We start from the raw sequence: 144,179 nt of genomic DNA on the forward strand, positions 1-144,179 counted from the left end.
GACCTCAGGATCATGACCTGAGCCAAAGGCAGATGCCTAATCAACTGAGCCACCCAGGTACCCTCTGCCCTGTGAGGTTCTTGAGGCAGTTATGATCTCCATTATGTAAAGACCCTGAGGCACAACAATGTTAGGTGAATTGCTGAAAGTTACATAGTTTGTGTTATGGTTTGAATTTTTGTGTGTGCTCCACTCCCCTGCCCAAATTCACATGTTGAAATCATAATGCCCAACGTGATGGTGTTAGAGGGTATGGCCTTTGGGAAGTGACTAGGTTATGAGGGTAAAGACCTCATGAATGGGATTAGTATTCTTATAAAAGAGACCCCTCAGAGTTCCCCAGTCTCTTCCCCTATGTGAGGACCCAGTAAGAAATCTGCATACCTGAAGAGAGCTGGCACCTGGTCTTGGATATCCAGCCTCCAGAACTGTGAGAAATAAGTTTTTGGTATTTATAAGGTACCCAGTCCATGGTGTGTTGTTATAACAGCCCGAATGAACTGAGACAGCTGGTAAATAACAAAATTAGAATAAAAGATTTCTGGCTTCTAGTCTAATACCTTGTCTCAGTGAGCTGTAGAGAAATGTTTTCATGTACAATGATACCTTGGTAGCTGACATTGAAAATACTTTTTTATAATAGAGGCATGAAAAATTAAGGATTATCTCCAGGTTATTCTCATCATCAAGAATATTATACTGTTAAGTGACTCTTTGCTCTCCTATTTATGCCACTTGAAAGAAAACTAGGAGAACTAAAAGGAGATATTATGGGGCACCTGGGTGGCTCAGTTGGTTAAGTGTCTACCTTCAGCTCACATCATGATCCCAGGGTCCTGGGACCAAGTCCCACATCAGGCTCCTTGCTCAGTAGGGAGTCTGCTTCTCCCTCGTCTGCTGCTCTCCCTGCTTGTGCTCTTTCTCTCTCTGAAAAATAAATAAATAAATAAGATCTTTAAAAAGAGACATAATGTGTTCCACTCAAGGAAATATTTTTCTAGTAGCTAACATGGGGGATCTTCAAGGGAAAAAATCCAGAACCCCAATCACCATGTTAGAGAAACTAAAGAAATTTTGACAACAAAATCTGCAATGCTGTGTACAAACCACTTCTGACTAAAAATTGACCAGAAGTGCAAAAAATTTGACTCCAAGACAGGATTTGTTACTCATGAGAATAATGCAGACCAGCATATCCTAAAGCTTATTCGGGTTTACAAAAGTAAAGAAATCTGTTTAATTTTTTTTGGCCATTATTCCCCAAACTTAAAAAAAAATAGTCTGTTTTTGCCAATCTCTGCCTTTGGTTGGGCTGTTCAATCCTTTTACATGTAATGTAATTACTAATAAGACAGGATTTAAGTCTGCCATTTTGCTATATTTGTTTTCCATATCTTGTGTCTTTTGTTTTTCTATTCTTCTATTACTGCCTTTTTGTTGAATATTTTTTAGTATACCATATTAACTCCCTTTTTAAAAATTTTTACTCTCTTTTAAAAATTACTTTCTTAGTGGTTGCCCTAAAAGTTATGAGTAACATCTTAATTTACAGCAATGCAGTTTGAATTAATACCAACTTAATTTCAATATTACACAAAAACTGCTCCTACACAACTCCATTTCCTCCACTTTTCTTAGTATTGTTATTGTCATCATACAAATTATATCTTTATATATTGTGTATTCACAGTACAGAGTTATAATTATAGTTGACCCTCGAACAATATGGGTTTGAACTGTGTGGGTTCACTTTTATGTGGATTATACAGCATACAGTACTGTACTATAAATACAATACAGTACTATAAATATATTTTCTCTTTCTTATTATTTTTTAATAGAAATGTATTTATTTATTTGAAAGACAGAATGCAAGCAGGGGGAGGAGCTGAGGGAGAAAGAGAGAGACCCCCTGCTGAGCACAGAACCTGACAGGACAATCACGACAACAACATGGGGCTCAATCCCAGGACTCTGAGATCATGACCTGAACGGAAACCAGGAGTTGCACACTTAAGTGACTGAGCCACCCAGGCACGTCTTCTTTATGATTTTCTTAATAATGTTTTCTTTTCTCTAGCTTATTTCATTGTAAGAACACAGTGTATAATACATATAACATACAAAATATGTGTTAATGAACATTTATGTTATCTTCAAGACTTGCAGTCCATAGCAGGGTATATCAGTGGTGAAGTTTTGGGGGAGTCAAAAGTTACATGTGAATTTTTGACTGCATCCCTAACCCGTACACTATTCAAGGGCCAACTGTATTGCTTTATACAATTGTTATTTTTTTTTAAATCAGGTAGAAAAAAAGAAAGACTTATGAATAAAGGCCACATTACATTTAACTATGCAGTTGTCTCTACCAGTGCTCTTTATTCAAGTTACTGTCTAGTGTCTTTTCATTTCAGCCTGAAAGACTCACTTCCTTCAGTATTTCTTAAAGACCACATTTGCTCTCTTCCTGTTTCCATTCTTTTTTATATTTTCTTTGCATTAATGCTCACTATTTCTTGAGCATTTTTCTCATACTCTCCTTTAGTTCTTTAAACAGTTGTCTTTAGTTCTTTAAAAAAATATTTATAATAACTGGGAGTGCCTGGGTGGCTCAGTTGGTTAAAAATATTTATAATAGCTGATTTAAACTCTTTGTCCAGTAATTCCAACATCTGGTATTCCTAACAGTTACTGTTGACTGCTATTTTTCCCCCTGTGTATGGACCACATGTTCCCATTTCTTTGCATTCCTCACAATTTTTTCTTTTTGAAAATTGGACATTTAAGTAATACACTATGGCAACTCTGGAAATTGGTGCTGACCTAAAGAAGGAGGTAAACTGAGGCAAACTCAAAAAGATGAGTTTATATGGGAATTGCAGAGGAATTGCATTTCAGAACAAGTGAACTGTAGCAAGCTATAGGTGAGTCCACTAAGGCAGGGAATGTACAGGAACAGTTCACTTAGAGTCAGTTAAAAATAAAAAATAAAAAACATGGAGACCAGCCTTGAAAATTTCCCAAGCAGCCAGAATCAGTTCATACATAACCCAACATACAAAACCCAATGCAGGGGGTGCCTGGGTGGCTCAGTGGGTTAAGCCTCTGCCTTCGGCTCAGGTCCTGATCTCAGGGTCCTGGGATCGAGTCCCCACATCGGGCTGTCTGCTCAGCAGGGAGCCTGCCTCCTCCTCTCTCTCTCTCTGCTTGTCCCTCTGTCTATCGTGATCTCTGTCTGGCAAATAAATAAATAAAAATCTTTAAAAAACTCAATTCAGCCCACTTTGTGAGATCAGTCTGACCTGGGTCATCTCCCATTCATGCCCTGGAAAAACTTCCCAAGGTTGATATAACTTAAGATTTTATTTATTTATGAAAGAGAGAGAGGGAGGGAGAATGGGCAAGAGCATGTTGGAGGGATAGAGGGAGAGGGAGAAGCAGACTCCTTGCTGAGCAGGGAATCTGACACAGGGCTTGGTCCCAGAACCCTGAGATCATGATCTGAGCCAAAGGCAAAGGCTTAACTGATGGAACCACCCAGGCACTCTGACATAAGACAACCTCTGGTGATCAGAGGTTGTCTTATGTCAGAGTGCCTGGGTGGTTCCAACACTATCAATTTTCCTGGGTGGTTCCAACACTATCAATTTTCTGTAAATCAGACATTTATAGGAAATCAGTATCTTTTTTTTTTTTTTAGGATTTTATTTATTTATTTATTTGTCAGAAAGAGAGAGAGAGAGAAAGCACGCAAGCAGGCAGAGAGGCAGGCAGAGGCGGAGAGAGAGGCAGGCTCCCTGCTGAGCAAGGAGCCCGATGCGGGGACTCAATCCCAGGATCCTGGGATCATGACCTGAGCCGAAGGCAGAGGCTTAACCCACTGAGCCACCCAGGCGTCCCAGGAAATCAATATCATAATGCTTAATTTTTGTCTTTCTGAGCACACATGAGTGAAATTTTCCATTTTATATCCTTTAGTTTTATTTTAAATTGAAATTCTTTCACATGATCCCCCTCCTTCCATTCCGCGGGGGTTTTTTGTTGTTGCTGTTTGTTGCTATTGTGATTGTTTGCTTAGTGACTTTCCTTAGTGAATTCTGTAAAGCCTGCAGTTGGTGTGTAACCATGGAAGTCTCTAGTAGGTTACCTTAGTGGTCAGCTAATGGACAGATAGGAATACTTTGAACCAACAAGTCTTCCAGTCTTTGCCCAGAGGCTCTGAGTGGCATTTGGGAAATGCCTTCAGTGTTCTAGCATGCAGTTTACAACACTGCCTCTGGCTTCACTCCCTGTTGCATGGAGCTTCAAGGTCAAGCAGAGGTGAGAAATTACAGTCTTCACAGGACTTTCCTGAGCATGTTCACAGCCCTGCACATGTATGTATGTGGTTTTCTAGATTCCCAGGAATGTGTCAGAGCTTTTCAAAGCCCCTGTGGAAATTTCATTTCCCAGCTTTTCTTTTTACAATTTTTGGTCAGCTATTTGTTTGCCCCAACTGTTAGTGCTGCCAAAGCCAGCTGTGATGTTAAGCAATTGCCACTAATTGTTTTCAACAAATGCCCTAGGGAAAAGGCTGTTCACACTGAGCAAACTCTGAGTCAGATCAAATAAAAACAAACCCTGCAAGTGGGTGTTTCCAGGGAACTTCCAGTCAGGTCAAATAATGACAATGCTCTGGGAAGGGGCTTGAAGGGGAGGCAAACACATTTTCCCCTTCAGTGGTTGCTAGCCTGCTGATTCATGGATACCATCATTGTGAGGTTGTTGGTTTTTAAGGCTACCATGGAGCTGAGGAGAAGGGAATGGGATAGGGCAAGTTAAAGTGCTACACAGTTCACTCTTTTTACTGAGATTCAGCTGTCTTTTTTTTTTTTCCTAATAAAATCTCCTCAGACTGTTGCAAATCTTTAATATCCAAAGTTATAAATAGGTTGATTTTGGCAATTTTTCAGTATTCTCACTGCTTTATGGAGGAGTGGGTTTTTGTAGATCTTCAATACATCATTCTAGAAGTTGGACTCTTAAAACTTTTTTTAATAGAACTCTTTATGCAACATCTATGACTATCTTATTAATTATATAATATATAATATACTATTATTAATAGTATTAGCTAAGATTCATTGACTGGATATGAAATTCAACTTTTACAACAACCATAATAAGCAGTTGTTATTATTATTATTACCATATCAATAAAGAATATGGAATATATTCTTTATATATTTATATATGTATCTAGAGTAATTGTTCAAAATCACAAAAGCTAATAAATGGCCTTGTTACAGAGAGGGCCATGTGCAGGGAATGGCAGGTAGCCTGTAGAAGCTGAGGACTTAAGTCATACAATTATAAGGAACTCAATGCTGCCAATAACCAGTGAACTTAGACAAGGATCCCAACCTCAGATAAGATCACTGCCCTGCCCAACACCTTTGCTGCAGCTCTGTGAGCTCCTAAACAGAGTACCCAGTTAAACCATGCCTAGACTCCTGCCACGGAAAATATGAGATAATGCGTAGGTTTTTGTAGATTTTTTGGTAATGACTTTATTGCTATACAAGCCACATATCCTACAATTCACCCATTTAAAGTGTATAACTCAGTAGTTTTTATTCAAGCATTGTGAAACCATCACACAATCAATTTTATAATATGCTGACCATCCCCATAAGAAACTTCACATCTTTTAGGTGTCAATCATCATTCTCCCATTCCCCCAGCCCTAGACAACCACTAATCTACTTTCTGTGTCTACAAATTTGTCCGTTCTAGACATTTCACATAAATGGAATCATGTAAAAGCCAGTGTCTTGGGAATGGCTTCCTTTACTTAGCATAACATTTTCAAGTTTTGCTCATGTGATGGCATGGATGAGTACCTAGCTTTTTAAAATTGCTGAATAATATTCCATGGTATAAATAACACCTTATTTGGTGTCCATTTGTCAGCTGATGGATGTTTGGGTTGTTTCTGCCTTTTGGTTATTATAAAAAATGCTGCAGTGAGCATTCGTGAGCAAGTTTTCATGGGGACAGATATTTTTATTTCTCTTGGGAATACATGCATGAGTAGAACTGCTGGGTCAGATGGTAACTGTGTGACTGAACTGTCAGGGAACTGCCACACTCTTTCCCAAGGCAGCTGCGCCATCTTCATTTCTACCAGTGTACAAGAGTTCTGATTCTCCAGATCTTGGCCAATATGTAGCTGGGGTGCTTGAAAAAATCTGGTGGTCTGCCCCTCCCAGGAAGATCCATATCCCTTAAGTGAAAACTAGGAGAAGAGAGAGCCCTGTGTTCTTGGCTTCACCTGCCTGGAGTGGAGTTTCTGTCACACTGAGCCAGGAGTAAGGAGGGAGCCAATGAGTCACTGCTCAAATGCTACAGACTCTCACTGTTCTACCCAAGTTTTGCTGGAGTTTCTTGAATGAATATTTCTTTATTTTTTTTTTATACCCTAAGGACGATTTCTTAAGGCTTTAAATATTGGATTTTAAGAATAATTCTCACTAGTTATGCTTGTTTTTCTGGAGACTGTGGAGCTCTTCGAGAGGTCATTCCAGAAGTAAAAATCTAAATGTTTGTTGTTTAAAGCTGCTAGGATCCTGGTAATGTGTTTAGTAGGAGGGAAAACTATTATACAAGGAACTAGTGTTATACAAAATTTATTTTGAAAAACACTGACATAGACTAATCAAGAATTGAAATAAACAGAGAATTAGAGTAAGATGAGCGTGATGGTATTTAATGATTAATGGAAAACACACAGACTGTACCTATTTCAACAGTAAAATATGATTCATACAGGATTTTAAAAGGAAGAGCTTATTTATGTCATTTGATAAAGTATGCATGGCCAAAGTGTTATCACCACCTCATGACAGTACATATTCATCACAGGAAAATACATTTCAGAAAGTTAAGCCATCCACTTTGGAATTTTACTGACAAGTTAGTTACCCCCGCCCCTCAAATCAGGAGACTGTTATATATACAGTTGCCTACTTTTAATATTTGTCGTATAAGGACATCATTGAAAAACCTTCTATACAAACCAGCACAATTTCAGATCGAAGAGGGCGTTTAAGCATCAATAAAGAAAAAAGGTCATTATCTCGGGATTATGAAGCATAATCTTTTAAATTAAATGTATTTAGTCTTCTAAAATATTTATTCTCCTTATTTTCTCCAAGTATGGTATTCATGTGGGAAATTTGTTACAGACAGATTAGAAAATTGGCATTTTGGAACCATCAAAATTTGTAACCTAAACAAATAAAAATGGCAAACTTTGTTTTGGCAAGTTACCCCTCCCCCATTTGCACACTTTATATAAAAAACAAAATTCTGGGTGAATTACTCTCTTTACCAAAATATTTAACAAACTCTCTTCTGAATACATAGCTATCTATCACAGTATATTTACATTTTTTATACTCAAGTACCTGTCAAAGAAACTTGGAGAATAGAGGGATTAAAAGATAACAGTGTGACATTGACATTCAGCCATAAAGGGAGATTACGGAATTTTGAAATTATAAGGTATTAAATGAGGAAGTAGGGTTGGGTATGAAACATTAGATTTAACACAACGATTTTCAGGAATATAGCTATTTTGTAAAATTTAAGAGTACTTATGTTTATTAGTCACATAATTTATGGTTAAATCCCAGGATACTTTTCTCTTAGCACAATATATCTCTGAGAAATTTTCCTGCACTTAAAGAGCAGTACAGCTGCTCTGGGCTTCATCCAACTTATGCTAATATCTCTATAATTCTTTATACAGCTAATAAAGTCTCTGGAGCCTTCTTACTGAGATTAAATGCTAGGAAAGGCCTTGCCAAAGCCACTTAGCAAAGAGCTGGCATTGCAGGTTTCCAGTAACCGAGTGGCCACAGGCAGTAATAGCAAAGATCAGAATCAAATGCTGTGGAAAATATGTCACATTTGAAAAAAGGAGCCGGCATTCATTTCTGGCATTGTGGATTCTGTGGTCAAGGCGTCCCCTACACAGTGTTTGCTGGAGGTAAATGGAATGTATAACTGGTACCTCTTTTTCCATTTTTAATTCCATGTTGCTTCTCCAGAGAATTAGGAGTTATTTTTTTCTTCCTTTTTTTCCTTTCACAAGAGAAATCAGGTAATCCATTCATCCCACAAATTATTTGGAAGATGAGAAATAACCTGGGGGCTGAGCAAAATATCTTCCAAAACAAACAATGTAAGTGTCTTTTCCCTCCCTTTCCAGAATATGAAATGTTTTGAAATAAATAATAATTCTGACAGAAAGAAGTCTCTTCCCTGGACTTTAGGGTGGGGAAGACAGCTCAGATTCCATCAAGCCAAAGGGAGATCTGGGCTGATAATATTCCATGCTCATAGACGGATCACAACGGTCCTTTCCTGAAGTGTTTTCCTGTTTGAGAAGGCCTAACTGCCTTAAAAGACAGTGTAATCAGGGCTTGTTCTCCATAAGGCTTTCTGTTGCAACTTACAGCTCACCAGAGGCATCCTTTTGGAATCAAAGCTGTGGGTCAAGATTTGGTGACCAGACAGTCACTAGCAAGGTTATTAAGCAAGAAAGGGTCTCTAACCCTGACTGAATCAGAAAGTCCAGATCAACTAGACACGTGTTGAGATCTGGAGTCCTCAGGGGAACACAAGCCTAGGATCTAAAACCTAAATGATGATACGATGGCCAAGAATAGGCCGGTGAAGTCAGGGGCTGAAGTGAAAAATATCTAGGGACATCTTGTCCCCAGCGTGTCCTGGTCCAGCCTATCTTGTCACTAGCAAGGCTTGTGAGAGGGCAGTTCTCATTTATAAATACTTACCAAAGAGTAATGAAGCCTATGCTTGGACCAGGAATACAAAGGACCAGGAATATCAGGAGAGACTTTCAGAACTAAAAAAAAAATGGTAGATTGGACCTATGTACCACCTTTTACTCCCTCCCCAAATCTTAGTGAATAAGAATAAAGATATTTTGTCTTTTCTAGACATAAACCTACAAGAGTGGGATTATAGGTTGGGAGACAAAAGCAACACCATTTTTGAAATCAGAAAGCCGATGGATAAGTAGTGAATGACTTAATAGACATGAGAAGGCCAAATGTAAGGCTAAATGAAGTGGAGAATTCCCAAAAATCTTTGGATTCTGTGGTAGTAGATACTTTTGGAGAGGGAATAGAGATGGGCTAAAACTAGAGGACTGTTTAAGTCTATTTAAGAAATAGTTAGACCTGGGTGTGTTTGGCTGGCTCAGTCAGTAGAGCATGAAACTCTTGATCTCAAGGTCGTAAGTGTTAGCCCCATTTGGGCATAAAGATTACTTAAAAATAAAATTAAAAAAAAGAAAAGAAAAAGTAAAGGGTCACCTGGTGGCTCAGTCAGTTAAGTGTCTGCCTTTGGCTCAGGTCATGATTTCAGGGTTCTGGCATAAAGCCCCAACTAGGGCCACCTGCTCAGTGGGGAGCCTGCTTCTCCCTCTCCCTCTGCTGCTCCCCCTGCTTGTGCTCTTTAGTTCTCTCTCTCTCTCTTTCTCTCAAATAAATAGATAAAATTTTAAAAAATTATTTTAAAGAAAAAAAAACAGACTTAAAACAGTGACCAAATCAAAAGATCATCCCAAGCACCAAGATTGTGGTATTGAAACTTCATTTTCCACTTTATTTTTTTAAGATTTTATTTACTTATTCGCAAGAGAGAGAGAAAGAGAAAATATGAACTGAGGGGAGGGGCAAAGGGACAGTGGCAGAGGCAGAGGGACAGAGTAAGAGGGAGAAGCAGACTCCCTGCAGAGCAGGGAACCTGACCCAAGGTCGATCCTAGGACCCTGAGATCATGAACTAAGCTGAAGGCAGATGCTTACCCAACTGAGCCACCCAGGTGCCCCTTGTTTCCCACTTTAAAAAGAAAAACACAGGGGCTTTTTGGAAAAATGGCCGACATCAAGTCTTGGGTGAGATATGAACCAGATGAATCTGAAACATCTTGTCACACCAGTTAGAGACGAAGTTACCAAAAACTATTAAGGTCATGTAAGCAAGATTCAGAAGCCAACTTGAAGCGGCTTCCGCAAGCCAAAGATGTTACAGTATGAGTGTGTAAGGACAACAGTTGCAGTGTATTAAAAATCCATCAAATCTGTTGGAATCCATGTATTTATAATGATATTTTCAGAAAAACTTTAAGTGGTCACTTTAGAAGGATGATTTCAATCAACTCATTACTTTGAAAATTGATAAACAAATGGGAAAAATGAGGCATTTATACAAATGGTATAACTACATAAAAATAATACCTGAGAAGAAACTACTAAATGAAAAAGAACTGATAGAATTAAAAGTGACCTTTATGTAACTTCCAAGAAGTTAATGGATCTAGGGAGTGGACGTCAATAACTACTAACATAAAGAGGGATACAACCAGACATTCTGTGCTTCTTTTTTTCCCTTAAAGATGTATTTACTTATTTATTTGAGAGAGAGAGATAGAGTGAGCGCAGTGGGGAGGGGCAGAGGAAGAGGGAGAAAGAGAACCTCAAGCAGATTTTCTACTGAGTGCAGAGCCCAATGGGGGTGCATCGCACCACCCTGAGCTCATGACCTGAGCCCAAATCAGCTTAACTAGCTGAGCCACCCAGGCACCCCCATTCTGTGCCTCTTCATGAAAAAACCTGCAACCACTTAGGTTTTAATACACGTGAAACAAAACTAACAGAACTAAAAAAGAAAAATGAGACCAATCTATATAGTTCAAGATTTTATCACACTTCTCTAATTAATTGTTATTGATAGAACAAGTAGACAGAAAATCAGTAAGGATATAGAAGCCATTATATAAATAGAATATATGTTGTTCTACATTTAGAACAAATTCATCTGCTGACATTCATAGGGTAATACACTCCAAACTTCAAAATGTACTGTTTCTAAACATGAACCTGAAAGTTTCTCTAATTCAGACTGAGCTTTGGGTCATAAAAATAAATTCTGATAAATTACAAAAAAAATCTTATAAAGTATGTTCTCTGACTAAATAGAATTAAATTAAAATCAATAATACTAAGATATCGGGGCACCTGAGTGGCTCAGTGGGTTAAAGCCTCTGCCTTCGGCTTGGGTCATGATTCCAGGGTCCTGGGATTGAGTCCCGCATCGGGCTCTCTGCTCAGCGGGGAGCCTGCTTCTTCCTCTCTCTCTCTCTCTTCTTGCTTCTCTGCCTACTTGTGATCTCTCTCTGTCAAATAAATAAATAAAAATCTTAAAAAAAAATAATACTAAGATATCAAAAAAGTCTTTGAATGTTCAGAAATTAAAAATCATACTTCTTGGGAAATCTGGGTGACTCTGTTGGTTTGACGTGTCTGCCGTTGGCTCAGGTCACAATCCTGGGGTCCTGGGACTGAGTCTTATGTCAGACTCCCTGCTCAGAGGGGAACCTGCTTCTCACTCTTCCTTTGCTACTTCTCCTGCTTGTGTGCACACACTCTCTCTCATTCTCTCAAACAAATTAATAAGATTTTAGAAATCATACTTCTAAATAAGCCTAAATTAAAAAATTAATCAGTAGGGAAATTAGACAATATTTTGAACTAAAGTATAATGAAAATGCAACATGTCAAAATCTGATGCAGCTAAAGCAATGCTTAAAGGGAATATATAGCTTTAAATACTCACATAATAAAAGAAAAAAGTTTAAAATTAATGATCTAAGTCTCCATCTTAAGAAGTTAGAAGAACAATTAAAATTTTTAAAAAGAGAGAAAATTAAGTCCCAAACCACTAGAAGATAAGAAATTTTTTAAAAGTGAGTGATAAATAATGAATCAGAAGATAGACAACAGAGAAAATGAACAAAGCCAAAAGTATATTCTTTGAAAAAAAGAATAAAATCGATTATTATCTCTTAGCGAGATTGATCTTTAAAAAAGAGGGAAAACATCAATTACATTTTTAAAATCAGGAAAAAAAGAGGGGCATCACTATAGATACTACAGATAATAATAAGGGAATGTTATGTACAACCCTCTCTCAGTAAATCTGAGGACTTAGAGAAACAGACAAATTCCTTGAAAGATGCATTTAGCAAACCTAAATGCAGAAACAAATAGAAAATCTGAATAGCCCTATCTGCTAAAAGTTAAATTGATAATTTTCAGGAAGAAATAATACTCATCTTAAAATCTTTCAGAAAATAAAGAAGGAGGGGAATACTTTCCCAATATTTTTTACAAGGTCAGCATAACCTGGATACCAAAACCCAATAGGGATGTTACAAGACAGAAAATTGCAGGTCAATATTCTTCAGGAATATTGGTAGAAAAATCTTTAATGAAATACTAGCAAATTAAATTCAGAACTACATCTACTTGTTTTGTGTACATTAAGGAATCTCAAAAAACCCCACTAGAACTAATAAATAAGTGGCAGATTATAAGCTCAACATACATAAATTAACTGTATTGTTTATACTAGCAATAAAAAATGGAAACTGAAGTCGAAAACAAAATCACTTATAGTAACATCAAAAAACATAAAATATTAAAAACATGTTTGACAGAAACATACAAAACCTCTACGCAAAAATCTATAACGTATTGCCAAGGAGACCTAAATAAATGGAGAGAGATGTTTTGTGAAGTAAATCTTCACATGAAGATACAATGTTACTAGAGATGTCAAATCGATCTATGGATTCAATGTAGTCTCAATCAAAATTCTAAGAGTTTTTTTGTTTAAATTGATATTTCTGAAATTTATATAGAAAAGAACCTAGAATAACCAAAACGACATTGAAAAGAACAAACACAATAGAAGATGTCCAAAATCAGATGATCTGATTTTTTAAAGACTTGCTATAATATTATAATATTAATAATAATCAACACAATGTGATTTTGGCATAAGGGCAACAGACCCATGAACTATATTCGAAAGTTCAGAAATATACATACATGTATACTGCCAATTGATTTTCAACAAAATCATCAAGGTAATTCAATGGGAGAAAGTCTTTCAGTAATCAGTGCTGGAAGAACTGGATATGTATGTGAGAAATATGAGCCTTGAGCCCTACCTCATGTCATACACAAAAATTGAGATGATCAGAAACCTAAATTAAAAGCTAAAAAGGGAAGAAAACTTAGGAGAATATCATTGCAGCTTTGGGTTAGGCAAAGTCTTTTTAGAAAGGACATAAAAGCACTAACCATGAAAAACTGTTGAATTGAATTTCAGAAAAAATTTTAAAATCTGATCCTCAAATGGTGTCCGGAAAATCAAAGGCAAGTCAGAGACTAGGAGAAAGTACTTCTATTACATGTAAATCATGTATTTGTATTTTGTATTCAGATTTGTATTCTGATTTGTATTCAGAGTACATAAACAACTCCTACAGCTCAGTAATAAAAAGGTAGGGACGCCTAGGTGGCTCAACTGGTTAAGTGGCTGCTTTCGGCTCAGGTCACGATCCCAGCGTTCTATGACCGAGTGCCACATGGGGTACCTTGTTCTGCAGGGAGCCTGCTTCTCCCTCTGCCTCTGCCTGCCACTCTGCCTGCCTGTATTCTCTCTATCTCTCTGACAAATAAATAAATATAATCTTAAAAAAAAAATAACAAAAAGGCAAGCAATCAAATTGAAAAAATGGACTAAACACTTTAATAGACACTTTAGAAAAGAATGTGAGTGAGCAATAGACAGGTGAAAGGATGCTCAACATCATTAGCCATCAGGGAAATAGAAATTAAAACCACAATATGATACTACTTTGTACTAGAAACAAAATCATGCATTGTTAGTGGAGTGTAAAATGGCACAATTTTGAAAAAATGAGTTGGCAAGCCCTCATACAGTTAAGTATACATATCTACTCCATGACCTAGAAATTCCACTTTCAATATTTATCCAAGACTAATGAAAACATATATCCACAAAAAGACTTGTACAAGAATGTTTATAGCAGTTATATTCATAATAGTCCCAAATTGAAACCAGCTCTAAGAGAAAATTAGGGGGAAAAAATCGTCATATATCCATTCAGACAAAAAAAAGGAAAAAAAAGTTAATACTGTATGATTCTTTTATGTGAAACTCATACACAGGTAAAACGAATCCAATGGTAAAAATTGGAACAATGGTTATCTATGGATAGTGGGGATTATCAGGAAGGGGACTGAGGGAACTTTCTGGGTGGTGGAAATGTATATTATTTTGATTGTAGTATTTATTACCCAGAGGTAGACATTTGCATATTGTATGAGAAATAAGTCAAACTTACTAATTGTGCACATAAAATCTATGCATTTCACTGCATGTAAATTTCAATTCAACATGAATGAAAATAAACACATTTTTCAAAGCATCTTTAAAAAAGAAAGAAAGAAGAAAGAGAGAAAGAAAGAAATTAACAGAAGATGTAAAAAGGCATGCTTTCAGTCTTGATCCTACCTGGGATTTCTACTATATATTAATGGATTTTTTTTGACCTAAACCACAAAGGGAATTCAATGTGATGTCAGTTTAGCTTGGTGGATGCCTTTCCTAGCTTCCTTTCCTTCCAGCTTTCTGTCTCTCCCTACCACAGGGGAGCAATATCTGGGAAAGCCCTTTTGGCCTTTTTCCCTCGTTTGACCATTTTCCAATACTCTTCCCGAGGGACTAACCTCCTTTTGTTTTGGCAATAGGCTTCTGAAAGTCTCACAAATTTTGCAAGTGGATTCTGCGCTGCAAACACTGCAGATTAATTTTGTCCATTCCGGGCACACCATCACCGGCCAGTTTAACCCTCTTGATTTTTTTCACCTGGACTTCCAAAAGAATTTCCCGTTGTCCGCCCCACCAGTGCACACCAAGGAAATCTCTCCATCTAACGTGGTTCTGATCATACAACTCTCCTGTTTTAAATCCTTCTGTGGCTCCCTACTACCTGCAAAACAAAACCAAATTCCTAGAAAAGGCCGTGATCTGACCTCTACCTATTTTCCCAGTCACTTTCCCCGCTATTTATTGCCCTCATACTATACAGCCTTTTTTTTTTTTTTTTAAATTTTATCCACTTGACAGACAGATCAGAAGTAGGCAGAGAGGAAGACAGAGAGAAAGGGAGAAGCGGCTCCCTGCTGAGCAGAGAGCCCTTCGCAGGGCTTGATCCCAGGACTCTGAGATCACCCAGGTGCCCCTACTATACAGCCTTTATCATCTTCCATATGCTCTGTCCTCTGGGGGCAGATCCCTGCCACGCCCCTTCTGCCCACCAATCAGGAGGGTCACCCAAACCTTGCATTCTACAAGACCACATCAGTGAAATCTTTCCCACACCTCAAGCACAGTCAGGCTCTTAACCGGTTGTCTGTGGGCTCCCTGGAGGCAGTGTGTTTTGGGGTTTTGTTTTCATCTTTCTAATCTCTGGCATCTGGCTCAGGATCATGTGTTCAATGAAGAAATAAAATGAATAAGGGAAGGAGGTAGGGGATGAATGAGTTCACCCACTTCTGGAATTCTCATGAACATTTTTTTCTTTTATTTTTTAGATTTATTCATTTAAAAGAGAGACAGGGGCACCTGGATGGCTCAGTGGGTTAAAGCCTCTGCCTTCGGCTCAGGTTAGGATCCCAGGGTCCTGGGTTGGAGCCTCACATCGGTGCTTCCTCCTCTCTCTCTGCCTGCCTCTCTGGCTACTTGTGACCTCTGTCTGTCAAATAAATAAAATCTTTTAAAAAAAGAAAAAAGAGGGACAAATTCTGTGTGCCAGCGAGGGGCGGGGAAGGAGCAGAAAAAGAATCTTCAGCAGACTCCCTGATTGAGCATGGAGCCCCACACAGGGCTCTACCTCACAGCCCTGAGCCAAAGTCAAGAATCAGACAGGAACCCCCTGGATGGCTCAGTCCCTTAAGTCTGCCTTTGGCTTAGGTTATGATCCCGGGATCTTGGGGTCGAGCCATGCATAGGGCTCCCCCACTCAGCAGCGGGCCTGCTACTCCCCCTGCTTGTGCTCTCTCTGACAAATAAATAAATAAATAAATAAATAAATAAAATCTTTTTAAAAAAATAAAAAAGTAAATTAAAAAAAAAGAATCAGACAAACAACTGAGCCATCCAGGTGTCCCCTTCATAACCAACTGTTAAAGTGTAATCTCTCCACACATAGGAAGGAGCCTCATCAAAGTCTACCTAGTTCCCCTTTACAATTAAATAAATAAATAAACAAACAAACAAACAAACAACTAGCTCCTATTCACTACAATGGCCACTTCTTAATAAGCCATAGACCTAGCTTAGGGCCGTTCTCAGATTCAGGACTGCTGAATTTTTGCTGAGAACATTAATAGGTCCATGAAACGTCATAGCTTTGGGGATTTTGGGGTGGAAGGGGGAGGGTCCTTGCCTTCTGATACTCACTTAGCTCTTCACAGCTCTGGAGGAATAATTATTGCAAAAAGTGGATGTATCATGTTACTGGAAAAGTGATCTCTGGTTAATGGTATTCTGGTGGTAACAAGCTCTGGGCTTGTTTCTGTGGCTCTGCTTCGCTGGTTTTAATATATAGCACACATGTGTACAGCCTGACCACCCTCTCCATGGAACTATCTTCCTCGGGGAAAGGCCCTGAACCTATTTTCAATAGGGTTTTGAATATATTTGTATTTGAAATATATTTTCAAATGCCTTGAGATCATCTGGTCTATTTCTCACGACACAATCTGGTCAGTAGATGCTGTGGCCCTAGAGGTGGGATAATTTCCAGTAGCACGAAGGAAGAGGACTTCCATTCCCTCTAAGTTCCCAATACATTCCAGGTGGCGAATTGAGTGAGTAAAATATAAACCACCAAAACCTCTTTCCTGCCCCTCCCTGTATCAATTCATTCCCAAGAAGCCGAGAGTCAAGGAAGTGTTTTCTGGCTGCATTAGAAAGCAAAGAACACTGTGAAGCAAAAACAGTGTCAGGGTGTCCAAACTGTGGCCAGATGTCAGGGCCAGCCCAGAAGTCTCCCACCGTCCCCGAGGCTGGAATATTCATCTTTGTCAAGCTTGAAGTAGGCGTCTTCCCTGAGGGAGGTTAGAATTCTCTGTCACGTCTTCTCAGTTCTCTGGACCACAGTGGAGAAGGAACTCATCAATTATAGGCCACTCAGATCCCAGCACTTTTTCCAAAGCCCTTCTTGTTTTTCAAGCCTGTATTCCCAGAACAAGCCAATTTTCCCTTCTTATTGGGCGGTAGGAAAAAAAAAATCAGAGAGCTGCAAGTGGAAATCTTTAGCCACTGATGATGAGGAAATGCTGGTGGAGTTCAGCCTTGCTAGGAGGCCGCTGTGTAGAGGACTTCCCAGCTCCTGCTGGCCTCCAAGGCTACAGCTGCACCCTCGCCCAGATTCCCAGGGTTAGGGCGCTGCTCTGGGCAAGCAGTCTCGCTTAGAGTTTACTGATACTCCCATTCCTGTCTTCTCTTTTCTCTCCTCAAACGTTTCCATCTCTTGATCACAAGCCATCTGAACTAACTTGCCCTTTTACTGTCCTCAGGGACAGGGGGCAGACTATGAAGCCGAAAAGTGATTAAACTGCACTAACGTGTTATACTTGCCCCATGTTCTATCACTTCCCTACTTCCCATAGATGCATCCAAGAAGCAGGTGACATCGGACACCTGGGTGGCTCAGTGGGTTAAGCGTCTGCCTTCGGCTCAGATCCTGATCCCAGGGTCCTGGGATTGAGCCCCGAATTGGGCTCCCTGCTCTGCAGAAAGCCTGCTTCTCTTTCTCCCACTCCCCCTGCTTGTATTCCCTCTCTCACTGTGTCTCTCTCTGTCAAATAAAAACATAAAAAACATAAAATCATAAAATCTTAAAAAAAAAAAAAAAAGCAGGTGACAACCATTAGGCCATGGTGGTTTCTTTGGGAGATTAAGTGCAAAGGGCAAACATGGTCCTCAGAAACATTGTCTCAGGGGCACCTGGCTCAGTGGGTTAAAGCCTCTGCTTTCGGCTTAGGTCATGATCCCAGGGTCCTGGGATGGAGCCCCACATCGGGCTCTTTGCTCAGCAAGGAGCCTGCTTTCCTTTCTCTCTCTCTGCCTGTCTCTCTGCCTACCTGTGATCTCTGTCAAATAAATTTAAAAAAGAAAAAAGAAACATTGTCTCAGAGGCAGCGGTAGGCTTTGGCAGGTTTGTGGGTCCTTGTGGAATACAGTGGGAGTGAGGAGAGTTAATCCATGCTTTGCCTCTCCCAGCCTCCTTGGTCTGTGACCACAGGGCCCTATCTTCACATTGCCTTCCCTGTGTGTGTATGTGTGTATGTGTGTATGTATGTATGTGTGTGTGTGTGTGTGTGTGTGTGAAGTCACCTGTTCCCTCCTGTAAAGACACATGTGATTGCATTTAGGGCTCTCTGGATAATCCAACATAAACTCCCCATCTAACATCCTTTCGTTTAATCCCATCTGCAAAGACTTGATTTTCAAATGAGCTCACACTTACAGATTCCAGAGATTAAGACCTGCGGGCTTTGGGGGCTGTTATTTAGCCCTGTTACAATGCTTTTGGCCCATTTTCTGTCTGGATTGTTTTCTCTACTGTTGAATTTTGAGAGTGTTCTACTTAACAGTCTAGATACAAATCCTTTGCAGATGGGTGGTTTGCAAATTTTTTTTTTCACCATTCTCTAGCTTGTCTTTTCACTTCTTTCACGGGGTCTTTGGAAGAACAAAACTTTTTCATTGTGATGAGGGTCAGTTGATCATTTTTTTCCCCTGACAGAGCACGCTTTTAATGTCAGAGCCACCAACCCTTCATCCTGCCCTTGGTTCTGGATTTCTTTTTCCAAGGAGCACCGGTTAGTTTACTTCTAGAAGTTTCATGGTTTTATGTTTTACATCTTTTTCTAAAAGTTTTAGCGTTGTTGGTTTTTCTTTTGAATCCATGTTTTCCTGTTGTTTGCCATGATGAAATCTATTACCCAGTTATGAAGATTTCTAGGATACTGCGGTGGACTGTACTGTTGTTTGCATTATTCGCTCTCCCTCTTTCCTCTATGAGGATCTGTGCCCATTGCTGGGCAGGAGATTGAGACTGGGAAAGTCAGGTTCAAGGATATCCACCCAAGCTGTGACCCACAGGTCTACACCATTTGGCCCATTCCGCCATCGCCAGGCAGATTTCTTTTCATGTCCACAGGAGTGAGTGACTAGACACTAGAACACAGCTTCCAAAGCTCCCAAATGCCACAGCTCTGCTTGCCTGGGGACATAGGTGAAGGGGCAGGAAGGAGGATCCATCTCACTTCTGCCTTCCAGACCGCACTGGGTACATCTGGTCAGGGGAGTCAAATGCATAATCGGAGCCCATTCACTCAGTCCCTCAGCAGGTTACCAAACTTCTCAGGCCCACCTTCCATCACACACTTTCTTTTCCTTCCTTTACTCTTGTTTCCAAGCTCCTTTATGGTAAAAGAGAACAAAAATGTACTCAAGCAAAATGTTGAGTTCAATGATTGATCAAAGCAAACCCTCATGTAGCATCGTCCAGGTGAGAGCTAGAATGTCAGCACTAGAGAGCCCTTCTGGTTCTCCAATCACTTCTGCTCCCTTCCTCCTGAGTGACAACAAACCTGTTTTTGTCATTGTTTTGGTGGTTTAAAATATATATATATATATATATATATGTATATGTATATGTATATGTATATATACATATATATATGTATATGTATATGTATATGTATATATACATATATATATGCCAGTTAAAGTAACATATCCCTAAGTACTATGGTTTCATTTGCCTGCATTTGAGCTTTATAAAGTGATATGCCTTTTTGTGTGTGTGTGTGTGTGTGTGTCCAGTTTTTTGCTCAGCATTGTGATGTTAATCCAGGTAGTGCAGATAGTGACATGGCTGCATAGTATTCCACAGTATAAATATGTCACCATGTCTTTAGCCTTTCTATGGTTGATGGTTGGTCCTTTTCCAGTATGACTATTACAGATAATACTGCTATAAATAATTATGTATATGTCTTTTGGGGGCACTTATGTGCATTTGATCTGGGTATATATGTGGGTGTGGATAAAGTGACATTTTTAGTTTTTTTTTTTTTTTATAAGGTGAGGTTTAGGTAAAGAGTTTTCTTTTCTTTTTTTCCCCTTTCCCTTTCTCCTTTCCTTCCCTACCCTTCTCTTTTTTCTTTTCCTTTCCTTTCCTTTTCCTCCCTTCCCTTCCTTTCCCTGCTCTTTCCTTTTTTTTTTTTTTTTTTTTTTTCCCTTTCCTTTCCTTCCTTGCCTATGGATGTCCAATTGCTTGTTCCAGCACCATTTGTTGAAAAAACAGGACAGGTGTTTTTCATGTTCCAGCCAAAGTGATCCTCCTAAACTAAAATCAGACCATGCCATTCTCCTGTTAAAATTCTGCAATGGCTTCTTGCTGCACTAAGAGGACACCTACCTCTTCAGCTTCATCCTGGACCAACTTCCACCCACCTCCCACTATATCCCAGGCAGCTTTCCTTCCTTTCATCCCCCTATACAATCCAATTGCTTTTGAGCTCACCTTTCCTTCTGCTTGGAAGGATCTTTCTCTGGTTCCACACGAGACAGGCTCTTTCTATTCCCTGAAGCCTCAGTTTAAAATCATCTCCTCTGATAAACTTCTCTGACTACCTTGTGAGAGCAGAACCTTCTACACAACTGCCCATCATTCTCTGTTGCAGCAGCCTGCATATTTCCTCCACAGCCTTGATCAACATTTGCAAGTGCTTTAACTACTTATTTATTGTCTACCTTCCCCCTTAAAGGGGCCAAGTTGTTGATCTTGTCCACACTGCTTCCCCAGCATGTAGCCCTGTGGCTTGCATACAGTAGCTGCATCAAAAATATTGGTTAAGGGGCGCCTTGCTGGTCAGTCAGTAGAGCATGTGACTCTTGATCTTGGGGTTGTGAGTTCAAGCACCATGCTGGGTGTAGAGAGGACTTTAAAAAATATATATTAGTTAAATGTTGTCATTAGGCTAGAGTTTGTGATTATGTACATTCTTGTCACAAAATGAGGAAGAATTTCCCAAAAAAACTAGAGCTGTGTGAGAAGAAACAGGCTGTTTGGCATATCTGAAGTCCTCCCCCTGGAATGGGGTGACACAGAGGCATTTTCACATCTCAAGAAGCCTGACAGCACCCGAGGGACACATGGAGCTGGCTGGTTGGATATACAGATATAACAAGATGAAATGGTGAAATTTATTTTTATTTCTTGTTCTAAAATATTCTTACCATTCTTCTAGCCAATCAGTAGATCCATATGGCCTCAAAGAGAATGCAAATGTAACAGCAGCAGAAAAGAGGAAAAAATGTTAATATTCTTTTTTTTCTTTCTTTCTTTCCTCTTTCTTTCTTTTTTTCTTTCTTTCTTTTTTGCTCCAAACTAGGCTCTTGAAAGCCAGAAGGAGAGGCCCTCGTTAGAGCAGAAGTTGAAGTTTACGCTGTAAAAAAAGGTGACAATAGAGATATTTCTTTGGGCACAACCATCCCAGAGACAAATAGAGTTTGTGGTTCTTTTGCCTAAACCAAGGATTCCAGACCATTTATGGAAAAAATGGCCAATCCAATTTGGCAGCTGTTTCCATGACAACTGACTGGCATGCAAGACTTTGAGATTAATGATTCCATTTCACAGGCAATAACATTAAGCTTGTAAAGTTCAGATGGTTCTAGGGATAATCTCTGGAGATACTTTTTTGGTTACAAGATGGGGAACAGGATGGTTATAAGTTTTTACCCAAGGGCCTTCATTTTTGTGAATGTTTTCTGCCTGGTATTACATCTGTGTCAATATTCTCATCTTCCTAGAGTTTCTTTTCACAAAAGCTGGTTAATTAAGTATCTCTCAGTCTCAGGCTTTAGGCAGGATTTTATTAGCCAATAAGACTAGAAAATAGAGAACTGTAAAAATGTTGGACTAAATAAAAAATGTAGAAAATTATAAATTTGGGGGCACCTGCGTGGCTCATTCAGTTAAGCATCCATCTCCTGATTTCCCTTCAGGTCATGATTTCAGGGTTGTGAGATCAAGCCCCACGTTGGGCTCTGTGCTCATCGGGAGTCTTCTTGGGATTCTCTCTCCCTCTTCATCTGCCCTTAACCCCCATTCTCTCTCTCTCAAATAAATAAATAAATAAATAAATCTTTATGCCCCCAAAAAGAAAATTATAGATTTTTTTAAAAAGGTGATGAGGTTTATATTACACCTCCACAGAAAAAGCACTCAAATAGAGGGAAGGTTCAATGAGATCATCTATGTTTAGGAGAGGATGCCCAAATGAGAAGGCGCTGGAGGTGGAGGGGTGTGTGTGTGTGTGTCTTTGTGTGTATGCATGTGTATGTGTTGGAAGAGATTTTGAGTACATTTGTTAAAGAGGAAGTCTAAGCTCAACATGGGTTCAAATTCTGATCCTACCGCTTACTAGCTCTGTGACTTTAGGTAAAATGACCCTTTCTGTACCATAGAGTCCTCATTTGAAAAGTGGAGTTTATAAAATGAGGGTTGCTGGAGGCGAGGTGGGTGAGGGATAGAATAACTGGGTGATAGGCATTAAGGAGGGCACATGATGGAATGAACACTGCGTGTCTTATGCAACTGATGAATCGCTAAACTCCACCTCTGAAACTAATAATACACTACATGTTAATTAATTGATTTTAAATTAAAAAAAAAAAGAAAGATGGGGTTTATGATCATAATAACCTACAAAATAGTCTTTTTTTGTATTATATTGTGTGCATATGCGTGTGTGTGTTTTCTTAGGGCATTTCCTCACCCTCCCCTTCTCCCACCCCATAGAGTCCAAGCTCCTCCTGAGCAGGTCATTCTATAACTTGATCATCTTTGTGCCTCTTGTATAACTACTATAGTCCATACCATGCAGTGGACAGTCAACACACACTTCGCCAATGGTAGTGCCCTCCCAATGATGCTCTAGAAAGAGATGAACAAATTGAATGTGGTAATCGCAAGAGTTAGCAAAATTTCAAAGTATTTTTGTCTTCGTAGCCAAAAATGATTGTTACTCTAGATTAATGCGATTTTAGAGTGTGTCAAGGCCAAATCAATCTCTAATAAAATTTATATAATCATCATTACACATTTTAAGAACGGTGTTCGTAATTGGGGAAGAATTTCGGCCTTAAGTACATGCATGGATAGAACTCTTTTTAACCGAAGTTGTCCCTCTGAATGGCTGACAGGATGTGTAAAAATCAGTTTGTCTGTTCTTTCTTTCGTTTGTCTTCAAGGCGTCCGCATTTGATAGGAAGATGGAATCGCTGAGATAGGAAAAGCCAGCGGGGGGCGGGGGGGAGGAGGAATGCCGAACGCCGAGAACGACGAATACGGTTTGTTATGTCCTTCGTGCCGCCCCGTAGTTCGCCGCCGTGCAAGGGCGGCGCGCGCGGTTTTGAAAGCGGGGAGGGTCCCGTCCCAACGACTGTTACGGAGTGCTCGTGTCGGCGGGTGGCAGGCCCTGAGGCAGCCCGCGGTTGTGCTGAGGGCCACTCGGGATCCGTTTTCAAGACAGCCTTAGCCTGGACCGCTCCACCCCGGCGCGGTTGCGGTAAGGTGGGCTTTGGTGGACCCCTAACCGCGCGTGGACCCGGCTTGGGGCAGAGCCCCCGCACCCCCGGAGCCGCGGTCTCTGTGTTTGCTTGGTGACAGCTCGGGGCCCAGAGGGAAAGGTGACGTTGGGAATGTGGCGTTCAACGGGGAATTCCCTTAGGAAAAGTGTTTTCGACCCAAACCCGCGTGCGCATCTGAATCGCAGGGGAGGGTGGGGATTTCAAGAAAGAAATTGCCCTTTCCTCGAAGTGAAGCCTAACAGTCTGTACTGTTTATGGAAGATCCGTAGGACAAGACCAAGGATCTAGCGGGTTGCCCTTATTTTACGGTTGGTTTCACAGACAGACGCCGAGAGGCCCGGGTCTCTGCTCCAGGCGAGACCCCAGGGTTTAGGGACCTCTTAGATGCACCAGATCCGAACACAGGCTTGCGCTTGGTGGGAACGCTGGTTTCTTACCGCCGCCCAGTGAATCTCAGTTCCAGCTCTTAGGGGCGGCTGGAATTGGTGAGGGGTTTCTGGTGGAAACAGAGAGGGTAGGGCTTGAAAAAGAGGGTTCTTGAGAAAGCACGGTTCCCTTCTTTGAACTTGACGTCTAATGTTGCTTCCAGTTTTCAGGTGAGGCGACTGAGCTGGTGGAAGAAGGATTTTAACTACTAGCCGTCTGGAAGCTCCTGGATGGGGGGTGGGGGGGAGCAGACGGGGTGGGTAAACGGTTTGTGCTTCTACCTCCAGGAAGCCCTGGGATGTAAAGCGTGCAGAACCTTAGAAATAATCCGATCAGAACTTTGCCTTTCTTTTTCAGGCTTCTTTTCCCCTCTATTTCCTTTTCTCATTATCGTTACCAATCCTGTATTTCTGCTTTTTCTTTTTTCTTTGTTTCTTTTTTGTTTTGTTGTTGTTGTTGTTGTTGTTGCCTGTCTATACACTTCAGTTCTGCCCACTAGTGTCCATGTGTTTAGTCCTACAGTGGCTTCGCATACCAAAGTTATTGACATCTGATCCAATAGATCTTTTGATTAACTTGCTGAGCTCTGTTAATTCTTAAATATTGCTTCTTAAACAGTACTTGATTTTTAAAAATCTCCTAAATACTCCATAGACAATGAAATTTTGCCCACCGTCATAATACTTTCATTTCTAATGTATCATCATGTAAGATATTCACAATTTAATGCTGCTACCTTTGTAAAAACCTTGTGATTCAGAACACTGTGGTTATTTAGCAATTTATATATAGAGAAAGAGATAGATCTATATGTATATAGATTACATATATCAAATCTGTGAGTTTGGACTAGTGGCTAGAAACCATCTTTCAGTTGCCTGAGGCCTGAACTATTTTGCCATAACAGAAGGTGCTCAGACAACCGTGAGATGGAGAGGGTGTAGTGTTTTTAGGTGCAAGTAGGCTGTAGTGGGAAGCGGGACTGAGTCCTCGAGTGTTCTAGAATGTAATATTAAAAGCCTTGTTTAAACTTAGATGTTTTTAGTTGGAGGAAGATTTTATGCTGCTTCTGAGGATCAGATCTTTATGCTGAGGGAAAGGGCAATGAGACTTAAAAGGCAGTAAAATTTCCAGGATACCTCACTTTGTGGGATTTTTTTTTGCATCCTAGTTTTCTGGCTCCTTGTCAGTTTACTCTTTTCTTCATCTCTCATGTTGAGATTCCTCAGAGTTCTGTGTTTCCTATCTTCATTTACTCCTTAGATGATCTTAACCAGTCTCTTGGCTTTAATACCATATGTATATACTGATATGCCACAAATTTGTACCTTCAGATTGGATTCCAGACCTATATCCAGCTGCCTATCTCACGTTTTTATTCAGGTGTCTAATCAGGTATTCAAAATTGACTTCCTGGGGCATCTGGGTGGCTCAGTTGGTTAAGCGGCTGCCTTTAGCTCAGGTGATGATCTCAGGGTCCTGGGATCGAGCCCCTCATCAGGCTCCCTCTCAGCGGAGACCCTGCTTCCCCTCTGCCTCTGCCTGCTGCTCTGCCTACTTGTGCTCTCTATCTCTCTGTCAAATAGATAAATAAAATCTTTTTAAAAAGTTTAAAGAAAAAATGACTTCCTGATCTGAGTAATGGTACCTCTATTCTTTCAGTTGCTCAGTCTGAAAACTTAGAGCTGTCTTTGACTTTTCTCTCATTCCTAACAAAAATCCAAACATTAGGAATTCTTCTTGGTTCCAGATTCATAATACGTCCAGAACCCAACCATTTCTCACCATCTCTTTACTGCTACCATCCTGATCCAAACCACCATATCTCTCCTGGATTACTGCAGTGTTGTGTCTGTCCTTGTTCCCCTTCAGTTAATAAACACAAGCGGGAGGGATCCTGTCGAAACACAACATGGAGTATATCACTCTTCCTTGTAAAACCCTCCAATATCTTCCTCTTTCTCAGCAAGAGCTGAAATCCTTACTGTGACGGATGTTCAATGAAGAAAAGATGAGGTCTTTGTGCCTTCAGTGCCGCACTTGGTTTGCTCTCATTCATGCCCAATCTCTTTGACTTCATTTCTTTCTCCTTTTTGCTAGCCCTGCCCTCTTAGCTTTCCCTTGAATACTTTCAGCCTCAGGGCCTTTGTATTTATTACTTTTGCCCTGCAGATTTCCCCTAGATATTTGCATGGACTGGCTCCCTTACTTCTTTTAAACAACATCTCAAGGAGACCTCCCTTGACCACCCCAGTTCAAATTTCAAGCTCCTTCAAAGGAGCTCCTGTCTCAGCCCGTCATCTCACCTCACTGCTGTATATTTCCCCAGCCCCTATACCATTATCTTCTGTATTTGTCTTGTTTGTTTGGGTCTTGTTCACTGTTGGGTCTCCGGTGCCTAGAACAGTGCCTGGTGCATAATACATGTTCAATAAGTTTGTGTGTTGACTGAGTGAATGAAGAATGGCTTCTCATAGGTACATAGGAATCTTAGAAGCTCATCGAGTGCTCCTTCACAACTTCTTTTGAGGGCAAATGAATGAAGATGGAAGAAGGGCAATCAGAACCATATGGGGAAATTATTTCCCAAGTGGAAGTAGCTCCTCCAACCCCTTCTGTTAAAATGGTTTATCCTTCCTGAAAGACCTCAAATGTCCTGAAAAATGTGTTCCTTCCTTTTAGTCAAATGTTTCGCTTGATAAAATTAGGGTATTTTTGCACGAAAAGGAGATCTTTGGTGTTCAAAATTCAGGCAAATCTGAAAACAGTGGTGATTGTAACTAATTAAAAAAAAAACCAAACTTCTCATTAATAGACAATTAAAGGTAGGCCTTTGAGGTGATTTTTCTTGGCAGAGTTTTTAAAAATACTATTTATTAAGAGCTCTATTCAAAATTTAAACATATGTTCTCTCTACCTGCCAATTTTTATTTTATTATTATTTTTTAAATTCCAGTGTCATTTGCATACAGTGTTATATTCATTTCAGGTGTACAATAGAGTGATTCAATAGTTCTGTGTATTACTCAGTGCTCATGATAAGCGTACTCTTAATCCCCTTCACCTATTCCACCCATCTCATCCCTTCCTCCTCTCTGGTAACCGTTAGTTTGTTCTCTGTAGTTAAGAGTCTGTTTTTTGGTTTGTCTTTGTTTCACCACCTCCAGTTTGTTTTTGTTTTTTTTTAAAGATTTTATTTATTTATTTGACAGACAGAGATCATAAGCAGGCAGAGAGGCAGGCAGAGAGAGGAGGAAGCAGGCTCCCCGCTGAGCAGAGAGCCCGATGTAGGGCTCGATCCCAGGACCCTGAGATCATGACCTGAGCTGAAGGCAGAGGCTTAACCCACTGAGCCACCCAGGTGCCCCTGTTTTGTTTTTTAAATTCCACATATGAGTGACATCATATGGTATTTTTCTTCACTTAGCATTATACTCTCTAGATCCATCCATGTTGTTGCAAACAACAAGGTTTCATTTTTTATGACTGAGTAATATTCCACTACATATTTGTACCACATCTTCTTTATCCATTCATCTACTGATGGACACTTGGGCTGCTTCCATAATTTGGCTATTGTAAATAATGCTGCAGTAAACATTTGTGTGCATATATCCCTCTGAATTAGTGTTTGGTATTCTTTTTTTTTTTTTTTTTTTAAGATTTATATATTTATTTGAAAGACAGAGGTCACAAGTAGGCAGAGAGGCAGGCAGAGACAGAGAGGGGGAAGCAGGCTCCCTGCCAAGCAGAGAGCCCGATGCGGGGCTCGATTCCAGGGCCCTGGGATCATGACCTGAGCCGAAGGCAGAGGCTTTAACCCACTGAGCCACCCAGGCACCCAGTGTTTAGTATTCTTTGTGCAAATACCAAGTAGTGAGATTACTGGAAGATAGAATAGTTCTGTTTTCAGTTTTTTTGAGGAACCTCCATACTGTCTTCCACAGTGGCTGCACCAATTTGCATTCTTACCAACAGTGCATGAGAGTTCCTTTTTCTCCACATCTTCACCAACACATGTTGTTTCTTGTGGTTTTGATTTTGGCCATTCTGACAGGTGTGAGGTGATGTCTCACTGTGATTTTGATTTGCATTTCCCTGATGGGGTGATGTTGAGCATCTTTTCATGTGCCTCTTGGTCATCTGTTATGTCTTTGGAAAAATGTCTATTCAAGTCTTCTCATTTTTTAATTGGATTTTTTTATGTTCTTTATATATTTTGGATACAAACCCTTAATCTGCCTCCCAATTTTTTTAATAGGCAAACCAAACAATCTTATAGACATGTAGTGACAGTTTGCTTTACAATAAATCTAATATGAACCAAACTATTTTTAATAAAGAAAAAGTAATATTTAAAATTTTTATAAAAAAGGATTCTTTAACAGACATATTACAGAAGAAATAAAAAGCTTGGATTAACTTGCTTGTATACACAGTATGTATATTTTTTGTTGATAGATAATTTTTATATAACTTTTTGAGACATATAATTCACATATTATTAAGTTTACTCTCTGAAAATATATGATGCAGCAACTTTAGGAATAGTCTGAATTAAGTATATTAAATCACTACCCAATTTTAGAACACTTTTATCATCACAAAAAGAAACCCCACACCCACCAGGAGTCACTCTGTGTTCTCCCTTCTCCCCAGCTCCTGTCAACTACTAACCTGTTTTCTGTCTGTGGATTTGTTTATTGTGGACATCTTCTGCAAATGGAATCATATATGTGGCCTCTTGTGTCCGGCTTCTTTCACTTAGCATAATCTTTTTAAGGTTCATTCATACTGTAGTATATATCAGGACTCCTCCTTATTACTGAATAATATTCTGTTGTGTATATTGTATGCCTTATTTTGTTTATTCATCATCTGATGAATACTTCTGCTTCTTCTTTTTGGCTGTTCTGAATAAATGCTGCTTGCACAGACGGTTTCTCTAAAATGTATGAAAGACCTGTTAACAATGACCCCCGGGAAGCGAGAGGGAAACTTTATGTACTAGGTGATTTTTATTTTTTAACCAAGTTCATATATAACTTTTTTTCCCCTAGTGTGTATATTACTTTTTAATAACACACAAGCATAAAAACCTAATAATTAATAGTATGACATTGGGTAAGTAGTTCTACTTCTCTAGGTCTCAGTGTTCTCATTGTAAATAAAATTGGACTAAATATTTGTCATGGTTTTTTTCAGTTCTCAAATTTTATGTTTATATGATAAAATGAGTTACAGTGTTACAGGGTTTTTTTCCCTTCATGAATAAGAGTTGTATTCTGTATAACTGCAGTGTGATTTTCAATTTGTTTTCATCATAGGACCTAAAGTGTTTATTACAATGGAAGAAATCAATAATTTCAAGACACCAAGCAAAGTATCTGAAAAAAAGAAATCTGGTGAGATATAAAATCTTTTTTCATTGTTATTGCTATAGAAATGTCTTAGCATTATTAGAGTTTGATCCTTTAATTATTATTTATCATTATTAGAGTTTGATCCTTTAATTATTATTTATCATACACATACAATTTTAGCGTAAGTCCTCTTTGGAATGTTGATTTTAATAAGACTTGTTTTGTAGGCCAGGGTTTGGCCATCTAGTGGGTAATTTTATTGATATTCTAACCGATTTAGAATGAAGTACTTTAGCTTTCCCCTTCTGGTACATGCAGTGCTCTTGTGGGGGAAGAATTTCTAAGGCAATTCAGTGAATAAAGGGTAATCTTTTCAACAACAACAACAAAAAGCTTTTGGATATTCATAGGCAAATTGATCTCCACTTTAATCATACAAAAATGATTAAAATTATACATTTTCTGGAAGATAATTTAGGAGAAAATCTTATCTTGTTCATTTCTAGTACGTAGATTTTTGTGTACTGACTTTGTGTCCTGCAACTGTGCTTTCACTTCTTCTATTAGCTTTTTATGGGTTCCTTAGGCTATTACATACATAGTTGGTACTGTTGTAGATGAATATATGAAGATAGTGTTACTTTTTTTTTTTAACCAGTCTGTGTTAGTTTCTTTTTTTCTTTCCCTATTTCATTGGCTCTAGTATATTTTTTAATAGAAGAGGTGTGAATTAGACATACCTCCCTTGTTCCTAGTGAAGTTTTATGTTAGATGTAGGTTTTTCAGTTATCTTTTTTTTTTTTTTTAAAGATTTTATTTATTTATTTGACACAGAGAGAGAGATCACAAGTAGGCAAAGAGGCAGGCAGTGGGGAAGGGTGGAAGCAGGCTCCCAGTGCGGGACTCGAGCCCAGGACCCTGAGATCATCACCTGCACAGAAGGCAGAGGCTTAACCCACTGAGCCACCCAGGTGTCCTCAGTTATCCTTTATCAGGGAGAGGGATTTCCTTTTATTAGCCTTCATCAGGTTGAAGGTTATTATGAGTGGATGTTGAACTTTGTCAAGAGCTTTTTCAGAAATCCATTGAGATAGTTTGCTTGTTTTAGTCTTTAAATGTAACTTATGTTAATTTTCAAATGTTAAAGCAACCATTCATTCCTGGGGTAAAGTCAGTTTGCTCCTGGTGTATTTTATGTATCGTTTGATTCGGTATGCTAATATTTTCTGTGTTCATAAGGGATATTGGACTGTATAGTCTTTTTTGTTTTTGGAATGTCTTTCTGGTTTTGATATTAGCATATTTTATATTCATAAAGTATGATGGGGAGTGTTTCCTTCTCTTTCCTTGGAAAGTATATGTGGAGTTGATAATTTTTTTTTTCCTTAACTGGTTTTTCCTCTTGTACTGATAGTAAAGCCATGTATGTGGCCTGAAGTTTTCTCAGAAGGAAGATTTTAACAGTGACTTTATAAGTTAATTGGCATAGGGATCTTCAAATTATCTATTTCTTCTTGTATAAACTTTGCTGGTGTTTTTCAATAAAGTTTTTCACTTTAAAATTGTCAAATATACTGGCAAAATGTTATCTTTGATATTCTCTTTATTACCTTATGACCCTTCTAATGTCAGTTGGATCTGTAGTGATATCTCCTTTTTCATGTTTGATACTGGTATTTTACATTTTCTTTCTTGTCTTGAGGTTTATTTATTTTGGTGAACACTTCAGGCACTTGAACAGTCATGCTGGGGTGCCTGGGTGGTTCAGTGGGTTGAGCCTCTGCCTTTGGCTCGGGTCGTGATCTTGGGGTCCTGGGGTTGGTCCCCACATCGGGCTCTCTGCTCGGCAGGGAACCTGCTTCCCCTTGCCCCCTGCCTACTTGTGATCTCTGTCAAATAAAAAAAAAAGAGAGAGAAAAGGTCATGCTTTCTGCTGCTTAGGGGTACAGTGTTCCATGACTATCAATTAGGTCAAGTTGATTGACTTAAGTTGTTTTGTTCAGGTCTTCTGTATCTCTACCAATTTTACTTATTCTGTTTTTGAGAGAGGTATCTCCAACCACAATTGTGGATTTACCTACTTTTTCCTTTGAGTGCTACAGTGATTGTTTATATATTTTGGAGCTTGTTATTAGATACTTTTACATTTAGGATGGTTATTTCTTTTGATGATTTACCACTTTACTGTTATGAAATGTCTTTATCCAGTGTTGTACTCTTTGAAGTTCATTTTATGTGATATGTGTTCACTTTTATGTGATAAAACCAATCCAGCTTTATTTTGATTACTGTTTGAATAGGATGTTTTCCAACTTTTTACTTTTAACTCATCTATGTTTTTATATTTAAAGTGAGTTTATAATAGATAGCAGATGATTATGTCTTGTTTTGTTTTTATCCATTCTGACAATTTCTGCCTTTAATTGGACTGTTCAGTCATTAGCCACTTGTGGTGATTTAAATTTAGGTTCAAATGAATTAAAAATAAAATTACAAAATTAGTTCCTTAGTTGTACTAGCTACTTTTCAAGTGCTCAGCAACTACATGTGGCCAGTGGCTACCATACTGGACAACACAGATATAGAACATTTCCATCATGACAGAAAATTCTACTGGACAACAGTATTTAGATAGCCTTTAATGTAATTCTCTGTGGTTGGATCAAATCTACTATTTTGCCATTGTCCCAAAGCTTGCTGATTATTTCCTTGTTTTTTTTTTATATTTTTTTTCTGTACTTCATTTTTCATAGTTTTTGTTGCTTTGTCTTAAAATTTAGTTACCTTCTTCTCTAGATGGTTCTCTAACAGCATCTCTAGATGCTCTAATTCTTATCCATTGTCTTTTTTATTTCTTGTAGTTCCATTAGAAGCTTTTTTTACATCTTTCTTTTATTGTTACACTCACATTTTCCTTTACATTATTGAGCATATTTTTAAGATTTCTATTTTAAGGTTCTTACCTCCTAATTCTACATCACTGTCATTTTATGGTATATTGCCATTGATTTATTTTTCTCCTGGTGTGGGTCATATTTCTTCTTTCATGCCTGGTAGTTCTTTTATTGGCTGCTGGACATTTTACATTGTCGAGTGCTAGATTTCGTTATTCCTTGGAGGACTGTGTAGTTTTGTGATGGTCCAGTTAACATTACCTGCACATTAGCTTGTTTTTTTTGAGGTTTGCTTTTAAGCTTTATTGTAAACCTTTTCCTTGGGTTACAATTTAGCTGGACTGTTTAGAGGACTTTATTCAATGCCCTGGGTATTAACTGAGTTACCACACCCTGGCTGTTGGTAACTGAACCATTCCTGGACCCGTGTGCTCTCTGACAGCTGTTTAGTCTACTGTTTACACTTGGTGTCTTCCCTGATTTGGCGGGGGGCGGGGGTGTCTATCCATTGGATGTGCTTATAACCAACACTGAAAAGAGGGAGACCTCTTTCAGGTCTCTGGAGCTTTTTCTCTCATTTTGTGGCTCCCTATAGTTCTCTACTCCACAAATTCTAGCTACTTAGGTCTCTTGGACTTCTGATCTCTGTCTCCTGAGTTTGACAAGACTTCTGGGCTGTGTTTCTTTGCACTGCAGCCCAGAAACTGCCTTAAAACAGCAAGTTAGGGCTATGATAGGGCTCACATCATTGTTTCTCTTCACTCAGAGTTCACAACCCTGCTCTGCCTGTCGTCAAATGTCTGAAAACTTACATTTTGTCAAGTGTTTTAGTTATTCATGGCAAGAAGGCTGTTCATTTGTTCCATGAACAAAAGTAGAACTCCTCCATATCATCTTCTTTAATGACTACATAAAGCTCTGCAATACAGATAGAGTGTAATTATGACCCTAATGATGCCTACTTAGGCTTTTGTTTGTTTTTTTGTAGTCACAAAATCAAATACCAATATTCAAATACGTATGTGTGCATGCATGTGTGTGTATGATGTCTGCACACATGCTGTAGTACACAGTTGGCAAACAACATACAGTAATAGTTAAGGCTTTGTGGGCCACATAGGGACTCTGTGGATTATTATTATTTGTTTTTTAACAACACTTTTATAATCTAAGAACAAATCTTAGCTTGTGAGCCAAACGAAAATAGGCTGTTTGCTGACCCGTGCTTCGGTGTTATTGTAAGACAGGGCCTCAAAAGTAGATTTGGTTAAAGGGTTTCCACTTAAAATTAGGGTAGTTAGTACCAAATTGCTCTCTAGAAGACTATGCCAATTTATGCTTTAGTTGAGGTCTTTTCAAATACTCATTTTATATTTTTTATTTCTCTTTCTGACATTTAGCATTATGTTCAACTCCATGTATAAATATTCCTGCCTCTCCATTTATGCAGAAGCTTGGCTTTGGCACTGGGGTAAACGTCTACCTTATGAAAAGGTGAGTATAACATTCCACATTAAACTTTTCACATGGAACCCTAGTTGCTCTGTAATTGAAGACAAAAAGGAAGATGAAAATTCAAATATTTTGATCTCGGATATGTTCCTGGTCTTATCTGACTGCTATATTCCTGTCTTAGAAGCCTTTTATAACTTTGCCAGAGTTTTGCCTGGTTAACTTTTCTCTTACCTTCCTACTGATAGATTATTAAAGGAGAAGGAATTTCCTCAGTGAGGAGTCTGCTTCTCCTTCTCTGCTGCTCCCTCTGCTTGTGCTCTCTTGCTCACACACACACAATCTCTTTCTCTATTAAATAAATAAATTAAAACCTTAAAAAAAAGGGTATACGCTTGATTTTAAAGTAGGAAAATTGTGTTAAAAGAAGAGTGAAATTATAGGTGTCAATAAACATTTTTTTAAAGTTGTTTCTTATATCCATTACTCTGTACTTTTATTTATTAAGTGGCAAATAACTTAAGTCAATATATATTCCTCATTGTGTTCTTGGAATCAGGCTGACTACCAGCATATCGTTAGCTTTATCTAGGTTTATATTGTTTCCAAATAGAAATGCTTTCTTCAATAAAAAAGGTAATGAATTGAGACTAGCATAGCAATTATTTTACTAAATGGCTATTCTTGAATATTTGTAGTTTAAACACCCCCTTCGTGTGTTCTTGTGCTATTTGTTTTTTAGACCTTCATTTTTTAGTGCCTAAAAGCTTGTTATTTTGAAAGAAAAAATTCTCACAGATTTATGGCTAGTCTTATTTTCCCCTCCCTTTAAACAAATATCCTTAAATGTAAAATGTGTGTTACCAACAAAGTTCTACTGTAGGCAAGACTTAATTAGAAAACTTCACATTGTTGATACTGACAATAGTAGTCACCTACTGACCTATCACTCCTCCTAACATAGCCTTGTGCACCCGGGATTTTTTTTTTAACTGGTAGAGATTTTCTTCACTTCTCTGGTGAATTGGGCTCTCTGTTTTTCTGTATCTTCTATCTTACTATTTCTTGGTTTATATTTTATTTTGACTGAGGGCACGTAGTAGCTCCCCATTGAAAGACGTACAGGAAATAACTTTTTTGCAAATCTGCATTTATGAATATGTTTTCATTTTACTCTCATTCTTGAATGGGTCTTTTTGTTTTTCTGAGTCAGAATTCTTATTTGGAAATAATTTTCCTCTAGAATTTTGAGGTCATTGTTCCATTGTTTACTAGCCTGTAGCGTTACTATTGAGATTTCTGAAGCCTTTCTGATTGCTGCTGCTTTTTATGTAATCTGGTTTAGGTTATTTGTCCCTCCCACTGTCCGGGAACCTCGTATGATCTTCTGTTTGTCACCATGTTCTGAAATTTCACAATGACATACATGGGTGTGGGCCTTCTGGAATCTGAAAATTCTTACTCTTTAATCTTTGGAAATTATTTTTTAAATTACTTTGTTGATAATTTTCATCCCCATTATTCTCTTCTCTATCTGGAATTCCTATTATTCTTTTTTGGGTGCGGGGCTCATTTTCTTTTTGCTCTGCTTTCTGGGAGCTTTCTCCAACAACTTCATCTTCTGATACTTCTATTTTTTCATTTTTGTCTGTCTTGTTTTTCATTAATTATCTTAACATTTTGCGTTTTCAGTTGGCATCCTAAGTCTTTTGAGGGTGCTGTAAGTGCTCTCTATCCTGGTCTGGATGTTAATAAACCGGTATAACACATGTGAAAACACATTCAGCATTTAATATGCATATGGTCATGGATTACTCTTCCCATGTGCTTCACGAGTTCTCAACTATGGCAGTAAACCTCAGGCTAAAGTCCTCTGCTTTAACCCTTCCAAAGTGGGTCTCCAGTGTTCAGAAGCTGGGGGAATAGCTGGACAGCTGATGCAGAATCGGGGAGGGTGTGTCTAGAAATTCACCTGCTTTTTAAGTGACTTTCAAGAAGGTCAGTAGGCCTGTTTAGTCTGTTACTTTCATGGGCTTCCCCATGCTCTTCTAAGCTTCCGAAAGTATGTTGTTGTCTCCTTTTCATTATTTCTATCCCTCTCATTGGGTATAGGTCTTAAAATACCCATTTTCTCTTATTTTAATGGGGCTTGGGACGGATCGTAATTAATTGTGTATGTATAAGCTAGAAATCTATATTTTTAACCAAGAAGTCTATTTTTTATGTTAAATCAAATTTACATTCCTAGATTAACTTAGTTGTGACACATTATTATTTTTTAATAAACCTGATTAATTCATTTTGCTATTTAAGATTTTTATGTCTGTGAAATTGGTTTGTGATTTTTCTTTTTCTGTTGTCCTTATTTGATTTATTAAGGTTATGCTAGATTCATAGCCCCTTTTCTTTCTGTTCCCTGGAACAATTTGTGTAAGATGGAATGATCGGTTCCTTGAAAGTTTAGTAAACTGACCTGTAAAATTATGTAGGCTTTGTATTTTTTATGGGAATATTTTAAACTCTTGATTACATTTTCTCTTTTGTCAGGTTTCTTAGATTTTTCTAAGAATTTGTCCATTTTGTCCTTTAAATTATTGGGGTAAAAGTTTTAGTATTTATTCACTTATAATTTTTATCTCTGAGAAATCTGTGGTTATGTCTCTATTTTTGTTTGCAATATTATTTGGGTCTCATTTTTTCCCTTGTGCAATCTCATTTTAAAAATCTGCCTGTTTTGTCTTTTCAATGAATCAATTTTTAGCTTGGCAAAATATTTTATTCAGATTTCGTAAATATGTTCTTGATGTTCGGTAGATTCAGATATGTTGTGGAAAAGGTGAAGATGGATTTGTTCACTGAATTCTAAATCTTCAGAAGCTGAGGGGTACACGTTGAAATTTGAAAAATATATTTTTCATAATAAAATCACATGGAAGAGGTCATTCTTAAATGCTATTGTTATCTAAAACTGGAGGTTTAAGAATACTTTGGATAGACTTATGATAGATGGATGTGAATTAAGAAATCTAGTCATCCTTTGAGTGCATGTTTTTTGATTTAAAAAGAAAGATCCTGCAATCATGGAGCCATGTTCATGAGTTAGTAAAAAAACAGTGGATTCCTGATTCTTTGTTTAGTCTGTTTTATCTTCTTATGGTGAAATGTTTTATCTCTAACTTTCAAGGCTCTTTCATTAGCTTTCCTGCCCATATGTTGCATACACTTTGTCCTTCTTAATTTGCTGTTGTCCCATGAATAACTACCTACTTTATCAGGTAACTTTTCCCGGACTTTGTTCCACCTGTTTATTTAAACCTTAGAATGTTTTCCCCTTAAATATTCTGAAAATGACTGACGCTTCCTAGAAAACAGACAGTTTATGTTTTTTCTCATTTGTGTTTATTATCTCCTTACGCTTGTGTCTTTGAGTATATGGTGGAAGGTATAGGACGGATCAGTTACGGAGGAGGCACAATATTTGTTGGTGAAGAGCAGTCTGTTACTCTTTGCACAATTGTATATGGGCCAAATGTTTCTCATACATCTCTTTTTTTTTTTTTTTAATTTTTTATTTTTTATAAACATATATTTTTATCCCCAGGGGTACAGGTCTGTGAATCACCAGGTTTACACACTTCACAGCACTCACCAAAGCACATACCCTCCCCAGTGTCCATAACCCCACCCCCCTTCTCCTAACCCCCCTCCCCCCAGCAACCCTCAGTTTGTTTTGTGAGATTAAGAGTCACTTATGGTTTGTCTCCCTCCCAATCCCATCTTGTTTCATTGATTCTTCTCCTACCCACTTAAGCCCCCATGTTGCATCACCACTTCCTCATATCAGGGAGATCATATGGTAGTTGTCTTTCTCTGCTTGACTTATTTCGCTAAGCATGATACGCTCTGGTTCCATCCATGTTGTCGCAAATGGCAAGATTTCATTTCTTTTGATGGCTGCATAGTATTCCATTGTGTATATATACCACATCTTTTTGATCCATTCATCTGTTGATGGACATCTAGGTTCTTTCCATAGTTTGGCTATTGTGGACATTGCTGCTATAAACATTCGGGTGCACGTGCCCCTTTGGATCACTACGTTTGTATCTTTAGGGTAAATACCCAATAGTGCAATTGCTGGGTCATAGGGCACTTCTATTTTCAACATTTTGAGGAACCTCCATGCTGTTTTCCAGAATGGATGCACCAGCTTGCATTCCCACCAACAGTGTAGGAGGGTTCCCCTTTCTCCGCATCCTCGCCAGCATCTGTCATTTCCTGACTTGTTTATTTTAGCCATTCTGACTGGTGTGAGGTGATATCTCACTGTGGTTTTGATTTGTATTTCCCTGATGCCGAGTGATTCTCATACATCTCTTCTTTAAACTTCTTGAATAGTAGTCTTTATTACTTAGCATTCTATAACTTACCTCTGGTACATATAGTTAAATGTTTGATAAGTAGTTGGTAGTCTGACATGCTGAAATGGAAAAAATTAGAAAATAGTATAATAATTTTGAAGTTTAGAATTTATAATGTTCATCTTTTTCCTTTTAGTTGTCTCTTTTTAACCCCTCCCTTTCAGCAATAGATATCAGACTTCTCTTGTAACTAATAGATATATGAGCTATATATCTTCCAATTAAAAAGAATATGTAGGGGCGCCTGGGTGGCTCAGTGGGTTAAGCCGCTGCCTTCGGCTCAGGTCATGATCTCAGGGTCCTGGGATCGAGCCCCGCATCGGGCTCTCTGCTCAGCGGGGAGCCTGCTTCCCTCTCTCTCTCTCTGCCTGCCTCTCCATCTACTTGTGATTTATCTCTGTCAAATAAATAAATAAAATCTTTAAAAAAAAAAAAAGCTCATTAAAAAGAATATGTAGCAGAGGTGTTGATAATCAAAAATACTTTATTTTAAAATTTTTTTAAAGATTTATTTATTTGAGAAAGAGCGTGCATGGAGGTGGGGGAGGGTGAGAGGGAGAGAGAGTCCTGAGTAGACAGTGCACTGAGCACAGAGCCAATGCAGGGCTCGATCTCATGACCCTGAGATCATAAGCTGAACTGAAACCAAGAGTTGGATGCTTCAGTGACTGAGCCACCCAGGTGTCCCAGGAGTCGAAAATATTTGTAAAAAATTTTTAAACAAATTATTATTGAACCCTTTCCAAAATCTGAATGTTCTTGTTAGTCATTTGAAATGCATTATGTTATTATTGTTTCCATACATTGTTTGATTATTTTTTTTTTAAGATCTCCCAGAGGTTTGTCTCATTCTCCTTGGGCTGTGAAAAAGATTAACCCTAGATGTAATGATCATTATCAAAGTATGTATCAAAAGAGACTAATAGATGAAGCTAAGATTTTGAAAAACCTCCATCATCCAAACATTGTAGGTAAGTTTAAATTTATCTTGAAGTAGTGCATGTGTTTATTCAGAAACAGTTTATACAGTCTCTTGACCAGGGTCAAAATGAAGGTGGTGATGGAGTTTGGCAAGAACCAGATTATTGTGAATGTTCTAAAATAAGAATTATATTTTTAGATGCTTATGTATTTTTAAAATTTAATGGGACTAGAAATACTCATTATGATGCTGGCACTGTAGAGAATTCAGGAATATAAAATGACCTTCATTTAGATAATTTCCTTATTTTCATCTTTAATGTAGATAAGACTAGTGAAACCATTATATTTAGGAAGGTATAGAACATTTAAAAATATTTTAATTTGTGTTACTATTGGCAAACACTGAAGTCATTTTACATTGTATCTACTGAACTAGCTTTATAAATAATTGTTTCATTGTATTTTGTCAGTTTCCAATCACATCACTGTAAAAAAACTTAAATACTGTTATTTTTTCCTATTCCTGTAAGAAAATGTTCTGTTTTCTTTAAGGTTATCGTGCTTTCACTGAAGCCAGTGATGGCAGTCTTTGTCTTGCTATGGAATATGGAGGTGAAAAGTCTCTAAATGACTTAATAGAAGAACGAAATAAAGACAGCCAAGATCCTTTTCCAGCAGCCATAATTTTAAAAGTTGCTTTGAACATGGCGAGAGGGTTAAAGGTAAGCAGGCCATTATGTTTGTTTGGTTTTTTTCCCGCCCAAAGATTTTATTTATTTATTTATTTGACAGAGAGAGAGAGGGAGAGAGAGATCACAAGCAGGCAGAGAGTCAGGCAGAGAGAGAGGGGGAAGCAGGCTCCCTGCTGACCAGGGATTCTGAGCAGATGCGGGGCTCAATCCCAGGACCCTGAGATTATGACCTGAGCCGAAGGCAGTGGCTTAATCCACTGAGCCACCCAGGTGCCCCAGCAGGCCATTATATTTTAAATGGCTTTTGTGGAACATAAAAGAACTATCTTACATACGTAATTACAAGGTGAGATTTTTTTTTTTCCCCCAAAAGAAGTAGATGTGCTAAGTGAAAGTCTTCATCCACTCTCATACTGCAGCTAGCAGGGCTTCCTTATCTTGATGAGCAGAGTATTGTTTGAGGCCTTTACAGAGCCTGAAATAATCCAAGTCAGGTAGTTTTGTTTATAGAGATCATATGTTAGGTTTGGTTAAAAGGATTAATAAGTTTAACACAAAATTAGTAATTATTCCTGGCAGCGGCGGGGGGGGGGGGGGGGTGGGGGGGGGTGGGGGGGGGGGTGTAACCTAATCCTCTGTGGATGTAAACAAACCTCTTAAAGATTGCTTTGTGAGTTGTTAAGTTTTGGATATCAATATACATCTATAAGTCAAGTGAAAAAAAAAAGCGCTTTTAGTGTTGTCAGATAAATTGTGTGCCTTTGAATACATACAACAAAAGGAAAAGAATTTGTTATGGTAGGTAACCGAACAGGAGAAACGGCGGCTTGGGAACACTGTTGGATGACTGGAAAGTGGAGCATGTATTGGTGTTGATGTCAAAGTTGCACGTTAAGAGTTCATATAAAATTGACTTGTGAAATATGAAACTGCATAAAAGCAATATTTCTAAGTACATATTTTCATATGTATGTAGAAAAACTGATTTTAAATGGATAGGATAAGCTAAATTAATCATTTGAATTATTTAATAAATAACTTTATGTATGGATAGTAGAATTAATAAATTTCACTATAAATATATTTGAGCCTACTCAATTTATGATCAACATTTAAATTAAGCACAGTAGGTGTTCGAAAGTATATACCAAAAATAGTCTCTGCACTAGTTTCAAGCAGTTCACAGAGCAGTTGCTCAAATGCTGATGAATGAACAAATAAGAGTTTGGCAGGATTATTTTTGATTATAGGTGAGTATCATTACTAAGGGTTAATGTGTAAAATAAACTATTAGTCTTAGATGACATTTCTGCTTCCTCTTCTTGTTGTAACTAATGCCCTTATCTGTTCTGCATTATCTTGACAACTTGTTTGTGAAAAATGTGCCTCATTTTGAAGATTCCAAATTCATTTCTAAAACTTACTAGTCTCAAATAGAATTGTGATATATTTTTAAAGCCACAGTATCCCCTTTTGCTGTAAAAGTATGAAATGCATTTGAAAAGAAAAAGTTAGTTTATCTATAAACAGACATTGATTTCCAAAGCCGCCTTATGTCTGCTCAGTATGGCAGACTGGAGTAACCTGGGATGTTCTCTTGTCTGACTTCGAGTAATCTGAAATGATGGACAGATCACCCTGCATGTAGTTCAGGAAGGGAGTTCAGTTGTTTTTGTGTATTTGAAAGTTATCATATATATTTTTATCAGTTTATGTGTTTGCTCAGATGTGTTAAATTTCCCACTATTTTAGTATCTACACCAAGAAAAGAAACTGCTTCATGGAGATATAAAGTCTTCAAATGTTGTAATTAAAGGTGATTTTGAAACAATTAAAATCTGTGATGTAGGAGTCTCTCTACCACTGGATGAAAATATGACTGGTAAGTAGTATTTGAATTTTTATTATTTTTTTAAAAACGATTTTATTTATTTATTTGAGAGAGAGAGAGAGAGCACAAACAGCCGGTAGGGAGAGGGCGAAGCAGACTCCTTAGGGGCTCAGTCCCAGGACCCTGGGATCATGACCTGAGCAGAAAGCAGAACCTTAACCTGACTGAGCCACAAAGGCGCCCCAGTAATATTTGAATTTTTAAACGTTATTCTTATGCAGTTTTTAAATTTCTTATTTTTATGTATTTTAATAGATAAGCTTACGTACTTCACAAATCAAAAACCATGTATAAAAAGTATACAGTAAACAGTATCCTTCCTTTCCTCTCTTCCACTTAGCCTCCAGCGCCCCCCCACACCCATAATGTAAATTATTTCATTTTTATTAACATCTACTTTAACCAAAGGTGACTTTAGGAACTATTTCTAACCAGGATTGGGATTTTTATGCGGTAAAAGATCTGAGACTAGAAAACAAAGTTTTCTTTTAATAAGGTTTTATAAAGGAATTCATTTAGTGACAAGATTGGAGAAACTGGTAGAAACAGGGTAGAAGTAGGAAAGTGGGGTGCTACTAAAGGCCTTCTGCTTCTTGTCCCTTGGCCTGTCTCTCTGCTCATTCTTTTCACTCTAATATAAATACATCCTCAGAGAATTTAAGGTCTCGGTGAGAACCAAAAGCCAGCCTTGTAAAGAAAGCCTTTGCTTTCAACATGTTATTTAATAAATAATATTTAAATTTGCTTCTTGATATGAATATAAGATTAACGAATGCTGTTAAGAACTTTTGCACACTTTAATTTCTAACTAAGGTAAAATAATCTATGAGTTAGGTTGAAGGAAAAAACCAAGATGAATAGAGCAACTTTATACAGATGTCTGTAATCATTCATGAAGGTAGGCCTATTACGAGCCTTTAGGCTACATAACTACTGCAGAGTTGAAACTTTCAAATATTAAAGGAGAAATTGTCAAACAGTAAAAATAAGTTTTTTTAGCATAATTTTCTTAGTTCTTAATAGAACAGACAAAACTAAGATGTAGAAGTGCTGAGTAGATAATAAGGTCATTCTCTATGCGTCCAAGTATTTATTAAAATTGAACATAGATTAAATTATAAGAGAAAACCTCAGATTACAAAAAGTAGAAGTATTGCATGGAGTTCTGGGTGTGGTGCATAAACAATGAATTTTGGAACACTGAAAAAAAAATTTTAAATAATAGTATAAGTGGCCTAATGGTTGACATTCATTATGTCACTTAGCACTAAAAATCTAGAAATTAATGACACGATTAGAAACAAAACACCTGCATTTTTTAGGAATTCAAAATATTTGTAAATAATTCTTACCTGAAATCAAATTCCACCTACATAAATGTTTACAAAATGAGGAGAATGTAACAACAAACCAAAACCTATTTGATATTGTCAACACTACACAGATTAAAACATTTTCATTATTTAATCTTTATGAAATTAAGTTTGAGTATTCAGCTCTCATCAGAAAAAAAAAAATGAAGCCCTAAAAAACAGAAAGCAGAAAGTAAATGAATTAAAAAACCCATAAATTCTGCATTATCCCAATATGATCTATTTTATTTTAGAATGTGTCAAAGTTCATAGTTTATAAACATGTAATACAATTCATAAACATATTAACAGTTCATCCTTGATATATGTTCAAACGAGCCAGGAAAATTCTATGAAAGAATGACTCGTAGGAATTTTCCCAAGGAGATGTTAAGAAGTATTATAAAGCCACAATAATTAAAGCAGTGATACTCATGAGAAAATAGGCAGAAAAATATAAAGTCAGGTATTCCCAAATATATCAAATTTGTTATAATAAAAGTGACAATTTAGTATTAGTGGGAAAGAGGTGGTTGAGTCAATAAATGATGATGTCTGGATGTTTTAGAAAAATAAAGCTGTTTTCCATCCTCATGCTCATCCTCATAGATTGAGGATGTAAAAAAAAATAAAGTGGAAAAAATTGTAAGTAAATATTTCCTAAATATTGGGATTAAGAAGGACCAAAGTTAGAAACAATTTTAAAAAAAGCCATGACTATGAAAAATTATTTTAAAAATTTCTCAATGCTACTATGAGTGATAGAATAGTTTTAACATGTACTCTCGTACGCAATGTAGAAGTACGATTGGTGTACCATTCAGGTTAGGCTAAGTTGTGCTGTGGCGGCAAACCCTCAAAAACAGCGGCGTCAACAACCAAGGCTTTTTCAGGCTGCACGTCCAGATGGCTGCGTTCCACGCATGCTCACTTGAGGACCTAAGGTGCTCGAACATCCATTGTATGGAATATTGTCATCGTTGTATGTATGGAGGGTAAAAAAGGCTCTATGGCTGTGCACTGCAGTAGATACTAGCTACATCTTGCTATTTAAATTAATATTTTAACATTTTAAACAGTTCCGTTCTCAGCCCACCCACCCACTTTGCAAGCGCTCAGTAGCTATGTATGGTTACTGGCTACCATATTGGACAAGGCAGATATGGGGCATTTCTATTGTCACAGAAAGTTCTGTTGGAAAGTGCTGCCCTAGAAAGTCTTGTGTTAACAGATACTCAAGATTAGAAATGACATAAGTCCCCTCTTTCACAACTCGCTGGCCAGGACCAGGCAGTTGGCTCCATCTGAGCTTGACAGACCAGAGAGTGCAATCCTGCCATGTGTCCTGAGGGGAGAGAGTATGAACTACTTGATGAACAGCACTGGTAACTGCTACACTGGGCAATTTGGAAAGGGGTATTTTTTTAAAGAAGAAAACCCTTTCAAAATGCCCTTTGATCCTATAATTCATTCCCAAGAACGTATTCCAAAAGAAATAATTGGGCAGAGTAGGTTTTTTTTTTTCAGAGTAGGTATTTTTATTTTATTTTATTTTTAAAGATTTTATTTATTTATTTGACAGACAGAGATCACAAGCAGGCAGAGAGGCAGGCAGAGAGAGAGGAGGAAGCAGGCTCCCCGCTGAGCAGAGAGCCTGATGCGGGACTCAATCCCAGGATTCTGAGATCATGACCTAAGCTGAAGGCAGAGGCTTAACCCTCTGAGCCACCCAGGCGCCCCCAGAGTAGGTATTTTTAATAATGACCTGATATATTAACTTAGCAAAACCAAAGGAGACATAGGCTTATAGAGGAAATAGAATTGAGACAGAAAATCAAAACCCATGTAGCTTTAAAAGGAAAGCAGAAGCAAAAACAATAACGATCCTGATAAAAATACTAACACTTGGAATTTTGGCTGACCCTCAGCCTCAGTCCATCCTGAGTAAACATAAACCTGGGTTTGTGCTTCCTTAAGGGCATTTATTTTCAATAGATACTTTTAATTAAAATTTGGGCGCCTGGGTGGCTCAGTGGGTTAAGCCTCTGTCTTCGCCTCAGGTCATGATCTCAGAATCCTGGGATTGAGTCCGGCATCCGGCTCTCTGCTCAGCGGAGAACCTGCTTCCCCCACTCTCTGCCTGCCTCTCTGCCTCCTTGTGATGTCAAATAAATAAAATATTTACAAAATAAAAAAATAAAATTTAAAATTTGATCTGGCTTTCTTAAGAAAAAAAAATATTGGCAAGCTTGGGGGAAGTGTCTGGGCAGCTCCTTTACTGGAACTCTCAGCTTCACGAGACAATTTAAGGTTAGAGTGAGCCTAGCAGTTCTTAAAGCTGCTAGACCAGCCATGCATTAAGAGAAGGCATTTTTCTTCTCTTGAGCAAAGGCTTTCTCTTTATAAGGAAGTTTAAAAATAACAGGTAATGGCGAAACAAAATTAATCTTTTTATACTTCATTGTTTCTGCACTAATTTGTGTTACAAAAATATGTGTCGTAGCAGAACAGACTGCAGAACTTTAAGTGAATGTCCATCAGTAAGGGATGATTTAATTTACTGTACCATCACACAATAGAATTTCATTAGAATTACATAGGTTTATATTTGTAGGAATGGTATGTCCAGATATATTAAGTGAAATGAACACATTCTAAAATAGCACTTAAATATATATATATATTAAGACAAGTTTGGAAAAAATACATCTAAATCTTTAAAACTTATTTTTAAGTTTTGTATTTTAATAGGAGACATATTCATGTAGATTATACACGAGGTATTCTGTGACAAACCCAAATTTTAACAATGGTTATCTCTAGATTGGTTGATTGATTTAGCAAATATTTTTGTATTGAGCGCAGTCAGGTATTGTGCTAGGTACTGTGGATGTAGAGGAAAATGGATGGACACAGTTCTTACCCCTTCTTAAAATTTTTATATGTATTTTTTAAATTAATGCATAGGTGGCACATAATATTATGTTGGTTTCAGGTACGCAACAGTGATTTGACAAGTCTGTATGTTCTGCTGTGCTCACCACAAGTATAACTACACTTATCACCATACAGCGCTGTTACAGCACCATCTTTATTCCCTCTGCTGTGCCCTTCATCCCTGTGACTTATTCTTTCTATAACTGGAAATCTGTACCTCCCATTCCCTTTTACCCACTTTTCCCTCCCACTGGCAACTATCAGTTTGTTCTCTGAATTTATAGGTCTGTTTCTGTGTTTGTTCATTTGTTTTGTTTTTTAGATTTCACATATAAGTGAAATTATAGTATTTGTCTTTCTTGGAGTTAGTTCACTTAACATAATACCCTCTGGGTCCCTCCATGCTGTTGGAAATGGTGAGATCTCATTTTTTTTTTTAATCGCTCCATGATATTCCATTGTGTGTGTGTGTACATACATGCGTACACACACAGGCATATATGTACCTGTGTGTAAGCAACATCTTCTGTATCCATTCATCTATTGATGGACACTTGGGTTGCTTCTGGGTCTTGGCTATTGTAAACAATGCTAGAGTAAACTGAGAGGGGCATATTTCTTTTTGAATTATTGTTTTCATTTCCTTTGGGTCAATACCAGTAGTAGAATTACTGGTCATATGGTAATTCTATTTTTAATTTTTTGAGGAACCCCCGTACTCTCTTCTACAGTGACTATACCAGTTTGCATTCCCACCAGTAGTATACGAGAGTTCCTTTGCTCTACGTCCTCACTAACACTTGTTATTTCTTGTCTTTTTGATACCAGCTATTCTGACTGGTGTGAGGGGGTATCTTGTGAATTTGATTTGCAGTTTCCCCATGATGAGTGATGTTGAGCATCTTTTCATGTGCCCATTGGCTGGGTGTGTGTCATCTTTGGAAAAATGTTTGGATTCTCTTGCCATTTTTAATTAATAGTTTGGTTTTTTTAAGTTGAGTTTTATGAGTCTTTATGTATTTTGGATACTTACCCTTATTAGATATATCATTTACAAATATCTTCTTCCATTCAGTAAGTTGTCTTTTTGTTCTGTCGATGGTTTCCTTCACTGTACAAAAAAAGTATGTTGTTTTGTTGTAGACCCAGTAGTTTATTTTTGCTTTTGTTTCCCTTGCCTGAGGAGACAGATCTAGAAAAATGTTGCTAAGGCTAATGTCAAAGATATTACTGCCTGTGTGTTCTTTTAGGAATTTTATGATTTCAGGTCTCACATGTAGGTCTTTAAGCCACTTTGAGTTTGTTTTTGTATAAGAAAGGGGTCCAGTTTCATTCTTCTGCATGTTGCTGTCCAGTTTTCCTAGTACCATATATTGATTGCTTCCTTTGTCATGGATGAATTAGCCATATAAGCATGGTTTCATTCTGGGCTCTGTTCTGTCCCTCAGTGTGTCTACTTTCGTGCCAGTACCGTACTGTTTTGATTACTAGAGTTTTGTAGTATATCTTGAAATCTATAATTGTGGTATTTCCAGCTTTGTTTTTCTTTCTCAAGATTGCTTTGGCTATTTGAGATCTTTTGTGGTATCTATATTCTATATTCCTGCCACTTCTCTTTTTTTTTTTTTTTAAGAGAGGGGAGGGGCAGAAGGAGGGGGACAATCTGAAGAAGCTCCCTGCTGAATAGGGAGCCCCACTTGGGGCTTGATCCCTGGATCCTGAGATCATGGCCTGAGCTGAAGGCATGTCAGATCCTTAAATGACTGAGCCCCTCATGCACCCCAATTCCTGCCACCTTCTAAGAGAAATGCTGTTTCTCTACAGCCTTGCCAACTGGCCAGCTTTTTGAATATTTTACAATTTGATAAGGAAAAAGTAATTCTTATTGAGATTGAGTGTATTTTCATGTTTATTACCTACATTTAGTAACCATTAAAACATTTATCCAGTTTTCTTTAGGTTGGTTGCCTTTCTTAGTGATTTCTAGTGTTTTCCCTAAAGACCGACTTTCTTATATTTTACTTGTTTCAGTGACTGACCCTGAGGCCTGTTACATTGGCACTGAGCCTTGGAAACCCAAAGAAGCTTTGGAAGAGAATGGGATTATTACTGACAAGGCAGATATATTTGCCTTTGGCCTGACTCTGTGGGAAATGATGACTTTGTCTATTCCACACATTAATCTCCCAGATGATGACGATGAAGGTATAACTACATATTTTTACTATAAACCCCAGTCTCTTCATTTTGAACTAAGATTAGCTGATAAAATTATATTTCATCTTTCTATTAAGTTAAAATTTAAATGAGGAAGTTGTTTGATCTAGTGCATGAGATAATGGATTATATTAATGTGGACTAATTTGGCACGATCTCAGTTTAATCTTCTACAAATGAGATATATGTTAATTGGCAATAAATAGGGAGATAAATTGAGAAGATCCTGCAGAGCAGAAAGTTTCCTTGGAAACTCCCCTCGCCAACGGAATTGACTGGAGAGCTGTCATGTAGTAAGAAGGGAGAGGTTCATGACCTGTAAACCATGATGGTAGCTCATCTCTGCCATGGCTGGGTAATGGAAGAGACCACCTGCCTCCCAGGTGACGAGCTATTGTTTTGGAGGGTGAGTTTGAGCAGATGCTAAGATTTTCCATGACTTAGTGTTATTTTGTTTGTGTCAACTCCTCTTGAGCAGATCAAACTTTTGATGAAAGTGACTTTGATGATGAAGCATACTATGCAGCTCTGGGGACGAGGCCTCCTGTTAATATGGAAGAACTAGATGAAACGTACCAGAAAGTAATTGAACTCTTCTCTGTATGCACTAACGAAGATCCTAAAGATCGCCCTTCTGCCGCACACATTGTGGAAGCTTTGGAAATAGATGTCCAGTGATCCCCTCATTTTTGTGACTCCTGAGCTTTACGTTGGCTCATGTATATAACTGTTCTGTTTAGTATAATACATTATATAGTTACTATGATAAGCTGTAATTACTATACTTTTTGAAGTGACCAGCTTTAGGACCATAGCTCCTAGAACATTTAAACAATTATTTATATTTAACATGTTTACGATGGTAAGCATTTGAGATTGTAGAAGTTTTCTATTAAGTTTAAGAAACTAGCTACTTAAGTATGTGAATTTGTTTGTACAATTTAAAACACTAGCAATAATACAATACTATACACTCTATGTCTAACAATTTAGATTGAGTGACCATTACTTATATTAATTCCAAAAATTTCTTTATTTTAATGGATCTATTGAGATTAGCACTTTGCGCACTACAAAATAAGTCCATGTTTGCTTATTTTTTTAAACCATTAAACTTTTCCTGGCCTTTTTGGCTGATGTGCTTATTACTAAATATGGTCACCAGAAGCTGAGAGAATGAGGCTCAAAAGACTGGCTCTTTGGGTATTTACAGGCATTTTTGGTTCAGGCTTGTCTTGCTCTCTTGGATCTCCCCAGGTCTTTCGCTTTTGCTTTAATTTATTAAATGTATTTTCTGCATGGAGATCCCTTTTTTATTTTTATTTAGTGATCTGTCTTAAGCATTTCATAGTTCCGGTGTAAGAACAATAAAATTTGAATAGGATGATATAGAATAAAGGAGACGTCAGTTACCAGAATTTGTCTTATTTTATACATAATTAGAGTGTCATCATTAAATGTATTGAATGAATGTGAGTGAATGTGAGTTTCTTGTGGCCTATAAAACAAGGGTGATTTGGATCAGCAGTTTCTCTGCCACAGCCGCTGGGACATTTTATCTTTTTTTAAGATTTTTTCATTTATTTGAGAGAGAGGCAGTAAGGGGGTGGACAGAGGGAGAGGGAGAGATACTCTCCAGCAGACTTCCCGCTGAGCACAGAGCCCAACGCAGGCTCATGGGGCTTGATCCCAGGACCCTGAGATCATTACCTGAGATGAAATCAAGGTTGGACACTTAACCAGCTGAGCCACCGCAGTGCCCCCCCCCCCCCCGGGCATTTGTAGTTAGTGAGTTGTGTTTGTGACTCCAGGTGATATACCTGGACTTGACTGTACAAAGAGTTTGAAAAGTTACTGTCCCTTCTTGTGGACAGAGGAAGAACCATTACACACTGAGCTTTAAACAATTCTAGAATTCACTGGAGGTTCCTTTGAGAATGAGATTGTACCAAGCAATAGTACACAGATATTAATGGGTGTATGTTCCATCAGCATACCAGTAAAATGACATTAAAGCAAACTGAAAGCTGACTCAGAAAAATCTAGTGTACAAGTTTGCATGCTGTATATAGCTACCCTCACGTTGACTTTTATATGATCTCATTAGGTCTGCCAAGTTTGACAAGTCTCTTGGTCCATTCTCATGAATTGCAGCTTTCTTTTTAATAGATAATCCAATACTTTTTTTAACCTATACCTTTTTTTCCCATGAGAAATTTGTTTCGGGTGGTATAGTTGGAATATCTAAATGGGAACAAACTAATACCCAAGAACTGGGTCAGCAAATTCACAGCACTTGTCACTTGTCAATGGCAAAATGTTCCTGGCATTTTTTTGTCTGGATGGGGGGGTCTTAAAGTCCTCAACACAAAGTTGTAGGCGATCTGCTGCCAACTCCAAGAAAGTTTTTTATCCTGTTCTGGAACTTGCTCTGTGAATCTTAGATGTTACCTTGTTTGGGACCATTTGCCTTATTCTCAGAAAAGTAATGTGACTGAGTGAAGGATACAGCAGGACTTTTTTGCTGAATTAATTATAATTGGCAGTTCTACACAGGCTTCTCCCAACTAGCTTTCTCACCTCCCAGAAAATTTCCCTTTGTTATCAGGGCAAGGCCTCCAAGAACCCGTTTGCACCTCTAGAAAACAGATCAGTAGCTTCTCAAGAAATGTGGATTATTCATTGGCTCCTGGTTCCTACTTTATCCACAATTTGTTGCTTAAAATAAAATTGGTTTTTTAAAAAAGATTTACTTATTTTGAGAGAGAGCAGGGGTAGGAACAGGGAGATTGAGAATCCTCAAGCAGACTCCCCATTGAGCACAGAGCCAGACTTGGGGCTCAACCCTACAACCCTGAGATCGCCACCTGAACTGAAACCAAGAGTCACACTTAACTGATGAAGCCACCCAGGTGCCACCAGAAAATTTTCATTTTTTTTTACAAATTCTTATTTCTTTAAGATTTTATTTGACAGCACAAGCAGGGAGAGCAGCAAAAGGAGAGGCTCTCCACTGAGCTGGGACCCTGATGTGGGGCTCAATCTCCACATCCTGGGATCATGACCTGAGCTGAAGGCAGATGCTTAACAGACTGAGCCACCCAGGTGCTACTAGAAGAGGTTTTTGTTTGTTTTTAAGATTTTCTTTCTTTACTTGACAGAGACCCAGCAAGAGAGGGCACACAAGCAAGGGGTGGGAGAGGGAGAAGCAGGTTCCCCACAGAGCAGGGAGCCTGATGCGGAGCTCAATCCCAGGACCCTGGGATCATGACCTGAGCTGAAGGTCGATGCCCAACGACTGAGCCACCCAGGCACCCCACTAGACGAGATTTTTAAATAATCATACACTATACCTAAAAACTTGAGGGTGCAGCTAAAATGGTGCTTTATAGAGATTTATAGTCTTAAATGCTATTAAAACCCTGAAAAATTGGCAAGCTAAGTACATAGGAAAAACAAAACTCCCAATAGAAGGGATGAAATGAGCATAAATTTAAAAACAAAATCTACCAAATAAAACAGAAAACAAACCTATAATAGAATCAATAGTGTCAAAAGTTCTTTGAAGATACAAATAAAATTCATAAGCCTAATAAGCCTTAGTAAGAGTCATCAGAGAGTAAAAAAGGCATCACTAATGAAAAAAGGTAACAGTGCATACCCTACAGATACTCAGTCTCATTCATGAACAGCTGAAAACAATCCAAAAGTATTAGTAAACCAAAACCAGTAATATAAAAACCTCAAGGCCAAGTTGAGAATTATTTCAGCAAGACCAGGTTGACTTAACATTCAAAGATCAATGTAATCATCATATTCGCCCAATGAAGAAAATTCAGTGTTCTCCAAAGAAGAAAAATTTTGATAAAATAGTTAAAGACATTTGAAAGCTTAGAAAATAAAAATAAAAGCCTCTCAGAAACCTAAAAACAGGGGTGCCTGGGTGGCTTAGGGGGTTAAAAGCCTCTGCTTTCGGCTCAGGTCATGATCCCAGGGTCCTGGGATCAAGCTCCACATTGGGCTCTCTGCTCCACGGACAGCTTGCTTCTTTCTCCTCTCTCTCTCTGCCGGCCTCTCTTGCCCACTTGTGATTTTGGTCTATCAAATAAATAAATAAAATCTTAAAAAAAAAAAAAAAACCAAACCTAAAAACAGAGAAGAGGAGCTTCCTTAAGTCTGTCTGCATCTAACAAGTCAAAGTTAACATTTTATAGTTACCAAGAATAGAAAGTTTATGTCCCCTAAAATTCAGGCTGAAGCCTAATCAATCCAGAACGTCATGTTGTCTGGAAGGGGGAACATTTGAAAGGTCATTAGGTCATAAAGGCAGAGCCCTCAGGAGTGGACTTACTGTCCTTGACAGAGATATGATCTCTGTCCTGTGAGGCTGCAGCAAGGCAGGAAGTAGGATCTCCCCAGGCTCTGGATCTGCCAGTGCCTTGATCTTGGACTTAGCAGCCTCAGGAACTGTGAGAAATAAATAGTTTAAGCCACCCAGGCCATGGTACTTTTGTTATAGTGCCCAACTAAGACAAAAGTGAAACGTTGAAAGCTTTTCCTACGAAAAATGGAATGAGACATTAATTCAAAACTGAAAATCCGAAAGAATCTACAGATGAAACTTTGGATTAAATAAGTTTAGAAAGGCTGCTGAATGCAAGGTCAAATACAGAAAAGTCAGTTTTATTTTATCGGCAAACAAATGAAACTTCAATAACTTTACTTCCAGTGGCTTCAAAGAAAGGATCAAATGAATAAATCTATATAAATTACACAAGACCTCTAACAAGAAAGCCCCAAATTACAGAGAAACTAAATAAATGGGGAAATATAACATGTGTACAAATAAAAGATAAAATAGCTTCCGCAATCTTTCCCAAATTGGCCAATACAATTTGATGTTATTCTAGTAAAATCCCAATAGTTGTTTTTTTGAATTGGTGATGGCTTTTTGAGAGCTTTTTAATTGTAAACTATACATGAAAATGCAAAGGACCAAGAATAGACCCAATACTTTTTTTTTTTTTTAAGATTTTATTTGTCAGAGAGAGTACAAGCAGGGCAAGCAACAGGCAGAGCAGGTAGAGGGAGAAGCGGGCTCCCCACTGAGCAGGGAGCCCAATGCGGGGATGTGAGACTCCATCCCATGACCCTGGGATCATAACCTGAGCCAAAAGCAGACACTTAACTGACTCAGCCACTCAGGTGCCCCAAGACCAATACTTGTGTAGGAAAAAAAAAGTGGGAGCATTTATAATACCAACGTCAAGAATGTAATAACACAATGTGGAATAAGGAAAACCCACAAGGCTAGTGGGAATAAACAGGCAGAAATGGACCCAGGGGCGCCTGGGTGGCTCAGTGGGTTAGGGCCTCTGCCTTCGGCTCGGGTCGTGATCTCAGGGTCCTGGGATCGAGCCCTGAATCTGGCCTCTCTGCTCAGCAGGGAGCCTGCTTCCCTCTCTCTCTACCTGCCTCTCTGCCTACTTATGATCTCTGTCTGTCAAATAAAATAAAATCTTTAAAAAAAAAAAAAAAAAGAAAAGAAAAAGAAATGGACCCATATATTGGACACAATCTATGACAAAGTTTGCAAATCAAAAATAAATAGCTCAGTAGTCACAACCAAAGATGCTCATCAACAGTAGTATAAATTATGGTATATTCTTATAATGGAATATACAGCAATGAAAATGGGTTTTAGCTAGATGGAATAACATGGATGCATCTTGACAACATATTCAATTTATATAAAGTTAAAAAACAGACTAAAATTTGAGACATCAATAGGTAGTTACGGGGCACCTGGGTGGCTCAGTTGGTTAAGCCATCTGTCTTTGGCTCAAGTCATGATCCCATGATCCCAAGGTCCTGGGATCAAGCCCCAAGTTGGGCTCCCCATGGCAGGGAGTGTACTTCTATCTTTCCCCAGCCCCTGCCTCTCCTCTTGCTTGTGCTCTTTCTCTCAAATAAAGTCTTAAAAAAAAAAAAAAAAAAGCCAAAAACAAACGGTAGGGGCACCTGGGTGGCTCAGTGAGTTGGACGTCTGCCTTCGGCTCAGGTCATGATCCTGGAGTCTGGGGATGGAGCCCTGCATGGAGATCCCTGCTTAACAGGGAGTCTGCTTCTCCCAGTGCCCCTCACCTGCTCATGTTCTCTCTCTTACTCTGTCTCTCAAATAAACACAATCTTTAAAAAAAAGGATAGTAACGTTTGAGGAAAATAATGATTGAAGAGAACATGAGACTTCTGAGAGTGGGTTTTTTTTTTTTAACCAGGGTAGTAATTATGAAGTTGTTTGATAACTGAGGTGTACATTTTTAAAAATAAACTTTTAAAGAAGGTTTAGATTTATAGAAAAACTGCAAAGAGAATTCCTATATACCCCACACCCAGCTTCCCCTAAATGTCAACATTTTACATTGGTATATTTGTCACAATTAAAAAACCAACGAACCAATACTGATACATTAACTAAAGTATACTTAGTACTTAATTTAGATTTACTTGATTTTCAACTAATGTCCTCTTCCATTCTAGGATCTCATATTATGTTTAGATGTCATGTCTCATTGGTTATAATAATTTTTCAGGCTATCCTTTTTTAAAATTTTGTTTTAGGAAGATTTTATTTTTTTAGAGCAATTTTAAGTTCAACCAAAATTAGGAGGAAGCAGAGATTTCCATATACTCCTTTCCCCGCCTCACATGCACAGCCTCCCCCAACTATCAACATCCCCTATGAGAGTGGGACATTTGTTGCAGCTGATGAACCTATACTGACAAATTAGGGGTTACTCTTGGTATTGTCCATTCTATGGGTTTGGACAAATGTTTGAGATGTATCCACGCTTACAGTGTCATATAGACTAGTTTCACTGTCTTAAAAATCCTGTGTTCCTCCAATTCATCCTTCCCTCCCTATAAACACCTGATGTTTTTACTATCTCCATAGTTTTATCTTTTCCAGAAAGCCATACAGTTGGAATCATACAGTATGTAACCTTTTCACATTGGCTTCTTTCATTAATTCAGAGTAAGGTTTCTCTGTGCCTTTTTGGGGCTTAATATTTCATTTCTTTTTAGCACTGAGTAATACCCCATTGTCTGGATGTACTTTCATCTACTGAAGGTCACCTTGATGACTTCCAAGTTTTAGCAATTATGAATATAGCTGCTATAAATCTCCATTGGGCAGGTTTTTGTGTGGATATGTTTCCAATGATCAGTTTTTACAATCAATGAGCATATACTGTTTCTATAATCACAAAAATAATTTAGAAAGAAAATCAATACATTTGGTTGTATAAGAGAACAGACAGAGGGGCGCCTGGGTGGCTCAGTGGGTTAAGCCTCTGACTTTGGCTTAGGTCATGATCTCAGGATCCTGGGATCAAGCTCCACATTGGGCTCTCCGCTTGGCGAGGAGCCTGCTTCCCCCTCTGCCTGCTTGTGATCTCTCCTGCTGTCAAATAAATAAATAAAATCTTTAAAAAAAAAAAAAAAAAGAGAGAGAACAGACAGAGAACACTGAAAGGAATTTTAATTGATTTATCACAAAGCATTAAAAGCAAGCAATATAATGTTAATAAAAATTCTTAAATAAAATATTTAAAACAAAAACAGCAGTGCAGAAAACAGCATTAAAATGTTTGCATATAACAGACATTTTAACACTTCCACATTCTTTTTGGAATCCAGGTTTTTAAGTCTGGGGAACATGTTAAATTACAGGCAAATAGAAGAATGAAGATGAACTGATTCTAGAGTTATAATCTGGAAAACTATTTCTCTAGAGTCCTACCACCAGATAAGCAGTTATATGAATTTTAGAATCAAAACAATATTCTTTGCTCTCCAAAGTAAGTATCCAAGAATTATTGTAGAAAAATGTGTGCGTACTGATGTGTTTACATAATGTCATCACATTTTCTGCCCCTTCCGCCTAGATACATTGATTTACTGACCTCAGTTATATATTACTATTGACTTTGTCAGCACATTTGCCAGACTCAGAACAAGTCAGATGTATTTTAAACATGCAAACATATTAAAAATATAACCATATGAATCGTCTAATAAAACTGGGGGTCTATTCTGCTAATGCCATCAATCCCCAGCAACGAGCACACTGAAGGTAAGCAGCACAATGAGCATTTTCACACTCCCGAAAGTCATGAAATGACAACAGTACAATTACTACGTTTAACTGTAATCAGATCTAGTGACAGGTACATTTTGCTTAAGAGGATTTTTGAAAGGATTAAAACCTTAAGCTATAGCATTCTGTTCTACATAAAAGGATATGGAAATCTTACACTTTCTTTACCATAAAGATGGAAAAGCCCTCTCACAAATTAAAAATTCAAAATACTTTCTATATCTGTTTCAACTGAGTTCCTCCAGCTGATACCTGTAAAGTAAGAACTTTCTGTACAGAATTCAGGAATTAACTTTCAAGACCAGGCATTGAAATTATTTGCACATCTTTAAATTTTGCTATTTGCTTCTGATTAAGCATGAGATAATCCTGGTGCAAAAGTATGCTTTATAAAATGGTTATGTATCTGTGGAAACTAGCTTTGCCAATGCTTTTAGGAGGCACGCCATTTTCCAGCTATAGCTACAAAGTTTCATAATTAAGGATTCCAGCGCTTGTCAGTATATTATCCAAAAAGTTTTCTTTTTTCTTTTGAATCCCCAGATAATTTTTAACAAATTTATCCCTCACTTTTCAATTCATAAGGAACAAAACTGATACAGGTTTATGTGTGTATGTGTGTCTTAACAGATTTATTTTGATATTTGTCAAATAGTTCACATTATATGACATGGGGCTGTCTGAACTCATCCACACAGTAACTGTTCGATAATACACATTGACTTCAACTATTAAAATTGTATACAAGGAAATTAGGGGTGTTGCAGTATTTGGTTGCAAATAACTTGCCATCTGGTGTTGGGTCAGAAAACGCTATATCGTCAGTCTTGAGGAAACAGCCAAACATGAAGCAATTCCTAAAGACAAAAAGACAATTTAACAATGGAACAAACTTAAAATTCTGGTTAATCATTATAATTTATTTTAAAGCAATCCAATTATAAAATTTCAATCCCCTTAAATACCCTTGATTAAAGTAAAAATTATTAAACGATAAAGTGATTTAATGCCTTAGAGTTTAGAGATGGAAGTTTAATGATACCATTTCACAGATGAGCAAACTGAGGTCCAGAAAAAATTCTGCTGAGAGGCAAAAGGAACCATAAAAACCAGCTAGCTGATGCCGGGGGATCCATGATGATGAGCAATGAATAGACAATAATATTGCTGACTAAAAGCCACAGTTCATTAAAACCAAAAAGCCACCATCAATAATTTTAACAACTATTCTCCTCAACCACACTCACACGCTCAGAGCTTTAAGGAGGCAAAAGCTAACCTGTATTTGACCACAACTCTCCTGACCCAGCTCAGCTAGGATTAACAGTTATAAAATCAAATGGTTAAAAGAATTCAACAAAATTGAGGGATATTCCAAAAATAACCAGCCAGTACTCTTCAAATTCTTCAATGCCATAGAAGACAAAGACTAAGAAACTGGTCCAAGTGAAGGAAGATGAAGACGAAAGAGCTAGGACAACTATGTGCAATGTGATCCTGGCAGGGAAAAAAGGTGCTATGAAGGACATTTGAGACAAATGCCAAGGCAGAAATATGAACTATACAATCATGAAAGCATTACATTCCCATTCAATACCCTGTGTTTGATGACTGAAGTATGCTTACGAAAGAGACTACCTTTTATCTTTGGTCTTAAGAAATACACACTGAAGTAAGAGGAGCTGAAGAGGCATAATGTACATAACTCACTTCTAAATAATTCAGGAAGAAAGTAAATGTTGAAACTTGATGAATCTGGGCAAAGGTAAATAAGGGTTTCTTTTTACTATTCTTGCTACTCCCACAGGCTTAAAATTAGTTAAAAAAAAATATAAAACCAAAGATTGGATTCAATTAGAAGATACAAGCATATGGTATACTAAGCAATTTCATACAAAGTTTATTGCTAAATTTACTAGAATCCAAGGCAAAATATTGGTTTGATTCAACAGGTCTTTCTATCTTTATAAGTGGTATCAGCTATGGAAAGAACATTAGATCTGTGGGTTTGAGCCCTAACTCTGTCCTTCTATTTGCCTATCAGTGTAGACGTGTATTAATAATCCCAGGTGAGTCTCAGTTGCTTCTTAGGTAAAACAAGTAGGAACAACATTCGACTCTTGCAAGGATTTAAATATGTATTGCCTGTATATAGATGAGAGAGTTGAGCCCAAAGTTCCTCTTATACAGGATAGCTGCCAATTATGCTGCCTGTAGCTTTAACTCATGGACATGAAAAGAAAGAGATGTTCTCAAATGAATGTGCTTTTATTTTTTCATTGAAGGCAACGTAATTTTTATTCATTATTGCTTATGGATAACCTATTGCTTGGGTACCCAAAGTATGATCTATAGACCAGAAACATTCATCAGACCCTGAGAGCCCCATAGTAATGCAGATTCTCAGGCCCCACTTGCATCTCTGAATCACACCTGCATTTTTTTTTTTTAAAGATTTTATTTATTTATTTGACATAGAGAGGTCACAGTAGACAGAGAGGCAGGCAGAGAGAGAGAGAGGGAAGCAGGCTCCCTGCTGAGCAGAGAGCCCGATGCGGGACTCGATCCCAGGACCCTGAGATCATGACTTGAGCTGAAGGCAGCGGCTTAACCCACTGAGCCACCCAGGTGCCCCTCACACCTGCATTTTAACAAGATCCCCAGGTGACTCATACGCACGTTCCCATTTGAGAAGCACTATACTACGGACTGGTGAAGATGGTTTGATATTGGTATTCCCTATGCCAAAGGCATGCATCTCTTAATACACAGAAAGTAGAGGTATTTCATAATTAACTGTCAAAAATCTTACAGACACTAACTTTTCTCACTGCTCCCCTTTATAAGGAATGTGTAGGGGACTAGGATGATGGCCCAACACTGGATCCCGCAGTGGTTTTGGTTTTAAAAAGTAAACAGGACTCAAAATGCTAGACGAGTGCTACTTGAAGCCTGGTTTCTGGTCTGATCAAAGTGTGGTCATTGGATTGTAACCTTGATTTCGGGTCAAGAGAGGAAGTTTTGCGAAACTCATCCAGTCAACCTAGATCAGGTAGGTACATTATGAAGCAAGAAGTTAAGTTCATCTGTCATGGAAGAAACTTCAAATAATTAAATGTTATTGAAAATGTGCACCTGGGAGTTTAAAATAGCAAATCACTGTTTTTTATTGAGATACAATTCATATATCATAAAACTCACCCTTTAAAAGTGTATAATTCAGTGGTTTTTTTGTATATTCACACAACAGTGAAACTACCACCAATATCCATTCCAGAACATTTTCATCACCCCAAAAAGCAACCCTGTACCTATTTATAGTCACTCTCTGCTCACCTTGTCCTTAGTCCCTGGAAACTCCTAGTCTGAAACTCCTAGTCTATTTTCTATCTATGGATTTGCCTGTTCTAGATATTTTTTGTAAATAGAATCATGTGATATGGTTTTTTTTTGTGATTGGCTTTCCCAATTAGCATACCGTTTCCAAGGTTCATCCATGTTGTAGTACAGGTTAACACTTCATTCCTTTTTGTGGCCAAATAATATTCCATTGTATTATTGCATGGAAATTCCACATTATATATATATCAGTTAATCATGAATTTGGCTATTTACACTTTTTGGCTCTTACAAAAAATGCTGTTATGAAGCTTCATGTATTAGTTTTTATATGGATACATGCGTTCATTTCTTTTGAGTATATACCTTAGGAGTAGAATTGCTGGGTCATATGGTTAAGAGTTTATTTTTTTGAGAAACTACCTGACTATCCCACAGTAGCTGTACCATCCTACATTCCTACCAGCAACATGCAAGGATTTCAATTTCCTCCATATCTTGACCCATATTTGTTATTTTCCCCCTTAAAAAAAAAAAACCTTATAATCATGCTAGTGAGTGTGAAGTGGTATCTCATCGTGGTTAGGGTTTGCAAATCCCTGATAGAAGCCATATGTATTTTTTCTTTGGAGAACTGAAATCTTTTGCCCATCTTGAAGTTGGGCTTCCTGTCTTTTTATTGTTGTGTAGTGAGTATTCCTTCATATATACTGGATATACAAGACCCTTTTTAAATGAATGATTTGCAAATATTTTCTCCCATTTTGTGGGCTGCCTTGCTAATTCACTTTTACATTTAGTTGCACCCGTGAATTACAGTAAGTCTTCATTAATTATACCTGGTCACCCACTAGTCAATGAACAAGTACAATATCTATAGTTATTTTTTAAACTTGAATTTTGTTTGTATAAAGTGTATTTATTGCAATGTTATTTACCTTATTACTTTTATTTACCTCTGTTGAATCTAATAAAAATTTGGGCTTATATTTCTTATTTTCTATTTCATTTTCTAGCAATTCATCTCATTTTATTGTTTTTATTAAAGGGTTGGTATATAATTAAACTAGTTCTTCACCACAGGTAGTTTGAGTAGCTCTGGGTTATCATGTTTCAACTTGGAATGTTGTGCCCTAAAATGGGTTTTCCCCCCAGTGCCAACACTTGCCTTAGCCTGACTTTGGTAATATTTAAACAAAAGTGTTTTAACAACATCATTCCCTTTGACTCATGAGCTGGGAAACTTTATGGGAAAGCTAATCTGGGTCTAGATCCATTTTATTTTATTTCTTACCTGAGAGTATCTACCAATCGTCGTGCAATGCGCTTTCTTCGTTTCAGTCTGAAGACCCAGATTCTACTTATTCCACAGACTGCAGGCTCTGGTACATCTGAACATTGCCAAGCCCGGTGACATTCTTTAGAGCTTGGGGATCCTGGACCAGTTGGTTCAGAAAGGACACGGAAGGCCTGCAATGATATACAGACACATCTAGAGCTAACAAAAACAGCTGTGTTCATATTTCTTTTTAAAAAGCCATTCCTTAAAACTTAAGTATTTAAAATTAATCCTGTTATATACCTTCACCAAAAATGTTAAGATTCTGATACTTTTTGAATTCTTATCCATTTAGTCACACAATGCTTAAAAACAAAAACTAGTGGTGTTGAGATATTCCTACATTCTAGAGTATTATATACCATTATGAAACTTCCTTCTGATTAAAAAATTAGAAAAATCAGACTCTTACTTTTAATCCAGTACGTAAACTTCTCCCATTCTCTCCAGCCTCAACCATATTTATGATATCCCAAAAAACTGACTATACTAAAGAAGATTTTTGCAAATTAACTATGAAATTTGGTTGGTATTTAAGGATTTTTTTTAAACTTTCTATTTTGAAATAATGTATCCTTCACCGGGTTTCCTCCAGTGGTTATATCTTTCCTAACTGTAATACAATACCAAGGGGCACCTGGGTGGCTCAGTGTGTTAAAGCCTCTGCCTTCAGCTCAGGTCATGATCCCAGGGTCCTGGGACTGAGCCCTGCATCAGGCTCTCTGCTCAGCAGGGAGCCTGCTGCTTTCCCTCCTCCCTCTCTGCCTGCCTCTCTGCCTACATGTGATCTCTGTCAAATAAATAAATAAAAATCTTAAAAAAAAAATACAATACGAAAACCAAGGAATTAACATAGGTATAATGTATGCATATAGTTCCATGTCAGGGAACAATTCATCATACCTGTATATTCATTTAAGCAGCACCACAGCCAACCTGTACACACAGCTACTGTATCATCTCAAAGATCTTTCTCTTGCTGCCTCTGTATAGTGTCACCCACGTTTTTCCCTTCAGCAGCTCTAAAGCCTGGCTACTTCAATCTGTTATCTCTATAATTCTGTTATTTTGAGGATGTCATTTAAGTGGAATCATACTTCAGGTGACCTTCTGAGATCATGCTTTTTTTCACTAGCACAATGCCCTTGACATCTATCCAAGTTGTTGCATATATCAATAGTTTGTTCTTTTTTATTGCTAAGTCATATTCCACTGTATGGATGTACCAGTTGTGTAATCATTCCCTACTGAAGAATACTTTCATTGTTTTCAGGCTTGGACTACTACAAATAAAGCTGCTATCAACATTCAGTTATGGGGGTATCTGGGTGGCTCAGTGGGTTAAGCCTCTGCCTTTAGCTCAGGTCATGATCTCAGGGTCCTGGGATGGAGCCGCGCATCAGGCTCTCTGCTCAGCAGGGAGCCTGCTTCTCCCCAACCCCACCGCTTCTGCCTGCCTCTCTGTCTACTTGTGATCTCTGTCAAATAAATAAAACTGTTAAAAAAAAAAATCAGGTATGGGCTTTTGTGTAGAGTAAGTTTTCATTTCTCTGGGATAAATGCCCAGGGATAGGATTTTTGGGTCATATGCAAAACATATGATTAATTTTCTAACAAATTGCAAAGGTGCCTGGTGGTGCAGTTCGTTAAGCGTTAAACTCATGGCTTTGGCTTGGGTTGTGATCTCAGGGTTGTGAGATCGAGTCCTGCCCTGGCACTGGGTCTGGCATGGAGTCCGCTTGGGACTCCCTCTTTTTTTCCCTCTGCCCTTCCCTACTGGGTGCACATACAGGCACTCTCTCCCTCTCTCTGAAATAAATAAATCTTAAAAAAACAAAACAAAAACAAAACAAAAACTGCCAAATGTTTTTCAGTCTTAACATTTTATGTTCCTTCAACAATGTCTAAAAGATCTAGTTTCCCTGCATCTTTGCCAGCATTTGGTATTGTCATTATTTTTAAATGTAGCTATTCTGATAGGTGGGTACTTAATTTTTAACTAACATCAAGAAAACTTTGCTTTTGAAGTAAGAAATAAAAAGAAGAGAATATATTTGGCTGTATTTGCCTATCATCACTACATAAATAGTCTACTTCCTTAAAATGAAAGAAAAGGCCAAATTGATCACTAATACAAACCAGTAACTTTTCTCTCCATTTTCTGATAAACCCACAAGACACCCTATATTATGTGTGTGTATATGTGGATATGTCTGTATATACCTCACATATATACACACAAATACTGTGTATATATCTCATATATATACACACACGTTTCCACACACACACACATATTTATGGGTATTACATATATACACAATGAAAAGGCAGATTAAAAAGAGAAAATAAGGAAGAACAATAAAGATAGTAGAAATGAAGGGTGCCTGGGTGACTCTGTCTGTTAAGCATCTGACTTTGGCTCAGGTCATGATCCTAAGGTTCTGGGATTGGGCCCTGCAGCCGACTCCCAGCTCAGCCAGGAATTTTGTTCTTCCTTTCCCTCTGCCCACTCCCAATTGTGCGCATGCTCTCTCTCAAATAAGTACATGTGATCTTTAAAAAAAAAAAAAAAAGGTTGTAGAAATGAGAGGAGAAAGGGAAGACCTATACAAAGGTAAAGGATACATTTACATTAATTTCATTTTAAGACACTGAAACAGTATTTTTAAAAGGAGACATAAGTGTAGAATACTATAAAGTCTGGTAAAAAAAAACAAACATATTTGAACTATAGTTCTCTTTAGCTAAAGATTATACTGTAAGCTCCTTGAAGACAAAAACTCTCTCTCTCTAGTCTAGAACAAATGTTGGCAAACTTTTCCTGTGAAAGGCCAAGTTGTAAGTATTTTAGGCGCTTTGAGCCACGTGGTCTCTGTTACAAAAGCAACCTTAGATAATAGGAAATTAAAAAGCATAGCTATGTTCCAATAAAAATTTTTTTTTAAAGATTTTATTTATTTATTTGACAGAGAGATCACAAGTAGGCAGAGAGGCAGGCAGAGAGAGAGGAGGGAGCAGGCTCCCTGCTGAGCAGAGAGCCCGATGTGGGGCTCGATCCCAGGACCCTGAGATCATGACCTGAGCTCAAGGCAGAGGCTTTAACCCTCTGAGCCACCCAGGTGCCCCTAAAATTTTATTTATAAAACAGGTGGTGGGCTTCACTTGGTCCATGGGATGAAAGTTTGCCAACTCTTCTTCCAGAACATTGCTAATTAGCACTTAAAATAGATGCTAATTAAGGGACAATAATTTTTTTTGCCAGATATATTAACCTGCATTAAGCCACATGTTCAATATCTGGGCTCTATAGATTTGCTTATTTAAAATCCCTGTATTTTACAGCCCAGGTATGGAGAGGACTACATGAACCTAAGACTGACTTACTCTGCTTACATATGACAAAATGTCAAATCTAATAGAAATAAATGACTTCAACTATCCACATGGTCAAGGATACTTTAGTAGGGAAAAAAGTCATTAATGGTAGCATGCTTAAAATGCTTATTGAGATTTCACCCAACTGCTTTATTTTGCTCACATGTTATGACAATAATTTAAAAGACATATACCATACCTGTTTGATGGGCTCTGCAATTAAACACCCAACTACTCTCTTTTCATCAGATATGAAGAGAAAAGTCTTGGTTTTGTTTGGACATCTGGGAACAACTTGATGGAAGCCCAATTCATTATCAACCAGTTCTTGGACATCTTCTACCTAACGATGTTAGACAGGAGAAGAGATTAATTTATGATTACTATCATTTTAGCCTCTTTTACCTGTATTTCCTAAATTTACACACTCTCCAAATTACTTCACTATTGCATGTATCTGTCACTCTGGAAACAGGGTCTGAAAAACTGATTTTATATATCACTCTCAGCGGAAAGAAATTCAGACTCCTGGGGGAGCAAGGAGTGGGAAGTGCCAGAAGAGATTGTTTCAGCTTTATTCATTGTTTACTGGGGGCGCAACATCCTGCCCAAGAAACAATACCAATACAGAAAAAGACTACGGGGGCAATTTCTCAATATTAAAAAGCTTAATTTAGATTTCATAAGTGAAAATGAAGGTAAAAGATAAAACAGACAACTGTTTTCTTTTTTCTTTTACTGACATTTTGTCTTATAATTTTTAATTTAGTTTTATATAAACCAGAATGAAAGTGCACCTTTTATTATGTTAATTTTTAACTAATCTAAATTTATATATATATATATATATATATATATATATTTATTTATATATATATATTTTAAAAGATGCATGTGCACCAAAGTGGATTAGCCCTTCGGAATGGTATTTTATACTTAGGTTGATTTCTTGGTGAGAGGAGAAAGAGGGAGTAGGAGGAGAATAAGGATTAAAAAACTAATGTTCCATACCTTTCTAATAGCATAACTTGGATCACGTGGCAGGACCAACACAATTTTCCCATCCCAAAACTGTGCTACTACACGTTCTTTTTTCCAGCCCTGACAAAAAGAAAAAAAGTCACAGTTTAATTGAAGAAGGGGGAAAAAAACCATCAAATAGTCTGGAGAGAACAAAAAGATGAACAATGAATGCTATGAAAAAAGACACGATCCATGTAAAGGAATGTGAAAAGGGAAATAAAAGATGCCTAAAATAAAATGCCAGTCCTCAGGAGGCTGAAACCCTAGTGGGAGACACGTACATAATTTACTACAAAATAAGACGAAGTCAATTAAGGAGCCCTTCATAGCAATACAGAGAAAAAATGATGACTTAATAGCAGTAGGAAGGTGGGGGAGGGCTAGAATAAGCAGTTTTAATAAACCACACTAAAAATAGAAGAAAAAAGGAAATGCATTTGAGTAGCAGGAACCGTCACAAAGCCAACAAGTGGATGTACTGGACTAGAAAGGTGCTTAATAAAAAGATGGAACCTCTCCTATGAGAAAAGAAAGAGTCTGGAGAAGTCACAGAAAAGCTGTTTTTCTAATCCTATCTACAAAGAAGAAAGTAAAGTGAGGAGGTCCAGGGAAGTGAGGGTTTCCTCAAGTCTTTGAGTTTTGTATCCTCATGGTTCAGCTCTGCTCAAAAGGCTAGACTTAGGAATAGGGTGTCCACTAAACCTAGAACAATACTTCTCTTATATTAGGATAGAAAGTTTGAACTGGCACTTTTATTAAAATTCAGCTTTTGAGTACCGTCAGCCTCAAATATTAAGACAATAAAACTACAGATGATATTATTTATGGATCATATATGTCTTTTCAACATCTAAGCAAAAGAAAAAATGTATATGTATACACACACACACATTTATTTATTTACTTTTAAAAGAAATATAACTTCTAAGGCAGTTTTACTTTTAGACCAAACTGAAAGACTATTTCTGACTTACAGTGTATTTGATGCCTTCCAGAAATCTGTAGTGATGCTGAACATGCTGCAGTTCATCTTCAGGGCTGGAAGGAGTGTAGATCATGCCACAAGACTTACACATGGTGGCTCCAAAGTGTTTCTGACCTGCGTCCTATACGTGGGAAAAGAGAAAGCCCTTCTTAAACATATCACAAAGAGCTCTATGTTTAGTTCATGTAACCACTCACACAAATTTTTCCTATTTTTCTTTTATGCCGGCATGAGTGAAATACTAAATGAAAGTCTGGTTACTATATGCTCTTCCCCCATCTCCTAAAAATAATGGAATGAGAAGAAACCTAAAAATGCAATAAATTGATGAAAGAAATGAAACTGTTTCTTTGATAATATAAAAAAATCAAGATTCCTTGCCTGGACCCATAGTTCTAGAAGGAATCAAATTAAATCATAAAGATAAGAGTTAAGATGAACAATAGAGCCTCTTTATTAAGCTCTTAAATGAAAGATCTGAAAAGGCCTTGTTTCAAAGGGGTATGGCAAAAATCTCAGGACTTGTATATTCGTTATATAGTACTTTTTCCTTAAGTGATTAGAAATATTAAAATTTTTTCCCCTAAGAGTTAATTAAAAAAAACCCAAATGTAATACATAATAAAAGATCAGAAAAAGCACAGATAAATTCATGACTATTGGATAGTCAGGAATATTCAATTTTATGGCTTATTAATTTCCATTTTATCTCATAAGGCAATACTTAATGCTACTAAAAACACCAAGTTCTGAATGAATACTGGGGCTGGAAAACTTTTGCTGCAAGGGGAAAGACAGAAAATATTTTAGGCTCCTTTTGTCTCATATTCTTGTCTTTATCTTTTTGCCAACCTTTAAAAACGTCAAAGCTGTTCTTAGTTTACAGGCCATAGTTCAGATTTGGTCCACAGCCACAATTTGCCAAGCCCAGGTCTAATACAGTGTGGCTATGCTCATTACATCTTTTGTGGATCACTAATAATTTTCCTTATCTGGAGACAACTTATTCATCAGTATTCTACTAAATTACTAGCATTGCCTAACATTATGAGTCTGAAAATCTACTCTACTAACTTTAAAGGCTATCACTACAACAAAGCTGGCATTTACAAAACTCAAAATGTCTCTAAACCATGTTAACTACACTAAGCCAACATGTCTGACTTCATGTTCTGTATGTGAGAGCCACAAAACAGGAGAAGCTTTGTTTTAAATTTACTCACAATGATGAGCTGCTCTTTTGTTCCTTTATTTGTATCTCTGGTATTAGTACTTTTCTGTGTACTGATCTGTTTCAAGGAGTTAGCAGATATGATGGATCCCACAGAAGACTGTTCTTCAACTAAAGATCTTTGAAATGAAAATTAATTATTATTTAATATTTAATAGCATTTAATTATTTAATAAATTTAAAATGTCTAAGGACTTACAATGAAAACACATATGTATATAATACTTGCAGAGAACCTTGCAATTTTTATTGCTCTTAACTTAATGAATACGGCTCAGAACAATGAGAAACCTGAAACCCACGCAGAGAGGATCAGTAGTTTCATCCAGGCAAGGTAGTAAAGAATGGCAGTAAGACACAAATCCTTATCTTCTAACTCAAAATCCAAGGGACTCTCATCGAAAGTATCACATGTACATACATAGCTCTAAGTTGACTTCCTTCTTAAAAAGTGGAAAATAAGGGCGCCTGGGTGGCTCAGTGGGTTAAGCCGCTGCCTTCGGCTCAGGTCATGATCTCAGGGTCCTGGGATCGAGTCCCGCATCGGGCTCTCTGCTCAGCAGGGAGCCTGCTTCCTCCCCTCTCTCTCTCTGCCTGCCTCTCTGCCTACTTGTGATCTCTCTCTGTCAAATAAATAAATAAAATCTTTAAAAAAAAAAAGTGGAAAATAAAAATTTTTTTTTTCTTTACCAAATTTTAGGACATGTAGGCATAATACTACCAATGTAGGCATAAAGAAATTCCTAACACCATACAAAATAAGCAGATTTATTATTGAACCTCACAGTTCCACAGGAAGTCAGTCACCAGCATTTCATGATCTAACAACTCTTTACTTGAGCAGCTGAATGAGGCTAATATATTCACTTGTCCTCATACCAAATGCACCACTCCACTGTTCTCAAATACTTAGGAAAAAAATATTTTGGCTGGATAGATGGTGTTGAGGCAACCTGTTCTCATTAGGAAAGAATGTTGGGATTGGCTTATAGAGGTTGTAAACTAGGCCAAATCCAGCTAGCAGGTATGTTTTGTTTGGCTTACACAATGTTTAAAACTTTGGATTAGCTACCAATATTTCAAAATCTACAGACTTCACTTAAAAATGTGTATTTTCAATATTGCAAGAGACACTATAAGATCACCAGACCACTATTTCTTCAAAGAATGTAACTAATAGCGTGCATGCTCTTTTAGATGAGGTATGCACTCTTCACCAGTCTCTGTAGGCCGAGTTTGTAACTCTTGTCTTATAATGAAAGGACATTGGTTTTCCAAGAATGAAAGGAATAAAAATCTGTGGAGGGTAGAGGTAAAAGAAAATTAGCAAGTAAAAAAAACCAAGGGCCCAAAGCAAGAGATTCAGAGAAAACTAACAAGTTAAACAAACAAACAAACACTAGAAAAAATCCTGTCCAGTGCTTTAAGGCTAAGCCAACCAACCCTGTTATCATTTGACTAGAAGAATATTTTTCAGACTGATTTGGCAATATTATGGTAATAAATGTATTTTACACTTTGACCAATACACATATATAAAACTAAAAACAAAGAATTTCCACTAAACGACTTACTGAAAATAAGTAACTGTGAGAGATGCATTATTCCTTTTAAAAAATGCTAGATATGATGCTTTTAAACTGACCTGACATACCTCTAATGGTACACACCTGCAAAATAAAACACATTCTCTAGGTTGATTTAACCCCTCCTGTTTATGCAAACTTTGCTAAGGAACTCAGCTCTTCCCACCCCTGCATGTATGACCACAATCTATTTCTTTCTTTTTCTTATAATTTTATTTATTTATGAAAGAGAAAGAGAGAGAGCACAAGCAAGGGGTAAGGGGCAGAGGGAGAAGCAGACACCCAACTGAGCAAGGAGTCCAATGCAGGACTCAATCCCAGGACCCTGAGATCATGACCTGAGCCAAAGGCAAATGCCCAAGTGACTGAGCCAGCCAGGCACCCCCTTTATTCTATCCTAGTAATTTTAACACTTTATTATATGTACTCATTTAAATACCGGTCTTCTTCCAACCATAACTTCAATGATAGGACTATGTGTTATTTATCTTCACAGCTCCAAAACTCAGTATAGTTCAGTACCGCATAGTACTCTAAATGTTGGCCAAATGAGTGACTGAACAAAAAACAAATGTGAGACAAGGTGCCTGGAGAATCTGTAACCTACCTAAATTAAAAATCATAGGTTAAACTGTAAGGGATTGATGAGATTTGACCTTTTGGATCCTACATAAAGAGAAATTTTGAGCAATTCAAGCAATAGTATCCTAGTATCTCCTTAGGCTAGATTAGTGTATATAGTTTTGTCAGTCAATTGTGGCAGGCTTCAATTCGCAATAAATACTCATGAAAGCAGACATAACTGAAAAAATGGAAACGTACAAAAACCCGCAAAATGGCCTTTGAAGAGAGAAAGTTGCTACCTAGCCCAGTCTCTGAGGTGACAGAAGTTGAGGTGTCCTGAAAGTAAAACCTAGTTACAAGCTCCTTGCTCAATACCTTGCTATTTATAATCAAATGGGGAGAGAAGGAGCAATATTAGGAAGATGTTAAGACTATAAGAAACTTCTTTTCCAGAGCTTTTCCACCTATCCTGCTCACACCTGCCAATGCTCCCCCAACCCAGTCTTAGCTTTGACTAGGATAGTGGTAGCTTCAGCTGGCATTTATAAGAGCACTGAACTGCTGTGAGTTACTCACTCCTCTGGCCAGTTTCCCAATCTATAAAACGGGTAATAATGTAATAATGGTACCTACATCGTGAAGTTATAAATGCTTGTTAAACATGAACTATTATTAATATATTATCACCCAGGAAAGACAATATAGCTGAATGGGCTTTAATTCAGATATGGATTCAAATCATGGCTATTAAAAGTTGTTATACCTAAGAGTTGTGCAATTGTTTCCTCAGCTGAAAATGAAATTATTAAAAAATTATTAATACTACCTACTTTCTAGGTTACTGTAAGAATCAAGTGAGATAAAGAATATAAACTATTTACTATGGGTCAGGTACTGTATAAAAACGTTAGCAAAATGGAGTGCCTTTGGAGTGCATCTGTCTGCCTTTGGCTCAGGTCATGATCTCTGGGTCCTGGGATTGAGACCAACATCAGGCTCCCTCCTCAGTGGGGAGCCTGCTTCTCCCTCTTCCTCTGTGCCTCTCCCTTACTCATGCTCTCTCTCGCTCAAATAAACAAAATCTTTATTTAAAAAAAAGCTAAAATTATTATTGCTCAAACCCATAAAGATTTTTCCCTTCTCTCAACTCTTAGGTTCTTACGAAGTTTCTATGAGAGGACCTGATTTCATCTTATTTTCAATATTCCCTTAGTGGGGAGGAAAAAAATATTCTCCACATTAAAGAATGCAAGAAAGAAAGATACCCAGAGGACCCAAAATTAAAAACAACTTAAACATTAAAGAAGAGCAATCCCTACCTTTTTGTACTGACTGGAGACACACTGAAGATGGGATAAACAGTGGACTCAGGAGAAACTGGGAGGGGGAAAAAATGACAATAATTTATAACATAAACTCAAAGCTTTAAATCATAAAAATTTAAACGTTAATATGACCAAAGTATTCAAATTGCTTGATTTCAAGACTTAACAAGTAATCAAAACCATATGGTATTGGCAAAAGGACAAATAGATCAATGGAACAAAATAGAGAGCACCAAACAGACCTACACACATACAGCCAACCGACTTTTGACAAAGAAGCAAAAGTAATTAAGCTGAGAAAGGACAGTCAACAAATGGTGCAGTCATATGCAAAAAAACCTGACAGCACTTTCCATAAAAATTAAGTCAAGATGTGGGGGCCTGGGTGGTTCAGTCGGTTGATCACCTGCCTTAGGTTTAGGTCATGATCTCAGGGTCCTGGGATCGAGCCCCACATTGGGTTCCCTGCTCAGTGTGGGGCTTGCTTCTCCCTCTGCCGATCTCCCTGCTTTCTCTATCAAATAAATAAATAAAATCTTAAAAAAAAAAAGTTTTAAAGACCGAAGTTAAAATAGTAGTTGACTAGAGAAAAATATGTTGCAAGTGGGCTACGTAGAAAAAAGCAAACTTTAAACTTCACATTGAAAAATAGAGCTCATTCTCTAGAAACAAGGCCAAAACAGGTCTGATCTGCTGTGGCTAAGTTACTTAACCTAAGTCTCTTTCCTCTTCTATAAAATGGGCATACAAACCCATTTCCTAGGGTTATTGTGAGAAATGATAAACTAATTATGAAGTACAAATTAAACTTTTACCATTTGTATACTACCTTTATGAATTTTACTATATCCTTATGCCATCTGTATTATTTTTTATTCATTAAATATTTTTCTTTAAATGGACTTAGTGTACTGAAATAAATTTATTTTAAAAGAAAACATTATAACTACTGCAAAGAGAAAGCCGTTATTGTTCTGTTACATGTTCTATTATATCAATAATAGCACAACCCATACTAAACACTTAGCACTGCCTGGCCCATATTCATCACCTAGTAAATACTAGTTATTAACAGTGTATTTCAGAATTATCATTATGAACAATCCTTCTGTGTATATCATTAAGTCCTGTTACGTTCTATAGTTCCAGATTATGCTTTTAGTTTTATCTTTGTTTTCTTCCTATAAACTACAGTTTTCTCATTACAGTCAACATATATACTCCCTGAATTTAATTTATTCCCAAAATTACAGATAGAGCCAAACAAGGTCAAGTTACCAAGAATCTGGTTGGTAAATAAAATGTTAATTAACCTGTCTGTATATTCATAGTTTAGTAAATACTGGTTATTTGAACAATGACACCACGAGTTAATAATGGAATTTCAGAACTAAGAGAAATTTAAAAATGAAGACCAACCCCTTCCTTTAGCCATCTCCTCCCTAGATCACACAGTTAAATAGTGGCAGACCTAGACAAAATCCTAAGGTTCCTGATGCCCAATTCAGTGTTCTTTCTATGGTTTCATAAATTATGCTTATTTACAACAGGGTTTTGATCACATATATATAACATAAATTGTTTTTACTCCTTCCTATTATTTTGGGTAAAAGATAGGTAGGGTAGGTGTGATGAGAAGACCAAGTTCTAAGGAGCCTAAGTAACTTGGCCAAATCGCATAGACCAATTATGCATCAGTATTTTGTCTTAAATTCCAGCCCAAGTTCTCCTTGTCTTCAAAATGCATTGCAATGCTTACCACTGATAAGTGTTACTGAGATAAACACAAAGATACAAAACAGAAGCTCACATACTAAATAAAAAACCTCACAATATATTATAGTATATAACTCCATATTGACACATGAATTATCATTACAAGTAAATAAACTCATTTTGAGAAGTTTTCTCTTACTTACCTGCCTTGTTTTCACTGAGAGAATCCTCTGAAGGAAAACACTTATTTTCATTAGGTTTACATTCTCTTAAAGAAACTACTCCACCTAATGAATCCTGAAAATAATGAATAGGGAAAATTAAAGGAAAGTTATAATTCTTAAATTATTTTCTATCTCATGAATGAATCCCAATAGATTTATTCCTAAAGCAAAATAACAAGTTTATTATAAATTACACTTTTTTTTTAAAAGATTATTTATTTATTTATTTATTTATTTGACAGAGAGAGAGATCACAGGTAGATAGGCTGGCAGACAGAGAGAGAGAGGGAAGCAGGCTCCCCACCGAGCAGAGAGCCCGATGTGAGACTCGATCCCAGGACCCTGAGATCACGACCTGAGCCGAAGGCAGCAGCTTAACTCACTGAGCCACCCAGGCGCCCCTATAAATTACACTTTTAAATTGATTTTAAATCCTCAATTTTCAGACTACTTTAAGGAAATTTCCTCTCTGTTTACTAAATGTACATAATCTTTTAAAAGACAGAGGGCACATATTTAATACTGTAATTGTCATCCTGTCAAAAACATATTACATTTCCTGGTAAAGATGGTAGATTGAAGATTATAAAACATCTCTTCTATGATAGTGAAGTAAAAAAAAAAAAAAAAAAATTTCCCCAGCAGCCACCAAACTGGAAGGAACAACCTTCTGTCATGAACTTTAAAAAAAGAGGCAGCCAAGGAGAAAAAACAAAAAACAAAACAAAAAAACCACTCTGGAGTAGCTGGAGAGACTTCCAAATCCTACCTGTTTGGGCAGTAGCAGGGAAGCGGGGAAAAGCAAAGTAGAAAACACTCTCAAGTATTTCACTAACACTACTAATTTGGTAAGACTCAGAATATGTAGCTTGAGGGGAAAGGAAAAAACCCCTTTTGATCAAAATAGAACTCTTATTCAAGACCATTACATCTCAGTAGAAATGGGACAACACATCAGTTCACCACTTCTCAGGGCACCATAATGAGTTGGGGAAAGGTGATGTACCCACAAATGAAAAGAGGATTCATCCTTGGGTAGATGAGATGAATACTATTAGCAGGTATTTAACAAATTATTAAGAATCTTCAGCAGAGCTCAGTTTCACAAATTTAAGATGCACAAAAACCCAGCTTCTCAAAGATTACTGAAAATTAGACAGAACCCAATACCCAGCCCCTCAAAAGGAAGTTCAGAAAAGAAAATAAGGCAAAAAAGACAGTTGCAGAGAATTCATCAGGTCTCTGTGTAAATGTTCTCTATTACCAAACAGGGAGAATACTAACAATAAGATGGATGGGTGGAAATGTAGAAACTACCCCCACACCACCACTTGGTTTTGCTAAATTGAGAATTTTACCCTGAATTGTGCATGTTTAAAAACTTAGGTACATTTATGTAAAGTCCACAGATATAAAGTATACAATCTGATCAGTTTTGATAAACTTAAACACTTACATCACCAAAACCCAAAACTCCAGTCAAGATATAGGGGTGTCTTTTGACAGAAAAAATAGGAAGAATTAGTAAAATCATAATGTCATGGCTTAGCCAGCAAAAACAAGGTATTAAAAAAAAAGTTGTACTTTGTCTTCTTTAAATGTTCTAGAATCTAGCACTTTAAATAATGAGCTGAAACAAACAAAAGCAATATGCTCATAGACTGAAAAAACTACTACCCTGGTTTTGTTATTTCGACTTTCTAAAAATACTACCAAGTAAAAATTGCTAAGCTTCTCTGGACTTTAGTAATAAGGGGATTTAATGAAATGCATACCTAATGCAAGAAAATGTTTAGGTTTCCTTAAGCCAAAAAAGAGAGCAAAAGTCCCATCATTCCACCCTGCCCCTATATTCTTTTGTGGTGATTAAACATACTATTTGGCTTCATAAAACAGTCCTTTGGACAATAAAGAAAATAAAAATTTTTTTCAGCCGTATTATGTATACATATATATTACGTATACTGAAGTTTTAGTTATTTTTAAAGTTACATATTTGGTTTTCTTTACCTTTATTAATTTTTCTTCATTTTTACTTCTTGCATGAAGTAGCTCGACGTTCGGTTCTTTTTCTAGTAACAAGCACTTTGGCACTTGCCTTGTCTCAAAATTTTTTCTTTTACTGACAGTCTCTACATCAGAATCTTCAATCACTTCTGATATATTCTTTTGTGTGAATCCCAATAATGGCTTGTTTTCCAGAGACAATTTTCTAAGACAGGGCTTTTTTCTACTAACAAAAAATGCCGCTCCACCCTGAAGTGTAACTTGTGGTTTGACTTTTTGGCTTAGAACCCGAGGAGCATTCAGATTATTTTGAGCTGAATAATAACTATTCTCTTTCTCTGTAATTGGCTTATAGGCCACTCGATTTTGCTTAGAATTTTTAGAATTCTTTGATAGAGGCTTGATGCATTTATATTTTGGTTGACACTTAGAAGTTAAACTCTTTCGTGGTTTTTTATTCAATCTCTTGGAACAGACTGGTTTTCCCTGCATTTTCTCTGTCACAACGGGAAAAGATTTGTCTTCATTATTAGTTTTTAGACAAATGGATCTACTCTCTTTTATCAGCTTTCTTTCTAATGGGTTGAGGTACCACTTGTCTTTGTTGTAAAAGGATACAGTAGACACAGCAGATTTAAATGGCGAACATTGATTTGCAGGTGGAAATTTGTTTTTTTTAGTTGTTTCGAGTGGACTTGAAAGGAAATGGCCTTGTTGAGAGCAATGTGCCTTTTCTTCACTGTTATCACTTCTTTGGCAAATGTAATTTTGGTCAGGTGATGGAAGTATATTCTCAGCAAAGTCCAGAATTAATTTCTTTGATGGAATGTCTGATAATAGGCTATGAAAAGAAAAAAAGTCCATCTTTAAGTACCATCTTGCTTCAATTTTATGGCAATCTACTGCTAAGTAATAAACAACAATACTTGTCTGTCATACTAAAAATAATACACCTTCTCTACCAAACATCCATCCATACACATTATCTATTAAACAGGATTATCAAATTGTGTCTTTACCAAAGCATTCAAATATTTTTCAAAAGTAAACTCCCAATAATGCTTGCAATAACAAACACCGTTAATAAAAAAGCTTTTATATCGTGGCACGCCCTTGCTTTAAAACCTATTTCTAAGTTTTGGCCATATATTCAGAGCTCACCAGGCTTAACTGACTACAAGTTCCCTAAAATTATTAATTCTATGTAATAAACTGACCCTCTCAAGCCTGTTCTGTGCAGAGTAATTTATCTCCTATTATGACATGTAGTAAGCAGTGAGTAAACAGACTTTCTAATAAGATTGTTCACAGAAAAGTACTGAATGAAAACCACTATGTTAATTATTATAAGAGAAAAGAAAGGAGGAAGGTAATAAAAGATTTAACATACATTTCCAAGTCAGAGAAAACAGCTCTTCCTGACTCTCTCCAAAGGCACTGAATAATTAATTTTGAAAGTTTACAGTATTTCCAGATTCGAATTGGAATTTAAAATGTTGCTATAGCCACAAGTAGATAAGTGGAATAATGGAGATTTTAAGAAAAAGAAAGGAAATATAAGAAAGACAAAAAGGTGGATTTTACTTTTTTAAGAGTTTTTAACCACGGGATGAGACTCACGTGTCATAGTTTGAAGAATGCTGCTTCCTTTTTCTTGGAGTAAAAGCTGACATCTTCTTAATTGGACTCCTAAAAGCAACAGGAAAATTATAACAACCAAATTTATCCAATATGTATAAAAGTCACTGCTATCAAAATTATACTTTCAGAGTCTGAAAAAGTTTTTTTGATGGAGAGGTACTTTAAAAAGAAAATCAGTTTAATAAATATTTAAAAGGTTTAAAAAAAAAAAAAAAGGAAAACACGGTCTCACAGTAGCAATTAAGAAGAAGAAATAAAAGAATTAGTACATGTTTCAAGCTGGAAAATGATCCCACCAAGGAAGAAGTTTTGTTTTGTTTTTTCAAATTCCATTTCAGGGCACAGTTTCCCCTTTAGTTAGCCGGATTAATTAACACCAAGTTTAAATACTCTACCGGGATATCTTCCTGTGATTTCCCTCACCAGACCCCACACTTCCTTAATACGACATTTAACACATCTTCTTGGTGGTTTAACTGTCTTCCTCAACAGCCCAAATGCTCAATGAAGGCAGAGACCGTTTCTAGCTTTTTCCTCAGAGTTCATGCAAGAAAATGGGTTTAGCATAATCCTCTCCCATCTTCCTGAGGAGCCTACAGCAAGCCTTGTTTATAAAAGACTAGGAGCTCCTCCCGCTGCTGAAAATAAACATAATCCTGCACATTAATCCTCGAGCATGAGAGAGCCTGGTTATGCTGCTCAGTAGTTTCTCCTCCTTCCTTCGGATTAGTTACATTAAAAAAAAAAAAAAAAAAAAAAAAAAAAAAGTAACACACAGGCAGAAAACCGGGGTCTCTGGAAGTCAGTGTCGAGCCCCTGCTTAAGAGAGGACTCTTCTGGAGAGGAATGAAGAAAGGTATGACAGAAAAGCGCGCCTGTCCTCAAACTCTGTCAGGGCAAAAAGACAAGGAAACCTTAAGTCAGAAAAATGGAAACCCGGTGACCTCAAAGTGCGGAGAACCCCCGAGTGGTTTCGGTCTCGAGCCGCCGCGGCGCCAAGCTCTCAGCTAAAGAGAGCCTTTTTCCTTGACATTCACCCGCACGTTCCACAGAATCTCCGGTTCTCCTCAGTCTTACCGCCCCGCGCCTCGGCCCCCGCAGCTCACCTGAGGTTCGAAGCCGGGAATCTCTCTCCGGTGGAGCCCCTTTCTCCTCCACTATATTCAAATTACCGCGCGCCCGTGAAGGCTGAAGCCGCTGCGTTTTGATTCGCCGCTTTTCAGACCCTCCAAGGGCTGGCTCGGTGATTGGTCGCTCTTTAGCCGTTGCCCCGCCTATCCGGGAGGGGGTCTCCAAGATTCTCCCGCCCTTGGCAGGTGAACCGCTCTCTTCAGGCAAGGAATCCACACCTTCCATAATCCCTTGCGGGAGCGCCGGACTCCCTTCCCTAGAGCTGGTTTAGATGCATTCTGGGGATAGTAGTTTTCGGCGGAAAAAGTCATCCTCTTGAGGTCGAGTCACCTTCTGGGGTTACTGGTTTAGCATGTTTTTGAAAAGTAGCCTCCCCAAGATTCTCGAGGCAGTTGTCTTTTACGTTCGAAGCTTTGTTCATTAACGATTTTAATTAGTAATATGTTAGATTTCTAGCTCATTTTTAAATTTTTCAACTTAAATTAAAAAAAAAAAAATTAAGTCTTGGCTCTAAACATCTGTGACGTGCCGGGCATCTCACATCCTTTACGAGTTTCATTCCATTTACTTCTCGTCACAACCTGTGAGATATGTATTATCATTCCCATTTTACTGAAACTAAAACTGAGGGCCCGAAAACAATTACTATTTATAGGATATAGCTAGGTTCTTGCTTTGGGAAGCTCTGTGGTTCTTAAAGTACTCATGGGCTGTCAGCTACTGTTACTCTCTTTGTGTCACCAGGGTCTGGTACAGTCTTAGGCACATTTTTAGTTCTAAATAAATTTGGGTAAAGAATGCACTTTTCTTCATAGAACGTAGTCTGTCGGAGTGAAGAGAAACCATCAGGTCAAAACTAACTGCTGGGGAGCTTTACATAAGTAATATTATTCCCACGTGACAAAAGCAGTTAGATTTCTAAGATTCATTGGTTTGGAATTTGCCCTATAACACTGGTAATGGATGGCCCATCATAGAGTTTATAGCAGAACAGTCCTGAGTCCAAACCCCAAGAAGCATATGCCTGTGGGGAATATCATTAACAAATCAGTTTAGTTAACCATTCACTATATTCTAACCATTTACACCTGTTAACTTACTTCACCTTGGAAAAGTAACCTATGAATTAGTTGCTGTATTCATCTTCATTTTGAGATCAGGTGAGTGAAGCACAAAATGTGGCCAACAAACGCCTTGTAAGTGGTGGAGCTAGAATATGAATAGTGGAAGCATTTGGGTTCATTTCAAAATTAAAGGTTCCTACTACGTGCCAGCTACTGTGATTGGCGCAGGGAAAACTGTGGAGGCAATGGTTGCTGCTGTCCCGGAGCACATCAGGGGGTGATGGGTAGCAGTGAACAACCAACACATAAGCCTCAGGATAAGACTGCTCACTTGGTGGTGACTCTAAAAGCAAAGTCGGCCAAAGGTATTTTTCTTTTAAGAGGATAGAATTTCCTCGCTGCGTTTTCCAACTACGAATTGTCCTAGCTCCATCTACTTTCCTTCTTCAACCCCCAAACCAATGAACGCTATTAGCCCGCCCGCACCCTTCCCCCCATCACCAATTCGCCAGGATTAAAGATGGCGCCAACGGCTGGCGTTATGACGCGACCCGACCCGACGTCCGCCGGAAGTGCGTGAGGAGTTCCGGGGAACAGGCGGCCTCCGCTCTCTGGTATCCTGAGCTAGCGAGTTGAGTGCTGCTGTTGCGCGCTGGAGTCCCCGCGCCGCCGCCGAGATCATGGTGTTCTACTTTACCAGCAACAGCGGTGAGTGGGCGCGGAGACCTCTTCCGTCCCTGCTCTGCAGTGGGGTTCCGAAGCCGGGACCCCCGGCTGTTCAGCCTGAACTTCATCTTAAAGCTGCTCCTCCTCGGCAGTGGGGGCTTCTTCCTACTCCCTTTCGGTCCCCACTTTGTGTCCGTCCCTGTCCTCCCCCTGTGCCCCTTGTGTGGGTCTGGGGGAGTGTAGATGGACCATCACTCCTGCTGTCTTTGCATCCGGGAGTTCTTTTTCCTCGGAAAGACCTCCCTTCGCTACCTGGAATTGGGCAGAGTTTGTCGGCTTCTTCACACCCCCGTCGCAGGTCTCATCTCCACCTTCTTGACCTTTATTCTGACTGCGTCCTGGTAATTACCCACTTGGAGAGAGAAGGGGCTTACCTGCCAACCACACTGCCTTCCAGGAAGTGCGCCTTACCCTTCTAGGATAGCGTTGTAGGTCCTGGAATGCAACAGAAAACAGTAAAAAAAAAAAAAAAAAAAAAAAAAAAACGTGGAGTGGCGGTACAGCCACTCACTGGCTAGAGTTGATGTCCCAGATCTCAAAATTTGACACATGATAGTGTTTCTGATTTGTCTTTGGCAGCCCAGGAAAGGGTGCTTTTAGTTCCCAGGAAATGCTATGTCTTGACCTCGTTTTTTGCGCCTATGTCGTTCCTTTTGCCTGATCCATCTCATTAACTCCCCTAAGACAGCTCTGGCCCATCTTTTACAAATGCCTCTCCCAACCTAACCCAGAGATTACTTAGCTAAACCTTTTTGGGGAACCCCCTTAACACCCCCTGTGTATCTTTGGTATTAGATGCTGTCTGCTTAATCTAGAGTGTAAGCTTCTTGAGGACAGGGGCAGGATCTCCTTGCTTCCTAGTCTGGTGCCTGGCTTATAGTAGTTAATAAATGCTTATTGAATAAAGGTATTTTTTGACTTAGTCACAGCACATACTATTCTGTTGTTACTCTCTCTGCTTGCTTGTTAAACGTGGGATTTAAGCGAAACCAGTCTCATGTTGTTGAATAAGGTGATACTTTCTCTAAAGATGAGAACATTAAGGCCCAGGGAATTTGCTCACAGACTGCCCCCATCTTCGTTCCATAACACTGTCCCATCTCATTTTTTTCAGTAGTCTGGACTTGACAGTGTGCCGTAAGCCATTTGTCTGCCTTTATAGAGTTGGTTTGTATTACCCATATTATTAAAATTATCAGAAACAATTCACACTAGCCTGAAAAGCTGTTATAGATCCCTAATAGCATCCTCCTTTTTTTTTGTTTGCTGACTTTGTCCTAACTCCAATCTCTTTTTAGCTTCTCCACTCATGAGAGTTCCCAAAAATATAGGTATCCAAAGAAGCAGCCCAACGATGAAATAAAAAATACAGGTGGGGTTTATAGGTACTACATGTATTTTATGTTAGCTGCTTTATTCTCCTTAAAGCCATTCTAAATTCTTTGAGCACTATTTGTACTTACACAGATGCCCATAATAGAGCAGTGTTTTAGCAGATTATGGGTCATGTTTTCCTCATTGGCTTACATTATAAGGTCAGAACTGCTTCCTGTTAGAAAAATATTTGGACTTTAAGTCTAACAAAAACGCACTTGGGCAGCAAATCTTTTAAAATTGCCAAGGGGCACCTGGATAGTTCAGTCGGTTAAGCATCTGCCTTCAGCTTGGGTCATGATCCCAGGGTCCTGCTTCGTCCTCTCCCTTCTACCCATCTTCTTCCTGCAGGCTCTCTGTTGTTCTCTTGCTCTCCAATAAATAAATAAAATTTTTAAAAATAAAATTGCAAAGTTAATGGAAAAATTTTAACTTGGTTAGTAAAATAGTAATAGAACTTTAACATATCCTTTTAGAGAAATCAACTTGAACATACAGATTCTTCAGGAAAGCACTTGCCAAGCTTTTCAGACAACTTAGGGTTTGCTGTATAAAAACTTTTTTTTAAATGGGGAGAAAATCTCAATACAAAGTTATTGCTTTTCCTTTTAAAATTAGTTTCTGACTAAAATCTCCTTGACTTAATTCGTGTTTCATGCTCTGTCATAATGGAATAATGAAACATTAGCCTTACTGTATTTCCACTGTCAAATTCAAGACCATCTGATTTATGGATCCACACAGTATCTGCACTTGGCTCATAAGTCCATCTGCACTTCTAGTACCTTTTGATTGCATCTGTAAATAATGAAATTATTTCAGAGCCTCTAAAGTTGGATTGGTTGCTACACCTGAATCCTCTACCTTTAAGATGACTATATTCCAAACTAATCAACCCTATTCTTTGGGCAAGAATAACAAAAGTACTAGAATAATTCAATTTACTTTTCCTATATCCCTCTTAACATACACAGGAACTTTCTTCAGATTTCTTACTGAACATTTTCCTTTTTTTTTTTTTTTTTAAATTTTCTCTTTTGACTAATTTCAGTCTTTCAGAAAAGTTACAAAAATAATAAAAGATTTCCTTTATAACCTCTTAGATCGCCCAAATTCTAACATTAGAACTTCTTTCTTTCCTTCCCTCTTTATTTTTCTTCATCTCCCTCTCGCCACATGTGTGTGCACACACACACACTTTTTTTTCTTGAGTCATTTTTTGGTAAGTCACATTTTACCCCCAAATACTTCAGGATTTTTTCCCCCTAAAATCAAAGATGTTCTGTTATCAAAAAGCATTCCTCGTTATCAAAATTAGGAAATTAACATTGCAGCAATACTACTAATTCATCAGCTTTTATTTGGTTTTCATTGGTGTCAATAATGCATTTATAACAAAGGAACATTACAGATCATTGTTGCATTTGGTTGTCATTCATTACTCTTCAGCCTGTTCTAATCTGGAGCAGTTGCTTAGTCTTTGTCTTTCATGACACTTTTGTTGAAGAATTATTTTGTAGAATGCCTCTTAGTTTGCATTTGAGTTATGTTCTTAATCACCTCATTTTATAGGTCAACCATTCAAACAGTTGTCTCTCACTCTCTTGGCTACAATTTGGGTCGCTTAGCCTGCAGAAACAGCTTTATTTTATTTTGATCATTTGAAAAATTACTTTCGTTCTGATTATAAAAAACCATCTATATATTTGGTAAGCAAGCTAGCCAAGGTAAGCATTGTTAATAGTTATATGTATATCTTCTCATACATATAAAGAAAACAGATGCATATATTAAGCATATGGTTGTAAACCTGAATATACAACTATATATTAATTTTTTACAAATTGAATCTTGCCATATGTATACAAAAATACTGTTATTTAATTCCTGCCTTTTGTTTTCAGTGGGTACGTGGTATTTTGTTTATGTATGTTCTTCTGTGTTTAACCAGTCTTAATTAATGGGTATTTAGATTGTAAAAAGAACATCATTGCTTGATTGAGTCGTTATAGTATATACCTAGTGGTGACATTACAGGATCAAAGAGTGTACACATAGAATAACACTAGGTTGTACAGAGACAATCTGAAATGGTTTTATTCCTGCACTTCTGGCATTTGTTATAATGGCTGTTCTGTCTATGCTAAGGTCTTACCAAACTAATGTAATACTCAATTATAGATGAGTATTTCTGTCAACTAGTCAATGCAAATACTCTCTCTTTTCCAGATAGTTCCCTCAACTACTTACTATAAATACCATAATTTGGGTTATGGTATTTATAATAGTTAACTGAAGGAAATGGGATTTTCTCGCCCCAACAGAGCAACTATGATTGATAATTTAAGGAGTTTCTCATTACTGAAAGTACAGGCAATTTATTTAAAAATTTATAAATGAGAGTGCTGCCTCTGGCCTTTGGAGCACCACTCATATGTACTAGTTTGTACCCTGGAATGACAGCCAACAGGCTGCCCAGATTGGGGGCCCAGTGACTATTAACTCAGGAGTTTAGATCCAGATGGGGTCAAACAAGTTTTGGTAGACTAGCTTGGAAACCCAGTGCCCAGACAGAATTTCAGTTTCAGAAACTTGAATTTTTGTTTGACTCCAGATGGAAGATGCCTGTGGCAAGTCACTAGCTCAGTAAAACAAATGTCATTTCTAAGGTAAGCCATATCTAGAATATTCAGTTTGGTTTAAGGCAGTATTTCCTACCACTCACTTCACATTAGAGATAGTTGAAGATTCTTAAAAAAAAAAAAAAAAAAAAAATACACCATTACGTATCCACCAGAAATCTGGATTTGGTTAGTCTTAATGGACCTGGGACATAATTAAGGTGATTCTAATGTGTAATCAGGGCTCAGTCACTGATTTTGAAGATAATTGAAAACCTGTCTTTCCCCGGAATGGGATAGTGCATTTTATATATATATATATATAATTTGCAGCACACCTGGAAGAGAATAATACTGCCAAAATAAAATTATGAAAAAACTCAGCTATATGGTTGAGGTGAAGGTTAAATTGTTTGTTTTTTTTACTCTTTTGAAGAAGGCAAAAGTATAGGGCTGAATTGGAATTGTATTGAACTCTATTCCTGATGAAAGCAGGAACGTATCTATTGTATAAGGGTCAATAAACTTTTCCTATTTGGGCCAGGTAGTAAATATTTTAGACTTTGTGAGCCACATCCAGTCTCTAGCTTTATTCTTCCTCATTTTGTGTTTTCAACTCCTTAAAAAATGTAGAAGTCATTTCTTAGCATGCGGGCTTCCAAAAAAGGGCGGGATCTGGCCTGTGGGCCATGTGTTGCCAACCCCTAATCGAAGTATTGTTGTGTATTTTTCCCATGAAGCAGTTTTGTTCGGGATGAAATTACCTAACTGTTTTTTATATTTTTGTTTTGTCTTAGTTAATTCATCTGCTTACACTATTTACATGGGAAAGGATAAATATGAAAGTAAGTTTTCAAAAGCATTTGATTTTGAAATTTCCAGCAGGTAAGTGTTAATTGCCTCCTCCCCTACTCCCGCCTTGGTTGGTCAGATATGAGTTTTCAGCTAATTTCTACTAATTAAACCCATTATAAGACACTCCAGTGGGTTAACTTTCCTACGATTTAATTATATCAAATAGTATTGGGGTTTTTTGGACCACTTGTTGCTGATTAGAAACTTAACTTTTACTAAGAGTTTTGTGGTATCGTCTGATGTAAGGTGATATGAATCAGAGGTTAACCTGTGCTAATTTATATCAAGTAAAAATCATGTGTAACTTAGTTGTAAAGATCATTTTCTGTATGTTTTTACCACATTTAAGAATAGAGGAAACATACTTTTAGGATTTTTGAGGCCGAAGATGGCTCTTTTTGAGTTACAGAATGTTAACATTATTTTTTTCAAACTTTGTTGATCACTCTGCTCAGAATGAAATACATTATTCCACACTGTACACATCGATGTAACTAAAATAAAAATTTACAAAAAATGCCCATACCTTTTGCTGTGCCCTGTTTTATGTTTTGTTTGATTTTTACAAAGCTAGACTCAACCAGCTATATTAATTTTTTGATCCACTAATCAATGTAAACTAAAGTTTAAAAGGGAAAACTGCTTTAGGGATGTGGCCTTCTGATTGCCCGAGTGAGGAGGGAGATGAAAGCGGAGGTGAGCTTTCTTGCTATGGAGCAGGGAGTTGACAGCCCTGAGCTGAGGGAGAAAAGATAGGTAGCAGGGGAGCTTGGAGACCCGACAGAACCCCTCTTCTTCAAGCTTGGAGAATACACAGTGGCTCTTCTCACAGGGGTTGTGTCATGTTTTGGAAAAAAGCACTCTGAATTCAGGCCCATGTGGGTTAAAATGCAAGCTCTTAGCAGACTGGCTGTAGTCACTTCACCTCTCTGAACCTCACATTGCTGAGGTGTACAAAGAGGATCATGGGCCATTGTCTGTCTTGTAAGGGTGTGAGGGTTAAATAAAGAGCCTGAGTAAAGCACCTGGCCTGGGGTGGGTGCTCAGCAATGGTAGGAGTCACCAATGGAGCTTTTTTAGCTCCCCAGAACCAGCTCCTCTTGCTCCTGGGACCGCTCCATAGCTGGGTGACCACCTTAGGACTCTGAGAGCTGGCCAGTTCCCTCCAGTTACTTTTCTTTAACCTCCAGGTATTGCTTTATTCCCCCCCGCCCCCCCCCCGCCACCCCTAAAACTATCAGTCTGTTTTAGGTGCAGTTTGAAACTGACAACAGTTTAAACTTGATTCTTTAAAAGAGGCAAGTGTAACATTCTTCAGTATGAGACATTTGACATGAATGAAATTAATAAAGCCAAAAATGAAAAAAATGTCAGAGAACAGTAATGTTATATATTACTATAGTATATGTAGATGTAGAACTATAGTTAACATATACACATATTTAATATAACATACAATGTAATATATATAAAATGTATAATGTGATACATGTAATAGCTGTGTAAATATATATAGTTATTAATCAGATCTGTATAAATGGTTTAGAACTTTGCAATAATACTGGTTGCATAAAGCAGAATGAGAATAAGCAAGACAATTACTTCCCATCCAAGACCAGAAAAAAAAAAAAACCCTAAAAACAACAGAATAAAGTAATTTTTAAACAGTTTTTCCTTATAATGAATTTATGACATTGTCTCTGGTGGAGTTATAGAGAAGCAATCTGCGCTATATTAATACTTGAGTTTTCTATTTCTCTTAGTAACTCATACATCATCATAGGTAATTTGTGTTTTTTTCATAGCATCCTCCTGATGAATGTGGCTGAAAAGAGGATGCTGTCTCCTTATATAGTACATTGAGCAAGGAGGAACAGTTAGAACCAGTCCTGGTTACCTACACTAGATATAGACCCATACCTGATCAAATCTACTTTGCTTTCTACTACATTGAGGATGCAAGCCCAAGACTTAGGTTACTGAGAAGCACCTAAAGGAGAGCTGCTCCCTACGGTTGTGTGAGTTTTGCACTATATGACTCTGGGCAGGAAACTTTGTTTATTACAATGAAGGACTGCATTGATACTGCTTCCCATTGACGAGCTCCCAAGGCAGCTATGCCAGGGACAGTCCCATCATGTCTCTCTTTTCCTTCCATTTTAGTTTACTATTTGCTGAGGCTGATCTGTGTGGGTCCACATGCCACCCTCTCTGAGTAGCCAAAGGGGAAGATGTAATCTGTGCTTTTGCAGCATTAAATGTGGAGAGGTACATGCAAAAACAAATAATGATCATTTTGCTGTGAATCTAAAAACTGCTCTTAAAAATGAAGCCTATTTTAAAAAGTGTGGGTTAGGGGCTCCTGGGTGGCTCAGTGCATTAAAGCCTCTGCCTTCAGCTCAGGTCATGATCCCAGGGTTCTGTGATCAAGCCCCTCCTTGGGCTCTCTGCTCAGTGGGTAGCCTGCTTCCCTCTGCCTGCTTGTGATCTCTGTCTGTCAAATAAATAAATAAAATCTTAAAAAAAAAAAAAAAGTATGGGTTCACTGAAGCAGTATGAGTAAGTGCTGTAGCAGTAGAGAGGCAGAGAGTAAGAGTGATTGGGAGAGAACCAGGAAGGCTTCGTGGAGAAAGAAGGATTAGGATGGGCTTGATTGTAGCCCATTTAAAGGAATGTCCATTGTAGAAACTTTTATGCACAGATTTATATTTAAAGACTTAAATTTAGATTCTACAGATATAAATTTAGATTCTTTCCAGAACCCACTGGAGTGGTGTTTTGCTGTCCTTAAAATGTATGTAGAAAGAAATCTATGATAGAACATTTTTTCCCCACGACCATTTGGAGTTATTTGGAGATGTCCGTTTTCCTAGTCAACTTTGTATGAAAATATTAAATTTTTAAAACACCCCATTCTCTAGTGCTCCTAGCACTTCATACTTATTTCTAACAGCCTTGATGACTTCAGACAAGTGATTATGTGGAACATAAGTGAATTTTTAATTGAATAATTTTCTTTTACTGAAAAGCTTTCAGATGTTTTCTTTTTATTAGCCAGCAGGTGACACCAGGGAGCCAAACATGGCCTGACTGAGGGAAAGAGGTTTTTGTATTTCCCTTTACTTTTTTTGGTTCCTTGTTGGCTATTGGCTCAGCTTCCCATTTCAGCTAGTAGGAAGCCCTTCAGAAAATTTATGGTGTCTGCACCCTCATCCAAGATTTATCATCCCTTTGTTTTTCTGGAAAATGAATACCCCTTTCAAGTAAGATAGATTATACTTTCTTGGGTACATTTTAAATCATCACATTAATCATTTTGTTTACCTTACAGTTTTTTAACCTTGTATCTAACACTTTAAATAATGCTTTTGTATTAAACACAATTAGTTTTTAATTATTAATGTGGCTATTGGAAGTGTATATTATTAGCCTTAAGAATGTAAAAGTATACATTTTGAAGGAATAATTCACCTTTTATAAATATGCTTGAAGGAAATAATCAGGAATATGGACATATTTATTTTAAAAATATTTACTAAAGTATTTATAATTAAAAACAGTACAAATATGAACAGTAGAAAAGTTTATTCACATGATAGAATTAAGTAGTCATTGTTTCCAAAGAACTTTTTCATTTTTTATTTTACTTTGATCTAACAAATACATAGCTCAGAACTTCAAATAGTAACAATGCGTATCATAAAAACATTTGTTTTTCCCCTATCCTTTCCAACACCCATGTTCCATCCCAGAGAGACAGTTTTAATTTCTAGCTATTTCTTCTATTTTATTTTTGTTTTATATGTGACAGAATTTTAGGTGATTTTTATTTCCTTTTTTATACTTCTGGTGGTTGTTGCATCCTCTAATGTCCTACAATTTTATAATTGAGAGGTCTTTTTTAAAAAAGTAAAATGCGGTTCTCTGATTAGCAAAATCATTTTAACAAATACATTTCTTACAGTGCATCAATTTTGTTAAGACCTCATCTAACTTCTTAGCTGCTCTGATTTGAAGTTTTATTACTTTTTAATAGAAATATCTTTGAAGTTTCTTAGAAGTGTTATTATAAAAATAATAACAATTATCATGGCCCAAATGTAAAAACCATTTTTACAAATATTTCTTTTTCCTGTGTTTTCAAGCATCATAGCCTCTCTGAATTCCTCTTTCCTACATTAAGTGAGAGAAACGGTTGTGGAAAGGCTTGGTATTTTTCCACTCCCCAGCTTACTGTAAACTCTGGCATATTTTCATTTGACAGCTTTTTTTTAAACCTTTTCTTTGTTTTCTTGTTTCTCACTATAGATGAAGATCTAATAAAGCATGGCTGGCCTGAAGATATTTGGTAAGAAATAATTTTGCTTCTGCTTTCTATGCCTTGTTTACTTTTTTAGATTTGGCCAGCCTACCTGATCTTTATGTTGAAACCTAGAACTTAGGGCTTTGCATTTTGTTTATGAATGGTCAGTGGTAAGTAGCTGCCTGCCAGCTCCCCTCATTTACAATTGCCTTGTAAACTAGGGATGACCACAGAGGCCTCTGGAACCTAGGCTTTCCTTTAACCTCATGTGTGTCTTCTCATAGTAGGCTAATGAGACCATCTCACTCACACACTCAGACCGTTCTTCCTGAAAGGACAAAGGATGAGTGAGGGCCTTACAAGTTGCAATGAGGAAAATAGAAGCTTTCCTATAGATGGAATATATAGAGCATCTGACCAGGTCCAGCTTTAAAGAAAACAGAGTCTGGCTTCCCTTTGTCTTTCCAGCTCCCTCCTGAAGTTAGCACCATCTTGATCCAGCCTCTACGCCCTCTTTAAAATATTTTCTGGAAATTTAAAACATAATAATTACTTTCTTCGCCTCCTTCCAAGATTATTTTTGCTGCTCACAAAACCCAGCCCAAAGGATGATGACCAATGATCAAAAAACTCCTTCATTTTAGTTGAGTTCTTTTTCTTTTTCTGACTGCCTTAGAATGCCATATGGGTGTTTCTACTTCTCAGACCTTGAACCTTTTAGGAGGACATGGACTCCCATGACTTTCACATAACACTTTTGGGCTCAGTTTGCGTTCTTTTTCTGTCTTCAACTTCTACTCTTGTGATGTGTCTCCTGGAGCCTAATTCTTTTTTTTATTAATTAATTTATTTTTTATACACATATAATGTATTTTTATCCCCAGGGGTACAGGTCTGTCTATCGCCAGGTTTACACACTTCACAGCACTCACCATAGCACATACCCTCCCCAATGTCCATAACCCCACCCTCCTCTCCCGACTGACAACCCCCCTCCGCCCCCGACACTCAGCAACCCTCAGTTTGTTCAGTGAGATTAAGAGTCACTTATGGTTTGTCTCTCTCCCAATCCCATCTTGTTTCATTTATTCTTCCTGAAGCCTAATTCTATATAGAGAGCAGGAAATGGTCTCCACGACATCCCAAACACCGCCCCTCCCCTCAGTGCTGTCCCTAAACATAAGCACACAGATCCTATTTGCTTTAATGATAGTAATAACAAACACGTATTGAATACCTAACTGCATGCCAAGTGCTGGTAGATGTTTACTTTATTAATACCTTTAATTTCACAGTAACCCTGTAAAAGAGTTACTGGTATTATACCCATTTTCAGATGAAGAAACTAAGGCTCTGGGAGACTGAACAGATGTGCTCTGGTTGTTGCTGTTTCCCCAGCTGGCTCGAGTTCTGAAGTACCAACTTTTTTCTTCCCTTCGGCTGCTGCGCTCTGGCTAAGGGTGACTTCCTTCCTCCCTCGGGCCATTGCTGCAGCTCTCTCTGGACCTTCTTTCTCCCAAGTGTGGGCCTGGATCTTTCACTCAATTCCCTAGAGAGACAGAAGTTAGACACTTTTTAGAAGGGCTGCTTTAGTTTCAATAAAGTGGACAGCGTTGGACATTTAATAGGAAAACTATTGCACAGAGGTTAACCTAAGCTCCCCGCCAGAGGTGGCCATCCTCAGAACCCCCAAGCCCAGCTGCAGGTACCCACCAAAGGGCGCCTCCTCTCTTGCTTCAGTCTGCCCTATGATGGAGGGGATAATTCATGACTAAGAGGAAATGCTTTCCTGTCTGTCTTCTCTGAAGTCCACACTCCAGGAGGCACTATAAACCTGAAGAATTTTAAAGTCTTTTTTTTTTTTTTCAATCTGCCCCCTCTTCCAGCACAGTGGCCTGTCTTCTGAACTCAAAAATTAGGGGTCCTCAAGGTAGACACTGCTTGGTTCCCTCTTACCTGAGGTGGGCGGTGTGTACTGCCAAGGGGCTTTTGGATGGAGTACTGCTTACCTTCTTGGAACTCTAGATTATACGCCTCATGAGGACAATGATCACTTTACTTACTATCCCATCCCATTACCTACCATAACACCTGGCACATGTCCTATAAATATTTGTTAACTTCCTGATTAACTCTCTTTTTCTCTAGCAGTCATCTCTACTGGACATTTCTCCGCAATAACTGCATTCTGGTATCTCTATTTTGAGGACGTATCACTGAGCTGGCTTATTTCAGTTGTCCTTGAAACCCACAGAGTTCCAGATCCTGTCAAGGGAGATGAGAATGGCTGCCTCTGTTATGTAGTTATCTGCTGTGAATTTCTAACATGTCACGTTTGAGGTGTAAATACTCGCCTAGTAAAGGTGCCATATTCAGAGTATTCAGATGTACCACGGAAGTCAATTTACCACAGCCTTTTACCTTAATTTTTTAAAAAATTAAATACATGGAAGAGAAATTTCTATGCCCTATGTGTTCTGAGTTGAGTTTTTTATTTCACTATGGTTTACTCTCTCATGGAATGCTATTTAACCAAATTAATGTCTATAGATACCTTGATACCCATCTTGACCAACTCTTGAGACTAATGACTTGTTGGAAGTGATGGACTTTTACGTTCTGAAGCTATTTGGGGCCTAATGTAAGGTGGAATAGCCAGCCCTCAGTTTCAGGACTTTCTTGGCAATCCTGGGAACAGTCCTCGGCATGCTAGGAATGATTCAGTTGATCAGCATTCCAAGGTGATTTTTCCAACCTGTGTCTCTCCAAGGTACACTTTGGAACTTTACCTGAGTTTGTACCAGAAAACCTTCTGAGGCACCTTTAAGCAAAGGATTTTCCTGGGACTAAATGAGAATGAAACTGGGTTTATCTTTAAACAAAAGAAAATAGAAAAATAGAAATAGTTTGCCTCCAGACACCCTAGTGAACACTGTTTCCAGGGACCCCACTTTGAGGAGTTAAATGACTCAGTTTTGAGGGTCTGCATCTCCCAGTCATTGACACTCATTTGTTGAGCTTTCTAGTCTTTGCATTCAGTAAAGAAAACAGGGATGAAGTAAGAGAAAGGAAGATAACAAGGACAAGAAGGAACTTCTAGGAAACTACGGGGAATAATTGAAACTTTTTGGAGTAAACATTTTAGAAGGTTTGGAAAGGTTTTTTTAAGGAAACTTGTAGAGCTGGGTTTTTGGGGGGTTTTTTGTTTGTTTTTACAGTTTAACCAAGCCCTGTATTTCCCTGCATTCCCTGTGCCCTCATAGAGGTTAACCTACCAGTGTGGAATTGGTCTGTGTATCAGCAGTGATATATTCCCGTGTGGGGTTTGGGATTAGATATACGTTGAATTATTTGTGTACTTCTTTTGATAAAATTCCATATCAGAGACCTTTTCTTAAGGGAAGTCAGAATACAATTAAACTACTGTGTGTATGTGGGAAAACGTTGTTGTAAGTGGAGAAGTGGTTTAAAACAAGTTGGAATGGGAGGAGTTAGTTCTCAGCTGAACTTGCTTCCTAATGGAGTCTTTCCTAAGATTCTGAAAGAGAGTAATGAGATAGATAATTTCTAAATTTGTAAAAACACATTTTTTTCCCAATGGAAAAGGCCAAGCTGAAGACGATAATCAGTAGCAATCTTTTATATGGAATGCAAATGAGTAAATGAACCAGTTGGGGAAAAATTAGTATCCACTTCTGGCTAGCACTGATGGTTAAAAATAAAACCTAGAGGGCACCTGGGTGGCTCAGTGGGTTAAGCCTCTGCCTTTGGCTGAGGTCATGATCTCAGAGTCCTGTGATCTAGCCTGGCATAGGCATCCACAGACACCGGGCTCTCTGCTCAGCAGGGAGCCTGCTTTCCCCTCCCCCTCTGCCTGCCTCTCTGCCTGCTTTGTGAGCTCTCGCTCTCTCTGTGTCAAATAAATAAATAAAAATCTTTAAAAAAATAAAAAGTTAAAAAAAAAACCTAGAGTCATCATTGACTGCCAAAAATGTGTACTGTTTTCCTATATCCACAGTGACTAACAAGATGCTTAATTTGTTGAAAAGAATATTAGGAACACCATAATCTTAACATTTATGTAGAATCATACTGTCTGCATCTTGTACTAGGTGTGAGTGACTATTTTCCCTTCTGAAAGATACATTAATGCTAAGAAAATGTCTTAAGAAATACATAATGGGATGCAATGGAACCTCCTTAGGTTTTTACTGAAAACTCTACAGCCCGGGACATTATGGACTAAGGAAGAGACAAGTCAAGTTAACGGAATCCCAAAGTGACCATCATGTGTTACTGTTGTTTGGTGCTAGAATCCTGGGGGCATCTCTGGATGTTGAAAAGAGAGAAAGTCAACTTTATTTGGTAAATTATAAGTATGAAAACCTTAACCACTAGACTAGGTGAGAAAGGGATTAAGTTTAGAAAGATTTCATTACATTGGCGGGTGATAGAGTCTTAATAAAAGGTAAGGTTTTATTTGGGACATTGAGATGGGAGGACATTCCAGATCAGATGTTTTTAGGACAGTATCATAAAGGGTTTATCCCATGCTTTGCGAGAAGGCCTGTATTAGGGCCACTGCCAGATGTGAGGGAGGATGAGTTGTTGGTCTGACCCATTTTATGACTTTTCCAACTCTGTGCTTCTCTTTGGATTGTTTTGCCATGCCTTGAAACTTAGGATGTCTCAAACCAAACCTCTCATCTTTTTTCCCAAGCTGGTGTCTTCTCTAGCTGTAAAGTATTTCCCCCTGTGGTCCTACCAGTCTCCCAGGCTTGCAACACTGAAGTCTTGATGACGTCTTTCATTCCCTTCTCTCCTCACCTGAAATTCCTTTCCCTGTGTTTCTCTAAGTCCTCTGCTTCCTTCAGGGACTCTCTAAACCTCAGTCCTTCAGAGAAGCCTTTGGTCATGGGTAGCCCTTTCTCACTGGAAAAATCACCCTTTCCAGGGTATTTCCATTTCTCTGGTATTCATCTTGGCACTTCGTCTCACACAGCTGCAGAACTTTTTGTGTTTATCTTACCTCTCCCAGTTGATAGTGCCTTTAGAGGCGGTGGTTGTGTTTTATACTCCCTGTGGTGCTTGGCATGTGGTAAGCACTGAGTTAATACTTTCTGAATTGGAATGCTTTAAGTGCAAGGGGCCTGAGGAGATGGTTGTCTTATACCTCTTGCTAAAAGTGGTTTTCATTCTTTGTAGGTTTCATGTGGACAAACTCTCTTCGGCTCATGTATACCTTCGATTACATAAGGTAACTGGATTTAAACGTGGACTCGTGACTTTTTCTCTGGGGATGAACATCCTATCTCGTCCTCTGTCCTTTTTTTTTTTTTTTTCAGTTTAAATTGCTTAAAGTAATAAATATGTACAACAGTTGAAAAATGAGCAAATGAAGAGATGTCTTACCCCTGACCTGGAACATCACTTAAGGGAAAGTCTGGTGATTTTTGGATACTTGGAAGGGGCCATTGTCCATATACCCCAGCTAGAACCACTGCCCTGACTGGTGTAATTATCCTGCCAGTTCAGCTGTGTGGTTTGTCACCTCTGCTTCCTCTCCCTTTCATTTCAGTTGACAATTCTGGACCTCTGTCTTTTCCTGTGGAGATCATGTGTGGTTCCTTTTTTTCACACTCATGGGATTGTCCTGCCTCACTGAGGACTGATGTTCCCAGTTATCAGGGGCTTCTCTGAGACATTTAAAACAGCATTAAATTAGTAAAGGGAAAAAAAAAATGCAGTGTCTCCTAGTAACATAAAAGTGCTATTTTTCTAATATCTTTACATTCATATATTACATTTTATACAGTTGAATCATAGGGTGTATATACTTGCTATGTGTATTACTTTTTTTTTTTTAATGTCTTACTTTGGAATGATTTTAGATTTAGAGAGAAGTTGCAGAGATAGCACAGAGTTCCCCTAGACCCCATGCCTATTTTCCCCCCATTGTGAACATCTTACATGACTATGGCAGATTGGTTAGAACCAAGAAACCAACATTGGTACATTACCGTTAACTAAACTCTGGACTCTATTTTGATTTCACCAGTTTTTCCATTAATGTCCTCCTTCTGTCCCAGGAACCAGCCCAGTGTCCCACGCTGTGTTTAATGGTCACATCTGCCTAGGCTCTGATATGTGGCAGTTTCACACTGAAAATGTGAGACTCTCCGTATTTCTCATGACCATGACAATTTAAGAAGCACTGGCCAGGTTCTTCACAGAATGTCACTCAATTTGAGTTTATCTGATGTTTTCCTCATGACTGGAGTTCTGGGTTTTGGAGGAAGAAATAGCACAAAGGTGGAGCGCCCTCCTCATCACATCATGTCAAGGGTACATGCATTGATAGAACTTAGCACTGACAGGGCTAACCTTCATCTCCTGGCCAGGCCAGTGTTTACGAGGTTTGCCCACTGGAGTGTTATTTTTCTCCCCCTTCCATACTCTGTTATTTGGAAACAAGTCATCAAGTCCAGCCCATACTCAAGGGGGTAGGGATGGAATTAAGCTCCACTTCTTGCAGTGGGTGGAATATTTACATATATAAGGAAGATTTACCTCTTCTGCCCTGTATATTTAATACAGTAATTTATTTGTATCACTGTGGACTCATGTTTATTTTATACTCTGGGTTATAAACCAGTTTTGTGTTATTTGGTTGCTGAAATTGTCCCAGCTTCGGTCGGAGCTCTTTCAGCCTGACTTCTATGTTCCTTTGATATGCTCCCATCCTTTTGTTTTTGAGCACTTCCTTACTTTCTGGCTTACTAAGATGCTGTGGATTTGTCTTGTATTTTCCCTGCACAGTCCTAGAATCAGCCCTTTCTTCAAGGGATGCTGATTCTTTTATTGGGGAATGGTACTTAGAAGCCAAGTCTGGATGTGGTGTGCTCACTGCACCAGGAGTGTCATTGCTTCTAGGCCCTCTCCAAGGTCTAGGAACTATATGTAAGTATATGCCAGCTACAGAGCTAAGAACTACATGTGTGTATACTAACACATGTTAGTAATTCCTACGAACCTTTGTTTCTGTGTCTCCATTTTTATCTATTTTAAGCTAAACATGAGCTCATACTGATGTCTCTGACTAACCTGTTATTACAGAGGCCACTCTAGCCTTTTCTCCTTGCTTCTCTGTTACTTCCCAGAGCAAGAAGCCTGGTTCCCACAATCCACCATCTATTTGCTTATTCAACTCCACTATTTGTATAAGTGGTTTCAGATCTGTTCAGGTATCTCCCCATGCAAAACAACTTTATCAACTAAAGTACAGTATTTAACAAGTGAGCCACCCAGGTGCCCCTTAAAGTACAGTATTTATATGCAATTATTTTTTATCTTTTTGCCTTATAGTTTCCAGTCAAAATACTATTTTCCAAAATTATTTTTAAGCTGCTCCGTTTTTTACCCGATGCCTTTCAGTGATGTCTTGCCATGCACTTAGATTTTTTTTGTCTCAGTTTACATTCCATCCTGTTGTATTATGCAACAATTGTTAATTCCCCTAGTTAATTATATTACTCTTTAAAATGACAGTTTGATAAGCTTTTTCATCTTACTGTATTTCATATTTATTGTTTTGACTGGATGCTTTGAGTTGATAGATATTGTGCCGCAATTAATACGGAACATCTCATGTCAGAACATGAGTTCTTTATGGTTTTTGGCATTATGAATTGCCAACAAGAAATTTTTTTTTTAATGAACCATTTTCTGTTTTTCTTTTGAATTAAGTTTTTTTCAGTGATTTTCAGAAATGGAATCACCAAGTCAAAAGATAATTGCCCTCTAAAAATAATTGCACTAGTTTAAAATGCTGCCTGATATATACAGGTTTTCCAAATCCTTCCTGGGATTTTATAACTTAAAAACAATAGCAATCTTGACAATTTTTTAATAAGTATAAGATGCTATTTCATTATGATTATAATAATATTCACTTCTTAATTTTTTAGCAAGGTTAAAAAGTGTGCCCCATCTTTATTTATGCTGTTTGTTTTTGAGAACTGTGTTGTAAAGGAAAAAGGAAGATTGAACTCTGTGCTGGAACAAAAGTCTGGATTCTCCTTGGCAACTTCTTGCCATTTTAGAACTATTTTAAATTTAGAGTAAATAGAGTATGGTGTTACCAAGTTTCCCTTTGGTTCAAATTAAATTTTTTTTCCTTTAGACTCTGCTTTGTCAGGAAATGGAAATAATAGTGGTAGCCCCAAGTTCATTTACCACCCGTTACTCCTTGTTTGAGAAGAAGTTTAATTTCATTTTCTTTTGGAAGCACGTCATGTATTCTATAAAAATACACACTCTTTAGGGAAGTTTACCTGTTCGATCTGCAGTAAATGGCATAGCCTTTTGTACTTAGTAGGTCCTAAGTGAGTGTTGGAGCTGGAGTCAGACCAAGTGGTTGGGGACCCAGACTGCTGGAGGTGAGCCGTGGCTCTCTAGCTCTGTGACTTTGAGGAGATCACCTTGTGCCCGTTTCCTCATCTGTAAAAGGAGCTAATAGTGCCTGTCCTCCTGGGCCATTGTGAGGATTAACTGAGCAGTTAGAATAATGACTGAATAATGACTGAAGCAGTTAAAGTAATGCCTAGCCAACTTTCCCACCATACTCTATTTACTCTAAAATTAAAATAGTTCTAAAATGGCAAGAAGTTGCCAAACTGAATTCAGTTCAGTTCATCCCAGAACTTGAAGATCATGGATTTTCAGCAGTGTTTTTTCCTCGGCTTCTTTGACTTTCAGAAACCTGTAGAAAACCCTCACCTATCTAGAGGTCTCTTACCTCGTTGACAGAGATGGCACAAAGCCCACAGTCACAATTCTGACATTTACATATTGAGAGCACCTCAGACTTCTCCAGTCAGTTCACTCTGACTTTATGCATGATGCTAAGCTGAAAGATTGCTTTAAGTCCTCCCATATTATATTAGAAGTAGCCAACAGAAAGATGAGATCGCTTCAGCCATAGTGACAGACACAGGTAGTAAGAAGGGATATCAGGATGTAGCCTAACATCAGGGACCAAGAACCTATGTTTCCGTAAGAATTCTGAAAGCACCGTACCCTGGGGTCAGTTGGTACAACCCTTAGGCCTGTCTCAGCTGAGAGAGCCTGTCTCTCAGCTCTGTCACTTACTAGATTTGGGGGACCCTGGCCCAGTTACTTAACCTTGTTAAAGTTCATTTTCATCATTGCTAAAGTGAAGATAATGCTGTCTATTTCATATGACTGTTTACTTAGTGCCTGGCACATGGTGGCTACTTAAAAAGTGGTAACGCTTTTGTTTTTTACTTATTCATTTGAATTTATTTAGAACAGAATGTCCTTCTGCTGTGCATTTAGAAGCTTCTGAAGGCATCACTATCACCATTTAATGGCCTAGTATAATGGTTGATAGTCTTAGTAATGACATTGTATTATCAAGATGTTAAATTCAGAATCCTTTCTTTAAGTGGTCAGGGAATTGCTTAGCATGAGGTATGTCATTGAAGTAGTGGCAAAACTTAAATCGTGTATTTTTTTGGTCAAAATTCATGTATTTGAGTGATCCCCACTTTAGAACAAAACAAAACAAAATTCAGAAACGTCATGGAATAAACTTAATTTATCTCAAGTTATTTGGGTAGGTAGAACATTTCATTCCCATACAGAAGTGCTGCTTTAGTCCCATGCCTAGTTGGAGCCAGCACTGAGGTGATTCCAGCTTGCTCTGCCTTTGAAATATTTTTGTTCTTTTGGAATGGCTTTGCTTATTCAGCTTGGACTTTGTTACAGTATCTGTACAGAAAAATGAGTCAATATTATTTTTCCGTTAGGGTGGGTGGCTACATCGAACACACCAAGAGCTGGGTTCCTAATAAGGCTGGTGGATGACCTGCCTCAAATGACATTTCAGACCCAAGACCGTAAGATATCTCTGTGAGAGGAAGGTCGTAGGGACCTCAGCAAAGAAGACTTCCAATTATCAAAAATAGGTACCATTTCCCTACAATGTTTCCAGAAGTAAGAATGAAGAGAAGAAAGTAACAAGAGAGAGGAGAAAGTTCCTGAGACATAATTCCAATTAGTATTTTGGTGGTTTTCTTTTATACCCTTTTCCCCCACTTATTAAGTATTATTATTTTCCATATTACTTGTACTGCCTTCTCTCAAACATTCCCATAATATAGACTTCATTTTTCAGTGTTCAGAGATATGATGAAGAGCTTCTGCTTTTAATTGTGCCTCGTAAGGCACTAAAGCCCTCTAAGTGCTCTGGTATTGATCAGTCACAAGGTAGTGAACCATCTGGTTTATTTTTATGTTCCAGGGGGAGAAGATAGAAGACATTCCAAAGGAAGTCCTGATGGACTGTGCCCATCTTGTGAAGGCCAATAGCATTCAAGGTCAGTTTTCCTAGAGGTGTTTTCAGAATTAATGCCAATGTCTGTGTCTGAAATTGAATATATTTTAGAAAACATGTCAGTGACTTCGGCTTGAGTCAAACGAATAATCTGTAATACACCTTTCCCCTGTTTTGTTCTTTAAGGTGGCAGTTCTGCTACCTGTCCAAGAATTGAAAACTAATCTCTCTACCCATCTCATGTTCCCGGTCCTTTCTCAAAAAGTTCTTTCTACCGTGTTCTCATTACCTTGACTGGAAGCTTGTCTAGACCTGCCTATCCTTGATGTTGTTCGTAGAAAGACTTTTGGGGACACCTGGGTGGCTTAATCAGTTAAGCATCTGATTCTTGGTTTTGGCCCAGGTCCTGATCTCATGGCTCGTGAAATCGAGTCCCTTGTGGGACTTCATATTCAGTGGGAGTCTGCTTGGATAGTCTCTTCATCTGCCCTTGCCCTAACACTAGCGACTCGCTCTCTCTTTTTCTCTCTCTCACACACAAATAAATAAATCTTTTAAAAAAAAAAAAAAGAAAGAAAGCTTTTGGAAATGAGGTTAGGTTAATAGCTAAGCAAGAGATTGTCTTAAGGCTTTATTTTTTTAATGCTAGTGTGATGTCTTTCTTTTCTTCATTTTTTCTTAAATTCTAGAACTCAAAGCTCTGTATCCCTGTTTCCTACTCTTTCCTTCTCTTTTTTTCATTCTTTCTTCTCCCTGTATATTGTAAAGGTATCAAGCCTATTGATCTTTTTATCTCCTAGAGAATCTCATTTAGTTGGTCTGGGGTGATCCATAAGTATCCATATTTTTCCAGTGTTTTCCAGGAGATTGTAATGTGCACAAAGGGTTGAGAACAATTGGCTTGTTTTAGGGGAGGCCTGCAATTCTGGGCTTGGTGCTTGTTTAGTTCTGTCAGTAGTAGATTTAATCAGTCAGTAGTCGATACAGGTCAAGAAGGATAATTTTGGGGGTGGAAGTGGGACTTAAAAAGGAAGCCAGGAGATGATAGTCTGCTAAGAATGGTTGAGCTAGTAGGTTGGATTTTTGGGTATAGGACGTAGAGTTAGATAGAGTGGAAGTAAGTTTGGTGAGATGTGATCTAGAGGGTTGGAAAGTAATATGGTTTGATAGAGGGCGGACACAAAGCTGATAGCAGGTATCAGGGTTGGAGATTATAGGATAAGAGCTGGCCAGTGTACCCTTTCCTCATCACTTAGACAGGGTTTCCTAAATCTGAGTTGGGCAGCTTTACTGAGTCAGATACTGAGCCAAAGAAAGTAGAAGTCTGGTCTTGTAGAGCCAGTGATTTTCAACTCCATAAATCATTAAATTGCAGTTAATCTTAGGACATTCCATTTTTATGAGCAGAACAGAGTTCTTAAGATTTCCAGTCATGAGCTTCAGTTATTAAAGTAAAAATAATAAAATTAAAACAATCATTATCCTCCTGTGTGTTGCAACCTTTCACATGATCTTGTCCCCTTTCCATGCCCCTGGCGAGGAGATGTTACTTTATTAAGGGATCTTTGGACTGTTTATTCTGGGCCTGGCCTCTTTCTTCTTAATCTTTTTGTAGTTTACTAGTTTTAGAGAAGACAGAAAAGACAGAAGAGTTCTGACAGTGCCTTCCGCTGCTTTCCACTTCAGCTTTCCCCTGTGAAAGCTCTCTTAGCAGAACAAGTAGCTGAGCCCAGGAACCTCACCTAGGAGTTGACAGCAGAGGATGCTGAGCTGCTCCATTTTCCTTGCTACCCCCCAACCCCCTGCTTGATCACCTCTGGCTCTCGGAACCAAGAAATTGAGTTAAACTTGTTTGTCATCATGGAATCTGGTCAGTTTATTCATAGACTCCTTTGCCAGATTAAACTTTCTAAAAGCTTAGATACTATCTATGACATGCTTCCCCTTAATTACACAGTTAAGTCCAGACTTCTTAAGCTGGAAGGTAAGCATCTCTGCTCTGACTACAGGCTTCTTTTCCCTTCACATATTTCACCCTCCAGCCAAAGCATGTCTTGGCTGTTTTCTTCCCATACACCTCTGCTTTTGTTGTCTTCTCTTTCCTCAGTTTTATCTGCCTTGTCAGTCATCTCATGTCTAGATGCAAGCTAAGGTTCAAGGTCCACCCAATGGTTGTAGTAATGGTACTAATAGCTAACCTTGAGCGCTAATTACATGCCTGGCACTGTGCTAATAAAAACTTCACGGATTATTTCATTTATCAACGCTACGGAGATATGCATTGTTATTTTCATTCTAGAGATGAGGGAGCTGAGTTTAAGGGAGTTAAGGAACCTTCCCAAGTCCTCAGAGCTCTGAAGTGTGGCAGCAGGTGCATTTGAAGTCAGTCTGACCTAAAAGTCTTCTGTCTAAACCACTAAACTGTATTAACCGATCCAGTGGAGCCTTTGCCTTCTTCCAACGTGGGTGATCACTGCCCTCTTGGAGCACTTTACCTCTACCTTTCAAGTAGCATTTGATGAGTTCTGCTTTTCTTATCTTTCTTTTTTCTTTTTCTTTTTTTTTTTTAAGATTAGATTTATTTATTTTAGAGAGAGAGAGCGGGGACCAGGGGAGAGGGTGTCTGTTGCAGGGAAGGCAGAGGGAGAGAAGCAGACTTCTTGCTAAGCAGGAAGTCAGGAAATCTGACATGGGGCTCAGTCCCAGGACCCTGAGATCATGAACTGAGCCAAAGGGAGACACTTAACCAACTGAGCCACCTCGGCGCCGTGGTGAGTTGTGCTTTTCATAGTAGTGATTTACATACTTACCTGCCTTCCTTTAGTCTTGGAAGGCAAGACCCATTGTCTGATCCATGTTTAGGTCTCCCATAGCACCATGCACATGGAGATCTTTTTAAATCTTCATTTTGAAAAAAAAGTTCCAAAGCTACAGAAATGTTGCAGAAAAAATACAACTCCTATATGCCCTTCACTTAGATTCAATAATTTTTCCATATGTATTTGCTTTCTCTCTATAATGTTCTAATTATTTGTTTTTTTAGCTGAATCATTTGATGGAAAAATTCTAGACCTCATAACTCTTTAGTATGTCCTAAGAACAGGAACTTGTCTTAAGTAACTGTGTTACTGTAACCAGATTTAGGAAATTTCATGTGGATAGAATACTATCATTTGATATATAGTCCCAGTTGTTTTTTTCCCAGTTGTCCCACTACTGTCCCTTTATAGCATTTTTTTTTCCTGACCCAAGATCATATGTTATAGTTATTCATCATATCTCTAGTCTCTTTTAGCCTGAAGACACTTTTTTTTAAGACCTTTTTTTTTTAAAGATTTATTTATTTATTTGACAGACAGAGATCACAGTTAGGCAGAGAGGCAGGCAGAGAGAGAGGGAGGTGGAAGCAGGCTCCCCATGGAGCAGAGAGCCCAATGTGGGGCTCAATCCCAGGACCCTGGGATCATGACCTAAGCCGAAGGCAGAGGCTCAACCCACTGAGCCACGCAGGCACCCGACACTTATTTTTTTAATTTAATTTAATTTTTTTTCAGTATTCCAAAATTCATTGTTTATGCACCACACGCAGTGCTCCATACAATATGTGTGTTCCATAATACCCACCACCAGGCTCACCCAACCCCCCAACCTTACCCCCAAAACCCTCAGTGTCTTAGAGTCCACAGTCTCTCATGGTTTGTCTCCTCCTCCAATTTCCCCCAACTCCCTTCTCTTCATCTCCCCATATCCTCCGTGTTATTCCTTATGCTCCGCAGGTAAGCGAAACCATGTGATAATTGACTCTCTCTGCTTGACTTACTTCACTCAGCATAATCTCTCCCAGTCCTGTCATGTTGATACAAAAGTTGGGATTCATCCTTTCTGATTGAGGCATAATACTCCGTTGTATATATGGACCATATCTTCTTTATCCATTTGAAGGGCATCTTGGTTCTTTCCACAGTTTGGTGACTGTGACCATTGCTGCTATGAACATTGGGATACAGGTGGCCCTTCTTTTCACTACATCTGTATCTTTGGGGTAAATAGCCAATAGTGCAATGCAGGGTCATAGGGAAGCTCTATTTTTAATTTCTTAAGGAATCTCCACACTGTTTTCCAAAGGGGCTACACGTACCAACTTGCATTCCCACCAACAGTGTAAGAGGGTTCCCCTTCACATCCTCTCCAACACTTGTTTACTGTCTTGTTGATTTTGGCCTTTCTAACTGGTGTAAAGTGGTATCTCAGTGTGGTTTTGATTTGAATCTCCCTGATGGCTAATGATGATAAACATTTTTACATGTGTCTGTTAGCCATTTGTATGTCTTCTTTGGAGAAATGTCTGTTCGTGTCTTCTGCCCATTTTTTGATGTGATTATCTGTTTTGAGTGTGTTGAGTTTGAGGACTTCTTTGTAGATCTTGGATATCAGCCCTTTGTCTTTATTGTCATTAGCGAATATCTTCTCCCATTCCATGGGTTGCCTCTTTGTTTAGTTGACTGTTTCCTTTGCTGTGCAGAAGCTTTGATCTTGATGAAGTCCCAAAAGTTCATTTTCGCTTTTGTTTCCTTTGTCTTTGGAGACATATCCTGGAAGAAGTTGCTATGGCCGTTGTCGAAGATGTTACTGCCTATGTTCTCCTCTAGGATTTTGATAGATTCCAGCCTCACTTTGGGGTCTTTTATCCATTTCGAGTTTATCTTTGTGTATGGTGTAAGAGAATGGTCGAGTTTCATTCTTCTATACATAGCTGTCCAATTTTCCCAGCACCATTTATTGAAGAGATGGTCTTTTTCCACTGTATATTTTTTCCTGCTTCTAAAGACTCTTCTTTATCTTTCAAGATGTTGATGCTTTGAATGGAAACCACTTGTAGGATATCCTCTAATATGTGTTGGTCTGATACTTCCACTTGAGTCAGGAATACCACATAAGTGAAATCTTGTGTGTTACAGTCGGGAGGCACATGGTACTATTTTGCTCCATTTTTGATGAGGTTAATTTTGATCACTTAAGCAGTTAGGCACCAGTTTTCTCCACTGTATATGGTGATTTAATAAACTATGTAATATACTGAAGAGGGCCTTAAAGAGTGCTGAACCAGTGACTAAACTGAGGTTCTTCAAGTTGCCTGAGAAGCAGTCCTGGGCAGAGGGGAAATGTGAGGTGGAGGTGGTAGGAGGAATGAGTGGGGTATGGGGTACCCAGCACCCCTTTCATCCAGAGCATCTCTGCTTTTATTCCTTTGATACGTTTTCTTTGGTAAAAGAGGGGGGCCACTGTGAAGAGAAACAAAAATACAACTCTGCTAGTCCAGTCGCCTTCTGTTTCAACTGAGATTCCGGGAGCCGTGGGCAATGCTCTTTAGGGGACACAGCCAGTTTGTGTTGGTGCCAGGGGCGCATGCCGGTCTCTTGAATCTCAGACCGTGGTTTTTTATCTCGATGTTCAGCCTTTGCTGAATCAAGGACTCCATTGGGAATCTGAGGGAAACCTGTTTGGTCCATTTCTCTTTTTAAAAAATGCGTATCCTAAATTTTGCATTCAGTATTTGGGAGTCTCAGAAGTCCCTGAAGCTGAGCCACAGACCCCTGCTTTTCTTCATAATAGTTCTGCTTGAGTCGTGGTGGTCACCTTTACCATTTACCTCTTGTGGGTGCGTTGAAGAAAAAAGTATTTGGTGGATTGAATCCCTCTATGGCTCTTCGCGCTGCCTTTCCCTTTGTTGGACTTGGGTAATTAGCCAGTGGGTGAGGGAGCGCATTGCTCAGTATCCTCCGGCCTGCATGTTGAAGACAGTCTCTCTTGGCAGGCTGCAAGATGAACAATGTGAATGTGGTATATACACCGTGGTCTAACCTGAAGAAAACCGCCGACATGGACGTGGGACAGATAGGCTTTCACAGGCAAAGGGATGTAAGTGTCGCACACTGCCAGAGGGGGGTGGGGTGGAGTCCAGGCTTTGCAGGCTCCTGCCTTGGTTGTTGAAGGCTCTGCATGACGTCTGCCTTCCGGATCCCTTTCAGCTGGGTTGCTCGGCTCCTCGAAAATGTCGCTTCTGTTCTGGGGGGAACCTACAATAAAGATTCCATTTTATTCCCCGCCCCCCAAATCTCCCTCAAAGGTGAAAATCGTGACTGTGGAGAAGAAAGTGAATGAGATCTTGAACAGATTAGAAAAGACCAAAATGGAGCGGTTCCCAGACCTCGCCGCAGAGAAGGAATGCAGAGACCGAGAAGAGAGGAATGAGAAAAAAGCCCAAATTCAGGAAATGAAAAGGAGAGAGAAGGAAGAGATGAAGAAGAAGCGGGAAATGGACGAGCTTAGGTATGTCAGAGCTGCAGTATTGGTGTTAACCGAGGAGATTCATCGCCGCTAATTTTCATCAGGGACCAGACCATAGGAAGGTTAGACCAGTGGAGGGCGGGACAGATGTTCTCCCGGGAAGGGCAGTTATGCTGATACATTAGTCAAATGACTCCCTTTTATAGGGGCAGGATATGAGTGTGTGTGAAATAAAAAGAGCTAATTTTATTCTTAGATAAACTGTCATGGGTTATCTTTAGAGTTCGGTTTGTAAAAATCTTCAGGAAAAGAAAAGATGCTATATTAAGGGTTTAACATTGACTCACTGTGGTATTTGAATAAGATGGTCTTAACTCTGAAGACCAATGCTAGTAATTTTTTTTTTTTAAGATTTTATTTGTTTATTTGAGAGAGAGCACAAGCAAGGGTGGTAGGGTGAGGGTGTTGAGAGCCAGAGGGGAGAGGGAGAAACATGCCACCAGCTGAGCCGGGAACCTGAGATGTGGCTCCATCACTGGACCCTGGGATCATGACCTGAGCCGAAGGCAAACACTTACCCCATGGAGCCACCCAGGTGCCCCAATGCTAGTATTTCTTAAAATCTGTTTTTAGGGGCTCCTGGGTGGCTCAGTGGGTTAAGCCATTGCCTTCGGCTCAGGTCATGGTCTCAGGGTCCTGGGATCAAGCCCCATGTCAGGCTTTCTGTCTCTGCCTGCTTCTCTGCCTACTTGTGATCTCTCTCTGTCAAATAAATAAATAAAATCTTTTTAAAAAAGAAATCTGTTTTTAAAACCCTTTTTTTTTTTTTTTTTAAAGAAAGAGAAACATTCTGAAAGTTGGAAGTGATTAATATAATGGGCCTACTCCAAAGCACTACATTTTAAAGTGATAAATAGTAGGGGGCGCCTGGCTGGCTCAGTCAGTAGAGCATGTGACTCTTGATCTTGGGGTTGAGTTCAATCCCAATGTTGGGTGTGGAGCTTACTTAATAAAATAAGTTATAAAATCTTTAAAAAGTAAACAAATAAAAATAAATAAAATGATGAGTAGTTAAAATATAGCTTGGGTCCTAAAATTCTAGTGTATGAGAATACTGACTTTTTTAGTTTTCTGTGGCTACAGTAACAAATTATCACAAATTCAGTGGCTTCAAATAAAAGAGATTTCTTATCTTATAGTTCCATCCATTCATATGTTAGAAGTCCAACATGGTTCTCAGTGGGCTAATACCAAGGTTCAACAGGGCTGTGTTCCTTTCTGGAGCTCTAGGGAAGACTCTTTTTCCTTTTCTAGCTCCTAGAGGCCACCCACATTCTGTGGCTTGTGGCCCCTTCCTCCATCTTCAAAGCCGGCCACATGGCATCTCTAAAACATACCCCCACAGTCACAGCCCTATCTCTGAGTACAGCCTTCTCTACTGTTGAGGACCAGTGTGATGACATTGGGCCCACCCAGACAATCCATTGCCTCTGCATCCAGGATCCTTAACCCAACCACATCTGTAGAGCCCCTTTTGCCAGATAATATGCCAGGCAACATTTTTGCAGGTTCTGGGGATGGGATGTGAACATCTACAGGTGGGATCATTATTCTGCCCACCACTCTAAATCTATAATTGATGTATAGTTTATACTTAAAGGGACTACTGGGTTTGCTTTGTCAAAGAGGGAATTTAATCCTACACCTTCTACTCACAGGATTTCTGGATTTTCCCACAGTTCTCCATAGATAGCATTTGTGTTAAGTATACCAAAAAGAAAGGGGGGAAGAAAGGATACTGCTGTGCCTCTGCAAAAGGTATAGGATCAAAATGAGCTGTCTTGCCATGTCCTGACTCGGTTTCCTTGCAATACACTGGATGATTAGAAAGAGTGTTGGGTCCTGGCGTAGGTATAATGATCAAGTACTGGTATTTCTTAGTTATCTGCCTACATGTGCCCCTTTTGGGGGTTCTGCTAAAGTGGGATAAGTGACTTCAATTAAAACATGATACTCAAATGGAGAACTCCAGAAGTGTTATCCTGAGTTATAATCTGCTGACACGAGACAAACAAATGCACAGATTGGGTTTGACCTAGATTGGGAGTCTGCTTTGTTTCGTGAATGAAAGAAAAATTATCAGCTCGATCAGCGCAGTAAAATGTGTGGGATTTTGAGCAATGTGGGATCGAGAGCGGCTTATTCATTTTTGTTTTTCATGTGAAGGGGGGAAAAGATTGAAAACACACCTGCTGCTACCCTTTCTAAATCTAACAATTTTGTTTAGAAACATAATATGTTAGGAATATAATATCACTTAATTTACCTGAAAACTTGAGAAAGAATGGCTAACATTTTGGGACCCTTGTCATCTGCCAAATGCTGTACTATGTTTAGCTCCATTATCTCATTGAACCCTAACAATAACGGATATGAGGCAAATGTTGTTATTACTTGCATTTTTAGAAGAGGAAATTGAGCCTGACAAGCAGTTAAGTTAACTTGCCCAAAGTCACATAGCTAGTCTTTCTGATTCTCAAGCTCATAACATGCTATTACCACTCTCTTCTGCCTCTGATCAGTTTATTCAGCTTTAAAGTAAAATTTATTGCATATGAATCAAGAAATTTCTAGATATGGGAATTTATCTTGAAATGTATATCATTTTTGTTTCAAATCAAGCTGGGTATTAGTAAAATTTAGGGGATTTTATGTGTTTGATTTTATTAGTTTAAGACACAATGTTCATATCTCCCAGATTTTCTTTTATAGTATCAACAACCCATAAAAGACTTACATAAGTTGAGGGGAAAAAAATTCTTATTGTTGTTGAATGAAATTTTTGCCTCAAAAGCAAATTTATCTAACCAGTCCCATATTCTAAGCTGTCCCTTGTCACCTGTAATTTTTCCATTTGCTTTCTCAGACACAGATTTTTATCATATATTGCTCTGGCCCGTATTTATCAAAAGGAAAGTGTAAGTGAACGAAATGGGGAAATCACTTTTCTAGTCCATGTTTTTCTACACAGTTTTGTCCCTGATGCTTTCTTTTTTAATGAATGATTGTGGCTCTGAGAAGGCGAAAAACAACTGATATATTTGTTCCCATGAAACCTGTGCTACCACAGTGACTTACTTCTCCAAACTGCCGAGGCTGGGAGGATGTGAGGCAGGGCTGCTGTGCGGGGAACCAACATAGCGACCCACCAAGCCCCTGCCTGTTTGCATGCTGTGCCCTGCAGCTTCTGTGAAGTTCCAGCCACAAGCTCTAAGCTTCTGACCTGCTTTAGAATCTGTTTTTATACGTTATAGTGCTTTATCCATGACCTGAGTTTCTACCTTTGACTCTTCCACCCAGGAGCTCTAGTGGTGGGCCTACAGAATCATCTCATCCTCAAGTCTTTCCCTTGGCTGTCTGACATTCCCCTTCCATCCTTCCTTTGGCTTTCTGACAATGAAAATTTCGTGAGCTTTCACTGGCAGATGGTTCTTTTATTTGGACCATCTGGTAGGGAATGTCCACTTTAGTTGCTGCAATTGCCTAAGAAACTGAGAGTCTGTAGGGGATTCTGCAGAGAAACCAAGGGATATTCTTCTCCCAGAAGTTCTCCCCAATGCTTGCAGATGATTGCAGCAAAGAAATACTCAACAGCCTCATATCCGGAGATAGCCTACTTCCCTCCAAGTCGAAAGCCATTAAGATTCTTGTCCCCTTTCTCTTCTCAACTTGTTGAACAAGAATGGCAATAAGCTTCTCCTTTCTAATGTCTACCAGGAGAAGCACTGGATGGAATTGCCATTATACAGCTCCAAGTTCTCCAAGTTCTAGTCTGGATCCTGTCCAGCCCCAGCTCAGCAGTGAACAAAGCCCAGCCCACCCTGTGGAAGGCATGACTTCCTGCTCTGCTGTGAAGAGCGGTAGCCTCTGGAGACAGAACTCCATCTTCTTCTTGCCGATGAGCCTATACTCCTTATACTGAGCATGCAGAACCTGGAATGGTCTGATCATGTGAATAGGTCTACATAAAGATCATCCTCTTAGACGGGTTTTAGCAATATTTGGGTTGTTGGGAGGGCACTATCTTAACACCCTCTGCTCACCGTTTATTTTCTTCATCCAAACCATTTGAAAAATTTCCCCTTCCTTAGACTTTGCATATTCTCACTTACCCATCTTACTCGTTAGCTCCTTGGACACATGCCTCCTGAGCCTAGAAGCTCATGGGGCTTGGGGTTAGAGAATCTTTGTGTAGGGTATGGTGTAAGAAAGAAGCCTCCTCACAGGTTCCTTCCTTTCTGTGACCGCTACACCATAAGCCATACATTGAGCAAGCTGAGATGACAGCAGAGACTCAACACAGGCTTTCAGAGTAGTCGGTGTCTTAGATGTGACCTTGAGAGTGAGAGAAGCAGAATGGCTTCTACTCATTCTACATTTGGTTTGAGAGAGCAGGCATTTGGAGAAATCCTTTAGGCAGATTACCCGTGAGTCTCCCAGTAGACATCATCATCTGTTGGCAGGTGCTGGGGAAGAGCATCGCTGGCTCCCTTCGGTGTGTCCTAGTAGTGTTGTTTCATCTCTGCAGTGGAATGCATGGTTGCCTGCAAATGAAAGTTCACCAGTCTCTTTCAGCCTTATATTCTCTTATTTGGGCTTTGTGGTGTTATAACATCAATATCAAAGTCAAGCTCTACCATGTGGTTATTGAAACCAGAGGAAATAATAGAGAAAGGCAGTTAATAGAGGATAAGTTGAGTAACAGATCAGAAAAGAAAAAGGTAGGGACTGTGGCTACAGTCCCATTTTAAAAACTGGGAGTCTGGGAGGTCGAATTTGAATCCAAGGCTCGGGTACTCCAAGTCAGACAAGTACAAGACCCAGGTGAAATGGTTAGTCACAGGTGAATGGATTATCAGTTTGAACAGTAACCTGCACTTGATTTGGGGACAGAGATGACTTTAGCAAGGTGGTCAGTGTTTGGAAAATTATAGCTATTAAGTGGCAAAGCAGGAATTCTAACTCAAGTCTAGAGTCCTGAGGTCCACACTGTGCTGCCTGTAAGGCAAGAAAGGAGCAGGTTGGCTAGGCCAGAGTCAAAGTCATATAGGCAAATAAAAGAATTAAAAAAATAGGCACAGCAGAGAGTGATTTTAGAAGGTTTTGCATAGTACGGAATTTCAGGTTGTAAGTGATAAGGAACCATTATAGGTGTCCTAGGATATTAGGAAGTAGTAGACCTGTAGGATGAGTTTAGTGGCAACATGTAGAAGAGGCAACAGCAAGACCATTAATTTAAAAGATGATATAGTCCAGTGTAGAATTGACTGCTTTAATTGTACCTTCTTTTGTTTCTCTCTCACATATGAGCACTGCTGCTTTCTATACTGTCCTGTGTGCCGTAGCTCTCCATTTTAATGATAAGCTTCTTCAAAGAGGCACTGATATGCATCTTTGTATCTCTTATGTGTGACCCGGCGCTTTGCATATGCAGTGAGTGATTGGTTAATGTATTATGGATTTATAAATAACTGAATTTGGCTTATCTGATACAGTGATGCTTGAGCTAAGATCAGAACAATGTTTTCTGGTTAAAAGGGGATTGAGTGGCAAGAGGGCTCTAAGCAGAGGGAACTAGGTGTGCAAAGACTGTATGGGAGGGAGCAAGGCAAAACACAGGGCCTGAAAGGCAGGCCCAAATGTGTGGAACGCAGGAGTGAGGGAATGCATGGATCGAAGTGCCCATGCACACAGGGCCTGTTGGTCATGTTTGTCTTTATCCCTCGTCAGACGTTCGTGAGGTTATCAAGACTTTTAACAGGGGGTTGTATGATAAGTTTTGTGTTTTGGAAAGCTCATTTTACTGACCTGGAGGGAAGGGGATCCAGGTGGGGGTAACTAGGCTGGTTAGGAAACTATGGCAGATTGCCACATGACGGATGATGGTAGCTTGGAATACAGGGGTGTCGTGAAGATGGGGAGAAATGGACTGGGGAGAAGTAATTTTGTAGATAAAATTGTAAGATTTGAAGCTAGATTGGCTGGAGCACTCTGTAAATTATAAAGTGCTGTGCACATTTTATTTACTGTTCGAAGATACCTACCCTTTGTTTGTTGCATTCTCCTTGAGGTGAGGAATCATATTTTCCTCTGAAAGACCCTCAGCAGTGCGGGATACATGGTGAATGTTCATGAAATACTCGCTGACTGGATAGCGCTATTGTATTTTATTTTATTTTTAGAGAAGCGGGGAGGGGGAGAGAGAATCGGAAGCAAGCTCCACACCCAGCTGACTTGGGGCTCGATCTCACCACCCTGAGATCATGACCTGAGCTGAAATCAAGAGTTAGGACACTTAATTGACTGAACCGCCCAGGCACCCCCTGGATGACCTTATTTTAAATGTGTTGTTTTCTTCTAGGAGCTATTCATCACTAATGAAAGTTGAGAATATGTCTTCAAATCAGGTATGTTCAAGTTATTTGTTTCAGTGTTGTGCCTTAATAAAGAATTTTTAATAATCGGGTGACTAGCCAGTACTGAGTCACGTGTTGCTGATGTCTTGACATGACTTGGCAACTCAGGTGCATTCTATTGGGCATTGCCCCTCTTCGCTGGAGCAAAAGGGAAAGCGGGGCAATGTGTTTTTAAGTAGGTCACCTCACGAAAGAGATCGTTGCACTCTTTATGATGTCCAGGTCTGTTTCGGAACTTTCCTGCTCATTTCCCTCTTTCCTAGTTGTAGCTGCCAGAAGGGCCCTTATTAATATTCTACATTAATGTGACTGTGGTTTCTATATTAACATCTGAAAACAAAATCCTTACCGTCAATTAAAAAACAAAATGAAAATATTAACCCCAAGGTCTTTCCTGCAGTCTAGGTGACAACATTGGTTGATTTCATGTTCCTCAGGACCTCAGATAAAGAGAAATGAAGATCCAGATTATAGTACTGAAAGAATTTTCTTAGCATCAGCAGCTAATGATTTTATTGGAACTATGTCAGGGACTTACTGTCCATGACTACTCTGTTACCAGAATTTATTTGGAAGTGGCTGGAGATAGCTCAGTTTAGCTATCACTTAAACCAGGCTGCAGAAAATCGAAACTGGGTGGATATATTTGCTGTGTTGCATATTTTATAGTTTACAAATACAGTTGACTCTTGAACAGTAAGGGGGTTAGGGACACCAGCCCACCTACACAGTTGAAAATCTGCATGTAACTTTTTTTTTTTTTTGAGAGTTTATTTATTTATTTGACAGAGAGAGATCACAGTAGGCAGAGAGGCAGACAGAGAGAGAGAGAGGAGGAAGCAGGCTCCCTCCTGAGCAGAGAGCCCGATGCGGGACTCAATCCCAGGACCCCGAGATCATGCCACCCAGGTGCCCCTGCATGTAACTTTTGACTCCCCTAGAACTTAACTGCTGGTATCCTACTATTGATCAGAAGCCTTACCCATAACATAAATAGTTGACACACATATTTTGTATGTCATATGTATCACGTACCATAGTCACACAATAAAGTAAACCAGAAGAGGGCGCCTGGATGGCTCAGTGGGTTAAGCCGCTGCCTTCGGCTCAGGTCATGATCTCAGGGTCCTGGGATCAAGTCCCACATCGGGCTCTCTGCTCAGCAGGGGGCCTGCTTCCCTTCCTCTCTATCTGCCTGCCTCTGTCTACTTGTGTTCTCTGTCTGTCAAATAAATAAATAAAATCTTAAAAAAAAATAAAATAAAATAAAAAATAAAGTAAACCAGAAGAAAAGACCATAAAGTGATAGGGAGAAGAAAATACTTTTATGGCCCTGAGCTATATTTATTGAAAAAGGTCTGTGTAGAAGTAGACCTGTGTGGTTCAAACCCATGTTGTTCAGGGGTCAACTATGTATGCTTGAGATCTTATTGTTCAGGATACTAGGCCCTAGTTAAATGTTACCATTTAAATTTAATTAAAATTTTAAAATAGCAAATTAAAATGTACTTTAAAAACTCAGTTTCTCGGTCATACTAGCCACATGTTGCTAGTGGTCACCATATTGGACAGCACAGAAATAGAACATTTCCACCATCACAGAAAATAATATTAAACACTACTTCCTTTGATGCTTAGAAACAGCAGAATTTAAGATCTCTTAAAGGTCAATGAGTCAAACCGCATATTTAGTTCACCAGTTGGGTTTGTTAGTAGTATTTTATACCTTGTTCATATCTCAGTATCCTTCTAAAAATGAGTAAGAACAATATTCTTATTCCTGTCTCTGTGAAGAACTAAATTTACGGGGTTCTTTTATGAGTCACAGCTGTAGCTTTGTAATTTATTTCTGAAAAATACAAGAGTAGCATTATGTAATTAAATACAGCCTTGAACTTGAAGGTTAAAGCCCTAAGCTGTCATTTACTAAGTGGATAAGCCTAATAAAATAATTTAACCTCTCTGAGGGAGTATTCAGCAGCAGTGGAAAGGAGACCTAATGACTTCCTGGGTCTGCGCTAAAATTCAAACAAGGGCATATATGTGAAAGTTGTTTCTTAGTCTCTGAATATAAATGGTCATTGTTGCTTCTCATCAATATAGTCCTTAATTGCTCTTTTCCCACAGACTTTCAGTATTAATGAGGATGAGATGTATTTAATACCTTCTGGAAACTACTCTTATATTTCTTGGAACCCTTAAAACAGCTAAACAGTTAAACAGAAGTCTTTAACATACCCTCAGCCCATTGTCTTTGTCACGGTTATTGTTGCTTAAAAATTTTCTGTGATTTAGAGACTACTTTCCGGCAGAAATCTGGCACCTGTATTATGTTAATCTTAGGCATTTTCATTTCCATCATTGTGGATTATTAAATTTTGGATATTCTGGAATTAATACACACGCACACACAAATATACATATATACACAGACATGATCTGAGTAGTGGGGCCTATGTTAAAAGCTCCAGGATTAGTGAGGCGGATTTATAAACCAAAGGACTCCTAACTGCTCTGCCGTTCCTGTCTGTCTGTTTGTTTGCCCCCCTGTCCCTGAGCTGAGCTCCAGGTTTCAGTCAGATTTGTGTTTCCAGGGAAGTTTTGCATTGGGTGTTTTTATTCTGCCTTGTAGTGGAAGGACGACTCTTAGATCTTTCCCCCAGTACTGCTGAAGAAGAGGTTTCCATTCTCCTTGTAACCCTCTTGCGGGAATACAGACCTTTTGTGATCCAGTTTGGCTGCGTGATCGGTTAGTCTTTAGTTAAAGCTTTGTGTTTATGTAAAATAGGACTTGAGTTTTCATGTGGCTTATGTAAATTCATCAGGAAAAAATAGTCTCCACTCTGAAGTTGATTTTAATTTTGAGCTCTTGCTCTCCTATTTAGTATAATTCTTGTCAATCTGTAATTTCTTCCTAATCTTTTAAATTTGGTATCCAGCGAAAGGTTCCTTTCAATTCAGTTTATTTATCACTTTATAGGTGGATGACAGGAAATCTATTTGCTATATTGAAAAACATATTGACCCTTTTTTTGTTTTTTAAAGATTTTATTTATTTATTTGACAGAGATCACAAGTAGGCAGAAAGGCAGGCAGAGAGAAGGGGGGAAGCAGGCTTCCCACCGAGCAGAGAGCCCGATGCGGGGCTCGATCCCAGGACACTGAGATCATGACCTGAGACGAAGGCAGAGGCTTAACCACTGAGCCACCCAGGCGCCCCAATATTGACTCTTAAAGGGAATCTTAAATATAAAAATTGGCCAAATAGAGGCACCTGGGTCAATCAGTTGTTCAAGCGTCCGACTCCTGATTTTGGCTCAAATCATGACCTCAGGGTGGTGGGATTGAACCCACGTTTGACTCTGCACTGGAGCCTGCTTGGGATTCTCTCTCCCCCATCTCCCTCTGCCCTCCCCATCCCCTGCCCCATTCGTACACACCATTTCTCTCATTCTCTCTAAAAACAATTAAATTGTCCAAATAAAGTCTTAGATCTCAGATGTATATTTAAAAGTTACTGTAATCCCCAAATACAGATCCTCAGACACATGGGACAGATACTCTGCAAATCTGACTCACAGCCTTTATTGGGAGTGACACATTTTCATTGTCACCAACCCAAATTTTCTTAGAGCATTTTTCCACCTCAGTGTTCGGAATCTAATATGGACCTTCCAAGATAGGTGGTTACTCTTCGAACATCTCTAATGCTGTGATTTCAGCGTAGGACACTAACTAAGGTCGTCACAGTTCCATTTTGTGCATAGAATGCCAACATGAGTTTGCTCTTCCTACAATTATTTAAGGCATTTTTAGCCATGGCCTCAGGTTGTTGTACTCATTGATGAGAAGCACAGAGAGAACTACCGAATGAAACTCGAGATCAGAGCAGGCCTCAGAAACCAGTGTTTCCTGCCTGTATTTCCTGTTTCCTTGCCCTTCTTTAATAAGAGGTAATAAGGGGGAGTAGAGCATATACACCTGGAGGAAGCCTGAGCCCTCCCCTTCTCTCACAGGTCAGGTATCAGGCCGGGGGGAAGGAGAAGGTGCAGCAAGTAATATGTTGAGGTTGTGACGTTTTCAAGCAAATGTCCCAAACTTAGATACTTAATGAATGGTGGCATCCAGGGCAGTTTTCTCAGGGTATGCAACAGATCAAAAAGGAGTCAGGCTCTACTGTTGTCCTTGGTCTTTAGGACATGTCTATAAGCCACACAATAAAACAAGGGCCTTTCAAATGTATACCATCATTTAAGGTTTTTTAATCAAAAACTTGGCAAGCCACCTAATTTAGTACCTAGCCCATGACTTCCTAATCATTTTTCCTATTAAAAAAAAAAAAAAATCCATCTTGTGACAGCCTCGGGGCTCAGAATAATGGCGTCTAGGCCAAAAATGTGTTTGCCTATTGGCAGCATCATTGGCAAAGGATATGAGGCAGGATCTGTTTGGATTCGTAATTTGCTGTTGTTGTTAGAGCAATCCCATTTTGTTTTCGTCACACCTGTTCCGTCCTATCCTAGATTGGGTGGGCCTTTACTTCATAACTTAGAAACTGTTGGTCACTTGTGGCTATGTAACTCAGGCCATATAATGACACCATAGAAATCTAGCTCGTCTAAACGACTCCTACTTTAAGGTAGAGAACTGGTGAGTGAACTTAATGATGTTACTTTTTACTTTTATTTTCTGAACTTTGCAGTTACACATCAGGAAGCTTGTTACTTAAGATAGTTTTTAGGGACGCCTGGGTGGCTCAGTTCGTTGAGCAGCTGTCTTCGGCTCGGGTTGTGGTCCTGGAGTCCTGGGATCGAGTTCCGCATCGGGCTCCTTGCTAGGCGGGGAGTCTGCTTCTCTCTCTCTGCCTCTGCCTCTCTGCCTGCTTGTGTGTACTCTCTCTCTCTCTGGCAAATAAATAAATTCTTTAAAAAAAAAAAAAGATAGTTTTTAAAATTTGAGTAGTTTATGTTGAAGGCTTTTACAGTTGCACTTTTTTGTTCCCTGCAGGATGGCAATGATTCAGATGAATTCATGTGAATGGAGGAAAGGACCTTTGAAAGATGTGAATTTCGGGACAGTTGCAGACGGTTTGATTTCATCTGTGTTTGGTGTTATAAAAAAAAAAAACACAACTAAAATTCTACCTTCATTCTACACAAATATTACCAACGTTGGCGTCTTAAAAAAAAAAGTTTCCTTCTTTGCTGACGGAAAAGGATCAGATATTTATAATATATTTGGACTTGAAAAACAGCATATAACTTTAGGAAAGTGAAAATATTTTTGCTGAAACCTGTCTTGGTACCTCATGAAAGTTGGCTGCCCTCGTTCTCAGGATAGACTTTAGAACAAACCAGCCCTGAGAAGTATTTGTTACTCTGGTGTGTCCCTGAAAACAGATGTCTTGAAAAGCTTTTTCATATTCTTAAAATAGCTTCACTTCTGTTAAGAAGAATGGATCGGTGAGCAGTATATGCAAGTGTTGCCCTTGGCCCTGAAGGGGCCTAGAACAAAAAAGCTTGTGCGTTTCGAAGGTGATAGTGACATTTTCAGAAGACTGGTGGCTTCAGTACTCCTGTCCCAATGTCGTGTGAGTGTGTTAGCAGCGTTGTCCTCAGCTCTCCCCTCATCCTGGCTTCTACCTTCCGCATACTTTCTCTGAGCGAGGGCCTCCCCCCAGTTACCATCATGCTTAGAGACGTAGTCTGTGTTAGTCAAGGTCAGGCATGTGGCAGTGTTTACCTAAGCACTGAGTAACCCAGACCACATACATGACAACTTCCAGGCTCTGGAGTCATTTCTCAGCGCTGAGGGGAGAAATAGGACGGCATGATCTGAATCATTTTGAGGATGTCAGGTTACCTGATTTTTGTTTTGGGATACAGCAGAAGGCAGAAGTCCTGTGTTGGGGTTATGATTTTAGAGACAGCGAAGCATTTCAGGGGCCAGCTAAGTAATTTGTTTATTTACCTTGAGATAATATTGACTTTGAGTTGTATCCTCAGAGTTCAGATTTCTCAGTGGTAGGCCCAGTAACTTAATATGTAACAGGACTGCTCATCTGAACCACCTACTCTCCAGTGGGATTCTGAATAGAAGGTGTGTTTTTGTTGCTGTCCTGGTAGGAAGAGACAAAACAAAACAGTGAGAGGGGAGGAGAACAAAGCCTATGGGTCAGGAGGCATACAAATTCACATTTTAACCACACCCAGAACTCCACATGCAGCTTTTTTCTTGTTAATTGTATTCCAACCCAGCAAAAGTTACCCTGTTAGAGCACTTTGGAGCTGTGGGTAATTCAGTGTTTCTATTTATCCCAAGTTGGTGTGTAGGGTTAAACTGGAAAATTTCCCTGAGGCGTAACTCAGCCAGATTTTGAAAGAGGGTATGGGAGATGACTCCAGAAATCAGAGATTGTGTGTGTGTATGTGTGTGTGTGCGCGTGTGGACGCGCACGTGTACGTGTGTCTAACATTCAGCCTGGAGTTCTGTGATTTTAGAAATGTAAAAATAAAAAATCGTTTTTTTAATTTGGAAGGACATTAATATATGAACTCTCAGAATTTGCTCGTTATCCCCATCCCCATGCTGGTTTTGGGGTGCTCTGACTGTAAGAGAAACTTGTCCATCTGAGGCTCAACATGGCAGCTTCTAGAAGGGTACCCTCTTCCTCCCTCGCTGCCCCTGTGTCTCTCCCCCACATGCCCACCACAGGGCCGAGGTGGAAGCCCTTTCCCACCCTCTGTGGGAGCTAGTAGGGCTCCAGTTCGGCACCTCAGGTACTCGTTGCACACTGTGGCCAACATCTGGAATGGGCCTCACCATATCACCTTAGCCTGCCAGTGCTTTTGAAGGACTCCTGTGTACCCCCCATTACAGCAGGAAGAATTAGAGCTTTTGAAGCAGACATCTATATTTGGTGTAATGTGTGAGATCCTGGGGTCCAAATTTTAAACCTGTCCTCATTCTTACCTCACACTGGTTTAAAGTGTCAAAGCCTCTCCTCTGAATTGTCCCGGATCGATTTCCTAGCTCTCTGAACTTCCAGAGCTGCTCTGTGCTGATCTCCCCTGCCTCTGGGTGGGGGGCAGTCTTTTCCCCAGCGTCCATGATCCCAGAAAGAACAAGGACCTTTTCTCTTGAGGATGTTGGCTCGGAGCTGACAGGTCACGCTGCTGGCACTGAAGCCCTCTCATTTCTTGCTAGTGGTGTGTTCGCTAAACTTCCTATAGGAAAGTTCCAGGTCATTATTTTTATGAGCTGTGCCCTTGATCAAATCTGTGCATCCTAAGGGTGTGTCTTTTTACCTGTGTCTCTTTGCCCTGCTCCAAGCGGCATGCTGGTGAGGGTCACATTATTTAATTGGCTTCACAAGCTCGGCTCTTTTATTCTCACAGCTTTAGAATTCATTTCTTAACGGCCTTTGTGGATCTGGGGTCACAGTCTTTGGGCAAGGCAGCTCAGTCACAGTGCCGGTGCTGAAACACATGTTGGGAAGCTTCCCGAAGTCTGGAAGATGTGGTTATTAGCAGAATAGGCAACAAGCTTTGGTTGAACCCTCTCAGTAGCTCCTGTTTATTTTGTTGTTTTGTTTTAAAGATTTTATTTATTTACCTGACAGGCAGAGATCACAAGCAGGCAGAGAGAGAGAGAGGAAAGCAGGCCCCCTGCCAAGCAGAGAGCCTGACACGGGGCCCCATCCCAGGACTCTGGGACCAGGGCCCAAGCTGAAAGCAGAGGCCCCAACCCACTGAGCCACCCAGGTGCCCCTGTTGTTTTATTTTTAACACTTTCTCAAAACACGGCTATTGGTGAGCCTTATAACTACTCAGTGCCAGTAGTCTCCCCACTGAGGAAGGAAGGTGTCAGGCGTACACAGAGCAGGAGGAGAAGGAATTCAGCTGTAGCCTCCCAGCTGGAGACCAGAGCTCTCCCTACCGCCTCTGCATCTGAGAGGCAAAGCCCTTGTTCTCTGGGTGGGAACAGATTCTGGGGAACAGTGTGCCGGACAGGGAAATAGAACCACCTTCCCAGTTTTTCCTGAACTGTGATACTGAAGCCTGCTTTGTCTCTGATTACAAATACAGCTTGGTGAATAACAAATCCCATACTCAAAATGATGGTAAAGTGAGTGGGCAACCTTTTGATTTTAAAGTAGACTATAAAACAATCAAACTGTCTTATAATCCAAAGTGTAAAATTAGAAACTGAAATACCAAGCTCAGTGTCAGTCTCAACCCATCTAACTCCATCCAGTAAGTGTAATGGTTCAGAAATTAGGCCGCTGCCAGCGCCCAAGCAGGGCTCCATTCCAGCTTCTGCCCACCCGGGCCCAGCACACTTAAGGAGGCTTTATGCGTACTGTGTCATTTCACAAACAAGAAGATGCCAACTGCATATTCATCGCGTCCTGGATGAATGATATGTAAAATACAATAAAAGCTTATAGTTTTGAGTAGAATCAAGTGTGTGTGGGGGGGGGGGGGATTTTACTTTTCACGTTGCTTACCCAAGCCTCTGTCTCACTGATGGGATGTGCATACTTCTTTTAGGCAAGTAGGAAGAAGGAGGTTCTTGGCTGCCTAAAATGATGCCCTTCAAACAGTCAGTTTTGCTTCTTAGCAGGAGGAAAAGAGCAAATTAGGGTGAAGGGAAGACTGCCCAAGAATTCCAGGAAGAGAAGCAAAAAGCCTGGAGCCCAAGGGCCATGATGTTTAAGCGTTAGTATTTGAAGTTTACAGCTTGATATCTGACCTTCCAGAATTCCTGGGGGTTCTGCTGAGTTTTTGACCAGGATGAGGCTGTACTTCTGAAGACTTGCTGGAATGGTATGCCTTCTTTTTTTTCTTTTTAAGATTTTATTTATTTATTTGAGAGAGAGAAAAAGAGCACAGGTAGGGGGAGGGGCAGAGGAAGAGGGAGAAGCAGACTCCCCACTGAGTAAGGAGCCCAACGCAGGGCTCGATCCCATGACCCTGAGATCATAATCTGAACATTTAACTGGGTGACTGAGTCACCCAGGTGCCTTGGAATAGTATCTCTGGTGAATGTAGGGGCTTTGGACCAGTGTTATTTACAGATTCACCCCTTCTGTAGTGGTGCTTGTTCTGTAACTGAGTACCTTTGCAGGGGGAGGTCTTGGGGTAGAGGGGAGCCACAGAGTCTCTTCCAACTGCAAAAGCATACTTGAATTCTTCAATGACTATTACAAGACGTTTTTGAGTCCTATTTCTCACTAGTCAGGGAAACACATAGATCCTTCTGGTTTGAATTGCCTTAGCTGTGAGAATTCTTGGATTTCAGTTTTTGAGTAAATTAACTGATACAAGGAATATAGGTTGAAACCAGAATTTTCATGCCAAAAAAGTGGAGACCTGAGCATAAACTTGGAATACACTACAAATACAAATAGCTGTCTCACACCATGTGCTCCCCATGGTTTACCATTGGAATTGACTTAACCTCTCTTTCTTGCTCACACTGATGGCTTCCTTCTGCCTTTCGGATCTCACAGTATCACTTATGGTAGGAACTTCCCACCTCAGTGGTTGTGACTATAGTCTGTCTCAGAGCCAGATGAAATAAGAAACTTCTCTGCTATTGGCAGGCACCGGTCGCCACTGACCTGGCATTTTCTGCCTTTGCTGAGAGCCAAGGAATGGAGGCCAAGGGGAAACAAAGGCGCAGCCTCAGTATCTTCTGTAGCCATTACTCGTTCCCGAGCTTGGTGAGTGGGTGGTGATATTTAAGGCTGAAAGAAAAGAACTCTCCTAAGTCAGCATACGTTTTCATTCCCATCTCAACCCCATCCTGTAGCCACTGCAGTAAAAATACAAGACTAATGGTCTGACATTTCACATCCTGCCTGGCTGAGGCCGTAGGCGCCTGCACGCCTGCTGGTATTTTGGGTTTTGCCTCACAGAGAGCAGGCTAACTGCTCACTCCTGCATTCTGCTTCTGAGAATAGGATCTTTCAGCTGTCAAAGACTGGTCGTTAGTCTTAAACCTTTTTAGCTCCTCGGCCAAATCCAGGGTCAGTGGGTCAAAATTACAAACTGCAGAAGGTCAAGAGAAAAATATTGCTAGAGGCCACCCTTTACACCAGCTCAGCCTTGCCAGAATTCTCTTCGGGTGTGGAGCCCTTATCTCTGTTTTGTCACTTCAAGACTCCAACTTTTCCATTTTATCATAAATGTCCTCTATATCAGTGAGGCTTCCATAACTTATTTCAAAACTAGAATTGCTAGTCTTTGGAACTCTTCAAGTCCATTCTCCCTTCATTCCTAAAGCCAGTTTAAAACCCCTCCTTGGGGCAACTCCCTGCTTGGCCTCACCTGCCAGCCTTCACTCAGATATGGCTCTGGAGTGCTCAGCCATACTCTGTTTGCTCTGGTAGCTCAGGTTATACTGGAGCGACAATTGGGGGATGCCCTGACCCTGCTTCCCTTGGCTTGGAAGGCAGCCCAGCCTGGGACCTGGGCCTGGACTTTTATCTTCATGGCCTCCAATGTCCTGTGCGACCTTGGGTGCCTTAGTTAACCTCTCTGAATTCCTGTTTCCTCTGGAGGAGTTTCCAAGCTTCAGTGTTCCTTCATCCCTGCCCTACGGCCCGTGGGAAGAGGATCGTACAGAGTAATGGAACTTGGGCCTGAACAGGATGGTCGAGGTAGGGAGTGATTCCCAGCACTTCATTATCTCCCCTACTCCTACCTCTGTCCTTTTCTATGTGAACTAGCACAAGACCGTTGTCCCCTCTGGGCTTCCTTTTGCCCACCAGAAAATGACTAGGACGAGGGCAAGGTAAATTCCCGTGCTGTGGGGTTTAGACATTCATATCCAGGCGGCCATCCCCCTGGCCTCTGAGACCATGGACCGCCATGACTTCGACCTCTTTGCCAGTGAGAGGGTGTCTGACCACATGGTTCTGTAGAAGAATGAGAATGGTAACCTGCCATCTTCAGCCAGTCACTATACATTGGCTTGTATGAGAACATCACCGTGGGGACCTCTGTGCTGATAGTCCTGCTCCAGACCTCACGTGAAACCTTGGGCCCTGCTTGCCTTGACTTTGCTGTTTGCTGGTCTCCACCTCACCTCTGAGAGCCTTCATTTCTCATCTGCAAAATGGGCATGAGACCTCTGAAGGCTGCTGAATGTTGGATGTGAAAGCATCCCCTGGGCAGTCCCTATCCACCATCATGCCCCAGTCTTCCCCAGGTGCTTCCAGAGCTCCTAGCAGGAAGCAAGTTTTGTGGCCTCTCCGACCACCCTGCCAGGCCTGGTCTCCCCTGTTCCTGCCCTTGCCTGGGATCAGCCTGGTCTTCCCACCGCCTTTGCTGCATGAGAAGCTAAAGTTATAGCTGTCTGCTCAGGGACTGTGAAATTCCTTCTCCCTGGCCTTTTCCAGGATGTTATTAACATGCTTCATGGGGGAAAAAAAAGTCTGAGAATGGATGGAAGGTCTCAAATAGACAAAGCTTAAATTTTGTCCCAGAGAAGGCTTTATGGATGCCCATGGCTAGAAAATGTTTCCTTCTGCCACAAAAAGGGAGAAGGTTGTCCAGGTTCCTGTCCCTCACCCCCAAAGTGAGGCCCTGCTTGTTCTCTTTTCTGCCTTGGTGAAAAGTGTTATCCACTGCGTTTAAAACCAGACAATGACTGAAGATTTGTAACATCGTAAAACCTTGGTGAACAGCACAATACATTGATTAGCTGGACTTTTTCTTCCTTGCTCGTATTCAGACAACTCAAATAGCAGGGACTAAAGAGAGTACAGGAACACAAACCCTCCCTCGCTTCATCTTGCCCACGGCTGCCTCCAGGTGCCGCAAGTGAGCTCCTCTGGAGGACTAACCCCACACCGCAGGATCTCCTGGCATTCTGAGTTGAGAAGAATGTTCAAACTGTTTTCCCTTTTATGAATTAGGGACACATGGTTCAGAATTCCAAATGTATAAAAGGGCAGAGGGGACAGAGTTTTCTCTGTAGGATACTGTCATGGTGGACACATGTCAATAGACATTCGTCCAAACCCACATCATGGACACCGAGAATAGACCCTAAGGGAAACTGGGCTCCAGGGGATGGTGACGTGTCAGTGGCTAGGCATCAGTGATAACAAATGGACACCTCTGGTGGGAAGTTGATGTTGGGGGAGGCTGTGTGTAGGTAGGGATGGGGGTAGATGGTAAATGAGCACACTCTGTAGCTCTGCTCAATTATGCAGAGAACAGAAAACAGCTCTAAAAAAATAAAGTCTACTTAAAAGAAAGAAAGGGTACAGAGTAATATGTTCCCAGTTTCCCCTTTTTTGGAGGCAACCAGTGTTAACGGTTTTTTATCAAAGGTAGAATTTCTCTCTCTGGACTCAGCTGAGCTGGGCCTGGATGTAGCAGAGGCTCAGCTAAGGAGGGAGGGGCGAGGGGCTTCTCTCTCTGTTTGCCTCCTGGGGCATCTAATCCAAAAGAAAAGGCCCAGCCACTTCCCAGACATCACGCCGGATTCCTAGGGCTTTGGGGTGGGTAATGATGTCTGAAATAGAGAGGAGCAAAAGAGTTGAGTGTCTCGGTGTCCCCACCCACAAAACAATGTCTGCTTGGAGAGGCTGCCTCTCGAGGGTCTCCTGGATACCAGTTCAGCCTGAGCTCAGTGGAAAAGGAACACGAGGAAGGAAGAGAACTGCTTGCTTTGACCTAAGTTTGGTGCTTGGGGGTGGGAGAGGAGGGGCTGGGGACAGAACTGGCCTCAAGTGACTCAGGAGGTCCGCGCCCCAACCCCCTGCAACTTGGCTACCCCATGCCCCAGCGCCCCTTTGCCCCTTCCAAGGGTTGGGAGAAAAGATCTAGTGTGGTTGAGGATAAGCACAGGAACATGAAGGAAAGGGAGCTATACACCAGACACCATTTCCATGGATTTTACCTTTAGGAGTGTGGATTTTAGGATGCAACTCAGCACATTTTCTATGTGAGCTAGCACAAGACTGTCCCCTCTGGGCTTCCTTTTGCCCACTGGAAAATGGACTACAAGTGAGGTAAATTCCAGTGCTGTGGGGGTCAGGCAGGTAACGGGAAGGAGGGCCAGCGAGGCGAACCAAGCTTGAGCTTCTAAAGGCGGCAGCTGCCTCTCAGCTCAGGACAATTGCCATGGGGAAACGAGGTTTTATTAACTGATTCATCAGAAGGGCTGAACTTGATAGCACAGGAAAAAAGAAGTGGCTGTTTCCTTCTAGGTCTTTCTTTGGCAGAACTCTGGATTCCCCTGTCCATCTTTTGATGATGTCTTGGGCCAAGAGATCAGATTCTGGGACTTTCTGATCAAGTGCCCAAAATAGGAACAGATTCCCTTTAAAATTAGAATGTCCTTTTAGGTATAAAAAATGTTGCCATTTAAATCAAAACTTGAATCCCAAATATAATTCAAAACTTCAGCCCACCAGCTAGGTCACCGCTTCTTTCAGTTCTCCCCCTGACCACCACCCCCAATGCTTCCCTCTTCCCCAGTGGCCGGCTCTTCTAGAAGGTGGGGCAGGGGGTGCAGAGACTGAAAAGGTAGACAGGGCAGGTGCAGGCCTTCTGTGACTATTGTCCTCTCCTTATTGGCATGGCTTGCAACTCAAATGTGGGTGTACTCACTTACATGCTGCTCTCAGCTTTGCGACTTCGTGACTATCCAATAGCAAATTACACCATGAATCTGATTTTTAAGTCAAATTTGTGTATGTCAGCGCAAAATTACCCAACACTCCTGCGCCAAATCAGTCCTGTCCGTGGGCTATCAATAGAGGGCTAACTTACAACAGGTTTGAAGGTCTCTTCCAGTCATTGTCATCTGCAAAGTTGTAATTTTCTTAGATTGAGTAGGAACGACTGGAAGTCATCCAGGCTTTCCCCTTAGAGACAGGGAACACTCCTGTTCCTCTCTAGGCCTCCTGGAAATGAATTCTCCTGAACGAGAATCCTGGAGAAACACGAGCTGAAGGGAAGGGCCAGCAGGTGGCAGGAGAGAATAGTATGGGTCTTAGCTTCTGTCCAGTTGTGGTTCCAGCTGTCAACTTGTGAGTCCGTATCGATGTCTTGTATTTGGATTGGGGGAGGAAGACAGGACCTCAGGTATCCCTCCAGCACCAAGAATCTTGAAGCACCACTGGAAAAGCTATGCTTTAGTGTCTAGGTGGGTGGGAGAGAGGTGTCTCAAAGCTCTTTGCCACTGAAATCTTAGAAATGTGGGGTAGAAGGTGACTAAATCTTCTAAACCAATACCATGTACTGATTTAAAAAGAAAATGGCTAGAGGAGTCAAGATGGCGGAGAAGTAGCAGGCTGAGACCACTTCAGCTAGCAGGAGATCAGCTAGATAGCTTATCTAAAGATTGCAAACACCTGAAAATCCATCGGCAGATCGAAGAGAAGAAGGAAACAGAAAAACAAGCACTTTCTGAAAGGTAGGACTGGCGGAGAAGTGAATCCAGGCGACGGGAAGATAGACCCTGGGGGGAGGGGCCAGCTCCCGGCAAGCAGCGGAGCAACAGAACACAAAATCAGGACTTTTAAAAGTCTGTTCTGCTGAGGGACATCGCTCCAGAGGCTAAACTGGGGCAAAGCCCACGCGGGGTCAGCGTGGCCTCAGGTCCCGCAGGGTCACAGAAGGATCGGGGGTGTCTGAGTGTCGCAGAGCTTGCGGGTACTGGAATGGGAAAACCGGCTACAGAGACAGAGCTGACAGTAAGATCACAGCTCGGGGTTTCCTTGAACCGGTCGCAGCCTCGGTGAGCTCAGAGCGCGGCCGGAGGTCAGGCAGACGGGAGTAACTGGGCGCTGTTCTCTGAGGGCACACTGAGGAGTGGGGCCCCAGGCTCTCGGTTCCTCCAGGCCGGAGACTGGGAGGCCGCCATTTGTATTCCCGTCCTCTGGAACTCTACGGGAAGCGCTCAGGGAACAAAAGCTCCTGAAAGCAAACCCGAGAGGATTACTCAGCCCAGCCCCTGGTAAGGGCGGTGCAATTCCGCCTGGGGCAAAGACACTTGAGAATCACTACACCAGGCCCCTCCCCCAGAAGATCAACAAGAAATCCAGCCAAGACCAAGTTCACCTACGAAGGAGTGCGGTTTCAATACCAAGGAGAGCAGCAGAATTCCAGAGGAGGAGAAAGCAAAGCATGGAACTCCTGGCTTTCTCCCTGTGATTTGTTTAGTCTTGCAGTTAATTTAATTTTTTTTTCTTTTTTTTTTCTCTTCTTCTGCTAAAATTTTTTTTAACTTTTACCCTTTTCTTTCTTAATGTTTTTTAACTAGTTTATCTAATATATATATTTTTTCTTTTTTATATTTTTATTTGTTTTCTTTTTTTTAATTCTTTTCTTTTCTTTTCTTTTTTTCTTTTTTTTCTTTCTTTCTTTTTGAACCTCTTTTTATCCCCTTTCTCCCCCATCACGATTTGGGATCTCTATTGATTTGGTTAAAGCATATTTTCCTGAGGTTGTTGCCACCCTTTTAGTATTTTACTTGCTCCTTCATATACTCTTATCTGGACAAAATGACAAGGCGGAAAAATTCACCACAAAAAAAAAAAAAAAGAACAAGAGGCAGTACCGAAGGCTAGGGACCTAATCAATACAGACATTGGTAATATGTCAGATCTAGAGTTCAGAATGACAATTCTCAAGGTTCTAGCCGGGCTCGAAAAAGGCATGGAAGATATTAGAGAAACCCTCTCGGGAGATATAAAAGCCCTTTCTGGAGAAATAAAAGAACTAAAATCTAACCAAGTTGAAATAAAAAAAGCTATTAATGAGGTGCAATCAAAAATGGAGGCTCTCACTGCTAGGATAAATGAGGCAGAAGAAAGAATTAGTGATATAGAACACCAAATGACAGAGAATAAAGAAGCTGAGCAAAAGAGGGACAAACAGCTACTGGACCACGAGGGGAGAATTCGAGAGATAAGTGACACCATAAGACGAAACAACATTAGAATAATTGGGATTCCAGAAGAAGAAGAAAGAGAGAGGGGAGCAGAAGGTATACTGGAGAGAATTATTGGGGAGAATTTCCCCAATATGGCAAAGGGAACGAGCATCAAAATTCAGGAGGTTCAGAGAACGCCCCTCAAAATCAATAGGAATAGGCCCACACCCCGTCACCTAATAGTAAAATTTACAAGTCTCAGTGACAAAGAGAAAATCCTGAAAGCAGCCCGGGAAAAGAAGTCTGTAACATACAATGGTAAAAATATTAGATTGGCAGCTGACTTATCCACAGAGACCTGGCAGGCCAGAAAGAGCTGGCATGATATTTTCAGAGCACTAAACGAGAAAAACATGCAGCCAAGAATACTATATCCAGCTAGGCTATCATTGAAAATAGAAGGAGAGATTAAAAGCTTCCAGGACAAACAAAAACTGAAAGAATTTGCAAACACCAAACCAGCTCTACAGGAAATATTGAAAGGGGTCCTCTAAGCAAAGAGAGAGCCTACAAGTGGTAGATCAGTAAGGAACAGAGACAATATACAGTAACAGTCACCTTACAGGCAATACAATGGCACTAAATTCATATCTCTCAATAGTTACCCTGAGTGTTAATGGGCTAAATGCCCCAATCAAAAGACACAGGGTATCAGAATGGATAAAAAAACAAAACCCATCTATATGTTGCCTCTAAGAAACTCATTTTAAGCCCGAAGACACCTCCAGATTTAAAGTGAGGGGGTGGAAAAGAATTTACCATGCTAATGGACATCAGAAGAAAGCAGGAGTGGCAATCCTTAGATCAATTAGATTTTAAGCCAAAGACTATAATAAGAGATGAAGAAGGACACTATATCATACTCAAAGGGTCTGTCCAACAAGAAGATCTAACAATTTTAAATATCTATGCCCCCAACGTGGGAGCAGCCAACTATATAAACCAATTAATAACAAAATCAAAGAAACACATCAACAATAATACAATAATAGTAGGGGACTTTAACACTCCCCTCACTGAAATGGACAGATCATCCAAGCAAAAGATCAGCAAGGAAATAAAGGCCTTAAACGACACACTGGACCCGATGGACATCACAGATATATTCAGAACATTTCATCCCAAAGCAACAGAATACATATTCTTCTCTAGTGCACATGGAACATTCTCCAGAATAGATCACATCCTCGGTCCTAAATCAGTACTCAACCAGTATCAAAAGATTGGGATCATCCCCTGCATATTTTCAGACCACAATGCTCTGAAGCTAGAACTCAACCACAAGAGGAAGTTTGGAAAGAACCCAAATACGTGGAGACTAAACAACATCCTTCTAAAGAATGAACGGGTCAACCAGGAAATTAAAGATGAATTGAAAAAAATCATGGAAACAAATGATAATGAAAATACAATGGTTCAAAATCTGTGGGTCACAACGAAGGCAGTCCTGAGAGGAAAATATATAGCGGTACAAGCCTTTCTCAAGAAACAAGAAAGGTCTCAGGTACACAACCTAACCCTACACCTAAAGGAGCTGGAGAAAGAACAAGAAAGAAACCCTAAGCCCAGCAGGAGACGAGAAATCATAAAGATCAGAGCAGAAATCAATGAAATAGAAACCAAAAAAACAATAGAACAAATCAACGAAACTAGGAGCTGGTTCTTTGAAAGAATTAATAAAATTGAGAAACCCCTGGCCAGACTTATCAAAAAGAAAAGAGAAAAGACCCAAATAAATAAAATCATGAATGAAAGAGGAGAGATCACAACTAACACCAAAGAAATACAAACTATTATAAGAACATACTATGAGCAACTCTACGCCAACAAATTTGACAATCTGGAAGAAATGGATGCATTCCTAGAAACATATAAACTACCACAACTGAACCAGGAAGAAATAGAAAGCCTGAACAGACCCATAACCAGTAAGGAGATTGAAACAGTCATTAAAAATCTCCAAACAAACAAAAGCCCAGGGCCAGATGGCTTCCCGGGGGAATTCTACCAAACATTTAAAGAAGAACTAATTCCTATTCTCCTGAAACTGTTCCAAAAAACAGAAATGGAAGGAAAACTTCCAAACTCATTTTATGAGGCCAGCATCACCTTGATCCCAAAACCAGACAAGAATCCCATCAAAAAAGAGAGCTATAGACCAATATCCTTGATGAACACAGATGCGAAAATTCTCACCAAAATACTAGCCAATAGGATTCAACAGTACATTAAAAGGATTATTCACCACGCCCAAGTGGGATTTATTCCCGGGCTGCAAGGTTGGTTCAACATCCGCAAATCAGTCAATGTGATACAACACATCAATAAAAGAAAGAACAAGAACCATATGATACTCTCAATAGATGCTGAAAAAGCATTTGACAAAGTACAGCATCCCTTCCTGATCAAAACTCTTCAAAGTGTAGGGATAGAGGGCACATACCTCAATATCATCAAAGCCATCTATGAAAAACCCACCGCAAATATCATTCTCAATGGAGAAAAACTAAAAGCTTTTCTGCTAAGGTCAGGAACACGGCAGGGATGTCCATTATCACCACTGCTATTCAACATAGTACTAGAAGTCATAGCCTCAGCAATCAGACAACAAAAAGAAATTAAAGGCATCCAAATCGGTAAAGAAGAAGTCAAATTATCACTCTTCGCAGATGATATGATACTATATGTGGAAAACCCCAAAGACTCCACTCCAAAACTGCTAGAACTTGTACAGGAATTCAGTAAAGTGTCAGGATATAAAATCAATGCACAGAAATCAGTTGCATTTCTCTACACCAACAACAAGACAGAAGAAAGAGAAATTAAGGAGTCAATCCCATTTACAATTGCACCCCAAACCATAAGATACCTAGGAATAAACCTAACCAAAGAGGCTAAGAATCTATACTCAGAAAACTATAAAGTACTCATGAAAGAAATTGAGGAAGACACAAAGAAATGGAAAAATGTTCCATGCTCCTGGATTGGAAGAATAAATATTGTGAAAATGTCTATGCTACCTAAAGCAATCTACACATTTAATGCAATTCCTATCAAAGTACCATCCATCTTTTTCAAAGAAATGGAACAAATAATTCTAAAATTTATATGGAACCAGAAAAGACCTCGAATAGCCAAAGGGATATTGAAAAAGAAAGCCAACGTTGGTGGCATCACAATTCCGGACTTCACGCTCTATTACAAAGCTGTCATCATCAAGACAGCATGGTACTGACACAAAAACAGACACATAGATCAATGGAACAGAATAGAGAGCCCAGAAATAGACCCTCAACTCTATGGTCAACTAATCTTCGACAAAGCAGGAAAGAATGTCCGATGGAAAAAAGACAGCCTCTTCAATAAGTGATGTTGGGAAAATTGGACAGCCACATGCAGAAAAATGAAATTGGACCATTTCCTTACACCACACATGAAAATAGACTCAAAATGGATGAAGGACCTCAGTGTGCGAAAGGAATCCATCAAAATCCTTGAGGAGAACACAGGCAACAACCTCTTCGACCTCAGCTGCAGCAACATCTTCCTAGGAACATCGCCAAAGGCAAGGGAAGCAAGGGCAAAAATGAACTATCGGGATTTCATCAAGATCAAAAGCTTTTGCACAGCAAAGGAAACAGTTAACAAAACCAAAAGACAACTGACAGAATGGGAGAAGATATTTGCAAACGACATATCAGATAAAGGACTAGTGTACAAAATCTATAAAGAACTTAGCAAACTCAACACCCAAAGAACAAATAATCCAATCAAGAAATGGGCAGAGGACATGAACAGACATTTCTGCAAAGAAGACAGCCAGATGGCCAACAGACACATGAAAAAGTGCTCCATATCACTCGGCATCAGGGAAATACAAATCAAAACCACAATGAGATATCACCTCACACCAGTCAGAATGGCTAAAATAAACAAGTCAGGAAATGACAGATGCTGGCGAGGATGCGGAGAAAGGGGAACCCTCCTACACTGTTGGTGGGAATGCAAGCTGGTGCAACCACTCTGGAAAACAGCATGGAGGTTCCTCAAAATGTTGAAAATAGAACTGCCCTATGACCCAGCAATTGCACTACTGGGTATTTACCCTAAAGATTCAAACATAGTGATCCAAAGGGGCACGTGCACCCGAATGTTTATAGCAGCAATGTCCACAATAGCCAAACTATGGAAAGAACCTAGATGTCCATCAACAGTTGAATGGATAAAGAAGATGTGGTATATATATACAATGGAATACTATGCAGCCATCAAAATAAATGAAATCTTGCCATTTGCGACAACATGGATGGAACTAGAGCATATCATGCTTAGCGAAATAAGTCAAGCAGAGAAAGACAACTATCATATGATCTCCCTGATATGAGGAAGTGGTGATGCAACATGGGGGCTTAAGTGGGTAGGAGAAGAATCAATGAAACAAGATGGGATTGGGAGGGAGACAAACCATAAGTGACTCTTAATCTCACAAAACAAACTGAGGGTTGCTGGGGGGAGGGGGGTTGGGAGAAGGGGGGTGGGATTATGGACATTGGGGAGGGTATGTGCTTTGGTGAGTGCTGTGAAGTGTGTAAACCTGGCGATTCACAGACCTGTACCCCTGGGGATAAAAATATATGTTTATAAAAAATAAAAAATTTTAAAAAATAAATAAAATAAATAAAAAGAAAATGGCTGTCAAAACATAATGCTTATCTTTAAAAACAGACTTCTTTTGTTTCATATTCAGCCTCTAGCTTTCCCTCACAGGCATTCATGCACAGATTTCATAGAATGATGGATTTCCACAGAAACATGTGCCGTGGAGTTTGGAAGGGACCTTGAAGGTCACCAAAGCCAATGGACCTCTTTGTGCCCTTTACGATATCCTGTTACAGAACTCCTTCAGTGTCAGTATGAATGCATTCAGAGACAGGAAGCTCAGTACTTTCTAAAGCCATTTGTCCAGGAGCACCTGGATGGCTCCGTCGGTTAAGTTTCTGACCTTTGGTTTCCGCTCAGGTCATGATCTCAGGGACATGAGATTGAGCCCCACGTTGAGTCCAATGTTGGTCTCCATGCTCAACATGGAGTCTGCTAGAGATTTTCTCTCTCCCTCCCTCCCTCTGCACCTCCCACTTGGTGCTTTCTCTCTCTCTCAAATAAATTAAAAAAATCTTAAAAAAAAATCTAAAGCCACGTGTCTCAGTGACTTCTACCCATCATTTTGTCTTTTGCCCCCTGGGATTGCTCCTAAGTGTCCCCTTAGCAGTAAAACAGGTTTCTGTGGACAGAAGATGACCTCTCACATCACATGTGGTCAGCGCCCCTCACTCAGTCATTTGCCTAACACCCAGGGACGGAGCAGCTCCCCAGAGATTCACAGTCCCTGGCCCCAACCCCAGCGGTTTGCGCAGAACAGGGCTGAAACCTGTCTTCACTGCGTGTAGCCTCGATCAGCTGACTCTTTGACCAACACTGTCAACCCCAAAGACTTTTCCACACCTCATGGTGATTAGATTGTTGGGGCTTGGGGGAATTTTTTGGGATTCGAGGACTTTGGCCTGATGGATGGATGGATTGATTTTTTTTTTTTCTGTAAAATGTAACAAACACACAAAGAAGTGTATAGAAAGATACATTCACTTAGAATCTTCTTGAAATTTTTTTCTATGATTTGCTTTTTTCACTTAATATATTTTTAATGAATTTTTCCTATTTATCTTGTTTGAATTAATTAACTTAATCCTGGTTTTAATTATTTACTCCAAAATAATCCCCTTTACAAATATTACCTACCTATTTATAAATATTCCTCCTATATTATAATTCAAAAATTTGGGAAAACATTGAATGCAGATGGTCTCAGGGTAGGACCTTCCCATCAAACTTCTAGAACCATCCTTTCTGATAGATTACTCAATTATTCAGCACTCTTTGGGCACACTCTCCCAGTAACTAATCCTCTTAATTTTACTTTAATACAGACCATATTTTTCTCCTTGCTTACTTGGGTATCAGAAAACACCTTGTTTGAAATCCAGATCAAATAGATTTATGGCATTTGATTTACCTGTTGAGAAACTTTGTCAAAATGAGACTTAAAGAACTTGTACTAGCTCCTAATAATTGCTGTGACATTTTCTAAATCACCTAACGCAGCCCTTCAGTAATTCTCCCTGAGAATGATGGCAAGCTCACCAAGCCTGTAGTTACAGGACATCACCACTGACCCTCAGAAAATCAGAACTCCACTTTCTAATCTATTGCCTTCCATGAGTTCTGCGTTCACAAATAACACTTGCATGACCTCCCTTGGCAAGTTTTCAGTACCTGGAATGTCCTTCGCCTGGACCAGGCAGTTATGACTTGGAGGGAACAAGATTAATCTGCTGGGACAAGGAGGGCATTTTTAGCACAAAGAGGACAAAACCCTTAATGATTGGCTTCCAGAAAGTGGCAGATGAAGACATTTTCAGAAATTGGCAAGAGGAGTGGGAATAAAATTTGAGGGTGAAGGAGCAGGATTGAGATAGTGACTGGAGTCATGAAAGTGTGCTTTTATGAGAAAGGCATCAGATTGCCAAAAGGAAAGAGTAGAGATAGGATGACTTTGCAGTCGGTCCATTTAGCATGGAATGATAACCCTCTCCACCAGCCAACTCCAGCCAAGGAGCAGGAAAGGAGAAGGAAGACAGAATAGTCTGGGGCTGAGCGTGCACCAACTAAGGGGTAAATTTAGGGGAGCAACATTTGTGGGGGCAACACCAAAGGGGCTGAGGGGCTCCAGGTCCCAGGGGAAGGAAATCAGGTAGAACAAAGGGAGTGGGGGAAATGGATAGGTTATGTGACTGAGGGTTTAATGAAAGGTGAGTTTGGTTATGGTAGGAAAGGAAGGCCCTGAGTAGGAGAGACATGGAGTAAGGCAATATGTGTCCTAGAAAATGGTGCTGCCTGCGGCTGAAGAGGTCAGGAAGGTGGAAACAAGCTCAGGTGGGGCACCTCTCTGAGGGTGAGCACCGCTGACTATCAGGGCACCAGGCCCACACCTTAGGGTTGAAAGGGAACGTACTAGAGCCAGACGGCATGATCTTCCAAGGAGGAGCAGGGGACAGCAATGAGTTAATGGTCTGGATGTTGTAGCAGGGGACACGCTGGTTTTCCGCATGGCCCTGGAATGTGATAGCAGTGGGTTTCCCAATGTACCCAAAGGACAGGGTGGAAACCACTTTACTAAGGAGAAGGGCCAAAGAGGAGAGGCAGTGAGAAGGCATGGGAGTTCGCAATGATGAAGCTGGAACGGCAGGGCTCAGAGACAGCAGCTCTGGGACTCAGACTTTCGGGAATGGGCTGAGGACGAATAGAGAGTTGCAGGACCTAGCAAGGGAGCTGGTGGTGGGGGGCGGTTTTTCAAGGAGAGATGCTGAGGATAATATAGAGGAAGGTACAAAGAGTTGGGGGGTCTGTGTGAGGACCAGGAGTGATCTTGTTGCAGCCTCTGATCCCCTGATGGGGTGGAGATCTCTTTGCAGATCTCTAAATGCAGAAGTCCAAAGTCGATAGGAAGGTAAATGATGAGTACCCTGTGAGCAGGGCCTACTTGGGTCTTTACTCACTTCCATGCCCACAGGAGCCGCTGCCCAAAGTCAGAAGTTCATTAACAGGACAATTTACTCGGCACACTACCCACGAGCTTTCCAGGGCTTAGGAAATCAGCGACACCTTTAAAAGCACAGCTGGGCTTCCAAATTGAAATAGGCACCAGCACAATCTAATATACATATACTTAACTGGGTCTACAAATGTAATTCTAAGACGCCATCCTTATGCTGAAATGTAGCATTCATAAACATTCCATTCTAAGCTTGTAACTTATCAATACACATCCATAAAGGGATCGAGTTTATCTGAGTGAACCAACATCTGAATCATCTCTGTGTCAAGGCTCAGCTCCAGGATCCTGAGTTCCTGGCAAGACCTTCAGTCTTACTGATGTTATCTCCCTAGGGCTAACTTCAGTGATCCTTTATTAATCCTGGCCTCGGGCCAGAACTAACCGCTGAAACCCAGGGAACTTCATGGGCAATAAACCAACCTCACCCCCATTCTGGCTTCATTTTTCAAATTTATTTTTTGCTTTTTTTCCCCCTTGCTTTATTTTTCTCCCTAGCATTTATCACCATCTGCTGTAATATATGTGTGTGTGTGTGTGTATATATATATATATATATATTTTTTTTTAAATCTATTTGTGGAGCTTGACCCCATGTAGGCTCCATAAGGGAAGGGATTTTAGTTAACTCTGTACCCCAACATCTAGAACAGTGCTTGGCTCGTACTAGGTGCTCAGTGAAATATTTGTCAAGAGAATGAAATTTTCAAAAGTGAAGTTGAAGTTCAACTTAAAGTTTATTTATTTATTTATTTATTTTAAAAGATTTTTATTTTATTTATTTGACAGAGATCACAAGTAGGCAGAAAGGCAGACAGAGAGAGGAAGGGAAGCAGGCTCCCTGCCAAGCAGGAGCCTGATGCAGGGCTCGATCCCAGGACTCTGGGATCATGAACTGAGCCAAAGGCAGAGGCTTTAACCCACTGAGCCACCCAGGCACCCCTCAACTTATAAGTTTAAAAAAAGCTTAAGAACACAGCACATATGAGTATATAGTTAATGGATTATATGAATGCATTTTGTTGCATTTAACATGAGGCAGGAAGGGGCTTGAATCAATGAAACAAGATGGGATTGGGAGGGAGACAAACCATAAGTGACTCTTAATCTTACAAAACAAACTGAGGGTTGCTGGGGGGAGGGGGGTTGGGAGAAGGGGGGGTGGGGTTATGGACATTGGGGAGGGTATGTGCTTTGGTGAGTGCTGTGAAGTGTGTAAACCTGGCGATTCACAGACCTGTACCCCTGGGGATAAAAATACATGTTTATAAAAATAAATAAATAAATAAAAATAAATAAATTTTAAAAAAAAAGTAATAGGGGCTTGGGTGACTTTTAAATGGCTTTGCTCATGAAATGACTGAATGAATGAAAGAGGGAAGGAAGGTGAAAAGGACCTTAGAGATGAGCTAGACAGAGATGTGCTCTGATTTCATCGTCCAGGGAGTGGCAGAGGCAGGTCTGGAACAGGGTCCTGACTCCCTGACCAGTACTATCTTTGTAACCTCCATCCTGTGTCCTTGCACATACCCATACCCAAGGTCTATATTTTTGCATTTGTTCTATTCTGTTCCTCTTCTTAGAAACAGTCTCCTGCCAAATCATATCAGTTTCAGGCTCCCCAAAACTGGGAATCCATCCAGTCCTGGGCACAGACTGAAGGGTCTACCCTCACTCCCTACTCCCACCCCATATACATATCCTTAAACCACTGACCCATCCACCTCCCTGGCCCACCAGACCCCAAACTTGGAGGAGAGACAAGATTCACAAGAGGTTAGAAATGGAGCCGTTTGGGGGAGAAATCTCTCCTCTTCCTGGATGAGCTCTGGCGTGGCTGGAGAGAAGGGAAAGGGCAGTCCGTGGCAAGCGAACCATCCTGTGGTCTGGGATGGTAGTCAGGGAGGGAATGGAGTCCTGCCGAGGGCACGTGTTACCTCTGTACCTTCTACGCTCAAATATGATGCTGAGAAGACCAGACCTTCAAGCTCACATGAGGAACAAAGGAGGAAATCTGGGCCTGAGGATGTGATCTTGGCTCCATCCTGCTTCTGCTGCCTCTGAACCATCAGGCTCCCCTGGACTCTTCTGAGCAAGGCTGGAGACCCAGCCTCCACTCCTGGGGCCGCTCAGCATCTCTTGATTAGTGTTTGCTGGAATTAGGTGCACTTTCTCACCCAGGTGATACCCACCGGTGGGGCACGGCTCGTCTCCTATAATCTCCATAACCCCAACCTGTAGGTCTCTCCTGGGAAGGGTCCCTGGTCCTCTCCCTTACTTTGACCCTGCCAAGGCCTGACCTGTGAAGGCTTTACTTTCCCTGATCCCCTGCAGGCTGAGTTACCTGCTCTTTCTCCGTGTTTCTTGGTTTTCTGGAATGATCTCTAGCACTTCTCAGAGTAAATGGTAATCCATCATTTGTTCCCAGAGGGCACGGACTGTGCCTTTTATCATTTAAACCCAAAGACATTTTGGTGGCAGAAGCTCAAACAAATGAGGAGGGCTGGGTTTCAAAGGAACCTACCAGGTTGTGGAAGAACATTCTCGGTAGAGGGTCTTCCGTGGAACCAAGGCCACAGCGGGGGAAGCATATGGATTAGATGAGGTATGTGCCAAGTGCTTGGCATAACCTGAGTGAGTTTGAGTGCCCATAAGTGTTTACAGTAGTAATAGAACCTGAGGGAGGGGCAGGGCCAGGGGCAGGGTTGAAGGGGTGTGAACAGAGATGAGAACAGCAAGGAAGCTTGCTTGAGACAGAAGGACAGACAGAACTAAATGCCACGATAAGGTTTAGGTGGAACAGGGACATGGTCGGAGTTGTGTTTTGTGCTTCTTAAAATTGGTTTATTTTTTTGAGTAAATCAATACTTGCATGGTTTGAAATAAAAATTATGTGAAAAGGTATGCATTGGGAAGTCTTGTCCTCATGCCTGACTCCAACCATCCCTTCTCCCATACTCTGGTGTCCTAGCTTACCACTTTTTATTAATTTTTTTGGTATCATTCTAACGTTTACATCTACACTTCCATCTCTACATCTATCTGTAGCTACATCTACACCTCTATTTTATTCTGGAGTCATTTTGATCTTAGAGAAGAGTTGCAAAAATGCTACAAAGAACTTCACCAAGAGCCCCCACTTACATTACACCAAATGCCCTGGAGATATTCTAGCATGGGCCCCAGTGCAGTCCTGGGGTACACGTCACACCCAGCTGCCACGCCTGTCTAATCTCCTTCAATCCAGAACAGGTCCTCCTTGAAATTCAAACCCTGGACATATATTTTTAGGATTATAAGGCCAGCCTTTGTAGGAGATCCTGCAACTTGGATTCATGTAGTATTTCCTTGGGATTAGACCCAGATTATGCATTTTGGGGGGCAGGAATAGCACAGAAGCGATGCTGTGTTCTTGTTACACCCTATTAGATTTCACGTGATTTGACTTGTTCCATTCCTAGTGGTATTAGCTTTAATCACTTAATTAAGATGGGGTCTGCCAGATTTTGCCACTGAAAATCTATGTTCTTCCTACTTTGTACCAGAAAGGTACTTGGTATGGCAATCCTTTGAAACTCTGTGATTATTCTATTTTTTATTCTACTCTCACCTACTAGTTTTAACCTCTGTCGATTTTTGTTTTGGTCTGATTTAATTATTCTTTTGGTGGTTGTGAATTGGTTTTTTTTTTTTTAAACTTCATTGTTCTTTGTATTAATTAGGTCTTATTTTATTATATGAAAGAGCTTTCTCTTCTTCCCATCTATTTATTAGTTTGTGTATATGTATCAGTGTGGATTTCCTATTTTAAGAAATGGATTAAAATCTATTAATGTCGGGGTGCCTGGGTGGCTCAGTGGGTTAAGCCTCTGCCTTCAGCTCTGGTCATGATCTCAGGGTCCTGGGATCGAGTCCCGCATCGGGCTCTCTGCTCAGCAGGGAGCCTGCTTCCCCCATCTCTCTCTGCTTGCCTCTGGCTACTTGTGATTTCTCTCTGTCAAATAAATAAATAAAATCTTTTAAAAAATCTATTAATGTCATGGTTTTGATGCTTGAAGTGTTCCAGATTTGACACACAGGAGCCCCTGCAAGCTAGTTTCCATGTCCTTTTACATACTACTATCATTCTTTGAGAATTTCCTTAATTTCTGGTACTACAAAAAGAAAAAGAAGAAGGAGGAGGAGGAGGAGGAGAAGAAGAAGAAGAAGAAGAAAAGGAGGAGGAGGAGGAGGGAGGAGAGGAAGGAGGAGGAGCAGGAGCAGGAGAAAGAAGGAGAAGGGGAAGAAGAAGGGGAAGGGGAAGGGGAAGGAAAAGACGAAGAGGAAGAAGAAAAGAAAAAGAAAAAAGAGAAGTTCCAGGCTCACCTTGTACTTCCATTGCCCCAGCCCTGAAATCAGTCATTTTTTCATGAATTCCTGGTTCCTCTTAGTAGAGTGTGGTATTTAAAGGTCAGGGCTATGGAGCTGTCTGAGCCAGACATGCTCATTTCTGCTGGGGAATCCTGCTCTCAAGCCCTCTCAGCATATCCATTTATCGTCTTTCTTCCTATCCATCTATCATCTATCTACCAATCTATTAAACCACGAATTCACACTGATACTTTTTTTTTTTAAAGATTTTATTTATTTATTTGACAGAGATCACAAGTAGGCAGAGAGGCAGGCAGAGAGAGAGGAGGAAGCAGGCTCCCTGCTGAGCTGAGAGCCCGATGTGGGACTCGATCCCAGGATCCTGGGATCATGACCTGAGCCGAAGGCAGAGGCTTTAACCCACTGAGCCACCCAGGTGCTCCCACACTGATACTTTTAATTTTAATCTATACTACAGGGTTCATTCTTCCTTTCTTTGTTTTCGTATGTACACCGATTGTCTCTGTCAGTGAGAAACCTGACTCCCATTGTCCTCAATTTATTAAGTTATTCGTTCAATCTCATGCATGTAGCCAACCACTGGGCCTCCCACCTGCTCTAATGCCATGTTTGTGTGGCTCCCCATTACTGGCCATCTCAGTCAACACACACACACACACACACACACACTTTTTTTTAAAGAATTGGCTCATGCAGTTGTGGGGTGTGGCTGGCAATCTGAAATCTGCAGAGCAGTCTGGCAAGCTAGAAATCCGGGCAAGAGCTGATGTTGCAATTATGAGTCAGTAGGCTGGAAACTCAGGCAAATATCTGTGTTAGAGTTTAGAGGCAGAAGCCTTCCCTCTTTGGGGGACTTCAGTCTTTGCTCTTAAGGCCCATCAACTGATTGGATGAGGCCTACCTGAGCTATACAGGGTAAACTCCTATACTCAAAGTCTACCGATTTAAATGTTAACCAACCTAAAAAAATACCTGCACAGCAATATCTAGATGGCTATTTGATAAGCTAACCGAGGACCCCGGCCTACCCAAGTTGATGCATAAAATGAAATACTTAGGTAGCATAATTATAATCAGTGTGAGCTGTCTGGTGTAACAAATAGTCCCTACATTTCAAAAGAGATTTAATTTTGCTAACAACAGTCTGGTATTGGTTGGCCAGTCATATAGGCCTTCAAGAACTTTGCTTCTAGTTAGTAGCTCTACCATCCACTAAAGCTTTGGAAAACTCTTTAAGATCCTATGGATCTAACCAGTCATATAAGAAGAGAAAGAAGGGCAAATGGCCCCCTGGACAGTTTTAGGGGCGAGGCTTGCAAGTGACATTAAATCACTTTTGCTTACATTCACTGGCCACAATTTAATCAATATTGCAATGGAGGTTGAGAATTGCTGCTTAGCGGTGCCAGGAGAAAAGGGGAAACATTTTGGAAAACAACTAGCCAGTATTTGCCGTGTGTATGTGTACACGGGCCTGCATTTTGATTTTTCACTAAAGTGTCTCGGAGATCTTTCTTATTAGTATATTTCTTTTTAAAAAGACTGTAGAGTATTCTATTCTGTAGATGTACTGTGGTTTATTTAATCAATCCCATTTAGATAGGCACTTGGATTGATTCCAATTGGTCATAAAGTAATTAAGGCAGGATTGTCATGTTCCCAAAGACAATATAGAGCTCTCCCAAATCAGGAAGTCAAAAGGAACAGTAAGGGGCCAAGAAAGAAAAGAACAAATGGATATTAAACATAGGAAAAGAGGGGTGACTGGCTCAGTCAGTAGAGCATGCAACCCTTAATCTCTGGGTTGTGAGTTCAAGCCCCACTTCAGGAGTGGAACCTACTTAAAAAAAATATTTAAAAAATGATCAACTTTACTCATAATAAAAGAAATGCAAATTTAAACTACACAGAGATGTCACTTCTTTCTTATCTCTTCAACAGGAAAAAGCTAAAAGTTTGACGACATATTTTGATTCTGATCAAAATCTGCAGAAGACAGGGGCTAGTATAAGAGGGCAGATACTATCTTGACTCCTGAGTTTTATCTTTGGATCCCAGGATGCTTTGAATCAAGCACGCTAAGAACACGGTAGACTAGGGAAGAAAAGCTTACTTTCTTTTTCTTGTTTTTGTGGCTTGCATAGTTGTTTGGTTTGGGTTTCTTTGTTTTGTTTTGTTCTTTGTTTGTTTTTGGTCACCACATCTCTCTGTTAAGTTCATTCTTTCTTCCTACCTTGCTAACTTATGTATTTATCAGTAAATATTTATTGAGCACCCATTATATGCCAAGTGCCATTTTAGGTGTTTGAGATACTGTAATGACTTAAAACAGTTCCTAACTAGCTTCACAGAGCTTCCAATTAAACCAATTCTTCTCTTCTCTTCCTGTCTTTCTCCCGCATCATTCTGTTTCTCCACAGTTTCTGCTTTTCAAACTTTGGTTTATCATGACTCCTCATGGTTCCATGTTCTCATGATTGTATCAACATCTTTGTTTTTAAGGTTTTTTTTTTTTTTTTTAATTGATTTGAGAGAGAGCAGGGGGAAGCACAGGGAGAGAGAGAATCCTTAAGCAGACTCCCCACCAATTGTGGGACCCAACATGAGGTTTGAACCCAAGACCCTGAAATCATAACCTGAGCTGAAGTCGAGAGCCAGGAGCTTAACCAACTGAGCCACCCAGGCTCCCCTGTCTCATCATCTTGATGGACATTTGTCTTATCCCTAATCTTTTACTGTTACAAACAGAGCTGCAATGAATAGTCTTGAATACATATCTTTTCATATTTATGCTGGTGTTGTGTCTTTGGGATAGATTCCTAGACGTAGAGTTTGTGGGTCAAAGGGTAATTCTGTATGTAAATAGAGATTTATGTGGTAAGACTATACTGAGCAGTAAAATATTACATGGTAGTAAGGTTTCAAGTTTATGTTGGTAGATATTGCTAAGATCCTCTTAAAAGAGTTTATATGGGTTTTGTGGCTCTTCAATCCTTTTTTCTGATCATCCAATTTTTTGAATGTCTCCACTCTATCCTGCACCCATCCCGAACTAGCCTCTTTCAGAGAGTTGTTTCTGCCAAAATTTCTAACCACTCTCGGTTCTCTTTTCTCTCTCTAATTATTCTTAAAATACAAAGGCAAATGAAACATAACCACATTTTGAGTCAGAGGCTTAATCACACTGAGTGTAATATTTTAATTGATCTAAAAGGCACAATAATTTGTCTGTACACTCTTAGTCAGAAGTGCCCTATGGATAAAAAGAACTCTAAAAGATCTTAAACTTGTTTCGCCATATTATTTGTAATGTTATTGGTTTGATTATTCTGAAACTACTAACTATCTAGTAAGGTGGAGTAAATAACTAATAGTCTTGATTTCAGGAATCAAGATTTTTAGCTTAAGAGAAAAAGATAAATATATAGCATCAAAGAAGTTAAGTAAAATTGTGTACTCCCCCTAAATCTGAATTGGAAATGTTATATATACTGAAGAAGTATTTTCTCTTTATTTAAAGAAAAAGTATAACGATTCCTCCTTTTCCTTGTCTTCTGTTTTCCTTTCATCTTTCTTTCTTTCACAGAGAGAGTGAACAAGAGAGAACACAAGCCAGGGTGGGGCAGGGAGGCAGAGGGAGAAGCAGACTCACTGCTGAACAAGGAGTCCGATGTGGGACTTGATCCCAGGACCCTGGGATCATGACCTGAGCTCAGGCAGACACTTAACTAATTGAGCCACCCAGGCACCTCCCTTCATTTATTTTCTTGAACAATTCACTCCTAAAACCATAATGCGGAGCTGAGGAGTAAAATAGGTGTCCATGCTGGGGCTTGGGGACAGAGAAACCCAGTGGGTGCAGAGGGTGTCCCTGTGAACAGGTGGGCTGCCAGTGTGCTGGGTCAGAGTTGAGTGAGACAAGGAGATTGCCTGTGAAGAGGAGCAGCCCAACACTGGATACTGGAGTTGAGCAGGATGAAGAGGGTGTCCAGGTAATCAGCGGCACCCAGTAGGGTGGACAGAGGGATCCTCATAGGAGAGGAAGTGGCAGCTGCTAAGGAAGATTGAGGGGGATTGACCCAATGAATAAATACATTATGGATAATGGGAGCAATTGTCTAACCATTGGAAAAAGATATCACAAATACAGAAAGGGAAAAAGCAGAATGGACCCTGTGGTGTTAGATTGGAATTGAACTCTATGGAAATAGAAATAAATATAGGGGTGTGTGTGTGTGTGTGTGTGTGTGTGTATTCCCTAGCTATGTC

At 39.4% G+C, this 144,179-nt stretch overlaps 3 protein-coding genes across 11 annotated transcripts; 2 read left to right on the top strand and 1 right to left on the bottom strand.

Annotated features, from left to right (window-relative positions):
• The first annotated feature begins 23,437 nt into the window (after positions 1 to 23,437).
• Positions 23,438 to 49,322, top strand: PBK (PDZ binding kinase). Of its 5 annotated transcripts, none has more exons than XM_032332332.1 (8): positions 23,438 to 23,610; positions 29,381 to 29,458; positions 33,711 to 33,804; positions 39,012 to 39,154; positions 39,660 to 39,829; positions 41,552 to 41,681; positions 48,011 to 48,184; positions 48,675 to 49,322. In XM_032332332.1, the coding sequence occupies exons 2-8, from the start codon at positions 29,401 to 29,403 to the stop codon at positions 48,872 to 48,874; spliced, it is 969 nt and encodes a 322-aa protein (XP_032188223.1). In that variant the 5' UTR covers positions 23,438 to 23,610; positions 29,381 to 29,400; the 3' UTR covers positions 48,875 to 49,322. The 5 variants fall into 5 exon arrangements, with proteins under 5 accessions (XP_032188223.1, XP_032188222.1, XP_032188224.1 ...); XM_032332331.1 differs by having other exon boundaries at positions 23,438 to 23,605; XM_032332333.1 differs by lacking the exon at positions 23,438 to 23,610 and adding an exon at positions 27,396 to 27,414.
• Positions 49,323 to 55,733: 6,411 nt separating this feature from the next.
• On the bottom strand, positions 55,734 to 78,117 carry ESCO2 (establishment of sister chromatid cohesion N-acetyltransferase 2). 3 transcript variants are annotated; one of them, XM_032332334.1, is made up of 11 exons: positions 77,822 to 78,117; positions 76,695 to 76,763; positions 75,078 to 75,915; positions 73,047 to 73,140; positions 71,122 to 71,179; positions 67,645 to 67,771; positions 66,411 to 66,542; positions 65,425 to 65,514; positions 64,613 to 64,756; positions 60,991 to 61,166; positions 55,734 to 57,214 (listed from the first exon to the last, which is right to left on the bottom strand). In XM_032332334.1, exons 2-11 carry the CDS (start codon positions 76,745 to 76,747, stop codon positions 57,082 to 57,084), a joined length of 1,845 nt encoding a protein of 614 aa, XP_032188225.1. In that variant the 5' UTR covers positions 76,748 to 76,763; positions 77,822 to 78,117; the 3' UTR covers positions 55,734 to 57,081. The 3 variants fall into 3 exon arrangements, with proteins under 3 accessions (XP_032188225.1, XP_032188226.1, XP_032188227.1); XM_032332335.1 differs by lacking the exon at positions 77,822 to 78,117 and adding an exon at positions 77,660 to 77,758; XM_032332336.1 differs by lacking the exon at positions 77,822 to 78,117 and adding an exon at positions 77,111 to 77,345.
• Positions 78,118 to 79,479: 1,362 nt separating this feature from the next.
• Positions 79,480 to 118,163, top strand: CCDC25 (coiled-coil domain containing 25). 3 transcript variants are annotated; one of them, XM_032332337.1, is made up of 9 exons: positions 79,484 to 79,618; positions 84,429 to 84,476; positions 88,795 to 88,834; positions 93,995 to 94,046; positions 99,114 to 99,189; positions 104,962 to 105,065; positions 105,274 to 105,476; positions 111,856 to 111,901; positions 116,918 to 118,163. In XM_032332337.1, the coding sequence occupies exons 1-9, from the start codon at positions 79,591 to 79,593 to the stop codon at positions 116,945 to 116,947; spliced, it is 627 nt and encodes a 208-aa protein (XP_032188228.1). In that variant the 5' UTR covers positions 79,484 to 79,590; the 3' UTR covers positions 116,948 to 118,163. The 3 variants fall into 3 exon arrangements, with proteins under 3 accessions (XP_032188230.1, XP_032188228.1, XP_032188229.1); XM_032332338.1 differs by lacking the exons at positions 79,484 to 79,618; positions 84,429 to 84,476 and adding an exon at positions 86,148 to 86,754 and having other exon boundaries at positions 116,918 to 116,988; XM_032332339.1 differs by lacking the exons at positions 104,962 to 105,065; positions 105,274 to 105,476 and having other exon boundaries at positions 79,480 to 79,618.
• The last annotated feature ends 26,016 nt before the right edge of the window (positions 118,164 to 144,179 follow it).

This window comes from Mustela erminea, chromosome 2, assembly GCF_009829155.1.
Source record: "Mustela erminea isolate mMusErm1 chromosome 2, mMusErm1.Pri, whole genome shotgun sequence".
Lineage (NCBI taxonomy): Eukaryota > Metazoa > Chordata > Mammalia > Carnivora > Mustelidae > Mustela > Mustela erminea.

What these genes read in the sequence shown, in the direction of transcription:
- PBK (XM_032332329.1), top strand. Translation starts at nt 29,004, where the DNA reads ATGTATGAAAGACCTGTTAACAATGACCCCCGGGAAGCGAGAGGGAAA. An exon ending in AGGGAAACTTTATGTACTAG is followed by an intron (nt 29,065 to 29,380) that starts GTGATTTTTATT and finishes TTTTCATCATAG; the next exon opens with GACCTAAAGTGTTTATTACA. An exon ending in CCATCATCCAAACATTGTAG is followed by an intron (nt 39,155 to 39,659) that starts GTAAGTTTAAAT and finishes GTTTTCTTTAAG; the next exon opens with GTTATCGTGCTTTCACTGAA.
- ESCO2 (XM_032332334.1), bottom strand. Translation starts at nt 76,747, where the DNA reads ATGTCAGCTTTTACTCCAAGAAAAAGGAAGCAGCATTCTTCAAACTAT. An exon ending in ATGAAGAAAAATTAATAAAG is followed by an intron (nt 73,141 to 75,077) that starts GTAAAGAAAACC and finishes CATTATTTTCAG; the next exon opens with GATTCATTAGGTGGAGTAGT. An exon ending in CAAGTTATGCTATTAGAAAG is followed by an intron (nt 64,757 to 65,424) that starts GTATGGAACATT and finishes TAACATCGTTAG; the next exon opens with GTAGAAGATGTCCAAGAACT.
- CCDC25 (XM_032332337.1), top strand. Translation starts at nt 79,591, where the DNA reads ATGGTGTTCTACTTTACCAGCAACAGCG. An exon ending in CTACTTTACCAGCAACAGCG is followed by an intron (nt 79,619 to 84,428) that starts GTGAGTGGGCGC and finishes GTTTTGTCTTAG; the next exon opens with TTAATTCATCTGCTTACACT. An exon ending in GGGAAAGGATAAATATGAAA is followed by an intron (nt 84,477 to 88,794) that starts GTAAGTTTTCAA and finishes TTCTCACTATAG; the next exon opens with ATGAAGATCTAATAAAGCAT.